Source organism: Nelumbo lutea, chromosome 5 (genome assembly GCF_056320005.1).
Source record: "Nelumbo lutea isolate HS-2025 chromosome 5, American lotus-T2T, whole genome shotgun sequence".
In the NCBI taxonomy this organism is placed as follows: domain Eukaryota; kingdom Viridiplantae; phylum Streptophyta; class Magnoliopsida; order Proteales; family Nelumbonaceae; genus Nelumbo; species Nelumbo lutea.
Genome location: NC_142688.1, coordinates 6,434,110 through 6,578,288, shown reverse-complemented (window position 1 = coordinate 6,578,288; position 144,179 = coordinate 6,434,110). Strand labels below are relative to the sequence as shown.

Sequence of the window (144,179 nt, the reverse complement as noted above, 5' to 3'; positions counted from 1 at the left end):
GTCAAGAGGCTGCACTTGGTTTGTATGAGGTGCCTGATGTCACAATTTCACCGAAGGTCCAAATATGCCCTCATCACTTGGGCATGGGTAGAGTTTTTGTGGGCAAGAGATCCGAAGTCAAATTTCATATTATTCGAACTCGACTTGATTAACAAACGAATGTACTCAAATCTATATCTATATACTAAAATGGAATGTGCGAAGCTGGCACTTTCTTACTTCGTGGTTTATATTGAAGTTGAGATATTCAATGATATATTATTGCACTAAACAATCTACTTCCATTTAAAACTACAATCCATTTATGTTAATTATTATTATTGATAAAAATATTTTTATTAATATAAAAAAGAATTTAATTAATAAAAGGAATAAGATAAACTAAACCAGACAGTTGTACAACATTGCCAGGTACTGGAGCGACGGAGGCAGAGACGAAGGTGAGAGAATGCCGGAGAGGTCATTGTGCTTAAGGCCGAGGCAGGTTAGGGCTCGTGATAGGAACGGAGGAACTGAACCAGACAGATGGTTGTGACAAAGAATGACATTGGATTAACGACGAGAGAGTTCTGATTGTTCAGGGAATCTGGCCTCTCAATTGATTGTAGCTAAGATCGAGCATTTGAAGGCTCCGAAGCTCCGCAAGATTCGCCGGAATCTCCCTGGATATTAAGTTACGACTAATGGCGAGAAACCGGAGGTTTTTTAACTGTGATAGCGTTTGAGGAAGAGTACCAATAATTCTATCGGGAACAATGGAGAGCTCGGCTAGCGCTGAAAGTTTACCGATTGCAGAATCGAGGCGACCGATTAAGCCAGGAGAACCAGCTCTGGGATCACCTAGGTTCAAAGCAATGACCTTGTCGGCTTCACAGTACACATCGGCGAAGTTGCACGAGTCAGAGTTCGAGCCTGGCATGTTGTTTAGGGCTTTTCGAATCGACTACAGGGCCAAGAAATCGAGAGGGTGTAACATGGAAAATGCGCAGAAAGGAATGCATAACATAACTAAAAGAGAGCAGATACTGCAGGTCCGCGAAAGCTCTTCATCATCTCCATCTCTGAAAAGAAACAAAGAGATAAGAGATAAGAGAAACCCCGGGAGGCAGGGAACTCTAGGTTGACGAGAAGGGTCTCTAAGGGTTTTAAAGAGGAAGGGATGACCTTTTACTACAAGTTTTCCGTGAGAAGAACCTACAAACTTCTCGTGCGAAACTCCACAAATGCTTTAATAGCGTAGCAGTTGAAGGAGATGAACAGTATTCAAGCGGATTATGGAATGCATTGCCAATTCGCCATTTTGTCGTTGTGCGTCGTAAGAAGATGAACACTATTTCAACGGATTGTGGAGATGCTGAGACACGATTATTTTAATAAAAATAGATGCACATTAATTTATGAAAGGGTAAAATAGGTATATTGAAAAAAATATCATCTCTTTAACGTTTTTGGTCTTGATTATTGATGGAAAGGAGGAAATTTTTGTTAAAGTAAAATTATAGGAGAAATTTTTATGATTAACAGAAATTTTAAAAGGAGGTTTTTATGATTGTCAGAAACATGAGGGGAGGTTTTTATATTTTACCTTTTTTTTTTTTCATTTATCCTACGTGTATTTTATATATACGGTTCGATTTGAAAAGATATGGGGGGCTACCGGATGTTTCGGCATTACTAATAAATTGCGATGAAGGCGGGAAGGTTCTTTTGTTTTTCTGGTGCTTAAGAGGTAAGACGTCCGACGCAACTGATGGCGGTCGAAACTCGAAAGATATGTCACAGTATCAGTGCTTATCATTTCTTCCAGGTTGCTCATTCCCTTCCAAGATTTTCAACAGATTATTTGGTGGTTCAGAGTTGCTTGTTTGCATCTAAAATATCCCCTGAATGCGTAAACCACCTACCTACTTACATTCTCTACATATTCTATTCATTCAATCCTCGGCGTTGATGGCCACCAGGAAGAATAAACGGTGCGTACCACGCATTCCGTTTGTGTTAAAATCTCTCAGTTCGAACCTGTTAATTACTATTCAACATCGTATTCAAATTGTTGCTGTGGATGTAAGACAAAACAGCAACCTTGCAATTTGCAGAGGCCTTGGCGTTTTTCCATGTTCTCTCTCTGCCAAAAGAGATAGGTTGAGAATTGAGAGAGAGAACAATCCCCCCGAAGTTAACGTCATGTCTTCCCTCAACGGGTTTGTCTCGTTCACTTTTGTTATTTTATATTTTATTTGTTTTTGCGATTTATGTTAACTGCACACTTTAACCTCTCTTACTTCACCTCAATAGGTTTGCCTTTGCCATTTATCCAATATCGCTCTGAAATTCTCTAAAAAAATGAATCCCTATAACTGTCCAACATTTTGTTTCACCCTTTTTTGATGGTCGACGTCCTAATATGTTATTTCATACACATAAAAGGACCCTAGGGTTTTAAATTGTGGGATTCAAGTGTGCTTGTCTTCTTCTCCATGGAGCTGCAACTGGCGCAGAAACGTGCTTACTCAAGAATGCTGGTGGTTGTGACCGCGTGTTTTAAATTTCAAACCGATTCGTGCCGCTAGGACGTGACAGCGGGTCATTTCGAAAAGGCGCGCTACTGCTGTACGTGCGCGGGCGAATGTCAGGGAGACGTGCGGCGCGTCAGTTCGTGAAAGACGCGTGTCGAAGCGACGTTGGTTTCAAAAAGACGTGCGCTGACGTATCGCTTTTTCTGGAAATACGTGCGCCAATCACGTCTCGACCTTAAGGGTTGTGCGGTCGGTAAGAACGTGGGTCGTCGGATCGTCTTCGGTCTGTACGGTTGATTCTTGGCTACTGTAGCTATAAATAGTGGGGGACCCCAGTCGGTTTGTCACTTCTACGGTTTGTCTACTGAGTTCGCGTCCAACCTTTTATCTCGCGTCCAAGTCTTTTCCAGCTCGCGTCAAGGCTGGTTATACAATCTTCACGGTTCTTTGGCATTGTTCTCAAACTTTCCAGTGAGTATTTTCTTGAATCCATCTTTTCCCCGATGTCTAGCTTTGATAACTCAGACGATTCTTCGAGTAGGGCCGACGTAGGTTCCACCAACCGAGCCGGGTCCCCAGACTGCCTCAGTGATCCTGAGGTGGAGCTTGAGGACTATGAACTAGTGGGTCGAGTTGCTTCGGGCAGTTTGGCATCTACCTCCCGCCGAGGTCGGATGCTAGACAGGTTTGGTCCTTCGACCATGATGCTTGAGGGGCTTCAATCCATACTTCTGTCTTACAATCTTCCTGGAGGGTACACATATTTTATTCCTTCGGGTAGCATTCCTTGGGAACACGGTCCCGACGAGATCGTGATTTTTCGAGAGCAGCTCGCTATAGGGTTGCGACTTCCTTTCCATCCCCTTCTCGTCGAAGTCATAAACCACTTCGGTGTCACCATTGGCCAGCTTCATCCGAACTCTATTCGGAACCTAGTGGGGACAATTTCCCTTTTTTGCGAGCAGAACCTTCCCTTGGACTTAGAGATATTCTCCTCTATCCTGATGCTCAAGAGACAGGCGGGTTCTCTTCCTAGGGGAAGACGGGCGTATTACCTTTCTCCTCGCCAGTGTTTCAAGCTTCTGCACGATCTTCCTAATAAGGTCCCGGCTTGGAAGCGGGACTACTTCGGCGTGCGAAGTGCACAAGAATGGCCCTTTCAGACCGGGTGGGGTGAGGCCGCTCTCGATTTGGGCGTAACTCTTGATAAAGAAACGGTGAAGGGTCTCCGGCAATGGGCACGTCAAGGCTTAAAGTGCCACCACTACTTAACGGAGGCCAAGCTTATTGCAGCCGGCCTGAGTTCGGGTAGGTTTCTAGCTATGCGGTTTCTTGTTTGCTTTGTTCTTTCATTTTTTCTGATGTCAAACTCGTTTCTGCAGGTGTGATGGACGCGGAGAGAACTCGTGGGGGGTGCTTGTTTCAAGGTATGAAGAGGAGGAAGTGGGTCGCCAAACGAACTCGTACCGAGCTGCCCCTGGATGAGGAGCCCCAAGTTCCAGACCATACGCCGGAGCATCTGCCCAGGGAGCCCGAAGTGACTCCACCGGTGCACGAAACTTCCAGGGCGCCTTACGCTGAGACTACTCATATGGGTGCTCCTGCGTACTCAAATGCTCCTGCTCACTCCGGGTCTGCTCATACGCGGGCTGGGCCCTCAGGCTCGGGAGCTCAAGGTGAGTTTAGGAGCGTGTTGATGCCGAACTACGCTCTTCAGAAGAGTAGGGACGCTACTTTCCCTGAGGAGGTCGCGGCGTGGACCGATCTTCCCTTGAATCAGGTCGCTTGCCGTGCCGTAACACATGCCATGGTGGTAAGTTAGATTTTGTCTTCCTTTTTTATTCTGTTGCTTCTGCTGTCATTTGCTCACTTGTTTCTTTTGGTAGGTGAATTCTTCGATTCATGCCTTGGCGGCCCAAGTGGAGAGTAGCTCGCGACAGGCGCGAGCTGCTGAGGCTGCCGCTCATGCTCCTGAAGAAGCCTTCCGTGCTGCAGAGGAAAATTCCCGGGCTGCTGAGGCGGCTGCTTATGCTGCTGAAGAGGTTGCTCGCGTCGCGATGGCCAGACAGGCGAGGTCTCAGCGTGACGCCGAGGCCATGGGGGTAGTTGTCAAGCATATGGCGGACTTGAAGTTGGATTTGCAGCATCAAGTCGAATATCTTCAAGATGACATCAGGGAGAGAACTCAGATTTTTTCCCAAGGCATTGAAGATGCCAAGAAGAAGGCAGTTGAAGACTACATTGCCTCTCCGCGTTTTGATGATCTGATGGTGGAATCTTACAGGAGGGGGTTCAAGTTGAGCCGGTGGATGATCCGGAATACGTACCCCGACCTCGATGTAAGTGCCATAACCACTTCGCGTATAACTCAGGAGATGGCCAATGCTGTCGATGGCGAGCCGGACTCTGAAGGAGAGGCAGGGCCTTCGGGTGTTGTTGAAGTGCCTTCCGATGGCGAAGAAGTGGCTCTGGGATATTAAATGGAGTGTCTTTTTCCCCTTGCTCATCTTCCCCGAGCTGTTTCTTTGCCGGGTTATTAAGTTTTCGCGGTCTTTTATGCCGCGAACTGATTTTTTGCCGAGCTGATAATGTGTTGTCTACGCCGAAGTTCCTTGGCTTGCCTTGTGGCACATAGGGCCTGATTTCGTCCACTTCGCTAGGTGGTTCATAGGTAGTATCGCCTTAAGTTCACGATGTTCCACGTTCAAGGTACTCGTTTGCCTTCCAAGGTTTCGAGTTCGTATGCGCCTTCGAGCGCTGTTTTTACTTTATAGGGCCCTTCCTAATTAGGTCCAAACTTGCCGATGTTGGGTTCGGGCCCCATAATCTTACGGAAGACCAGGTCGCCGACTCGGAAGTTTCGTTGCTTTACTCTGCTATTGTAGTAGCGAGCTACCTGCTGCTGGTATGCCGCCGTTCGAATGTGAGCGAGGTCCCTTACCTCGTCCAGTAAGTCGAGGTTGGTGCGTAACTCGTCTCCGTTCGTCCGATCGTCGTATGTTTCTAATCGCAACGTTGGTATTTCGATTTCCACCAGGATCACTGCTTCAGTGCCGTAGGTGAGGTTGAAGGGGGTTTCTCCCGTGGCTGCTTTTTCGGTCATTCGGTGAGCCCATAAGACACTTGGTAGCTCTTCGGCCCACAATCCCTTAGCTCGATCCAGACGTGCTTTCAGTCCGCGCAGGATGGCTCTGTTCATTACTTCCGTCTGACCGTTTGCCTGCGGGTGCGCGACTGACGTGAAATTTTTCCGAATCCCCATGTTCTGGCACCACTCCTGGAACTTGATATCCTCGAACTGTTTGCTGTTGTCGGAGATTAGAACCCGAGGTAACCCGAACCGACATACTATGTTCTTCCAAAAGAAGTTCTGTATGTTTTGAGCCGTAACAGTTGGTAGAGGTTCGGCTTCTATCCACTTCGTAAAGTAATCTACCGCAACAACCAAGAATTTTCTTCCGCCTGTTGCTGGTGGGAATGGCCCTAGGAGGTCGATGCCCCATTGTGCGAAGGGCCACGGGCTGGCGAGGTATTTGAGGTCGGAGGCGGGTTGATGGTGGATGTTAGCGTGCTTCTGACACTTGTCGCATTTTCTGACGAGCTCAACAGCTTCTGCCTTCATCGTTGGCCAGTAGTATCCTTGTCGAAATGCCTTTTGGGCGAGAGCTCTGCCCCCCAAGTGTCTGCCGCACAGGCCTTCATGAGTGTTGCGGAGTACGAACTCGGCTTCGGTAGGTCGCAGGCAACGCAAATAGGGGAGTGTGTACGAACGTCGGTATAACCGTTCGTCTATTATGACGTATTTGGCCGCCTGGCGCTGCACCCTCTTGGCCGCATTGCGTTTTGCAGGGAGGGTTCCGTCTATCAGGAAGCTCGCGAGTGGATCGATCCAGCTCGGCTCTACTTCTAAGACGGGAGCGACCTCCTCTGTCCCCCCGAGAATACTAGGCTGAGGTAAGACCTCTATGTACACAGTTCTCATATTGTTGTGACTCGTACTGGCTAATCGGGACAGGGCGTCGGCCTCAGTGTTTTCTGACCTCGGGATTTGCCTGATGATGTTTGACCGGAAGTTGAGCAGGGCTTCTTTTACTTTGGTCAAATATGCGATCATGGAGAGATCACGTGCTTCGTATTTGCCGGTAACTTGGTTTACCACGAGTTGAGAATCGCTGCAGATGACCAAGTGTTTTGCCTTTACCTTTCGTGCTAGGTCCAACCCGACGATCAGTGCTTCATACTCTGCCTCGTTGTTGGATGCCGCGAACTCAAAGCGTAGTGCGTATTCTAATTTTGTGCCGCCCGGGCCGCACAAGACTATTCCAGCTCCGCTGCCTTGCTGGTTCGAGGAACCGTCCACGTGAAGGATCCAGGGCTCCTCATCCCAGTTCGCGCTTCGCCTAACCAGGAGAGATGCCACACTGGCTGCTACTTCACCGGGTTCGGACTCTATGGGCTCAGGAGCTCTGGGTTCGCCCGAACTGGGGACCTCGGGCTCGACATGTGGGGCTTCGTGGCTGAAAGTGCACTCGGCGATAAAATCTGCCAAAGCTTGGGCCTTGATAGCAGTTCTCGGTTTGTAGTGGAGGTCGTACTCGCTGAGTTCGATGGCCCATTTCGTCAGTCGACCGGAGACCTCGGGTTTGAGTAAAACTTGTCTAAGAGGCTTGTCAGTCAGGACGATGACGGTGTGAGCCTAAAAATATGGGCGGAGTTTCCGAGCTGCTATTACTAGGGCGTATGCTAGTTTTTCTATCTCCGGGTACCTTGCCTCTGCTCCCTGCAAAATTTTACTAACGTAATAGATGGGTCATTGGACCCGGTCTATTTCTTTTATTAGTACCGAACTGACCGCCTCGTCGCTCGCCGAGAGGTACAGTTCTAAGAACTCGCCCACCTCGGGCCGGGCTAAGGTTGGCACACTAGCGAGGTAACCTTTCAGTTCGTCGAACACGAACTGGCAGTCCTGGGTCCACTCGAACCCTTTGCCTTTGACTGCCTTGAAGAAGGGTAGGCAGCAGTCTGCTGACTTAGACAAGAACCGGCTTAGAGCGGCTATGCGGTCGTTTAGCTTCTGAACCTCTTTTACTTTCCGAGGTGGTTTCATATCTAGAATGGCTTTTATCTTGTCCGGGTTGGCCTCAATACCACGCCGATTGACAATGTAGCCTAGGAACTTGCCCGAGGCGACCCCGAAGACACACTTGTTGGGGTTCAACTTCATGCTAAACTGACGCAGGATTTGGAAAACAAAATCTAAGTCTTGTATTAACTCTTGTGAAAACTGAGTCTTGACGACCATGTCGTCTACATAGCACTCTATCTTCGTACCAATCAGGGGCCGAAATAGCTTATTTACAAGTCTTTGGAAAGTCGCTCCGACATTTTTTAGTCCGAAGGCCATGACTTTGTAGCAATACAGGCCGAACTCGGTTATGAAGCTGGTTTTTTCCTCATCGGATGGGTCCATCCTAACTTGGTTGTAGCCCGAGTAGGCGTCCAGGAAGCTTAGCAACTCGTTTTCCGAGGTCGCATCCACTAGGCGGTCAATTTTGGGGGGGGGGGAAGCAGTCTTTCGGGCAAGCTCGGTTCAGGTCGGTATAGTCGACGCACATGCGCCACTTGCCGCTTGCCTTTTTTACCAACACCGGGTTGGCCACCCAGCTCGGGTAATGGACTTCCCTTATGAAGTTTGCTGCGAGGACCGGGGCTAATGCCGGGCATGTCGGCCGCGGACCAAGCAAAAATATCTAAATTTTGAAGTAAAAAACTCACCAGTTCGGCTCGTAGGGGGTCTTCGATGGAAGCTCCGATGCTTAGTGTGCGAGCTGGGTCCGTAGCTGAAGTTGGGATTGCGACTGTTTCCTCCGTGGGTGAAGCTCGCTCCTCACCTTGCTCTACAGGCCGCTCCAGTTCGAGGTCGTCGGCCGCCTTGGTTTTTCCCTTCAGGGCGGCAACGTAGCACTTGCGGGACTCGAGCTGGTCGCCCCGCACTACCCCTATACCGAAGTCCGTAGGGAACTTCATGGCCAAATAGTAGGTGGAGACCGCCGCCCGTAGGATATTCGTGATCGGCCGCCCTATTATGGCATTGTATGGGGAGGGGGTCGCGACTACCAGGAAATCATGGTTGAGTCTAACCGCACAAGGTCATGTGCCAACTTCCACAGGGACAGTTACTTTTTCGAGGGGCCTGACTTCCTCTCCGCTGAAACCTACCAGGGGAGTGTTCGCGGGCTTCAGCTCGCTCCTCTGTAACTGTAGCTGGTCAAATGCTGATTTGAAGAGGATGTCCGCTGAGCTACCCGAATCTATGGTATGCGCCTGACCTCGAAGTCGCTGATCCTTAGTTTAATGACAAGCGCGTCATCATGGGGGTAGTGGACTCCTCGCATGTCGTCCTCCGTGAAAAAGATTGATTCTTCGGTCTTTGGTGTCTTTGGGGGGTTCCGTTCTTCGAGGGCCACTTTGCGAACTGAAGTCCGGGATGCTGCCGAGGTACACCCAGCTACCACCGAACCTCCCACTATTACATGGATGGTTCCCCGAACTGGCCTTTCTTCTGGAGGCTGCTTCTGCAACGGTTCGACAGGTCTGTTGCTAGACTAGGGGGCATCCTTTTCGTGCTCCCCTTGCCAACCTACTTTATTGTTATTGTTGTGTTGTACAAAGTTTCTCAAGTATCCGCGACGGATGAGTCCCTCTATCTCGTCCCGGAGGTTATTACACAGTTTGGTGCTATGACCATGGTCTCTATGGAAACTACAATACAAATTCTTGTTTCTTTCGTTCGGATTTCCCTTTAGGCGAGGTGGCCACTTAACGTACGGAGCGTCTTTGATCGTCATTAAGATCTCTGTCCGCCTCGTGTTTAACGGCGTGTAGTCCGTCCGAACTACTAGGGGGGCCGGGAAAGACTGGTTCGGCTTCGGCTCCCGGGTCAGGTTTTTTCTATTCATCAGGTTGGAGAGCTCGCCTTCTCTCTTTCTTTTCTCGTTCCCGCCTTCGGTTCGTTGGTTGATTTCTTCCTCTGTCCTCATGAACTTATCCGCGAGTTTGAGGAATTCGGCCACGGTCGCGGGTTGGTTGGCCACCATGTGCCATTTGAATTCTTTGTGCGTCACCCCTCTTTTGGCCGCCGCGAGCTGCACTGCGGGGTCCAACCGCGGTATCTGCAGGCATGCTTCGTTGAATTGCTTGATGTAGCCCCGAATGGATTCTCCTTCTCTTTGGACTACTCCGAAGATGCTTTCCTCTGTTCTGGGGCATCGTTGGCTGGTGACGAAGTGTGCGGTGAAGACCTGCACGAACTGGGCCCAGCACTTTATCGACCCGGGGGCCAGGTTCCTGTACCAAGTGCGAGCTACCCCCCTGAGGGTGGTGGTAAAGGCCACGCACACGCACGATTCGCTGGCCCTGGCGATGTGCATTTGGGACTGAAAGGCGTCAACGTGGTCATTGGGGTCGAAGGACTCGTCGTACTTGTCTAGAGGTGGGAGTTTGAAGTCTCTAGGTAAGCGGACCGCCAGGAGTTCCGATGCGAGGGGGGAAGGAACTGAGAGAACCGGGCAGCCCCTACCTCGTCCGAGCTCGTGTCTTTGCCTCTGAAATCCGACAAGGCGCGGGTGGCGGTTCAGCGACTTCGCCGGCGCCTTCGCCGTTGAGCGGGCCTTGTGCTGGCGCTGTTGGCCTCCGTGTTACCGAGCTCGATGGGCCCGGGATGCTGGTAGTCTGCCGCCAGGGCGCTGAATCGGTTTTCGGTGAGCGGGAGCTCGGGCTTGGAGCGCCTTGGTGTCGACCTCGCGGGCGAGGTTCCCGACCCGCCTGCGGGTTGCGAGGCGGGGATGACATTCTTCTCTCTTCGGCCTGGGGACGAGGCCTGACTATTGGGGTGGTTCTAGGGCCGGGAGGCCTTCGCCTGGTGGGGGCGCCCATCCTGCGGGGAGGCCTTGACCGGCCTCGGAACGGGGTGGCGAGGCGGAAGTAGTGGTTGGTTCAGTGGCAGTTGGGGGAACTGCTGCTGATAGTGATACTGGGAGATGTTGTGCAGCACTTGGTGCTGGTGAAGCTGGTGTTGCTGGAACTGTTGCATTTGGGCTTGCATTGCCCGCATGCACTGCATCAGGTCTTCGAACCGGTTTTGGCTAGCTGCCAGGGGGACGACAGTTGGTTCAGTGAAGGTTGTCTCAATGGGGAGAGGAAAGGGGATGCTTGTGGTAGGAGGGTTTACGGGTGCCACTACTTGTGGCGCGTTCAGGATGGGGATCCCATCCGCCGAAAGGGGGATGGTGAACTGTTCAAGGCACACTATGGGGACTTGAAGTTGCTCCCCGGTGGCGTTTGTCTCCGTGCCACATCCGGTGTTGCTGGAGGAGGCCATGAGTGTTGGGTTTTTTGAAGAAAAGGGGTTATCGAAGTTTGGAGGGAGGCTTTTTGAAGCGTTTTCCCACAAACGACGCTAATTGATGGAGCGCGATCCGGCTGGTCTTAGCTGTCTGCTGCCTTGCTTCCGAACGGGGTAGCAGGGAACCTGAAACGGAGGAGATGGGAAAGCTCCGGAGGGAACCCGGTGTAGAGGCTCCGAAACTCAAGTTATAATCCTTCAAAAGCAAGGTAATACCAGATAGCGCAAAGTTTTTGCATACCTTCGTTGTCGGGGGGCAGGGGGTTCTTATAGTCGCTTCGTGCACTCGTCCCGAGGCCCTTGTCAGGTCGGGTATGATTACCCCTGTGCTTGTCAATTCGACCGTCGTCCTTTCTGCTGAGACAGAACCGTCACTGCCTAACCGTCTAACTGGAGATGGCGGTGTCAGTGGCGGTGGCAGGTGGCCGTTTAGAGTGCTGCCGCCAAACGTCAGATCCCAAGTTAGTCAGGCGTGTCGCCCTCGGGCACGGACTTCCCTAGTGTTAGGCACGGTATGACTTGTTTGGTTTTGGTGCCCAGAAGGTGATGCGAAGTGCTGAGCTAGGCGGTTTTGAGCTCGGAGGTATCTATAGGGCAGGTCAGTTCGGCGAGGTGTATCCCGAACTGTTACAAGGTGGGTCAGTTCGGGGAAGTGTATCCTGAGCTGTTACAAAGTGGGTTAATTCGGCGGTGTAACCCGAGCTGTTACAAGGTGGGTCAATTCGGCGGTGTGTATCCCGAGCTGTTACAAGGTGGGTCAGTTCGGCGAAGTGTATCCCGAGCTGTTACAAGGTGGGTCAGTTCGGCGAAGTGTGTCCCCTTGTTCCCGCCTAGGCTTGGCCCCTTTTGCCGAGCTGTTGTTTCTGCCACGTGTCACATAATAGAGAGATCGGGTCAAATCTTCCTTGATTAGATTTCATCGGCTATGGTGCTTATAAGGTTTATAATTTGTGGTTAAGAAGAGGAAGAAGTTCTTCAGACTTATAGGCGCTTTAATATCTGTGGGCGAACTAATTTCTGACTCAGCCGAGACTATGGGAGTTGTGTCCAGGGACTTAAATGAGTTTCTGCATTCCGATTCAGATCAAATTCCCGCCAGTTTTAAACAGATTTCCAAAATCGCAACGTCTGATGAGTTCACGGAGTCTCTGGGAAGGGTCACGCAAGCTCTAACTATGGGGATTTTGCGAGGCTGTCGCTCTGAAGCGGGGAATCAAAATGGAGCACAGCCCAGTTCTAATTTCTCCGACCGGGTTATGGACAAGCTCTTCTCTACGGCTGGCTCGGGTTTTGCCTCTGTCGTTGTTGGTGCCTTTGCCAGAAGCTTGGTCCTGGCTTACTTCTCTGATCGTCAATATTCCGGAGGCTCGTCTCGAAACATCCTGGAGAATGTATCCTGTCTTGGATCTGACTCCTCATCTATCCCGAAATGGGTTAATGTGGTCTCCAGCGAAAAGTGTAGAGAGCTTATAGCTGATAGCATCCAGTTGTTTGTGAGCACAGCAGTTGCCGTTTATCTTGACAAGACAATCCACATCAACACCTATGACGAAATGTTTTCTGGGCTGACCAACCCGAGGCATGAAACAAAAGTGAGAGATGTATTGGTCTCTGTCTGTAATGGGGCTGTGGAGACCTTAGTCAGGACATCACACCAAGTGCCGACTGGTTCAGCTTCAAGTTCAAAATTGAGTTTAAGTTCTTCTTTGGTTATTGATCAAGCTGAAAGTCTGACTTCAGCTAGAGATGAAATTTCTGAGCAAAATACACTGTTACAGACAGAACCGACAGAGAGAAAGTCAGTTAATGGGGTTCAGGACAGCGGGTGGGTTGGCAAAGTTTCATATACGATGGCAGTTCTCAGCAATAGGAGGTTTGTTCTTGATGTAACTGGGAGAGTAACCTTTGAAACTGTGAGATCGTTTTTGGATTTTACGTTATGGAAACTGTTGGATGATTTGAAGAGAAGTCTCAATGTTGTTCATGAGGAAATTGTTCAACGATGCCTGGAAGTTGCCAGATATATTGCTGAGAAGTCTTCTGTTATTATAACACTATGTCTTGCTTTATGCTTGCATCTGTTGGACGGTGCCAGGGTCTTGATGCCAGCATAAATGGCTGATTTTCTTTTATCTTTCTACACAAGGGAGTTCATATTATGGATAGATATACATGTAAGACCCCTTCTGGCTGGACAATTGAACCATACTAACAGAAACATGTTTGCATTTTGTTGTCTTTTGATATGCTCTCATGAAAGGCTTTCTGAAGATGGCTTGTGAAATGGGCAGTGCTCGAGCTGAAAGAGAAGCAACAAGTGGCAGGGGGACTATTTCCAATAATGAATACAGGCCAAACTCCAAAGTGATCTCTCATTCCTTTTGTTGCAGTGTTTCCAATGCTGCCAGCAATTAGGTTTTTATTTGTGCAACAAAGATGAAAAACAGTGCCTTGCTTTGATGCATACCAAATTCATACCTTTCCAAATTCCAAAGGTATGATAAGGAATATTGACCAGAAAAACTATAGGCATGTCTGCTTATGATTAAGTTTCCTAACAATATTTTTTGTACATTTAATAATAAGAGAAAATTTGTCTCTACTACTAGCACTGATTTCTACTAGAGTGGAGATGGGCTTTAAAGGTATTATGGGGCTTGCTTTTGGTTTCATGTTCATTACAACACCCGAAATTCTTCTGATACATTTGTAAACAAAGCAAATGATTAAAAATCATCAGGTGCTTTTTAGTTGTGGTCTATATTCTTAAGCTGTTACTTCTTGAGGCAAAGTTCCGCAAATGAGCTTTCTCTTGTCTACATTGCTTGCAATTGCAATGATAGGATCACATTAATCCTTTTTGGGCAACTTCCACTGCATCAGTTAGCTTTGAAGATGATTTTTCTGCTAAGCCACTTGTTTTATCCTCCTTTTGAGCTAGCTCTCCTGTTTTTGAAACATGACCCAACACTTGAGAAAACCTGAATACTTACACCCTGCCATGTCTGCTGGTACCTGGTAACAGTGTTTTTTTTTTCCTATTTTCTTTTTTGTTATCTTATAATGATGCTCTATTGCCCTCTGCTGTAATAGTTTAAGCTGCCAGATCAGATGGTTCGATTTCCAGGCATACGAGTTAACATGACAACTAGAAGATCCATAAAAGTTGTACCTTCAAGGGAAATGGAGATTTGATGTCTTGAGGGAGGTCAAGAGAGTATGTATCTTCTAGACCCACCCTAGCAGTTTTCTAGTCATACAACTAGAAAGAAGACAAATAACTAACCTCACACCAGAGTCATAGTCTTCAAGGCGCCAAGGCGAGGCTAGGCGACTGGGGAGCGCCTTGTTGCCTAGTTTTTATGTTGAAAACATAGATCCTAGGGTAGTTCCCTAGGTACCATAACCATATATTTTTAATAATTATTCATGATTTTCATGAAAAAAAGTACAAATTTCATATTAAAATATAGAAAATCAACATATTCATGAGAAGAAAAGGAATAAGCAAAATAAAATTCAAAAAATATAGGGGCTGAACCCCTATTTTTGTTATAGGAAAAGAAGAAAATAAAAGGTATTGGTAGTGGTAGTAGAAGAAGAAGAATATGTGGAAGAGGAAAATGTGCTGATTAGATAAAATATTAAGTTCTTCCTTACTTATTAGTTCAGGCTTTTAAGTCTTTGAGGGTTCAATACAGCATTTAGCAATGTTTGTGTTGATTAAACCCTAATAAATAAGAAAATAATAAAAATAAATTAGTATATAAACACACAAAATGATTATTTTAATTTAATAATGCCTATTTTATAATTATAATCTCAAAAAAGAATGAATAAAAAAGTATTTTATAGTAGGAAGTAGAAAACTGATTGGTGATTAGGCGAGGCGAGCCTCAAAGGGCAACAAGTGTCGCCTTGACAACTATGACTAGAGTTTTAGTAGTTACTCCTAGAAGAGAGCTCGATACCTAAAAGATATGAGATAAATCTCACTCAAAGTAAACAGAGTGGCTATTCAATCTTCATTTTCTTTTCTTTTCCTTTTTTTTTGTTGAAGTAAACAAATAGCACAATTAATTTAACCATAATCTGGAAACTTCGACTGCATCCTTGAATTCTTGAAAGGTTACAAGAGTATCAGGAGGAGCCATTTGTGCAACAAACCTCTCCAATTCTAGAAGTTATTTTTGCTTCTTGTCCTTTTCTTGGCTGCATTAACTGGATATTACTGTTGCTTGACCACTTGTTAATGGTTATATAATACCCCTTAAAGGAAGTTTTAAGGAGAAACTCAGCTTTTGATATAAGCAGAGAGACAACTTTGAGTACAGATACACTTACGCTACTACCATTTCCCTGGGATTGTTGATAATTTAACCATGGAATGGGGACGGCCGACAGTTTGAGTGCTTTATGAACAACACCAAATGGTGTGTTGGTGGTTAATGAATGCTTGAATTTCCTATCTCACAAAGTCGGTTTATGAACAACACCAAATGGCTTTGCATTATTCTAGGCATAAAGTTGTATTGTTTGGTCAATTTGAGTGCTTTATGAAGACCAAATACTGTGTTGGTGGTTTAGTGGTTAACGAATTCTTGAATTTCCCCCAATCCGCACTTAATAGTTAATGCTTGCATGTAGGAACTAGGAAGGAAGAATTCCATATGACCAAAAGAATATCAGTGAGAGTAAAAAAAGATGTTCCAGCTACAGAATAGCACAAGTAATAATTGCATGTATTATAAAATCAACAAGCTTAGTGATCAGGTATAGTATTTTGAGCAGTAGTTGGTCATCTTCAGTGTTACCATTTAGGTTTGAGGGAGTTACTGCTGGAATTCCATGTTCTCTATTTCTAGGATTTCTTTGGAAATTATACGACAAATTGGATTTAGTTTCCTCAACAGTGTACATGAAATTTGTTACTAAGGGATTGAAGAGGCAGGTCCTGATTTGCTTTTCAACCTTGATTGGTGGGTCACAACTGAAATCTTGAAATTGCTGCTAGGTTATGAAACAGTGACAGACTTTGTTTAATACAAGTAGCTTATAGACAAATATTTGAGCATGTCTTTAGTTATGCGGTGTTTGTTAGTATTTAATTAGTGATTATTATCTCGGGTTCTTGAATACTTGTTTGGTTGCTAGGAGTTTTGAAACATGCGATGTTTCAGTTAGGATATGTTTGGCTTGATGAACTTTCCCTCAACTTTTCTGTTTCTCTTTTATTTCCTATCAAAAACCAAATACAACCCAAATAGGGATAATGACGGGAAACTATGGAAAAATTTCTAACCCAAAACCAATTTGCTAGATGGAAGATTCTTTTGTCGTTCAATATTGAATTGTAAATCAGCTTTTTATATGAAGTGTTGTTAGACGAGCCAAATGTAAAATCATTTTGGCCACTGCATGACAGGTCATCCAGTTCGACTGATCAATATGCTCATTAGGATACAAAAGAAAGACAAAATAATATATGGTTTCATATCATCTTTAAGGGGATGTAGCTAATGTAGCGTAAACCAGGCTTAACAGCGGGGGAACAAACAAAAGGATTTCATCTAGATACACCATTACACCATATATTACCATCTCATAATTCTGTACACGGCAAGGGGGTAGACACAAGAACGCTAAAAGCCTAAAACCAAGAAAGAAAACCGAGAGGGCATTACCACAAACATCTATCACGCAATTTAAAGTTATTGGCTCATCCTCTTCTAATCTTCGTCACTTTGTTCTGATTTTTCCTCAAAGCCTCCTCCGATCTCACAAAGTCGGTTCCAGACGTCCTTGGGAACGGGGACGACCGACAACCGCGGTTGCTTGAATAATGCAAAGCCCTTCAACCCGTCATCTCCTTTGATATCCTTAAGATTAACGGGTCTCCTCATCTCTCCAACGGCTCGAACGTCGACGGCGCCATCTCCATTCTTGTCGAGGGTCGTATACCATTCCTTGGTAACGGTTACCACACCCACGATTTTACGAGCTTTGGCACCGGAGTGATAGAAGAAGCAGAGGTCACCGATTCTCATGGACTTCATGTATTTCTGAGCCTGCTTGTTCTTGACTCCGTCCCACTGCGAGACCCCTCCGTTTGCCGCTTGATCCTCCCATGACCACTCTCCCGGTTCCGTCTTCAGCAACCAGTACTTGCTATCTTCGCCCATATCTGCGACGGACCTGATGATGGTAGAAAACCAGGAGAAAAAGCGATATTTGGGTTTTCCTTGTGGAGGGAATTTTTCGTTTATTGTGGTTTTGGCGCCTATACCATTGAACCTGGACCTGACATCTAGTCTAATGGACCTTAGCCTGAAGCATCCATTGGTGAAGCCTGGCCCATAGTTTTATTATATATTTTGTTTCTTTTCGAACAAGACTACACCGTACGAACTCATTGATATGGCAAATTGAAAAGCGAAAAAGTAGAATGCTTTTCTGAGTTATTAGATACTAGATTCAACTAAATTTTCTAATAAAAAGTTGGGCATTATGCTTTGAAAGAATATATTTTGTTAATTTTTTGTTATATAAAATAAAAATACTAAATTTTTTTAGCCTTCAAAAAAAATACAAGATTTTGCACTCGTTATATTTATATTTGCGCTCTTCCCAAACGGAGTGTTAACTAACATATTGTCTCTACTAAACACATTTATGTTGCATAATTTAGCAGTATTGACCATTGAGTTGATTGTGATGAAAAGAAATAGCTAAAAAAAAAAAAGAAAAAATATGTCATGTTGGATAATGAATTGGAATCTGTTCCTCGCCTCACACCAACCTCACAGCCAGATTGAGAACATCTACTAAATACGAATATGAAACATGTTCCTAATGTGTGGTGAGGATATACTATAAGGTGGTGTGAAGTGCGCTCTGTAAGGATATACTATAATGTGGTAGTTATTTTTGTTTCAAAATCATACATGTCAGCGTTGAAAAAAATGGCTGTCCATTTTGAACAACCTGTGCCATCCACAGGGCTCTCCTGTGACACTTGAACCATATAAATTAGAAATTGCTGAAGGCATGGCTGTCAAGCATGGACAGCTAAAGCTTTTTCCTGCAATCAAAACCCTCTAAAGAAAAAAGAGAGAGCAACGTTTCAGAGGGACAAAGTCATCATTTGTGAAACAGCACACAAACGTCTAATCCATCTTGGTCTCAATACCAGGTTTCGACTGGGACCAAAAAAAAAACAGTTTTAATTTATACTATTGCTGTATTGCAGTTTCACACTTTCACCATGCTTAACCAAAAATCCATGGTTCAGAGCGGTAAACCTCTCTATATGTTGGGCCGCAGGAATCACGTTTGCCAATGACACATGATATACCATTGGCAATGGCATGCAGCTTCCCAAGTTCCAGTTACTACGGTCTCTACCTAGTCAAGAACTGAGTTGTAGGCCGAGCCAAACATGATATGCCAGTAGGGAAGATTGGCAGTTTTAGAATTTAGATTGCCGAGCCAATCATCAAGAAACTCAAGCTTAGCATGGAGCTACAGCAATCCCTGTCTCAATGTCGTAATATTCAGAGACGGGATATTCTGGTTACTCGTAAAAACCATCACTTAACCAGGACCCAAGATGGTCATCGGTTCCTGGTTTTCATAGTCTGACCACCGTCAGCTGCGATCCGAGTCTTATAACACTGTTAATGCAAGTTCGGCTTCACTCAGGGCAAATAGCACCCTTTACTGCCTTGCATTTGAGAATGCCCTCATATTTGTGTGTTTTATTTCATGAGAAGATATTCCCAGTGCAACGGTAAAAAGACTGTTAAAACGGAATGCTAATGCATGTTTCCCAAAAACAAAAGAAATGATATTAATAATAAATAAATAAATAAATAATAAACACATGTAGATAACCATTCAACGAAAAGGCTAAGTGTTGTGAGGATGCATAAACCATAAGGTGTTTGTTATTTAAAAAGCTGCAGTTGGGATTGGATTTCAGCTTAGTTGATCCGATCACGGCATTTGCCCACCAAATGGCATATGGATTACAACACGCAACCAATTTGCAGCCATAAAAAGTGTTTAATTAGAAGGTAGCAGTGCTGATATTGACATCACCCCAACCACCATGTCACGTTGCTGATAATAAAGTATTTGAGATGACAATGGATAATTCATATCTTGTTTTAAGTGCTCTATCGGGTTGTCTCCACTCTCCCACTATCACTACCTCAATTTTGTGCAACTTTACTCAAACAAATAACATTTGATATTTCAACTACTTTGTACAATTAATTGTACCTCATAATCAATCACCCCCCACCTGTGCAAAGCAAAGCTCCATGATTATAGGGTTTCTAGGCGCTCTACGTGATCTTGTTGTTAGGAAATAGCAGGAACCCTAGCTATTCTAATGGGTATCAGTTAAAAGATGAAGATTCTACCATATATCGTCTTAATAATGATCATCAATTAACTAGTTGAGTGACACGTGTTAAGAGAGTAATAAGAAAACTGATGGGGCTAAAAATTTGACCAACTAACCAAGAATGTCGAAGAAATTGAAGAAACGCTCAACAACCGATGAGAAGTTTGGTGGTCAAGAATGGGCAGCTAGTTATGGTCCAACATGGATGATGGATGATCTACTAGTCAGTCGGTTGTGTCTAAGAAAGCTAAAGGTAGACAATTAAAATGCATTCCCAAAAGCCAAAAGAGCTGTGCGTATTTGGAGAAGTACGGATTGCAGATTTTTAATTTACATTCAAAAGATCATAACTCACATTCTATGCATAAACGCCTGTTTGTAAATTGGCATCAATTTCGAATCGGCACCTACCTCAACAGTACTTTGCTGAGTCTATAAATTCTAACCCTGGGCTGATCGATCATTCTCCCCGTATCTGTAGAAGGCTGCAGTCTCTATAGCGTTCCGTTCACGTATGTTGAAATTTCAACAAAAACTGAACATCTTCCAGCAAAGCAGGAATCATATGTTGAAATTTCTCAAAAAAACAATAGTGAATAACCACCACACACCAGACACCATAACCTCTTTGAAGCTTAGCATTGCCCCAACATTTATGAGATGGGTGAACACTTAACAGAAACGTACACCGACCAAAAGTTAGGATTAAGAGCTCAGTCATCCCAACACCAGCATCATCAACTAACAAAAGTCTTCAATAGCTCGCCTGTGCTGCTTAATCTCAAACACATGCGCGATTGTTCGTTTCCAGTGTTCTATTTCTGTCTACCCGTAAGAATCAAGACTGTAGCTAGAAAGGATGAAAATTTCAGTTGCAAGTTCGTGGTAAGTTTAGTGATCATATTTCATATCAGGGTTTTCTACATACACATTTATGTGCAAAACGTGGTGAATAATTTGGTGATAATGTTCGTCCTTCTTTCGTGCGAGAGGAAAAAAAGTATTTAGTAAGGTTTTAGAAAGCATTTTTTCAAACATAATCTACGCTTTCTACTAGTTTTACGCTTGACATTGTAACCGAACGTGTTTCACTAAAATCTTAGCTGAATAGGTCTTTTAGCTTCTGGAAGTACTGTTCAACGAGAAATAAAAGAGAGAGCCAAAACAATCGAACAAAACTGTGTTCCAAGGTTCAGGAATCCTCTTTGATTCCTTATTGATAATAAAAGAATGGAAACCCAGCGGAAAGAGTTTTTTCTTTACTTTTTTTTTGGGGGGGCTTGCTTGGTAGAGGGACAGCGGAGAAAGCTAGAATTGGAAACAAGGTTGTGCGCTTGAGAGGTCTTCCCTATCTTTAATTCCTAAATTACCCTTGGACTTTCGTCTCTTCTCCTAGTTTCGGACCGTTTACCACTGATGATCCCTTGACAAGTTGACTAACCAGAAATGAGAAATCCTTCCAAAGAAAGTTAGGCTGCGTAAGAGAATTTCACATTCAAAGGGAAGAAAATAAACACTCAGAAGGCCAAACATTCAGACAATGGCTTCTGTTGTTCTAATCAATAAACAGTATATCTTTTCTCACGTTATAGATGGAAAAAGTTACATCGAACCATCATATATGCTTGTTTAGCGTTCTCACAACAATCTAATTCGGATAAAACGAAACAGTAATCCAGAAGAACACTTAAGCACAGGAAATTCAAATCGATCGATCAAAGACCAAGACAGAAGAACACATAGATGAATTGAATTATCATTAAAGCTGGGGTGAGCCAAATGAACATCAAGTTTACTTCATGGCCGACCGTTGTCCTGAGTGTAGATATAGTCAGTGTGAGCAGCAAGGGTTCTTCTCATCAAGCACTCGTCCTCTCCAATTCCGTCACAAGTTACATCCACATGGACATCAGCATCATCCTAAAGAGAGCAAAACCCAGAAGAAATATTCAAAAAAGTACATCCATTAAAATGGAAACGAAGGCAGAATAGATGATTTAGCTGAAAACATTAAGAAAAAGAAGAAAGAGAGAGAAGAAACCTACCCCAGGTTGGGTATCGACAACAGAGTCGTCAGGAAGAGTAGGCTCCGGTCTGGCAGCCTGGGTCAGTGAGACGAAGAGGAGAAGGGCTACTACAAAAAGGGCTGTGGCTTTCGACATGCCGTGCCTTGGGTGTGTTGAGTTAAGCTGGGATTGGTAGGTGGTAGCTAGGCACGGGAAACACAGGAACAACGCACTCCAAAATGCAATTTATAAAGGTGAGACAGAGAGGAAGAAGAAACAGAAAAGCGTGTTTGTGTGTGAACAACTGGATTGCTTTGGATTCAATTGCTGCTGCCTATTAATAGAGAGAGAGAGAGAGAGATTGAACAACATAAATAAAAATAAAATTACAAAGGCGAATTTATATGTTTTTTAGGGGGGCAAATATAGTTTTTTATTAATGTCGTTATTTTCTATACTTAGAGAGGGGTGTTTGGAGGGATTTTAAAAAAGGGGTTTTTCCAACTTGCTAAAGTAATAATGCAGGTGGGGAAGGGTACGTAGATCGTTGAAGTATAAAGAGGCAGAGCCGCAGAGGGTTGAATCCTCCGACGGCTTGGGATAATGTTATCTTTTAATTCATGGTTAATTGTCAACGCATTTTTCCAATAATGTTTTATTACCAACAATACCGTCGTTTCGGCGTCTCTGGTGTCTATACCTACACATTAGACCTTAGCTATGATTTAATCTTCACACCCATGGACCAGAGCTGCAGAACCTTATGTGGAGAAGAATTTCGATCCCCTCTGCTTCGACCAAAAAAAATGTGGAGAAGAATAGGAAAATGAGGGATAAACGAGGGAATCCCTCAGGGGAGAAGATATGGTAAAAGATTATCAAGTGGTTGGAGCTTTATATATATAATTTAAATTGTTATGGCAGTTTTAATTGTTTATAAAATATTCTTGCTGATGTTGAAAGCAAGAATTAATCTACCTAAGGGTAGCCACAAGTCGAGTTATTTACGAATTATTTGAGTTCAACTCGTTAAAAATTTGATTCGGCTCGGTTTCAACTAAGCATTTGAGCTGAGCTTGAGCCTAATAAAGCTCAACTCGTGAGGTTCACGAGCCGGACTCAAATAGCTACATACATACATACATATAATAATAATATAAAAATATTATATATAATATTATATATAATAATAACTAATTATTATAATTCTTAATTTTTAAATATCAAATAAAAAATTTATATATATATTTATAAAACATTTTTCTCAAATCGAATTTGAGTCAAAACAAGCTCAAATTTACGAGCTTTTGACTTGAGTCAAACTCGAGCTCGAGCCTTGTAATGCCTTGCCGAATCGAGCTTGAATACCTAACTATTTGGCTCGGCTCAAATCCACCCCTAAATCTACCGATATGAATTGGGTGATTCATGCGGGAAGTGGTTAATGATTCTTGGATGGTGTTTGATAATTCTAAAATGAGGTTCCACATCTAAAAATTTCTTTTTTTTTTAGAGGTTATTATTAGCAAAGCTTGTTTGTGTTAATGTCTAAAATTGATGGTAAAAGTCTGATTTAATAAAAAGAACGTGAAATGCGTCGACTTATTTCAGATCATTCATAATAACTGAAATGCCCTTATGTTTTAATATTACAGAGGCATTAAAGGGTAGAAAAGTGAATTTTCTATTTTTAGATGCCAAATGTATAAAAAATTAAAAGAGAATTTCTAGTCATTAGATATGAACTTTTCAGTTTTGTCAAATGCCATCCAAAGAATGGGCGACCTCGATCTGTCTTCCGATGAGGGAAATCATCAAAATTATATAAAATTTAAATTGCCTAAGATAAATATATATGTTCAATTCAAGTGTATCCACAGTGATCAGGCTTAACACTGGATAATGGATCATTAATATCACGAGTGGTCCTCTCTCTCTCTCTCTCTCTATTCCCAACTAAACAATACAACATAGACATGGAGGGAGGAAGAGATAATATGGGTTTGGTTGGGGATGATGGAATTAATGTGTTAGCATCGAGCCAATTGACATAATACCTTTCTCTTTAATAAATGAAAAAAGGGGACAAGAAAATGAGTGAAAGAGTGTAGAGACGCCACGCAAGGCTACTGCAATTAAAATCAAACGTGGCAGCCACTCTTGATGAAGAAATCGTGTCGACGCTCTAACCCGTCGACGTGGTTCACATGTTTTCGACACCACAATAATATTCAGTCATTCACCACCATTCCAGTATGTATGTATGTATGAGTATATGATGGGGACTGTGACAGCAAACTGAAATTTCTGGAAAATAAAGGCATTCCCAAATCCGAGTGGACGGGAACCGTTTGCTGGGTTCCATCCATCGAAGCTGAAACTAACGAAGACACCACATGTACACATTTGAGTTTTTGATGCCAACGTCGTGGTTGCTGTTTGGTTCATGTTGCTTCTCTAATATTGATATTATCATCAAAATATGTTATGTATATAGGAGGGTTTCATTTTAGTATATATATAGTCAAGTGAACTCCACATGGACCAGTGAATGGATTCCTTTGGTAAGACCGGAGAGGTACATGGGCCCAATTCTCTAGAACATGGAGATTTGTGTTGTTTGGTTGCAAAATCAACAATATATATATATATATTGGTTGTCTTACGATTAATAATCAAAATCACAGACGAAGTGCCAAGATGGGGGGAAGGGGCTATTTAACGATAAGCAATTTATTAAAGGATAAATTACATATATCCCATTGGCATTTTGGTCAAATACTTGTACAACCACTTAGGTTTACCTACATGAGATTTATTAATAGGAGAGACTGAATCAACAAACGGAAATAGGTAATTTATCAAAGTGCCCCTGGGCCGGTAATGGTAGTATAATGTGGCTGATGATGGGGACCAGTGACCTGAAAGATTCCCAAAAGTATATATTCAAATTAATATGTATCTATATATACATGCATATGGTCATTAAATCATCTCATATATTATATAGATCTTTTATTCTTGAAAACCAATCTATATTTTACATGCAAAAACAGGTAGCGACTGGATCCATGAGTTGATCTCTCAATTTGTCATATTCTCCGAGGCACTCGAATGTTCAATTTCTCTAATTTGGTGCTTTGAGAGAGAGAGAGATTTCAATGTCATTACAACTAAGCAATCTATAATATTATAATAGTTAGGAGTGTAATGAGGATGGAGGATGTCATGCTCATGCACCATTTTTGACGTTAACTGCGGCTAATTAATAAGAGAAAATGGCAAAGAACTAAACAAAATTGAGAGGTGGTTTGTCGATATTTATAGAATTAATTAGCGTCTTGTTTTGCAACCAGAACCCACAGTTACGAACAAACTTTTGATAACGCTCAGATCTCTCGTCAATCGCTTCTTGTGGCTGAGAACACGTACGTACTTATATTTGTTTTAAAAATATAAGAATTTACATTTGCTTTACTTTTGGTGAGACGATAGCTGTTGTTATGAAATGAAAACGGACTGAGAAATTTACAGACGGACACGGTAGAGAATGCCCTAGAAACTTCTTATATTTACTTCTTTCTCGATGATTTTGTTTTTCGTTCGATGATGCTGAACTCACTCTTGAATCAGCTTATCGTAATCGGTAATTCGTATGCGGGGGTGTCAAGCACTCGTGAGAGAACAGAACCCATAAAAGGATAGCCACTCATTGGATGTAAAGTCAATAAGATTATAATATATATATACTAGCAGAGGAGAGTCATCTACATATATACACTAGGGAGGAATTAATCTACCCTTCAGACTTTCTTGCCAACCACACCATCCATACGTTGCATGTGAATAGCCAAAACATGGATGCCCTTTTCTTTTCTTTTCTTTTTTGATTTTTTTTTTAGATTTTTCTATTGAACACCTCCACAGAATTATATATATATTTGAAAGTGTGCCCTATTTTGGAAAACCTCTCCATAAAAGGTAATTTCTTCAAATATAAAGTTTTTATACAGAAAAAAAGAAAATCCTAGAATAGCACTTTTTAGGTGACCTGAAAAACTCTTCTTGCTTTTGATCTCTCTCAACAGTCATTGTTCATAAATGGAATTTCTCATGTAGTGAAATTTATTAACATATGTTGAGATAAAGAGCCCCATGTTTTTTTAATTCAAAACAAATACAAAATTTTAAAAGGATTAGGAAGCAATATGAAAAGTCTAACGTGAACAACTGCATTTTAGAATATAGTATAGATGGGAGATCCAGAATCATTTGTCTCACTCAAAAATAAAAATAAAAAACTAACTATATATACCATGCGTAGTCTTGTCTGCATTGAGCCATAATTTTCCCTTTAAATAATAGCCCTTGATTATTTAATTTGAAAATGGTTAAAAGGGCTGAAGAAAATGACTCCTCATTTATTTATAATTTCTTTATGTGAAAATACAGTAATTCAAATTTAATTGTAAAACAATTAAGTGCCAATGCCAATATGTGGAATTATAATCTCCATTCTGTAAATTTGAATATTTACATATCCATATATTTATAGTGTACTAGTTGGTCTTGTTTGTTTTGAATCTAAAACTAAATCCCATTTTAACATGATCCCTCCATTGAATTGGATCTATTTATAACAAAAAAAAAAATCATTTTCGTCCAACTCAAATTCTCTGAATATGAATCATCGAATCTTTTGGTTCCCATAAAAAATAAAAGAAAGAAAAATAGAAACACGAAATTAGGGATGGAGTATATGGTCAATTAATAATTGGAAAATTTTAAACATAAACATTTTTGAGAGTAATGTGCAACTAACAATTGTCTAGGTTGTTTATTATTATTTAATTGTATTAAATATTAACTATGCACCATACAAGCAAGTTAGTTCCTAAAAATATATTCAAATGTTAAAGATTCTTTCATTACTAAAATAAATAGTATATTACATAATAGAGAGTCGACTATATAAGATGCATGTGTATATAAAAATGATCAGAGTGCATTTGATTTAATCAGCCAATATTATTAAGGTCTCAGCATTATCCCATCTATATGGGGTCGGCTAATCCACGTTATTAAAATAAATGGAACAAATATAAAGGATGATTAGTATTGAATTCGTTCACCAAACGGAATATGAAATATTCAATTTGCTATTTGATATCGGCTAAGATGGTATTCTTCATTCTTCCTCTTCTTCCCTAGATTAGTACTGAAGCTACTTGTTCAATGTCGTTTTCCACAATTCAAAGGTTAATTTGATCATGTACCGAACAATTCCTTTGATGAATATAAGGTACCATAGGCAATTTTTATGATAGAGCATTTAATTGGTACTTATTCGTGCAAAGCCTTATATATATTTTGTATTATTTTGTATATATTTGTATTTGTATTCCTTCTAAATTGAGTTTAAGGTTCTATTTGAAAAGAATGTAAATACAAATATATTCAATGCAAAACTTTGTGTGTATAGGGAAAATTTATGATATAGAAAAGATATTATATGGAAAGAGTTTTGACCAATCAAAACTCACCCATGAATTTTGATAAATGACATTCAGTTTATTGGTCAGTTATTTTTTTCATATCATATCTTTTCCACATCATAGCCGAACCCTATTTCTAAACCTTGTAATTACACTGTACATATTTCTATTTCTACTTTTCCTACATAGAGCCTAAACGTTGTATTATATTGTATCTTTCTTGCATGCTAAATTACAGGTATCATAAGAACCACGTTAATTATTATGATTTCATTTGGCAAATGCTTTTAGCTTTAATAAGACGCCATTGCCCAAAGTTAATTATCAAACTTTCAGAAAAAATCTCATTCATGGGTTTCTTGACTCCTTAGAAACAGTAAATTGTTCTAAAATGATGTTTACGCAGAATGATCTTATTGGTGTATGCGCTTAGGCTGCATGAGTGTTTTAACTTCTCTTCAAGAGATCTATAAGCCTTTTCAAGCAACTGGGGCTGTTGGATGTATTAAATATAATCGACACATGGCTGCAACAAAAGGCTTCGTACTTGGTTGATTAGTTGAAACTAGCCAAATTAATTAATGGAAAAATTCCACTTTACTATCCTAAATTAAAATTTTGGGTAGTATCAAGTTAGTTACTTTTAAATATGTTATTGTAGTACCTAAATTTTTTTAAAGTATCAAGTTGATCCTTGCGAGTAATGGATTGTCAATTATCTGTTGAAATATCAAAACTATCCTTTAAAAGAAATACCATTCATTGTCTTCTACCTTGAGACTAAATTGGTTATGATGTTTGAGATTTTAGATTAATGAAGTCATTGCCTTCTACCTTTAGATCTGAAACACATCTTATCTAATTATTATTTTCCTTTATCATATTTTATGTTTTTTTCGCTTTTTATTTCGAGATAACTGAGAATCCATTAAAGACAATAACCAATTTTACACTTTTTAAAAGTTTAGATAGTACAATGATATATTCAAAAGTGGATACTGACTTGACACTTACCCAAAATTCAGGGTATTAAAGGAGAACTCCATTAATTAATTGGCCTCTAAGCAATAAATGGAGATTGGGGGTTGATGGTTGAGATTGATATGACCAGTACTCAAATCAACAAGTGTGAACGCCATGCATTATAAAAGAACACCGCCCAATAAATTTCTCTCTTTATACTATAAAGTTTATTGGGTTTGACACATCCATGTCTTGCCCATGATTAGGGGTTGGCCTGAAAAAGAGATATCAAATTAAGCATGAAAACCACTGGATTAGGAAGGAACACAGTGTAGCCAACCCATCAACTTCCTGTTATTCTTCGATTTTAAACCCACCTAGCTAATTCACTATTGCTTAAATTCTGATTCTTTGAAATCGGAATTGGAATGGTCGATTCTCTTATCGTGTTAGATTTAGAGACAAATAGAAATAGGAATTAAAATCAACAAAAATGAGATTTTATTCTCAAAAGAGGGATAGAAAATGGCCATTTTCTCAAATGGGGGAATGCCATTTTAATAAGAATAAAAATGGAATTCCGATTCCACTTAACCAAGCAGTTGAAATTTGAATAACCCATATTCCTGCAAACAAAACATGGCCTTAATGATCTTGAGAACATTTAATTCATGAGATATGGGCTAACCATACCAGTTAGTTAATTCAATATTGATCTTGAGAACATTTAATTCATCAATTACATAACACTTGCTTGGGAGCAAATAATAGTAAATTTTCTGGTATGATTAGGCTGCGATACATATCTTTGGCATCTAAAATCCTTTTTTGAAGTCTGTAATTTTGTGTATACCTCGAACTAGGAACAAAATAATAATTCATCAAACAGTAATGGGAGTAGAAGGAATATTGTAACAAGTGGTGATATGTGCTAATTGTTTAGGCTCATTTTGAAAGGAGTATAAATACAAATATATACGATATAAATATATATAAAATAATATAAAATATAAGATTTTGTGCTCTACGTATTTGTATGTGTGCTTCTTTCAAATGGAGTCTTAATTTATTTTGAAAAAAAAAAAAACAATTGTAAATTTATGATCATGAGGAAATCGGTTTTGCTCTTCACAAAGGAGTTCGAATCTGCCCCCGGACGAAGTTGCGCCCCAAAAACGTCCCACAGCATTATCTCCCTCGTGCGAAGCTAATGGGATGGCCGTTAGCTTGTCCCATTAGCTCCCATTTTGCCCAAAAAGCCAGTCCGAACCAATCTCTCACTCTTCTCTCCCGAATCTCAGCCTCTCACCGGAACTCTAGAACTCCGCTCTTTGAAATCAGTCGGAGATTACCGAAGCTTGCTGAGTTCATTCCTGAGTTCATTCCGGAAGATAACCAGATCTGTTTTTCTCAATTTTTTTAGTCCCTAAGCATTTCTTTTCACAGTCCTTCTCAAATTTTTTTGCCGAGTATCAGTTTGCATTTTCAGTCCCTAAGCATTTCTTTTCACAATCCTTCTCAAATTCTTTTTCTTCCAAAACTAAGAGCATTGCTTTCAAAATCCATGATCCGTTCATTTGATTGGATGATTTGGCTAAAGAGAAGTTGGCTAAAGAGAAGAGAGGATGCGCTGAAGGAATATAACCTCTAGGAAAGTCTGATGATTGGCTTTTATTTGTGCTGTTCTCTTTCTTTCCCTGTCAGTTCTTATGTATTTCCTCGATTTGGTGTGTAGTTAGTTTGTTGCAGGATTGTTTAATCACCATGGAAGCACTCTACTGCTCTTTGAGAAAAACAGATCTGAGAGTGAAGATGGAAATGCACCGTTGGTTGGCTATCTGTCAGAACGAACTCGGCAAGCTCCGGCGATTTCTGGCGGGTTTCAGAGAGCAGAGGTTGAGAGTTCCAGTGAGAGGCTGAGATTCGAGAGAGATAAGAGTGAAAGATGGGTTCGAACTGGCTTTTTGGGAAAAATGGGAGCTAACAGGACGAGCTAACTGCCATCCCATTAGCCCCGCATGAGGGAGAGGTGCCCGGGTGTGGGAGGACATGCGACATCTTGTGATGCCGTGGGATGTTTGCAATTTCGAGTGGGGCAGATTCAAATTCCTCACAGATCGTGTCTCACACCAATCTCATAGTATGCTATGTACATCACAGCCACGTATTGGGAATATCTTCCCTGGAATGGCAATATTAAGTACAGGAGATATTTTTCAATGTACGGCTGAAAGTTGATGTGAGGTGTGAAACAGGATTCAGTCACAACAAAGTTCATAGCCTTGTGATGCCGTGGGAATATCTTGTAATGCCGTGGGGCAGATTCAAATTCCTCACGGAGCGTGTCTCACACCAATCTCATAGTACGCTATGTACATCACAGCCACGTATTGGGAATATCTTCCCTTGCATTGGAAATATCTCACTATGAAATAAAGCATAAAGCATAGAAGTATACTCTGACTGAACCCGCTTGAGGTGTGCTCTATGAGGAATAAATCCGGATTCATCCATTTCCAACAAAGAAAAAATTGTATTGTGATGGTAGTCCCATGCACGTCACATGAAATTCAATCATTCCAAGGGACCTAATTTATTTGGAATGAAATTTCATTTGCACTGATGTAAAAATATGGGAGTCTCATTACTTATCTCATATAAAGGAAAAAATAAAAATAAATCAAACAGATAAAACCACAAGAATTTGTATTCTTTCTAATATTTGTGCTAATGCAAATGAAATTATACTGCAGATAGATAGAACCACAAGAATTATTTAAACAATGCTAGGACCATGATAATACACGATAGAATGGGAAGTGGCAACATTTTAGAATCTACAATACACATCTAGCATACAAGGAGCATTGAATGACATCCCAAAATAGCATTCAAATTATTGTCGTCTATCTTTAATTTACTCCTTCTATTACCACTATTAAAAATGAGAATGATTAATGGCTCTTTGTTGAACACCCTGATTTTTATTTCTAAATTTTCTCTATTAATAATACAAATTTATTATAGCCCTAAAAGGATGAATACCTGGACATTCAAATTCTCCACATAATGGTTACCCTATTAAGGTAGCCATAATGTTGGTTAAATTTTTATCAAGTATCAATGTGGCTGAACCATGGTTACCGGAGTGGAAAAATTGGGAATCAGTCAAGTGATCGGTTCCATTTTAGTCCAGAACCGTTATTTCCCCTAAAACCATAGATTTGGTCAGCAAATCATTGACCCAGGTGGTCAAACTATTCGAACCGTTCAACGGTTTGGCCGGTTTTTATTTTTTTATTATTTTTATTTTTTATCAAAACGGGTCATTTGTTCGTTTTGAATGGTTGAACCATTTGACTCGGGAACCGGATCCTTGTCGGTTCGTTGTCCAAGTTGGTTATAAAAACCTTGGGCTGAACAACTCTCACATTACTCTGGATTGTTTTCATGATATTAAATGGAATCAAATCATGATGATAAATTCAAAATTTCTCCTTCAAGGATAAACTTAAGTGATACTTTGAATGGATGTATCTTCCCACTTTTAATAAAAATGTGATCATATTTATAAAAATCCTCCAAATTTGAACCTAAATAGGGGTGTAGTATGTTATAGGATTTGAATGCTATTTCGTTTTACACAATTAATTTGGAATCCAAAATAAGAGTTCACTCAACAAAGTAATTAGTTTTTTTTTTGTCTAAAATTCTAAATTTTGATTAAACTTGCACTCTCTTTTGGTTTCTCTTTTATGCTGATTTTTTGGGTTAATTTTTTTTGGGTGTATAGCAGTTTATATGAAGAGAAAGATGATTATACAACCCTATAACTTGCAACTGAGATAGTGGTTCGACTCTTCACTTTTAAACAGCTTTGGGAAGACTACTATTTCTATTTTGACATGGTTATTTGCTCAATTGTTAGGTGGTGTTGCTGAGTCGTTCTCATTATGTTCACTTGCTAGCTTAGTAGCTTTGATTGATTACTGTTCAAATAATGATTACAACTCTAAAGTTGGATTATAAATTCACAGTGAATTTAGTCATTATTATTGTTGTCGGGTTGTTTTTGTGTATTAATTTTTTTTTGTACTTGAAAATCAATTTTTTTTTAAATCACTTCAATTCAAACATGTTATTTTGACTTGCTAGGGATGTTCATTATACGGTTTAAATCACAAAACTGAAACGAACCAAACCGAGTTTGCGGTTTGATTTGGTTTATACCTATAAATGGTTTGGTTCGGTTTGAGAAATTTCTAAATTATGATTTACAGTTTTGGTTTGGTTTATTTAATTTTATAAACTGAACCAAACCGTAAATTGTAAACCAAAATTATATATATATATATATATATATATATATATATATATATAAGAGAATTCAGTAATCTAACAAAAGGAATAGATAAACCAACTGTTGCAAATTAATATATATATATATATATATAAGAGAATTCAGTAATCTAACAAAAGGAATAGATAAACCAACTGTTGCAAATTAAGCAATATTTGACTAGTTTTAATATGTCATTTAATTTATACATTAGATATGATAATGATCATTAAGCTGACGGTAGTAACGGTAAAGAGTTGAACATGAACACGAAGAAATCCATAGTCTATGATCCAGTTACATCTCCACTAAAGTGGAAGTCTGAATGGCTTTGCATAAAAGGATTCGAGAATCAAAGTGGCCCCCTTGAAAGCAATCTCGATCGGTTCCAGTAGTGCTTTAAGACCATGTAAAAGGATGACTACAGCGATTACGCAAGAGAAGATACGTCCTTTATTTAAAAGCTTTTGGATGGTTTAGGGCCATCTTTTGACTCGAGCACATGTCTTATTGCTATCCTTTTCCACCGCAACGAACCCTTTGATGTTTACTTGTTATGGCAGAACAGCTGGAGTAGGAAAACCACTTGCTTTTTGCTAGCTGGTTCCTACTTCCTACTACAACCCTCACTTTTTACTAATCTGTTTTCCTTTTGGATAATTGGTGAACCTTATCTCGTTATCTCCCTTATAAATATTTCACGACTCAGCTTGGTTAATGAGGTTCAACCCAGCTGATTTTGGGGTCCATTTGGTTCATGGGAAGATGGATTTGGAATGGCAATCACTTGGTTGGGTATAATAGGAATCTGATTCCCATTCTCTGTGAAATAACATTCTTCTATTTGAGGGAATGGTCAATTCCCTCCCCCTCCTTGGAATAAATGAGAACCATATTCCAGTTTCCATCTGAACCAAACAGGTGGGGGAGTAGATCCTTCCGATTCTAGTTTTGAATGAAAACCAAACGGACCCTAGTAGTTAGCAGAGTGAACCTTTTGGTTAGTATATAGCATGATTTTTTTCTTTTTTTGAATTTCCTTGCAGCAGAGTAGGGGTGTCGATTGGGCCGGGTCTAATGTGAGTCCATTACAAATGGACCAGGTCCATTTCAATCCAATGAATAATTTGGACTATTTTGGACCAGTCCAATTCAATGTTCAGGCTGTTTAATTTGTTTAAATTCATTTTAATTTAGATTGGTTTCAATCCAAACCTGATCCATTGACACCTATATTCTTAGCTTATATGATATTGACTTAATCCAATCAAATCCAAAATAAATTTATTACAGACGGACCAGATCCAGTCCAATCTAATAAATAATTTAGACTGAATTGATCCAATCCACCGTCTTTTTGATCCATCCAAAACCGGTCCATTAACACCCTTACAGCAGAATTAACCTTTTGGTTATATATCTCACTGATTTACAAATGCACGCACACCAAGTCACTTAGTACATTTCAGATTTTTTTTTTTTGTTTAATTTGTTTTATCGAAGAGGAAATGAACCTGCAAACAAGCTTTCTCCTTAATTAATAGTTTATTGAAATTTCAGATTTTTAACTGTTTCCAACATGTATCTAACGTTATAGCTATATAAAGATTGTTTTAAAATCCAATATTAATTCAAAAGTTCAAACCATTGGCAAATATTCTCTCTTTTCCAACCCAAGCCCAATAACCCAACCTAAATTTTAATAAAGATAATTGGATAAGTTTCGTTCTTCACAAACCAATATAAGTTTCCTGTATATTGCATGTGCAGCGTAGTGCCACTAATCTGTGTTTTCATTAAAAAAAAAAAAAAGGAAAAAAACAGGCAGCAAAAATTCTGGTAAGTGGTAATGACCGTAATGTAATGATATAAAGCTCCAACTTCAACGATGGGCCCCATGATTTCAGACCCATAGGCCCAAAATTAAGTCCACACTCCACAGCCGAGTTCCAGCCTCCAATCAAGCTACAAAACCTAATGATAAAACTAAAGTGTCACAGAAAGTAAGTTGGACCTCAAAAATTATTACAGACGGACCAGATCCAGTCCAATCTAATATATATGGCCCATTTTTTCTTGATGTTGTAATATTGGAGATGATTCTTGACGCTGTCGAGTTGATGGCAAGTTGAGATTCCCGATCTTATAAATAAATATATTTCTACTTCTTATTTGTTTGTCTTTAGGCATGTTTTTTACGATCCTCTTGTTGATGCTCAAATAAGAAAGAGGAAAGGTCTAAATAAATCAGGTCGAATTCTTTTCTATCTTTTCTTATTTTAGCCAGATGGATCCTGGCCACTCGTCAAATGGGGGCCCCTTTGGGTTGACTATTTTTAACTTCTGCATCCACATTTGCTCTAAACGATACCACTTCTTGGATTTTAAGTAGCGTTAGGCATTGGAAGCTCCTACTTTTATATCCTACTACTGTCCGGCATGACTAAGGACTAACACTTAACCTTTGAATTAAGCTTGCTATTTGGGTTGGACCAGCCCACCTCACCCCACTCTAAGAGTTGAGAAGGTTTGGGCTTGAATATGGACTTGGCTCTAAATATCCGTTGAGACTTGGCAAGTTTGGTCCAATCTGAGCTGAACGTGTACTAATATTTAACACAATACGTTAAAAAGATTAAATATTTTGTTTATGGTTTAGTTTCAAATTGTCACTATAAGCTTTTAGGTTCGTTGAATTTTTGTTTTACATATTTTATTGACTTCTAAAAACATTCTATGTAACTTCCTCCAACCTGACCTAGTTCGTTCAGCTCTACATGTGATTAGGTTTGGAAAAGAAAAATAAAAATCAGCAAACAGGGTTTAGGCTCAGCTTGTAGCGGGTCTGCTTAGGTTGTTGGGCCTCTCTCTCTCTCTCTTGCTACTAGGTTGTGGGCTAAAGTCCCAACCCTTCCAACTAGGGGTGCAAGTCAGGCTATGTTAAGTCAGGTTGAGGTCAACCCTAATCCAATCCAAAGTTTTCAAATTGGGTTGGGTTAGTGTTCATGTTAAATCAATATCAGCACTATGATGTGTAAAAAAGCATAGTTATCATGTTTAAAAAACTGTCTTTAAACTTAAAATTTTGGACATTCAATATACATACATATAGTGAAAAAATACATAAATATATAAATATATGCATTTATATATATATAGTTACATATAAGTATTTTCGTACATGATACATAACTACATATTTATATAATATTTATACATACAAATATAAAGTTAAATCAGGTTAGATTGGATCAGGTTGGTCAAAGCATTCAACCCAACCCAAACTTAAATCAAATTCATATTTATAATTTTATAAAACCTAACCCTAACTCAAAATTCAACCCAACCCACGGGCTGGATTTAACCCAGTCCAAGTTGCAGCCCTATTGCCAACCCAAGTCGCTTGCTGGGATCGAGCCTTCTCCCTCTGCACCTAAGCCATTACGTAACTTAACATTATAGAGCGTGGGAGATGAATGAGCAAATGGAACCAGGAGACAGGAATCCCAGAGGTTATGACTGGGCTTCAATGAATATTGTGATAAACACTACAAGAAAAAGAACTTAGGCTACAGATCTATATAATAAGTGCCCGTTTGCGAGGCCTTCTGGGATGCAGGATGCAGCTTCTTGCGTTTTAAGCTAAACCCGGCATGAAATTCATATAAGTTGTGTTTTATGAAAATTCGGAAAGTCAATGTTAGCATTCTGGTTCTGAATGCAAGAAACGCGACTATAAGTTAAAACTACTCCAAGTAAATTGTCCGGAACACAGGTGCTCAACGACCGTAGTTCAATCAATATAACTCACCTCTAACGGAGAAACCCTCCCAAACGGGCTCTAAATAGGTTAACGGATATAGGATGGCTTCAAGAATTCTCATGGACGCCGAATTAAAATGTTTTAGGTGCAGCCCAAAAAATGAAAAGAATTAATATTTGAGAGGATTCAACTATTAGGCCACTGGATTAAAGGAACTAGGATGGTTTCAATATGTTTCTCGCACAAGAAAGTGGGCGTAAGGTCCATGGGCATAAACTCTTGGCCCAGTTGGCATTCGAAATTTTCCGCCTCTGGAAGAAACTCCACTCCATGGCTGTACGCCTGTACCCGTGAGTCACAAGGTGGGGAAAATCAATTGCAAGAGCCAAGAGTAGACATACAATTAAACTACCATTGGTTAATTACGTTCTAATTTATTTTCGAAACTACCTCGTTTGCTTTTTTTCTTTTTCTCATGATGAAGGAATTGAATTGAATTCACAAAGTTGATAGAGCTGAACGAAGCCGGCGGTACGGGGTTGGTCAGAGTCAGAGACTAAACATGGAGGATGTCTGAAATCTGAATAGTTCCATGACAATTATAAGCTCTTTGTTCGATCATGTAAAAATTGTGAATAGGCTTGGAATCCTCTTCACTCATTCCGCCAAATCTCTTTCCTTGCGTCCTCCGACGGGACAAGATCTTACAATAGGACTGATACGAAATTGACGTCTCATGCACTATTGTCTAATAGTACATTACAGAACAATAAAAGAGAAAAAAAAAATAGTAAAAAGAAAGAAAAAACGAGAAACGAAACAGAAGTTAACTAATGGAGTTATTTAATCGTTCAACCAATAGGAAAAGATCAGTAAACCTTTCGGCTTCAGCGCCCAGATCCCCATTTATCGAATTGACTTCAGTAAACCAAGAAAATGGGGGAAAATTTAGCTGTTAAGAGGGATCTCCTCACATGGCAACAGTATGAAAACAACGTTTTCCAAACTTCAGAAACCAAATCCCCTGTGCTGATCTGTGTAAAATTGTAACCTGTTACTGTTAGGAGGAGGTATTCTCTCCCCTCCTCTTCAAAGCCTTTCACGCGTGGACTGCAATTTTGTCGTGATCCTTGAATATATGCCAGACCCATTTTCACCATGTGTACTGAATGGAAATGGAGTACCTATGCTTTCTCCCACACCAACTTGACAGTGACCACACCGTTTACTCTTCTGGCTGCAACCAAATATAGATACAAATGTCCTCGTTGTCGCTTATATGGCTGATAGAACCTCACCTCTGTGTATTTTATTTGGTCCCAAATTCCCAATTGCAAATTTGTAGCCCTATTTTTCCTTGATCCCTGCAAAAAGAATTATACAGGTTACTAGGTTTGCGAACCAGTAATTGAAACGTCCTTCTCTTCCTATGGTCAATCTTCACGTGACACTTTGTACTGATGATCGGATTCCAATTAACCTGCACTTGAAAAAGGGTTTAAGGTATTAAATAAACATAACAGTATAAAGTACAAACCAGTGTTTGCAAGGTAGTAAATACAGTTGTCCATGGCCATGGGTCATGGGTGGTGCTGTAATTGATCATTCCAACCTGCACTTAAATGATGCAGAGCAGAGATATCCCCTGAAACTTTCAAACTTGTGTGACCAGATTCAAAATCAGCGCATGCACCGAAGGCATAATTATATATGATTCAACAGCTACTATATTGTATCTAGCTCTCCATGGTTTATGCCTTTATGGTTCTATCAGTACCGGGAAATAAAGGATGGTAGATATTCTTATAGAAAATAGTAACCAGAAAGTGAACATTGAACTATGAAGAGAGCGACGGGGGTGGGGGAAGGGGGGACAAAAGCTCATAAAATGAACTGCAAATTGATGATAAATATGATACAATATATATATATATATATATATATATATATATATGACGGTAATCCCAAGAGCAAAATCATCTTTATATAGGTCATGAGTCATGACTCATGACAACCTCCTCTCTTGCCTCTATAGAATATTGAGAGAATTGAAGAAACCCAGATATAGTGCATCTACTGAATGTATCTGTTGATACTTTCAGCTTTATTCTCGCATATATATATATATATATATATATATATGGTTGCATAACTACTATTTCATCACAGTATGTTGAATTACTCTTTTCAGACTTTTCTCTAAGATGGTAAAAGGTACTGGAGAAAGAGGTAAAAGCCGAGAAAAGCCGAGAGAAAGATGAATTGTCATTGCTTCCAATGCTCTTTCTCTTCTTTCCGTGGTGAATTGCTTATGGCTCCAATCAACAGAGGGTGAGAGGGGAAGGCAAACCCAGGAGGAGTGGTGAAGTATAAAAGCAAAATTTTTGCTTTTAGTTGCCCAGCTTCTTTCCTCTCCCAGTTTAATCTTACCCATAGCCACAGCCATGAAAATTGACACCCTCTAAAATCTGGCCATAGTAATTAAAATTATTAAATATCTCTGCTTTTATCGCCTTTATATATTTTTGGACTTCAGATGAGGAAGAACCCAACAAAGGACATACAAGCCAGACAAAGTCACCGTCTATACATGAGACAGAGTGGGCATGGTTGAATGTTGAATCCATCTTTTCCTTACTTTATACTAAAGCCATTTTTACGCTGGGTGAAAAAAAAAACAAACAAACAAACAAAAGAAAGATAAAAAGCATATCTCTCTCTCTTTCTCAAGGTTCGAATTAATTTTACAAGTGCAGGTGGGGTTTGAAGAGGACACGGAGACATGGAGTAAGGGAATGGATTATCACTTATCAGTAGTCAAGTGGGCAGTCCCATATGATGGCAACCACTTTCACCTCTGGGTCTCATCATTCTATAGGGTGGTATATTATTCTCAATTGTCATTCTCCTCCACTCAAGGCTCCATTATTTCCTCCATCTCCATCATTACTATATCTAATTATAATTACTATTAACTCTAATCTATATTTTTGCTAATAAAATAAAAGTATATTCACATTAAATAATCCAAGCACCGAGGGTTTTTTCTATTACAGGTCCACCACATTGACATTGTATTAATAATGACCCATGATCCAGTAGTTCAGCTCAGCATCTCTTGACTACTGGAGCGAAAGCCGCATCACATGAACCAAGAAAAAAAGTGGGTCCCTACCTACCATGTTGATGATTCTAGGACAAAGGATAGCTTGTATAGTTGTAAACATGAGACATCCCGTATAATTCTTTAAATGCTATGTTTGATTTAAAGGAAAAATTAGGGAAAAAAAAAGGAAAGGTAAAAAAAACTTTATAAACCTTGTATAGATTTTCTTACTTTTCTCTTCTTTTTCCTATCTTTTTCTTCAAACCGAACAATCCTTAAGAGGTAGATTCTATACATTAATGTAAGTATATATTGAGAGGATTCCGATCCAATGGTTGCAGATGTGTCTGCATGCGTGTATTATAACTTAATAATTCTGAACATCTTTTCCTTGTACATTTATTGTACTTATTAAATAGCATGCTACTTACCTTACCCTTTTTACGGTTCAAAAGAAGCCAAAACATAAAACCCCAAAAAGAGACGCTGAACTGCATCTGCATGCATCAATCAAGAGTCGGTCAAGATGTTTAACATCCCTGTCATGAGGGACGAACATGTAAATTATCCAGAAACTCGAGGGCATATTTAGAATTTAACTCAAATAGCTGTAACGACATTAAAAGCGGGGGTTATTGTCAAGAGTTGAGACCATATAGAGACCACTCAAAACGTCTGTAGTTCATAGTTTCATACCACTCTCTTTTGTGTGGCTACAACTTTGATCTTTCAATTCATGGCTACTACGAGTTGCACCAGTTTCTTCAATCCAAGGGGCTCGTCGCCGGTCGAGCCCCGGGTCCGGTCGTCAACCGGCAATGGCTCCCCGGGGTGCGGGAAGCTCGACGGTATGGCTATGTGGCTCATCAACAGTGTGTCTACTGCCTTTTTTGCATCTCTAGAGCGATGTTCCTGCATCCGCATCGCCACCGAAGGTGACAATGATGACGCCAACGATGTACCATTGATTTGCAATGACGGCAACTGCCGGCGTGACGGCAGAACTGGAATCCGCCGGCGAACGAGAGGGGAAAAGAAGAGAGATAGGTTTACCGGAGACTTCATGGAGGACAATAATATGTAAGTGTTGTTTCTCAATTCAGTATATATATCTTTTCTGTGTAGCTTCAATATTTACGAGCAGTCTCCAAAGGAATTAATGGCGGTTTTTATTTATTAATGGGTTGTAATATTTTTTTTTGACGCCATTAATGGGCTGTTATAAAGAATTAAATGGAGAGATCGATGCCATAACTTATTTGTGCTTACTTGCTTTGAATCTCAATATACGTTTTCATTCATAAATTCAGCACAGGGGATGATGTTTTAACATTTGCACAGGTTCTTAAAATTTTCTTTCTCGGGGTAGAAAGTTTTTCTTTCTTCCATTTCTTTTTTGACTCGCAACACAAGTATAGCAAGAAAGAACAGAAACATTGAGAAAATCTTGCACAAAACTAAGACCAAAAATGTTCTTCAAATCAAAACTTGCTTCTTCTTCCTCTTCCTCACCTTATCAGGGACAACAGTATTGAGAATGAGAAATTGGAGAAATTTGGAATTTTTGTTATAAGAAGAATTCAGAGTATAAAGAACGTAGTGAGTTGGTCAGATGTTTCGTTCTCACAGATTTAAGTCTGCATGGTTGCTATAAGTTAAGGAGTTTCTTGGACGAGATGGCGTCGTGGGTTACAGAAGTTCAGCAACACCAGATCCTGAAATCTTGGGCTAGCTGCACTATTCTAAAATCAAAAGCCCAAGGCTATTATTGACCTAGGGACAGTCGCTGCAAGACTGGTCCTCAGATCGGCAAATTTGAAATTCGAACCAACAAGCATGTTCATGTTCAGATCTCCCAGCTTTAAAACCATAATAGTTTTTTGCTTTTTTAATTTTGAGGGATCGATAACTATAGCTTATTGAGCCACAGATTTAGAGTTCAGATCAGAAAGAAAGCTTCTGGTCATTTTGCAATGGACTCTTGCGTCTTGATCTGTACCGGTGGACAGTTGCCGACAGTTTTAATTAATAAAGGGAGAATGACCAATCAGAATTTTATAGCCCCAAAGTACAGGGAGAATGCATCTGACCGTGAATTCACGGACAGGATGTAGCTTATAAGGGGAGAGGTTTAATAGAGAGGGGCTGGAATTCATAATTCTGTATCGTATGTATCCGTACTTCTATTAATAAAATAATATTCTTGGCCATTTGAATGTAACTTCAATGATAAACGTGCATTCATTAGGATGCTTTTTTTTAGTTATTTATGGATATAGTAACTTTTCTTCCCCAATTGCCTTATAGTTTTTTTTTTTTTTGCTGCAAGCTTATATAGATATTTGAAGATATTATTTGCCATCGCTTTAAATTATTGTTAAGAAGAGAACTCTGATATAATCCAATCCAGGCCCAACAGATGTATAAAATATTAGAAGGAATATAAATATTAAATACCTTTTTCGTTTATGCAGTCGCTTTACATGTTTCTTTTCTAGCACTTGCACTAGCCAGAGCCCATAATTGAATCGAAAATTATTCGATTTTCAAAAATTTGATTACAAATTCGAATGGGGGCTGTCATTAAGAATTCTGCATTGGATTGCAAAGTACTTAACCCAAGAATAAATGAGAGGCCCTCCCTTTATCTGAGAGTGGTGAATAAAATTTCCTTTGTGAAGTGCTCTAACGTCGCTATTGAACCCAATTCAACACTGAAAAAGGCCCTATTGTATTATTGATGGACAAAACAAAGAAGAGAATGACAAGTTTATAACAAAAGGGATATTTAGGTCATGCTTGGCTCAACTCTCATTCATTCATATTCTTTCCTAAGTTTAAATTTTAAAATGAACAATAATGTGTAAAAATGGACAGATTGATGAGAAAATTTTGCTATGAACCAAATACCTCTTCCTAAAAAATGAATTCTTTTCAAATTAACAAGTGTCCTATGTTGCTCATTTTCATTATTCAAAAAAATATTGTGCCTGTGGTCATAAACTACTGGCCTATGTCTCTAAAACCGTCAATATAGATGTTTATTGGGGTCGGCAGTCAATGTTTGTCAATGTAAGTTTCCATGGTAATCCGCCAGTAAACATCTATGGCGGCGGTTTTGTAGACTTAGGTTGGTGGTTTATAATTATTGATATAGAGTTTCTTTAAAAAATGAAAATGAGAAAGATGGTGCATCATTATTTTTCATGTTGCAAACTACCTCAATTTTTATGCCATGAGTTGATTTTTCATTATGAAGAGGAGGACCATGGCAAGAATTTTGTAACCAAATGCTCTAATATTATTCAATCTTGCCCATTCTCACCCAAAATGTGCAAGAATTAGAAGAATGTGGCCCAAAGCAATGAATCAAACATGACCTTAAAATCTTTGATAACATGATGTGTATGAAAGTATTTTCCATCCATCTTATTAATGGAAGGCTAACAACTATGGTTATTTGATTGACATGTAGAAAGTTTTCATTTTTTTCTTTTCATGGGGGAGGGATATCTAGAGCTTTGGGTAGTAAATGACACCCCCTAGCATGCTTGAGAATTGCTGATGTTAGAATTGAAAACAAGCAACTAATCTCAAAACCATATACATGATTTTGATTTCTTCCATTATCATACCTTTCTGCATCATACATTTTCTCTTGTTTCTTTTTGGTATCACATAACACAAAATATAGGACTTATGGGGTGAGGATAGATCAAGGTGCATGTGAGGTCCATAACCTTACCATGGAAAACTTGCAATTACATGGATTTGATCTTGCGTACTTGCTTTTTTCAATGGATTATGAGTGAAAAAAGGAGATGCAATTTTTAAATGAAAAAAAAAATGGAAATCTACAAAGCCTATATCTTCATAAAAGTTCCAACTCATTGATAGTGGGGATGGCTGATTCAAAAAATCCCCTAACCCAAATCTTCTAATGTCTGGTGAGGAGAATATCCTTTCTTGGCCTAATGATATCATGCCACTTCTTTAGTTGCTAGTGGGTAAAGAAATAACCACTAATACTGAGGCCATGTTTGGTTCAATGCTCTAGGCCTCATTCTTTTAATTCTTGCTCATTTTAGACAATAATGAATAACATTAGAGTGTTTGGTTACAAAATTCTTGTCAATGGCCACATTCTTTTTAGAATGAAAAATTAGCTCCATGGCACAAAAATTAAGTAACTTGCAGCATGAAAAATAATCATGCCCCATCTTGCTCATTTCATTCTTTGAGGAAACTTTGCTTACAAAACTATTGCCATATATGTTTACTTTTGTGAAAGCACTTTTGCAAAAATACTTTTATGAAAACACTTTTGTAAAAGTATTTTTACATGAAAGCACTTTTATGAAAGTACTTTTATAAAAGCACTTTTATGGAATGGAAGTAATTTTATGAAAGTACTTTCATAAAAGCACTTTTATGGAAGTACTTTTACAAAAGCACTTTTATATTAGTACTTTCACAAAAGTACGTTACTAAAGCACTTTTATGGAAGCACTTTTACGAAAGTACTTTTATAAAAGCACGTTTACAAAAGTTCTTTTATAAAAGTGCTTTTGTAAATAAAGAACTTTTACAAAAACACTTTTATAAAACCTGTTTTATGGAACCACTTTTACGAAGGTACTTTTATAAAAGCACTTTTACGAAAGCACTTTTATAAAACTACTATTAGAAAAACACTTTTATGAAAGCTCTTTTATGGAAGCACTTTTATAGAAGTACTTTTACAAAAGCACTTTTAATAAAGTACTTTTATAAAAGTACTTTTACGAAAGTAATTTTACAAAACATTTATGTCAACTGGTAAACATTGACTATTGGAGACCTAGGACACTTGTGAGTTCGAAAAGAATTCATTTTTAGGAAAAAAGTATTTGGTTCATAGCAATATTTTCTCATTCTGCCTATTTTTATCCATTCTTTTCCATTTTAGAATTTCATCTTGGATAAGAATGAGAAAGAATGAGAATTGAACCAAACATAGCCTGAGATGATGCAAGCCGAACTATGGGCTATTTTTGGAAACCAAATTGGTACTGTCAGTTCTTAAAAAATTGTGAACCGAAACCAAATGATCAATTGGTCCATCAATTCAATTTTTTTTTTATATTTATAGACTATATTATAAATAAATATATAATATATGTATAAATAATGCATATAAGTTTAAATGTAATATATATGTATATTAATATATATATATACCGGTTGGTTCATTTAATTGGATTTTTGGTTCAGGTTGGTTTTGTAGTTTTTATTCAGCACCCTTGATCAAAACATTTTGTGAATTTTGATGAATATCACCTTAAATGAATTGGCATGATACAATTAAGCAATAGTGGATCATCTCCTCACTAGCTAATAGAGGATTTGGAGATAAAAGTTCCCTGTTTGAAAGATTAATCAAATAGACCATATCTATCTCCCATGTGGCGAAAATAGGTAGGGAAAGGAGCTAGCCCATCTAAGATATGTTTTTCCTTCATTTACTTGAATAACTAGGAGTTATATATCTTAAATATAAGACTTCATGAGAAGGATTTAAATAAGGAGAAAAGTGGTTGTTCAAATGACATTTGTGTCCTTATAATGAACGGGGAACCAAATAAAAAAAATTTGGTATTTTAGTCAAACATAAAATTCCACTCATTCACACATTTGATATTAGTATAGGTGGGGTCTTAAATTTTCTATTCATAAATGTTGTTCATTTGGATTACTATACAAATTTGCCCCCAAGGTAGCTCAAGATCAAAGGGTAAACTTTGTCCAACTAAAATTCCAAAAAATAAGACTAATACACACTTTTACAAGTAGTATAGATTTGCGCTTTTTTATTTTTTTATTTTTATTTTTGAGAACTTTATGAATGTTGTGTCTTGAATGTATGGAAGAACTTGCCTATTACTCGCCTACAATTTCATGTCACCTGTTAATTGGCATAGTCCTTGATGTAGCGCAATCCGGCCACTCCTAGCTGGCACTCGTGAGGCTCCTCGAAGACACTTGAGACAAGGAAGAATAAGAAGAACCCCTTGGGGGGCTACCCGGCGAGGACACTCCGATGCTTAAGTTAGTACTCGGTAGAAGCGAGAGAAAGACGAAGGGCTAAGAGTGAGAATAGCGTGTTACCACTATGTTCACGGGGTCAAAGATTCAAGAAGACGTTTCTCTTCTGCCTTGAGGGCTTTTACAGGGACACTCACATTAGGTCGAGCATAACCGCCACTGGGCTCCTGCCACAGCCGTTACCTGCCAGGGTTGCACAGGTGGCCATTGTGGCGTACGCCTCACCTGGGTGAGTGACACGTTTCCAAAGTGGCAGACATGCCTTTGCTTGCTGAGAGATGTGGACGCAAACTGTCGAAAGGACTGGGACTGTGCCGTCAGTAGAGGATATGGCGCAGTCTGACCGGTACGGTCCGTCAGTCAGAAGCTTCCTGGAGAGCGCTAGTGTGGCACGTTCACGAGCTATTTTGTGACGAGCTTGAAACACTCCAGGATTACCCTTAGTGGAATTGGTCATTGGAATGACTTGTCTGCTAGGGAGCTCAGGCGAACTAATAATTGTAGCTCGTGAGCTACAATTGCTTCGGAGTATCTCTTCAAAGATAGCATGGGGAATCCGAAGTTTGCCTCGCGGCGGACTCCTCCCCTCGTGAGCTATAACGTAGCAGACTGCTTCGTGGGCCCATCATTTGGTCGCTCCGGGCTTCAACGCTAGGCCATCGCTCATGCTAAGTCAGCGTCTATGTGTCACCGTTTTATAGGTTGGGTCAAATCATCCTTCATCAGTCTTCTACCACAATTTTAATCTATTTGACTATTTCAAAAAGGCAATATCTAGTTACATAACTAATCAATCAAAATTTCCCCTTGAATTCCTGCATGTGACATGTTGCCCAACCCAACTAGATTTGATTTTACAAGTTCATCCTTTAAAAACTTAGTTGTTTAGGTTACCCATAATACTTTGGTTGAACCCAATCATGTTTGAACTAAATTCAGGGTACTTCAACATATGCCAAAATTGCACTTAGAAGCTGCTTTTCATGAGTTGGGATCTCCTCTCTACAAAAGAAGATCTTAACACGATTCCAACATGATCTATGTTTGTACATCTAACCGTAAGATTGGGACCAGCATGCATGAGACGCGTAGACACATATCATGTTGGGGCAGTTTTATTTTTGTTAGGAGGAGATCCAGGCTCGGTTTTCACCATGCAAGTTTACAAGATGATTTGTACACATCCTGTCTTAGTCAGTAGCCATTGGAAATTTGGATTTTGGAAAAAAACAATTCTTAAACGTGAGGTGGGCCATCAAAAGTACATGATAATACATATGAACTAGGCATAGTTTCAACTCATGTTTTGAAAACCAAGCTAGATACATCAAATCGGAAAGGGCTCTGGTTCACGGTTTGGCCAATTCAACTGAATTCTTTTAGCCCCCGTTCATTTAGTGATAAGTTTGGAGGACATTGATCAATTTTTTCATGTTCTTTTACTAGTAAATGCTTAATTTATGGAAGCAAAACTTTCTCCTATATAATTGTTTAGGCAACTTACTGGTGAAAGTTTTATTTTCCTCATAGATGACCCATAGAGGGGAAATTTGGCCAAATTATGTAGAATTAAAATGCCCTTGCCATCATATAAAAACTAGGTGTCTTTTATAAAATTCTCACTTATCCAATTAATAATTTTTAAAAGATAATACAAATAAATGTATTTAGCCGCTGGATAACACTTAACTGTACAATACGTATTTAGGTAATTGCATTTACCCAAATAAGTAATTTATCACCAAACAAACAAGCCTTAGTTCAATAAATATAGTGTTTGGCTGTATTCCAGCATTTGATTTTTACATTTTTAGAAATTATAAAGTAATCATGTTCTAGCTGAACCTGATTCAACCTGCCAATTATATTCAAATATTTGGTTACATCTAAAGCCAATACGATTGATATCTAGGGAGCCAAGCTAAATCCAAATTGGCCTGTCACGGGTAAAACCAATTAAAGTACGAGTGATATCCAATCCACATTGATTTGAATGCTCATTCTTGGCATGTTAGCGACGCGCTTATGCTTTTAGTTGACCTGGGCTCAAAAGAATGATTAGGATCACCAACCCTTATCATTAGTCACAAGTCAAAAGGCCTACTTTATGTAGTGTTTTCAACCTAATATTGACCTGTTCGTTTGAACCGTTTAAACCATCACATGGTCATGATTTCGAGTTTGGTTTTAATAAAACCTGCCATTTGGTCAAAACTATTTGACCTCAGCAATTGGAGCGTTAACCTATTTGACCTAGTGACCAAGTCTTAAGTTGCACACCAAATGTGTATGCAAACTTATGGAGGCCATAACTTTGTGCTTCGATGTCTAATTGGGATGATCTTTTCTGGGTAACTTTCAAAGATCTATGCATCCCAATGTGACATAGGCACATTGCCCCACTAAATTTGCGAAAACCCCCTTTTTGGGCCTAAAATTACAATTTTTATAATTTTTTACAAATAAAAAATAAAAAATGAATAAAAATACAAATTAAATATAAAATAGTATATACTATATTATATCTATAAAAGGATTATATATTTTTTATTTATGATATACATACATACATACATTTACTGACATGACATGGCCTAATCCATTGGGCCCAAATGGTTGAATAAGTTCACAACCTAGAGGCAAAAACGGTTTGGCCTTCAAATCGATTTTTAAGATATTTAAGTTTATGAGATGGACAAATTTATAAAAACTGCTATATATAATGCAAATGCAATATATATACAATAAATTGTTGAGTGTTGCTTACATACATATATATATATTGGATCCTCAATTGGGATGAAATTGGGTGCCATATATTAGGTAGGGATGGAAAATTTCCCCATCCCAAATGGGGGCCCAACTTCCACAACCCTAAGGGGTTGGGGATTGTTTTGGCGGGACATGGATTAATAGGAATCCCTGATTGGGGTCAGGGTCGAGGATGGGGATTGAGGTCCCTACCCTACCTCGACCCCGATTATATATATATATTAAATATTATTTATATTAATATATTATTATATTACTTTTATAATTCAAAATATATTTAAAATATTATTTATAATTTAAAATTTTCATTTATTTTAAATAAATTCATTAAAGAAAAATACTATTATCTAAAAAATTTCAGAGATTCGGATCCCCACAGGAAACCCATCCCATCGGGGATCGGGAATAGAGGACAACTTTTATCCCGACAAGGATCAGAAATGGGAATGGGATTTAATTTCAAAATCAGGGTTGGGGATAGGGAATTTGATCCCCGCCCCCAACCCGCCCCTTGTTGCCATTCCTTTGTATTTGTACTTTTATGCGAGTGCTGATTGCTGAACCTAAAACATGTTTTTATTTATCTAAAAAATTAGAGAAAAATCAGCTACTCCTATTGGCGTAGACTTGTAGAACCGTGAATCACTGTCCTTGACGGATTGCTGCGGCCCCATGTTGAAATGGATGAAGTGACGATAAGGTGGGGCATCGTATGAACGTTTTGAGTCCGGATATGCACATGACGAGGGGCGCCTCACACTGTCCTCACAATGGATGGTTGTGCCACGCGTTCAAAACATTCACCTCTGCATCTATTCTTCTCAGGCCAGGAGGCCCAGGACCGAAGCCTTAAGTTCCCTCTCTCCACCGGTTGCAATCACATCTCCGGTGGTCACCGATAAGACGAGACTCTGATTATTCTTCTTTTTTTTTTCCTGCCCAAACCTCTCATCCTTATTTGCTTTTTTTTCTTAATAAAACATAAACCTTCTTTTCTCTTCGGGTCAGGATCCAAATCTCTTATCTCTCTGGCGGGGATTAATCTCATCGGTGAGAATAGATAGTGGCGACTCAAATCCAGGTAAATCGCTCCCAAAATCTCTTAAGAAGAAAAGGTTGTTGAGAAATTTGTTTCTCATGCTAGGGTTCTTTGTTTTTCTCTTTTCAGTTGCAGAACACTCCCACCGACGACCATTGCCAGGAAATTACTATCATGGGAGACAACGGCCAGTTTTAGGTATTTTTCTTCCTCCAACCTAGTTCGAATGAATGTAGTGCTTTCTAGTTCGAACCGGAGCATATAGAGGCCAGTTCCAAGTCTGTAATTCAGCTTTTACTTCTACACATATCTGGGGACGCGTCACGCGTGGTGCAACCGACCGTTGTGCGGACGGTTTGAGGCGCCCCCTTGTGAGGAGCAGATCCGAACTCTAACGTTTTGTCTATCATAACACCGAAGTCCTTTTCTAACTAATAACTTCCCTACTGGTGTTCCAAAATTTCGTCCTCACTCCTTTACCCGAGGAAAAAAGAGTTAATACTTTGCTTGATTGAAATCAAACACTGGTGGCAGTTTAGCAATCTGGACGTCTGTCATGTTCTCCAATTTTGCAGGTTTTTAAACGCTAATTTTCCCTTTAACGGAGGTAAAGCTAACCCTAGACAATCTTTGAAGACGCAGAGATCGATTTCGATCGCGAGATTCATCCATCGAACCGGGGAAAACAAAATGCTTGGTGATGGGGGAGAAACCCCTTCTAGGTATAAAATATCAACCTTTTTTCTGTTCTCTAATCATGAAACCTTTAATTTTGTTCTTGGCTTTATCTATATGATATATTTCTAGAGCTTACTGACTTGAAGAGTTAATTTGCCGCAGTACTGACGGATTTGTTCTATTGTTGTATATGCCCGCAATTGTGTGCATGCTAGTAGCAAAATTATGATTTGTTATCTTTGATGGTTGTAAGATATATATATTATTGCTGGTTGACTATCTCGTTATCTTTCCTTCGTACTGTTGGCGGACAAATTTGCATTCGAAACTTTTCAACCAGGAAAATTCTGCACATAGGCAAATCTTGGTAGTGTTGTTCTTTCTTTTACCAAACCGTTCGTTTGGCAGGTATGAATTATTGAGCATGGTGAGGAAGCACTCAAACTTGTTAGGAAAAACGTCAGTTGATGAAGACGATGGTACAGATATTGAAATGGATGCTGGCTTTTGGCATGATTTCTTGGACTTGTATTTTATTCGTAGTCGGGAATCAAGGGGGCGTCAAGATGATGATCTTGTTTTTTTTGTTAGGAAAATGGTATGGCGTTTAATGTATCTACATTATGTATTGGTCTATCAGTTTTCTCTTAACCTTTTGTTGCCAAAAATGCTTTGAGACCAACTCCCTGTATTGAATTATGTTGTTGCAGAACTTGCATGGATATGGTTTCAATGATAATATGGAAGAACTTCCTCCTTATTTCGTACGCAGGTGGGCACCTAAGGTAAAGCGACATGAGGTCCAGTTTCAACTTCACAGATTTGATATCCATGATTCTTATGCAATGATAATTTAACAATGGATATGGGGATTACACCCCATAAGCAAAAGTATTCTAGCTCATACTATAGCAAATAAGAATGGACGTCAGGGATTGTTTTTAAAGATACCCTGCCAGCCTGGCTCAGGGAATACTTTTTTAGCCATAGTCATGCTTGGTGTTGTAAATTGCATCTATATAAGTATAATATTATTTTCTCTTTTGCGGAAAAAGAAATTAGTGCAAAGGCTTCCAAACACCTGAAGTACAAGGTGCAAGGGCAGAGTAGTGTTATCAATTTGGTTAAGCAATGACTAGTTGATGATAAAAAGATAATTTCTATATTTAAGATATTTATGCAATCTCATAAATAAGTTAATGTAGACTACAACTATTCAAGAAAAGAATGATATTGAACAGTTAGTTTACAATTTTTTTTTTTTTTTTGTAAAAAGTTAGTTTGGACATGCTAGGGTACGAAAACACAAGCTTCATTTTCCAGAGAGTGCGATCTTGATGTTGACTATTAGATGTGCCCTTCACTTGTAGCAACTCCATACCAACACACAAGTGATTGGAAGAAATTTTAATAAGAACTCCTTCATTACTCTTTTTAATTTTATGTTTTTTTTTTTTCCAGTTTTATTTACCATCGTCAGATCATCTAATCATATTCCATCATAAATATTTAAAGCCACAACATGAATGTAAACAAAAATGCAAATATATTATATATTATTTCAAATAATTAGAGATACAAGTAAACAAATGAATCTTTAAAATGATTGTGGTTGACTAAGTTGACTAGTCATAACTCACTAGTTGATGCTATTATGAATATCAACCAACTAGTTAGCGATGCAATGCGTTTGGCCTTCAACTAACTAGTTGGTCGGCTAGTCAATGAAGCATGATTTTGAAATAAAACAAAATAAAAAAAAAAACTTGATTTACAAGAACATGTAAATCCACATTCTAAATCGAATAAAAGGCACATAAACCTTGTAGAGAAGATGGGCCGAATGGCCCATAGGCTGCTTATCCTTCTTTATTTTTTATGTTCTTTGCTGTAATGGGCCTTAATTTGGGCCTTATTCTTTCTTGTGTTATGTTTCTTAATTTTCTGCCCAATTAGGGGCCTCTCTGTAAATTATTAAAGTTTAACTTAATGAAATTGAATTAGGGGTGTAAGAGAGAAGGTTATGTTCGAAAATCTCTCTCTCTGAACCCTAGTTACCCCCACTTTCTTCTTCTTCTTCTCTCCTCTTGAAATCTGATTTCTGCTATTTTCTTTTGAATTTTTGCAACTTTCTAAACAGTCATTTCTTTTCAAAAGGCTATTTTTCTTCTTGGTATCAGAGCAGACTCATTTTTCCCTCTTTTCACCCCTTTTTTCCCATACACAATGTGTATGGAGAACTGAATCGTATGAATAGTTAAAGAAACCTATTTCAACCTAGTTGTTAGTGGTTTCTAGAGAGAAGGGACTGATTTTGTCGTCCTCTTGACAGATTCAAGTGTATTGCTCGAAATCCTAATTTTTTGGAGAAGGTTGATTGCGGGCCCCACAGGGAGTTTGACTTGGGCGCTCAGTGATTGAAGGCTTTTCATCCTTCATCTTGAAGATCGAATCAAGTGGATTAGTGTTCTGTGAAGTCTACAAGGAGGGACTGAGTTTTCTTTGTTTCTCCCAGCTTCCGGGTGTGACGCAGGTTGCTGATACGACTACCTAGAGGTTGGCTCACAACACATTTTTTGTTATGTTTTCATTTGTTGTTGTTCGAAGTTGTTAGAAGTCATTTCGAAGTATTTAAGAAGATGAACTCTTCAGAATTTGAAAACAATCATGTTGCTGAATCCGGACAGGTTCCGGGAGCCTCTGTAGACTCTTTACTAGCTGTGACTGGAACTAATTATCTGACTTGGTCACAATTAGTAAAAATTCTTATCTGTAGTAGAGGCAAATGGGGTTTTATCTCCGAGAGCAAAAAGGCTCCTCTGGAAGATGATCCATCATATGAAAAGTGGATGCAAGAAAATTATACTGTTATAGGATAGCTTGTGAACTCAATGCAACCACAGATTAATCAGCACTATTTGTGGATGAATTCAACAAAGGGAATTTGGGATAGTGTTGCTGAAACCTATTCCCATAAATTAAATGTGGCTAGGGTTTACAAGTTGAGAAGTGATGTGAAGAATTTGAGACAGGGGGAGAAACCATTAGCTGCATACTTCTCAACACTGAAGTTTTTATGGCAAGAAATAGATTTGATAGAAGTTATAGCCTAGGACACCACTAATGATGCTGAGACCTAAAGGAAACTAGTTGAGAGAAATAGGGTGTTTGAGTTCTTGACAGGGCTGAATCTAGAGTATGACATCACAAAGCAAAATATTTTATCCAAGGGTGGTGTTTCACTGTCTCAAGCCTATGCCTTGCTAAGTAGTGAAGAAAGCAGAAGACTTATCTAGGTCCAAGGGGCTGGTCTAAATGATCACTTTGCTAATATGGGAGTGAAACCCACGGGAGTTGCAGGGACTCCAAGTAGCTCAGGGAAGAAAGAGATTATCTGTGAGTACTGTAAAAAGCTAAAACACACTAAAGACAAGTGTTGGAAATTGCATCCTGAGCTTCTTCCTCTTCGGTTTCAAAAGAAGTCTGATAATATGAAGGCAGAGAGTGCCAATGTTGTTGCTGGTCCAAATAGTGACAGATACCAAACTAAAGAGATGACGGCTAGTGAGCAGTTAGCAGCTATGAAGGCAGAATATGAGAAGTTTGGGAGGATGATCAGTCACCTAGAGGGTGTGGCCTCTTCTTCCAATCCTCCAGGAAATTCAACATCTTCTGCATTTGCTCATTCAGGTATACGGGCTTTTGCCAATCATGCAACCATTTCAAGTAATCGTAAGATCCATTGGATTATTAATTCTGGTGCTTCTGATCATATGACCAGCCTTTCAACTTTGTTTGTTTTATATGATTTACTTCCTGGATGTGACAAAATCACCCTAGCCGATGGCTCTCTTGCCCCTATCTCCGACAAGGGAACCATCAAGGCTACAAATTCCTTGGTTCTTCCTTTTGCTTTTCATATACCTAGGCTAAATACAAACTTGTTATCTGTAAGTAGCCTAACTAAGTCATTAAACTGCTATATAGCTTTCTTTCCTTCCTACTGTGTTTTTCAGGATCTGAACTCTCAGAAGGTGATTGGGAGTGGCCATGAGGCGAATGGAGTATATTTGCTGGATACTCCTGGACAGTGTCATGAACAACCTGGAAAAGCTGCTTTTGAGTCTATAGAGTTCATCAGTCGAGTCATGTTATGTCATCTTTGTTTGGGTCATCTTTCTTTTTCTTTCTAAAGTCATTTATTCCTAGAACTGTTTAAGGGAATTAGTTTGTCCAGTCTTCATTGTGAGTCGTGTGAACTGTCAAAACATTGTAGAAACAGTTATCCTCTGAGTAGTTAAAGATCTTCTCATTTTTATATTGTGCACTCTGATGTGTGGGGGCCTTACCACTTAGCTTCTATGGGTGGCTACAAATATTTTATCTTGTTCATTGATAACTTTTCTCGGTTCACTTGGATTTTTTTTATGAAGTCTCGTGATGAAGTTCCCAGATTTGTGAGGCAATAACATGAATTTGTCCTAACCCAATTTGATACCAGAATTAAAATTTTTAGATCCGACAATAGAAAAGAATATTTTTGAGAAAAACCTGACCTGCTATCTCACTAATTAGGGGGTTATTCACCAAAGCTCCTACGTTAGGACCCCAAAATAGAATGAGGTTGCTGAAAGAGAAAATAAACATATTGTTGAAGTTGCAAGAAGTATTCTATTTGACAGGGTTTTGGGGTTTAAGTCTCCTTTCAGTCTTCTTCATCCGGACAATGATATTTTTTCTATTCCTCTTCGTGTCTTTGGCTGCACTTGTTATGTACATATCCCGTGTCCAAAAACATAAATTTGAACCAAAAGCCCACAAGTGTATCTTCCTTGGTTATTCCCCCACATAGAAGGGTTACTATTGTTTTGATCCAAAGATTGGCACTCGGTATGTCTCAAAGGATGTCACCTTTGATGAGCTTTTTTCCTTTTATGGTTCTTCTCAGGAGAGACATTGCCCAAGGGGGAGAATTTGTCACAGTTGTTTGCTCTTCCCCTTTGTGTCCCAGTTGAGTCTTTTGCTGAGACCCTTCCTATCCCAGGTTGTACCAACGACAGAGAACCAGAAATGAGCAGATTGTTTCCCCTACAACACATGAGCCTCATGCACTTTCAGTTACAGAAGAGACAACATGTATTGTTACAGCCCCTTTGGAGCCATCCTTCTTAGACCTTGATATCCCACCATTGCTATTAGGAAAGGAAAAAGGAAGTGTACTGCACATTGCATTTCCAAACACCTTTCTTATATGGAGGGTTACATGAGGAGGTCTATATGTCTTCCTCCAGGGATGTATGAAATAAATATGAAAGGAAAGGTCTATAGGCTGAAGAAATCTCTTTATGGACTTAAACAATTCCCTAGAGCATGATTTGAAAGGTTTAGGGATGCCCTTGTTAACTTTGGCTATGTACAGACACAATCTGATCATACCCTCTTTGTGAAGAGGAGAGGATCCTTGGTCGTTTACCTGATTGTGTATGTTGATGATATTGTTGTGACTGGTAATGATGTATCAGGGATTAATGATCTCAATTATTTCCTTAATACAGAGTTTGAGATCAAAGATTTGGGGGAATTGAGATACTTTCTTGGCATAGAAGTTGCTAGATCCAAGGATGGGATCATTATCTCTTAGAGAAAGTATGTTCTTGATTTGCTCTTTGAAACAGGGAAGATGGGTGCTAGACCAGTTGGTACTCCTATCGATATGAGCCATAAACTCTCTGCTTCAGATGGAATATTGTTAAAAGATAAGGGAGTGTTCCAGAAACTACTTGGAAAACTTCTCTATCTATGTATGACTTGGCCAGACATTGCATATGCTGTCAGTTGCATTAGTCAGTTCATGCATGCTCCCAAGGATACTCACATGGCACCAGCAGAGCGGATTCTGTGTTATTTGAAGGGCTCCCTTGGAAAGGGGATTCTATTTGCTAAGCATGGCCATATGAAACTTGAAGCCTACACAGATGCTGATTGGGTCGGAAACATTGATGGCAAAAGATCTACCTTTGGGTACTGTAGCTTAGTGGCAGGTAATATTGTCTCTTGGAGAAGTAAGAGACAATCAGTTGTTGCTCGATCTTCAGCCGAAGCAGAATACAAAGCCATGGCTCATGGAGTTTCTAAACTACCTGGCTTAGATCCTTGATGGAGGAATTGGGTATTGAGCATTATAAGCCAATGATGCTATACTGTAATAATCAGGCCGCCATCAACATTGCTCACAACATAGTGCAACATGACAGAACTAAGCATATTGAAGTTGACAGACACTTCATTCGAGAAAGAGTGGCTTCTGGAGAAGTGTGTCTACCGTTCATCACCTCTGAAGGACAGTTAGCTGATTTCCTCACCAAGGGCATTCCCAAGGCTAAACTTCAACATGATACTAGCAAGCTTGGCATGATTGACATTTATGTTCAGCTTGAGGGGGAGTGTAGAGAAGATGGGCCGAATGGCCCATAGGCTGCTTATCCTTCTTTATTTTTTATGTTCTTTGTTGTAATGAGCCTTAATCTGGGCCTTATTCTTTCTTGTGTTATGTTTCTTAATTTTCTGCCCAACTAGGGGCCTCTCTGTAAGTTATTAAAGTTTAACTTAATGAAATGGAATTAGGGGTGTAAGAGAGAAGGTTATGTTTGATAATCTTTCTCTCTGAACCCTAGTTGCCACCTTCTTCTTCTTCTTCTTCTCTCCTCTTGAAATCTGATTTCTGCTACTTTCTTTTGATTTTTTGCAACTTTCTAAACAGTCCTTTCTTTTCAAAAGGCTGTTTTTCTTCTAACCTCTATGATGGTATAACATAATAATTCATTACAATATTTCACTAAAAACATGAAGAATTCCATATCTTTAAGAAGCAATAAATCCAATTCCATAGAATGTATCCAAATCCATGATGTCATTAAGAAGGTCAAAGTTAAAGGCTATGGCCCTCTACCACCTCCCTCATGTCTAAAGGCTTTGTGCTTGTATTAATACTTGTGATTTGATTCAAAGGAAGAGAAGGGGGCAGCAAACTTTGGTGGGAGCAATTAAGGGCCAAGCCTTTTAGACAGGAGGGAGGAGGTAGCGGAGCCAGCTGTGAGACCCTCAATCCCCTCCTACCCCCACCCACAGGTAGCCCCTAGGCCTAATGTTGAGTTCTTGCTTAACTTTGATGGTAGCTGTTGACAGACCAAATTCTAATGGACAGGGGTTGGCAGGGATTAGTGGCTTCATCAATAATTCAGCAGGTGCTGTTTTGTGGGCCTACAACAATGGTCCTGTTGGCACTACAAATGCTGTGGAAGCCAGAAGTTAGAGCTCTCCTAGTAGGGTTAAGGGTGGCTGTCTCCATTTGTTCCACCCCTGCAGTAGTGGAGGATGACTCTTGAAATGCAACCAGGTGGGCATCCAATTTGGAGGTAGGTCCTTGGAGATTGGCTCATCTGCTGAATGAAATCCGAGGTCTCTCAGCTCTCCTCTCTAGTTCCTTTAGATGGATTCCCTGTCTCCATTCGTTCCACCCCTGCAGTAGTGGAGGATGACTCTTGAAATGCAATCAGGTGGGCATCCAATTTGGAGGTGGGTCCTTGGAGATTGACTCATCTTCTGAATGAAATCCGAGGTCTCTCAGCTCTCCTTTCTAGTTCCTTCAGATGGATTCCTGGGAAACTGAATATAATGGCTGATTCCTTAGATAAATCAGGGGTGGATAGGGTTTTTTTTGTACAGTGCTAACATTATGCCTTTGTAATTGCTGTCTTTTTTGGCTTATTGGCTTTTTGTACATCCCCTGATTCATGATGAAGGTTATCTTTTCTCCTCAAAATAAACAAAAAAAAAAGTTCAAAGTTCATAATAACTACAGCGTAAATAAATAAGAAATTAAAAGGCACCACGGGATAATAAGATAAAATTGTATAAAAGTTCTAATTTCTCAATGCTCAAAAACCAAATTTCAACAATTAAAGGTTATTTAGAAGTTAATAGATCATTACTATGGCCTAAAAAATATGAATACAGAAGGAACTAAAAAATTAAACTTATAAAACTTAAAAAGGTGCATGCCTGGACTCCCTTGTGCCTCAGGCCCCCAGCCCAGGCCTGCACAAAGGCACAGCAGGCCAGTGTCTTTTGAAAGTGGCCATGCCTGGGTTCAAGTGAGGGACATACCTCAAAATGCACCTCATCTGTGCACCTAGTTATGCCTTTTAAAACACTGGATAGCCGGATAGGTTAACCATAGGTTAAGTAAAATGAAATCAGAATAATATGGGTAGGAATGCCAGGATTGAAGACTCTTAAAGAGCAGGTTTTATGGCCTGCAGTATATTATAGTGGTGGAGAAGAAAATGGCCATGCATACAACAGTATTCAATCAGATTAAACAATTGGATATTATCAACTTTATTATATACCTATAGAGAAGTGCATAAATAATAGTCTCTTTACCTTACATAAAATCTTTTTATGAAGTGTACTCCCAGAGTGGGAATCACTAGCCAGTGGAATGAAGTCGAATTTTGATGGATGTTCTCTTGGAAATCTAGGTCCTTTAGGCATGATTGGTTTTTTTAGATGTTCTGCAGGATAGGGCTCACTTGTATTGAGGAACTAACAGCATGAGTTACCATGTTACCCTCATCATAGGTAGTTGGATCATGGATGCTGGGGGTGTACCCTTTATTTTCCCTCAACTGGTCAATGGCATCTTTTTTGATCATGTTACTGATAGAAAAAAAAACCCTATAGTATGGGTAGATTTTTTTTTTTGGAAAAGGTAAAGTGTCTATTAGTGTATATATATATGTGTGTGTGTGTGTGTGTAGAGAGAGAGAGAGAGAGAGAGAGAGAGAGAGATTTATAACAGAATTAAATTCATTCATTTAATAATATTGAATGGTACATAGCCCAAAATAATTGATTTGCAAAGGAATTGACATCTCTTTTCATCCATTGTAAGGTAATCTCTATTTCTTGTAGCAGCCATCTAATTCTTCTCCTCTCATGAATATATTGCCACCAACCCTCTTCCCCTTCCTTTTGCAGCCATCTAATCACCAACTTTGAGTCTCCCTCAATTGCAAGCTTGCGTATATTCAGGTCCTTTGCTTTCTGAATTTCTTCCATGACAGCTAGAATTTCAGCTCTTAAAGTGTCCCCCACCCCTACTGGACCAGAGAATAAAGCAATAATTTTTCCTTCCTCATTTCTAAACGCTCCCCCAACACCAGGTCTTGGGTTACTTTCACTGCTGCCATCAAGACTCAGCTTTATGAAGCCTCTTAAAGGTAGGGACAGACCTGTCCATAAGTTGCCTTGTAAGGAGCAGATCCAGCAATTTCCTTCCACTTTCTCATCAACTCACTTTTTGGAATATCCTCGAACAACTTAAATGTCTTCACCCAATGAACCACTTTGATGGATATGACTTCTTTTATTGCCTCCCTACTCCTTTCTTTTTCCACAAATATTCTTTGGTTTCTTTCTTCCCAAATAGTCCAACAATATGCCGCCCTTGTACAACACCATATGATTCTACCCCTCTTTTTCAACCATCTAACAAAAGTAGAGGATAATAGGCTTTTAAGTAGGCGAGGAGTTCCATCTGCAGCCAAACGAAGAGAGAAACCATTCCCAAATTGAAGAAGTAAAAGGGCAAGATATTAATAAGTGATAGCAGGACTCACCATCAACCTTGCAAAGAGGGCACCAGGAGGGAGAAAGACACTAGCTAGGTCTTTTTCTTTGCAACAAGTCACTTGTGTTAATTCTTTCTAGATACACTTCCCAACAAAAAACCACCAATCCTAGGTGGAATAGGTGTGGTCCAGACTTCTTTGATAGGAAAGGGCACTCCCAAATTATCACTTGACTGTATCAAGTTCAAAAATAAGGAAGCACAGCTAAAGGAACCAGAGGGAGAAGGGATCTAGATTCAGTTACCACTTTTTAAATGGTCCAACACTACTTTTTGAAGATTTTGAAGCAATGTTGAAACACTACAAATTTCATTCTCTCGAAGCCCTCTTCTAAAGCCCAAATCCTAGCCAAAGCCTATACTAGAGTTGGGGGGAACCAAGAAGGATGAAATGGGCTCCCACTTTGGGGTAGATAGGGCAAAAAGAGAAGGGAATTGTTCCATTAAAGGTGAGTTTCCCAACCAGACATGTTCCCAGAAGTTGACTAAGTTTCTTGAGCATGGATTATACCCAATGAATGGCAAGAATGATGGAAGGATGGCATGAATGGATTTCCAAGGAGCAGATTTTGTAGCTCTAGCCAAGACTCGAGTATCCGACTTGTTTGTCACAAGCCCATGAATACTTGCAACTACCTTTGTCCACAATTTATCTCTTTCCAGAGGCAACCTCCATAGCCTTTTCCCTAGGAAAGCAGTGTTTCTTTCCTGAATGTTCCCATGACTTAAGCCTCCATATTTCTTGCTTTTGCACACCACTTCCCATTTAACTATATGGCATAGTTGTCAAGGCGTCGCCTAGGCGACTAGGTGTCCTTGGCTGGGCGCCTCACCCAAACGCCTTGACTTTTAGCAACTAGGCGCCCTTCTAGGTGACTAGGCGTTCGTCCGCCTAGGCAACTAAGACCAGCCTAGGCGACAAAAATTACAAGGTGGACGCCTTTTATAATATCATTTATATTGCTATTATCTTATTAATGTATGGTTTACTATTGAAATTTAAAAGATCAAAGAGCTTTGAGGAGAGAAAAAGAAAGAAAGACAGAAAAAGAGGAAAGAACGAATAGAATTATAAAGAGTTTTTTTTTCTATTCTCTCTCTAATTAAATAAAGCAGAAACTCCATCCTTGTTTTTTTTTTTTTTTCTATTTTACTTTCCATCTTGAATATCTATCATATAAAGTTAATAACCTTCTTTAGCTGCTAATTGATATGAAATTGCTCTATTAAATACTTATTATAGTAGTATTATTTTTGAAAGTAATGAGATTAATATATGTAAAAGATTTTTACCTTTTAGATGTGATGATTTTCCACATTTTTAGAGGAAATTTAATGTTCTTAATAAAGAGAATTGCTATTTTTTCAATTAATATACATGCTGAATGGTATATAAAACTAGGGAATTAGCCAAAAGTTATTTCTTATATTATAAATTTTTTATTGCATAGGCGCCCTAGTGTCGCCTAGAATTGGCTAGACGCCTCAAAAACCATGCTATATGTTCCTTCTTCTCTTCCCCTACTTCTCACAAGAAATCCCTCATTCGCTTCTCAATCCTTCTACTTACCCCCACTGGAATCCAAAACACAAACAGAAAATACACAGACATATTAGCTAATGTGGATCTGATTATATTAATCCTTCCCCAAAGACAAGTTGCTCTTCTTCCAAGAAGCCAATCTTTTCATAAATCTTTCAATTACAGGGCTCCAAAAGTTGCTCCCTCTCAGACTCTCCCCCAAAGGTAATCCCAAGTAATTCATTGGCAATTGTGAAACCGAACAACCCAGAATTTATGCTCTTTCTAGTATCTTCCTCTCCTTCATATTTATACCCACAATGTAACTCTTATCAAGATTGATCTTTAGATTGAACATTTTCTCAAAAGTTTTCACTATCCATTCTATATTCCTCACCCATCTAATGTCACCCCCTTCACAAAAAAGGATTGTGTCATCAACAAATTGTAGATGAGTAATTGGTACCTCATTTCTTTCAATCCTCCAACCCCTAATCAAGAATATAGCATCTGGCCTAGAAATCAGTCCACCCAGCACATCTGCAATCAATGTGAAGAGAAAGGGAGATAGGGGATCTCTATGTCTAAGCCCTCTTAAAGAAGGAAAGTGGTCCACAATTGCTCCATTCACCAAGATTGAATAATGACAAATCCTAACTACTATGTGTTTACACCATTTGTCCCCGAAACCACTATTCTTCATAATAACCCCCATTAAAAAACCCCAGTCCATCAAGTCATAGGCCTTTTCCAGATCCAATTTACAAACAAACCCTTTCCTTCCAACCCATTTCATCTCCTCTACACTTTCATTTGCAATTAAAATTTGACCAATGATTTGTCTGTCTTGTACAAAGACCCTTTGCTCCTGAGAGATTATAGTTGGAAGGACAGTCCTCACTCTTCGAAAAAGCACCTTAGCAATGATCTTATAAAGTCTATTAATCAAGCTGATTGATCTAAACTCTGTTGGGTGCATAGTATCAATCTTTTTTGGTATCAGCACCTTAGCAATGTCGCTTGTGGTAACTGGATCTGCTTCGGGAAAGATTCTTGGTGTGGCAATAGAAAGAGAAAAATGCAGAACTCCTGGGTACTTTTATGACCTGATCTCCAATGAGGCAATCATGAGTCCAAGATTTAGGCAACACTAAAATAGGAGGCCAACCTTGTAGTGGAGACATTCTGTCAAGACTCAATCAGGGCAGCATCTCAAGTGGAATAAAGGTGAAGTTATGGTTGGGTGATCTGAGATGCAATGTCTTGGTAAAATCATGCTTATAATGAGGCCCAAAGAATTTCCCATGGAAGAAGGTATGGTCCCCACCATCCCCAGACCCCGAAAAGGCTACTTTCTTGAGAGCTATTTTAGATAAAGATCTTAACAATAGGCCACCTCATAACCAGATGTAGAGGCATACATAATATATACTTGCTAACTAGGTGCTGTATGGATCAGTCTCTTGTATCTTGTGATTTGGGGTTTCTCTATCCAGTTGATTATAGTGTCTGGATGCCATGGTTGTTCCTTGCCAACTTACAAATCTAGTTTAAGCATGACCAGAGAGATTTTTGTAGAAGGGATTAAATTTTTGTGGTCAAAGTGACCCTCTTTTTGGTCCTCTACTCTCAAGGATTCAGGGGGTTCAATTTTTACACATTTGTATTGATTGTGAATCCTTGATCCTTTGACTGTTATCATTAAAAGAAAATTCTTGATGATTTGCTTTTTCTTTTTCAATGTATAGCTTGTAAATCCTGTTCAGGAGTCTAGAATTCTAGATATGTGACCATTCAAATTTTACTTGTGGTACTTGCAGTCTTGCACATTTATTTATTTTTCACAATATGATATAACAAGATCATCCTTTATATTATATGTTATAAAAGAATCGTGCTTTAAGATGACTTGTAATAACACAACTATATCTGTTTTTTCTATGTCAACTAGTTGGAGAAAGTGCTTGGTGAAAACCCTATAGAAGTGGATTGGAGGCGGTCATTCTATTTGAACTTAATTGCACATACTTCATTCACAGTGACTGTTGCAATTTGCAGGTAATCTTCACTTGCTTATGATTAGAGTATCTTTCTCTCTTATGTGGTGACATTTTGGATCCAAGATCTGTCTCTGCATTGTACACGTCTCTTCCTGCATATATGATATATATTAGAATGGTTATCATTGGAGTTATTTTACTATTTTGTTTCATTTAGTGTTGCCTATTAGCTGTTACACAGATTTCTGAGATTTGAGAAAATTCTTGTTACCACCCTTCACATGATTTTCCTTTTCTCATGTTTATATATATTGTGATGGATGTGATTGAGCAATTTAGATATATTGTGCTTACCACTCTCTTGACTTAGTCCTTGTGGTTTGTCAGCATTAAGAGTTATTTGATCCAAAACAGCTTTGCTTATTGGACCTGTTAATGGATTTAAGTATACTTATTAATGATAAACGAAACCATATACAACTATGCTGCATCAGTGAGAAGAAGTTATCTGTTACTAACTGATGGAGCTAAAAGAGCTAGGGCAGACCAAAGAGGACATGGGCTAAGTAGTGAGAAATGATCTTAAGGGCGCAACTCGGGTTGGACCAAGTTAGCATTTTACACTACTTTGAACTTGAGCTTCAAGCTGAACCCATTGAAATTTTGACAAAAGGCCAGACCAAGCCTGCCCAAGTTGCACCCCTAATGCATATGGCTATGGCACTGAACAGTGGAATGGTGGAACAGGATTCATGTAGCTGACCTATATTGTTGGGACAAGGCTTAGATGATGATGATGATGTCTGACTAGTTTCTTTGCATTGAGACTAAATCAGTCTCCCAAAAAGCAAGATTCTTGCTATTCATGCAGCAGCAATCATCTGAGAACTAACATGGTGGTGGTGCACATTGAAAGTTGTAAAGGGACAGTGGATATAGACGAAGGAACCTGGCTTTTAGTTGTCAGAGAAGACTTATAGCTATTTAACAGAAGATGTCACCTTAAAACAGAATAGAGGAATACGAATCATGCAGCTAACCTTAATTCTGTGGGTAGAGAGTAAAGACAATCAATAATGATGTTGATCTTCAAGATATTAATAATCTGTTATTGCACCTGTTAGAAGAAGTGATCTGTCATAAATTGATGGGGCTAGAAGAGCTAGCTAGGGGCAGAAAAAGGACTTGGGTGGAAGTGGTAAGAAAGGATTTAAGCACTTAACTTGACAATGGATATGACAGTAAACAGAATGGAATGGTGAAACAGGATTAATGTAGCCAACCCCATATAGTTGGGACAAGGCTTAGATGATGATGATGATGATGATATTTTCCCATGAGGAGATATTTGGTTGGTGGTTCTACCCTCATTTTAATCCTAGTTCAGGCCTTAAGAAGTTTTAGCATTTTTTTAATCTTTTCTCTTATATGTTATTGAATGTGTCCTTGTCCTTGATGCATAGATGCTAACATCTTATGCATTAATAACAAACACTGAATCTCAGTCCATCTCCTCCCTCCTCTCCTCTCTCTCTCTTTTGTTTTTATTGCCCCAGAGCTTCCTGACAAAAGAGTTTGGTGGCCTTCCTCCAATGGACTTTTCACAGTTAAGTCTTTTTTTCTTAAGATTGGTGGTAGGGACCGCTGGCTCCTCCTTTCCTTCTAAGAAAATTTGGCTTTCCATGGTTCCCCCTAGAGTTTGCTTCTTTCTTTGGGAAGCGGCTCATGGCAGCATAAATACTTTTGATAAAATCTTGAGGAAGAGAAAAGATAATTTGTATCTGACCCCTCGTGTGTGTGTTTACTGTGCCTAAAGGAAGGAGAATCATGTGGTCGTCTTCTTATCAATTGTGAAGTGGCTCATAGTCTGTGGCAAATTTTCCTTAACATCTTGTGTAGTTGTGTAACAGTTCTTTCTTTTGGGTTCCTCCTTTTGAAGTTGGAGATTTTCTCAACCAATGGCTGGGTTGTAGGTTGGGAAATAGAGGCAGATTGTTTGGGAAGGTGGTAGTTCATGTGGTAATGTGGAGCATCTGGGAGGAATGACACAAAAGGGCTAAGGCAAATGCTATCCTTTGGAAGACTTGAAAGCGAGAATCCTATTCCTAATCAGTGGCTGGTTGAAAGCTCACAAGCTGTTTAGTGACATTTCCTTTGGAGATTTGGATAGAAACTTGTGGAATGTGCTAAACTCTTGCTTGGTGCCCCCTAGCCCCCTTACTCTTCCTCCCAAACCTCTGGTGGATGTCATTCTTCAATTTGATGGCAGCTTCAGAAGTTTTTCAAGCCACAGGGGACAGGATGGGATAGGGGGCCAAGTTATTAAAACTAATAGTAAGCTGCTTTGGGCGTTTAGTGGGCCGATTGGTATAACAGACTCTGCAGAAGCAGAAATTCATGCCTTGCTTGTGGGTTTGAGAGCTGCAACTAACCTGAATTTAACTGATCTGGTGGTGGAAAGAGATTCTTAAATGGTTATCAGCTGGATGAAGTATTTAAAAGTTGGTCCTTGGAGATTCAGCTTCTTCTTTAATGAAATCAGAGATCTTTTTGTCCTCGGTTTTTTGTCATTTTAGATGGATTCTTAGAGAGATGAATAGAGCGGCCGATTCTTTGGGCAAATCTTGGGTGGGGAGGGATTTTTTGTACAGTGACTCCTCAATGTCTTTGTAAATCCTGCGCAAAAGGCATTGAGGTGACAGTGTCGTGTGGAGTATAATCTTGGTAAGATGATATTTTTCTACTTTTCTTCGTTTTATATCTTAACTTATTGTTGCTGTTATAGAGGAGTGCATGACCAGGGGTATATGTCATTTTCTTTGTATTACAAAGCTATTTAATAGTGGAGAAGGGCTGTATGCTTCATGCCTTTTTTCACTTCTCAGATCTGTTTACTTTCTCCTCTCTTTTCTTCTCTCCTTCAGCATCTCATTCTGATCTATAGTTTTTCTAAACTAAAATAACAAGTTGGTATCACAGCAGTCGATCCTTGGGTGAAGAACATGCAGCTATAGGATCAGGGAACTGCATAGAAATCCAAAAGGGTTGATGAATACCCTTTGTATTTCCTGGTTTTAGGAGGATCTTTGGAACTTTTTGAGAAGGTTTGAACAGTTTCTGCTGTCCAAGAAAGGTGTCTTGAAGATTTATCCCTAAAATCAAGAAAACTAAAGATTTTGGTGTTTTTTTTTCCTGAATTCTGGAGTAAGTTTGGAAGTGGTGCTCAAGTCTTGTTGGATCATTCCATATCTCCATTTCACATTTTAACCCTTTCTCCCAGTGTCCACAGGGTTGGTCTCTTTTTATTGTTTCCTGCATTGTAATCTGGGATTTATATTCTTTCATCGTAGGATACTTTTTGTTTCTATTCTAGGCTCTTTTAGAATTAGGAACCTACATTAGGTGGTCCATGGTCTCATCTAAGAATGACTCCAAACAGAGAATGGGGTGCATTTCTCAACAATTTGGTTATGGGTCCAGTTGTTGAGTGTAAGAAGAAGAGTTAAGGGAGAATGGGTGTGTTACTGTTCACACCCAAAACATTTCATTATATACTAAGATTGAAATTACAGTTATGTCCCTATAAGGGTGCTCGAAATACAAATAGCAGAAAGGACAACAATACCCCTAAGTCAAATGCATATTCTCAACACTCCCCCCAAGCTGAGCATAGATATTTATCATGCCCAGCTTGCTCAAGTTTCTATCAAGTTTTGGCTTGTTGAGACCCTTAGCAAGGCAATCAACAAGTTGATCCTCCAATCTAACAAAAGGTACACATATTTCTCCATTGATTATCTTTTCTCTAATGAAGTGTCTATCAACTTCAATATTTTTTGTGCGATCATGTTGAACAGGGTTATGAGCAATGTTTATGGCAGCTTGATTATCATAGTATAGCATCATTGGGGTTTCAGCTTGGATCCCAATCTCTGATAACAAGGACTTTAACCATAGCAACTTTGATACACTATGAGCCATAGCTCTATATTCGGCTTCAACACTAGATCGTGCAACAACAGATTGTTTGTTACTTTTCCAAGACACAACATTACCTCCTACCAAGGTGAGGTGGATCTTCTATCATCTATAGAACCTTGCCCAATTAGCATCAGTATAAGCCTCGACCTTGAGATGTCCCTAGTCAGAGTATAACATTCCTTTACCTGGACACCCCTTTAGGTATAATCTTGTTGACAACATGTATATGTCAATCTCTGGGGCTGTGCATATACTAACTCACCATGCTAACAACATAGGATATATCAGGTCGAGTCAAGCACATGTAAGGAATCCGACCAACAAGCCTCTGGTAGACACCCTTGTCTGCAAGAATATCTCCATCATCAACACTCAATTTATGATTGGGGTCAATAGGAGTTTCAACTAGCTTACACCCTAATTTTCCAACTTCATGAAGTAGATCAAGGGCATACTTCCTCTGTGAAATGAATATCCCTCCCTTTGACCTTGCCACTTCGATTCCAAGAAAGTATCCGAGATTCCCAAGATCTTTGATTTCGAATTTAGAAGCAAGGAATGACTTTTAGTTGGTTTATCCCAGAGTGATCATCTCTAGTGACAACAATATCATCCACATACACTATCAACAAGGTTACTACTTAGTAGGCCATTAACCCTTCTTATGAACAAAGTATGGTCTGCATGTGATTGTGTAAACCCAATTTTGAGAATAACTTTCCTAAATCTATCAAACCAAGCTTTAGGGGACTGTTTAAGCCCATAAAGAAATTTTTTTAGACGACAAACCTTCCCCTTACTGTTAGGTAAGATTACCCTGGCAATAGATCCATATATACCTGAAGATCTCCATTTAGGAAGGCATTCTGCACATCCATCTAGTATAGAGGCCATGAATAATGAGTAACAAGGGGCATAATGATTCAGATAGAGTCCATTTTGGCTTCAGGAGCAAAGGTCTCTTGATAGTCAATCCCATATGTTTGGGTGTGTCCTTTTGCTACCAACCTAGTTTTGTATCTTTCAATTGATCCATCAGCCTGATGTTTAATGGTATAAATCCACTTGCGCCCACTGGGACTTTGCCTTCAAGAAGAGGAATAAGCTCCCAAGTGTGGTTTTTTAAGAGAGCCTCTATCTCTTGGTTCATGGCATCCTTCCACTAAGGTGACTGCACTACATCTGAAACATTACGAGGAACAGAAGCAAAGGAGATAGCAGTAACATAGGCATGATAGGAAGGTGAAAGAGCATCATAAGAAACATAGTTAGTGATAGGTGTCGTACCCCTAGTTAGTGGACCTAAACCATTCGGGTTTGAGAATATGTGGTTAATTCATCATGGGTTTGAAAGCTTAGTGAAGGATTGTTGGAACGAGGAGTTAAGGGGAATAAAGTGGAAAGGAATTAAGTTTCATCAAAAGTTGAAGGGATTGAGAGTCAAATTGAAAGAGTGGAATAAAGATCACTTCGGTAGGGTGCAGGAACAAAAGTTGAGCTTGGCCACACAAATTGAAAAATTGGATGAAAAGGAAGCTCAAGGGTTATTGAGGGAACATGATAGAGAATCAAGAAGGCAATTGAAGGACTTAGAAGAGGTTTTACTCAGAGAAGAGATTTGTTGGAGGCAGAAGTTGAGGCACAAGTGGATTAAGGAGGGGGATGGGAATACTAGGTTCTTTCATGAGTTAGCAAATGGTAGAAGGATGAAGAACTTAGTAGCTAGATTAGAAATAGAAGGGCAGGTCGTCACCAACCAAGAGGATATAGCTAGGACCTTTGTAGATCATTTTAAATCCATCTATAGTAGGTCTTTGAATGAAAGGGTACCTGTGGATGGTTTGGAATGGCCGAGATTAGAGGAAGAAAAAGCAAGGTGGTTAGAGAGGAACATTGAGGAAGAGGAGATCAGGAGGGCAGTGTTTATGATGGATAGTGTAGAGAACACTGATGTGGGCCCCACTGTAGTGGTCCCCACTGTGTTCGTAGGACAACGTGTAGTTATTTGTTTCAGTTATAGTAGTGTCAGTTTGAAACAGTTTGTTAATTCAGTTCTTATTTATTTCAGTTTTTATTTACTTTATTTATCATGTAAGTACTAAGGGCAGATGTGTCCTTTCCATTGTTCTGAACATAACCTAAAAATAATAAGAGAGTGGCGGCGGCAGATCTGTTAGAATCTGTCCCTCCTTTCAACCCCTTGTGTTCTCCTATTTCTCTTCTATTCCTTCTCCTTTCTCTCACTTTTCTTCTGTTTTGTAAACCTAAAACCTATTAGGATTCAAGACTGATTACAGTCTTGATCTTCTACTTGGTATCAGAGCCTATCTAGGGCTTCTCATGTGTGTCTAGTCCAGCCGACCACATGAGGACTAGCTAGGGCTAAAAGCTTATGAAGAAGTATTCGGTGGCTAAATCTTGGAGATTACCAGGAGAGGTTCGCAGCAGTTGAAGACTTTCTGCGACTTGCAGAGAGTTGGTAATCAGGAAGAAGCAGCGAAGGTTAGGGTTCAGGTAACCCTGGAAGGCAGTAAACCGAAATCCATAAATTTGGGTTGGTTTCAGATCAGATTTCGGATCAGATTAGATTTCAGATCAGATCAGATTTGTGTTGGTTTCAGATCAGATTTCAGACCTGCTTGTTTTTACTCTATTTTCTGGTATAGTGGCTCTAACAGTTTGTAGCCACTGATTCTTGATCAAAGATGGAGTTTAAGGGTCAGGGAAAAAGTAGTTTTGGAAACAACAGTTATGGTAGTGTATCTGAAACCGGGTTTCAGATTACAACTATGAGATTTGATGGGTCAAATTATTTGGAGTGAGCTCAATCAGCCATGATGACTATTGGAGGAAGGGGAAAACTGGGTTATCTCTTGGGAGATGTGAAAGAACCTTCCAAGGAGGACCCAACATACATCAAGTGGGTTTAAGAGAACTATTTGGTTATGGCATGACTCTGTAATTCTATGCAGCCACATATCTGCCGAATTTACTTGTGGGCAAAGACAACCAAAGAGATATGGGATGTTGTGAAAGAAATCTATTCCCAACCCCTTAATGTTGCCAGAGCCTATGAATTGAACTGTGAGGTGAACAACCTTAAACAAGGAGAGAAGCCAGTTTCTGTCTACTTCTCTATCTTGAAATCCTTGTGGCATGAGATTGACCATCTAGAGACCCTCGAGTGGGAGAGTCCCAAAGATGCACAGACTCACAGAAAGCAAGTCGAGACGAATAGGGTATTTGAGTTTCTGGCTGATTTGAATTCAGAATATGATATTGTGCGACAACAGATATTGACAAGAGATAGTGTGACCCTTTCTCAAGCATACTCCTTGGTGCATAGTGAAGAGACCAGGAGGAAAGTCATGATGCAGCCTCAGCCCCCTTTCCCAGCCTTGACAACTATTAAACCTAAGCCAGGGGGCGATCTAGAAAGGGACTGGAAGAAGGAAGATAAACGGGATCTGGTATGTGAACATTGCAAGAAACCCAAGCACACAAAAGATACTTGTTGGAAGCTACATCCTCACTTGGTCCCAACAAAACTAAGAAATAAGAAGGGTAATGCTCATGTGGCCGTGAACACTGATTCAACATCCTCATCAGGCACATCCCTAGAGACTTTAGCTGCTGTTTGGGTTGCCCTCATACAGTTGGAAAAGGAAGTTGGGAGTTCAGCTCAGCCATCTCGGTCACCATCAGCTCCTGCCACATTTGCATTTGCACATTTAGGTACTCAAGCCTCAGCTTACCATGCTTCAGCTCCAGGTAATACTGATCACTACTGGGTAATAGATTCAGGTGCATCCGACCATATGACTAGCTTGCCATCATTGTTTACTTCTTATCACTTGTCCTCTGGCCGAGATAGAGTATCCATTGCTGATGGCTTTCTTGTTCCCATTTCGGGCAAAGGGGACATCAAGCTATCGGACACTATCTCTTTATCTTTTGTCTTGCATGTTCCTAAGCTTGATACTAACTTGCTTTCAGCTAGTAGTATTACCAAACACATGAACTGTTCAGTAACATTTTTCCCTGACCGATGTGTTTTTCAGGATTTGGAGACGAGGGAGGTGATTGGGACTGGCCGTGAGACGAATGAGATCTATCTGCTTGGAGAGAGTTCTCGTCGGGAGGATTCAATGGATAAGAAGTCTTTTGTTTCCTAGTCTGTGAGTTCGGTTATGTTTTGGCATAACTGATTAGGTCATTTGTCTTTTAAGTCTTTGAAGAGTCTGTTTCCTGCTTTATTTGAGTCTGTTGAGTTATCAAAGTTGAGGTGTGAGAGTTGTGAGTTTGCCAAACATTGTAGAACTTCTTATTCTTTAAGTAATAAAATGAGTAATTCCTCTTTTGATATTGTGCATACTGATGTTTGGGGGCCATATCATATCTCTTCTATGGGCGGGTATAGATATTTTCTACTATTTGTTGATGACCATACCCGTTTTTCTTGGGTCTATCTTATGCGTTCTCGGGATGAGGTTCCTGCTCTGACCCAAAACTTCCATCAGATGATTCTCACTCATTTTGGGGCCAAAATCAAAGTCCTTAGATCTGATAATGCAAAGGAATACTTTGCTCAGCCATTGACCTCCTACCTTCTTAGCCATGGAGTTATTCACCAGAGCACTTGCCCTTATACACCACAGCAGAACGGTGTTGCCGAAGGGAAGGATAGGCATAACTTGGAGGTGGCTAGAAGCATTATGTTTACCTCCAATGTACCTATTCGCTTCTGGGGCGATTCCTATCCTTACGACAGTTTATCTCATTAATCGAGTTCCTTCCCAGGTTCTTGATATGAAAACCCCTTTTTCCCTTCTATACCCGAACGAGGAGTTGTTCATTGTTCCCCTTAAAACCTTTGGTTGTACCTGTTTCGTTCAGCTTCTCGGGCCTCATCATTGCAAGTTTGAACCTAAGGCCTCCAAATGCATTTTCCTCGGTTATGCATAAACTCAAAAGGGTTATTGCTTCTATGATCCGGTTTCAGGGAAAATGTTTGTCTCCATAGATGTCACCTTCTTTGAGGAGACACCCTTTTATCCTAGGGTTTCTCCTCAGGGGGAGAGCAGCAGTGAGAGTAGGGTTGTTTTGAGTTTCTTTCCTCTGGGGGAGAGCTGTGAGAGTGGAAGTGGGGCTGTTTTGAGTGGGGTTGTTCCTTTACCTATTCCACTGGGTAATGAAGGCTGTAGTGGTGAGGGTGGTCAGAGGGAGCCGGAGTTGAGAGTCTATCATAGGCGATGCAGGCAGGTTGATCCTAGTCATCGGCAGTCCCGGCCAGCTCTAGTTCCTTCAGCGGCTCCAGATCCAAAGCCTACTGAGACACCTCCCACTGTTGCCACTTCCCCTCTTGTGGATGACCTTGATCTCCCTATTGCCATTCTCAAAGGGAAACGACATTGCACCACTTCTACAAGTCACAGCATCTCACAGTTCTTATCCTATGATCGTCTATCTCCATCTTACCGGTCCTATCTCACTTCCATTGCCGATGTCCCTATTCCAAGAACAGTGCAAAAAGCCTTATCAGTTCCAGAATGGAAAGATGCAATGCAAGTCGAAATGGATGCCCTGTTGAAGAATAATACTTGGGCATTGGTTGACCCACCAAAAGGAAAGAAACCGGTGGGATGTAGATGGGTGTTCACTGTGAAGCATAATGCTGATGGCTCTATTGAAAGGTACAAAGCCCGGTTGGTTGCAAAGGGGTTCACTCAGACTTATGGTATAGACTACTTGGAGACCTTTGCCCCAGTAGCCAATATGACCACCATCTGAGTTCTGTTATCCCTTGCAGCAAATCATTCTTGGCCCTTGTTTCAGATGGATGTTAAAAATGCCTTTTTGAATGGAGACTTACAGGAAGAGATCTACATGCAGTTGCCTCCTGGATTATATGATACAGAGACAGGTAAGAAGGTTTGCCGACTGAACAAGGCATTGTATGGTTTGAAGCAGTCACCTAGAGCCTGGTTTGATAGGTTTAGATTAGCCCTTGGAAAGTTTGGTTATGTACATGCCTAGTCAGATCATACAATATTCATCAAGAGGGTGGAGTTCTCTCTGACACTACTTGTAGTATATGTTGATGATATTGTAGTGACAGGAAATGACAGCCTTGAGATTGAGTCCCTCAAACAACTCCTTCATCAAGAGTTTGAGGTGAAAGATCTTGGTGCACTACAATACTTTTTGGGTATTGAGGTTGCTAGGTCCAAGCAGGGGATTTTTATCTCTCAGAGAAAATATGTTCTAGATCTGTTGGCGGAAACTGGAAAGTTGGGTGTTAAGCCGGCTGATACACCCATTGAACAAAATCACAAGATTAGTGCAGAGGGCGGGGAGCCTCTTGAAGACAAAATTATGTTCCAACGGTTGGTTGGAAAGCTCCTATATCTCTGCCTCACTCGGCCAGATATCAGCTATGCAATTAGTGTTGTTAGCCAGTACATGCACTTCCCCCTAGAACTTCTCATCTTCTTGGGACAGAGAGAATATTAGCATACTTGAAGAGATGCCCGGGTACAGGTATACTGCTCAAGAACACTAATCACATGAGGCTGGAAATCTATACAGATGCCGATTGGGCTAGGAGTGTTGATGACAGAAGGTCTACCTCTGGATATTGTGCCCTTGTGGGATGTAACCTTGTCTCTTGGAGGAGTAAGAAGCAGAGTGTTGTTTCCCGCTCTAGTGCTGAAGCGGAATACAAGTCAATGGCTAACGGAGTGGCTGAAATCTTATGGCTGAGGTCACTACTTGAAGAGTTGGGTATTGATTATGAAAAGCCCTTAATGTTGTATTGTGATAATCAGGTAGCTATTAATATAGCCCACAACCCAGTGCAGCATGACATAACTAAACATATCGAAGTTGATCGACATTTTGTGCGAGAGAGGGTCACATCACAAGAAGTGTGTCTTTCGTACATCACATCTAATATGCAGCTCGCGGATATCCTCACCAAGGCTGTACCAAGGAAGAAGTTAGAGACAGACCTATCCAAGTTGGGATGATAGATATCTACTCCCAACTTGAGGGGGAGTGTAGAGAACACTGATGTGGGCCCCACTTCAATGGTCCCCACTGTGTTCGTAGGGCAGCATGTTTAGTTATTTGTTTCAGTTATAGTAGTGTTAGTTTGAATCAGTTTGTTAATTCAGTTCTTATTTATTTTAGTTTTTATTTACTTTATTTATCATGTAAGTACTAAGGGCAGATGTGTCCTTTCCATTGTACTGAACATAACCTATAAATAATAAGAGAGTGGCGGCGGCAGATCTGTTAGAATCTGTTCCTCCTTTCAACCCCTTGTGTTCTCCTGTTTCTCTTCTATTCCTTCTCCTTTCTCTCACTTTTCTTCTGTTTTGTAAACCTAAAACCTATTAGGATTCATGACTGATTACAGTCTTGATCTTCTACTGATAGATCTAAGGCGCCAGGTCCCGATGGATTTACTATGGCTTTCTATCAAGATTGCTGGGATATCTTGAAAGAAGATCTTCGTGTTGTTGTCGAGGAATTTTGAGAGAATCATATAGTAAGTCCAAGAGTCAATGGCACTTTCTCGGCCTTAATTCCTAAGAAATCGGATGCTATCCAACCTAAGGAATTCAGGCCAATTAGTTTGGTAACAAGCATTTACAAAATCCTGGTTAAGGTGTTGGCTTTGAGGCTTAAAGCAATTCTCCCATCCTTAATAAGCCAAGAACAAGGAGCCTTTGTACAAGGGAGACAAATAGTAGATCAAATCCTAATTGCTAATGAGTGCGTGGAGCATATGAGAAGATCTAAAAGAAAAGGCTTTGTTTGTAAGTTGGATTTAGAAAAGGCCTATGATTTGGTGGACTGGCATTTTTTTTATAGAAGTATTGAGAAATTGTGGATTCGGGAATAAGTAGTGTAGTTGGATTTATGGATGTATCGGTTCTTGCCATTACTCTATCTTGGTCAATGGAATGGTGAAGGATTTCTTCCTAGCTTGTAGAGGTATTAGGCAAGGAAACCCTCTATCACCCTTCTTCTTCACTCTAATAGCAATGAGGAAGATGAAGATTTGGACGAAACCTCAGATGATGGTACCAGTGTGGGCAGTGTAAACGACGATGGTGGCTATGCCGGAGGTGACATGGATGGGTGGAATGTTGCAAGCTTATCTCAGGGTGAAGGTTGTAACCAGACTAATTCATGTCCAAGACTCCAAAGTGTGCAAGGTACAACAGAAGGGGCAAATCGGGAGAACCTGAAGCAGAGCAGGAACACACCTCCTAGGGGTGATTCAGGGGTAGAAAGGAGAGATCATCAGAGTGACCAAAGGACATAAGTACTTTCCAACCAACTCAGGGAGATAGACACTTACCAACCTCTGGAACAAGAGAGGGAGGCCGGGAACAGTCCTTTTCCAACCGTTCCATCAATCCCATGTAACAAAGTAAATTCGGCTTGTGCTACTAATGTGTCTCCTATGTCTTTGGTTCCAGATTCCGTCCCGACGCCATGTACTGTAGCCCATGAATATGCAGCCAAACTAGATGGTGGGTTGTCCGAGGTAGTGGAGAAGGAAGTGAAGGACTGTGGGGAGGAGCGGGAAGGGAGGTATAGAAACAAAAAAGTGTGGGAAATCATTGAAAGAGTGTTTAGTGAAGTTGAAGGAATTCTGGCTTGGAGGGGGATGGGGAGGAAGGAAGAGGGGAGGGGTCAGTGGAGAGGAAGGAAAGGAAGGAGGGTAGAGTGGGAGAAGAATGTGGGGAGGGAACATGGCTGGAGGCAGGTAACAGGAGAGGGGGGATGATTGGAGAGGAGAGAAGAGGGGTGGGACCAGAGGTGAGGAGGGAAGGGCAGGGGGGCAGAGTTGGAGGGGAAAGTGCAGGAAGGATAGGGGTGGAGGATTTGGTGAAAGAGGACATGATAGCAGAATTTGTGGGGAAGATGGGGTGTAGGCCGGAAGATCTGAATGTGCTGAAAGAAGGTCTACAAAAGAAGAAGAAGGAGATAAAAACAAAGAAGTGGAAGCTGAGTGAAGTAGAGAGATTGGAAAGAGATGTAGAAGGGGATAAGAAGTTTGGGGCAACAGGAGATAGAAGAAAAGGGAGAAAGTAGTGGGTAGGTAGAGAGGGAGTCAAGAAAGAAGTGGAAATGAAGATACTTAGTTGGAACCTAAGGGGAATAGGGAGTGCAAGAAAAAGAGCAACAATAAAAGAGGTGATAAGGAGGTATGACCCAGATATTGTTCTGTTACAAGAGTCCAACAGAATGGAGTTTAATAATAGTTGGGCGAGGAGTGTATGGAAAGCTAGGGGGATTAGCTGGGTGGTTGCTCTTTCGTGGGGTGCTTCGGGGGGGGGGGATTGTAACAATGTGGAAGAGGGATGTGGTTGAAGGCCTAGAGGAGCTGATTGGGAAGTATTCGGTTTCCATGAAGTTTAAGCAATAAGAGGATGGTTATGTATGGGTGCTCACAAATGTATATGGACCAAATGACTACAGAGAGAGAAAGGAGTTGTGGGAGGAATTGGCTGATGTTAGAGGATTGTGGGATGGGCCATGGTGTGTGGGTGGGGACTTTAATGTGATCAGATACTCGGAGGAAACCAATAAGATTATTCAGAGGGTGACAAAAAGCATGTGGAAGTTTAACAAGTTTGTGGATGTCTTTGAGCTTAAAGAGATTTCTTTAGCCCACAAAACATTTACATGGTCAAATCTCCAATCTAGTGCCATCTACTCTAAGTTGGATAGGTTCATGTTCTCTTTGGATTGGGAAGAACATTGGGGAAATTTGGCTTCTAGAGCTCTCCCAAGGGTGACCTCAGATCATTGGCCCATAGTGATTTGTAAGGAGGAAAGGAGTGGAGGACCCGTCCCTTTTAGATTTGAAAACATGTGGTTACTCCACCTTGGATTTACCCATAAAGTAAGGGAGTGGTGGTATGACTGTAACCCAATGGTGGATTGGGAGGGGATAAGATTCCATAAGAAACTACAATTTTTGAAAGCAAAGGTCAAGGAGTGGAATCTTTTGGAGTTTGGGAGGTTAGAAGAAAGAAAGAAAACGTTGATGGACCAACTTGAAAACATTGACTCTAAAGAAGAAATGGGAGAATTTGGAGAGGAAGATAAGGAACTCAAGAGAGGCTTGAGAAGACAGTTAGAGGATTGCCTGCATAAGGAGGAAATAAGCTGGAGGCAAAAATCTCGGTGTAAATGGTTGCAGGAGGGAGACAGAAACACTAGGTATTTTCACTCTTTGGCGGATGGAAGGAGGAGGAGGAACTTTTTCTCCAAATTGGTAGTAGGTGGAGTTGAGTTAACACAACAAGAAGAGATAGCCGGGGCTTGTGTGGAGCACTTTAAATCCATTCTAAGAAGGCCGGTAAGTAGAAGGGTGTGGGTAGAAGGTTTGGATTGGCCAGATGTAGGGGTGTGTTGAGGGCCCGGGAATAGGATCTCGTCACGGGTCGGTCCACGGGGAAAACCTCCTGTTTTCCCTTGTTCCTTCCTGCTCGTGATGAACCTATCTTGGCACCTTCGGTGATTTGTCCAAGAGATCACCAACTCTCCTAACTCACTCTTAACTGAATAATTTGATATCTCATTCAATAATGGGGTCTCCTTAAATAGGAGATTACAAGAGTCCTAATCAAAGGGAGTCTCCTTGCTGAATAGGGAGACTTCCAGTTTTATCTTGCTAAGGATAAGATAAGCTAATCATAATCTGATAAGCTACTAACAAGATAAGATAAGCTAAGCTAATCCTAATCTGATAAGCTATTAACAAGATAAGATAAGAGATAAGAACAATAAGATTAGAACAAGCAAAATGAGCTAATCTAATCTAGATAAGGTTGTTGTTGCCGAACTGGGTAGGATGAGCATCACTGAATCCTTGCTGCTGCTGGCGGTGGGCCCGGGGCCTGTTGCTGCCGGCGGCGATGGTACATCTTCCCGAGGAAGGTGTCCATAACATTACTCCCCTCCTGGACTACGAGCTTGTCCTCAAGCTCGAAACCTGGATATGTGGCTTGGAACTCTGCCAATGGGATCCATGTGGCTTCTGTTGGTGGTAGATCACACCATTCCACCAAGACTTCAAGGATTCCACGATTAAAACGAGAGCGGGTGACAGTTTTAGGTTGGGAACCAGTTTGCCATCTTTCAAGGGTGGCAGGGAGGGAACTTGGTCCAGGGGAACACCCGTAAATGGTTTCAGCAAGGAGATGTGGAAGACATCATGAATTCGGCTAGTCTCTGGCAATTCCAGCTGGTAGGCCACATTGCCAATCCGTCGCAGAACCTTGTAGGGCCCATAGTACTTAGGGGCCAGCTTCGGGGCAGCCTTGTGGCGCAAGGAGCGCTGCCGGTAGGGCTGGAGCTTCAACCAAACAAATTGTCCTGGATCGAACGACAGTTCCCGGTGGTGCTTATCATAGTGGAGCTTCATGCAGAGCTGGGCCTGTTGTAAGCGAATGCGGACGTCGGCGAGGAGGGCGTCGCGGTCCTGTAAGGAGTGATCAATTGCGTCCAAGCGAGTAGATCCAGGCTCGTAGGACAGCAAGCGGGGAGGATCCCTGCCGTAAACGACGCGAAAGGGAGTCATGCCGAGGGAGGAATGGTAGGCTGTGTTGTAGCAGTACTCGGCCCAAGGAAGCCATTCCAACCACCATCGAGGTTGATCGCCTACGAAACAGCGGAGATACATCTCGATAGTGCGGTTAACCACTTCCGTTTGACCGTCGGTTTGTGGCCGGTAAGCTGATGAGTAGGCCAGGGTGGTGCCGTGTAGTCGAAATAACTCTTTCCAGAAGGCACTAGTGAAGACCGGGTCTCTATCATTGACGATGGATTCCGACAACCCATGTAAGCGAAAGATATGTGTAAAGAAGGCGAGGGAAACCGAAGTGGCACTGTACGGGTGTGATAGAGGAATGAAGTGCGCGTATTTAGAGAAGCGGTCGACTACCACAAAGAGAACTGATTTGCCCTCTACCTTGGGAAGTCCCTCAATGAAGTCCATGGAGATGTCAGCCCAGATCTGCGATGGGATGGAAAGGGGCTGAAGGAGGCCTGCCGGGTGTAGGTTTTCCCATTTGTGCTGTTGGCATGTGGAGCAATTATGGACAAAATCTCGAATAGAAGTCTTCATACCTCGCCAATGGAAATCAGATCGGACGCGGTATAGTGTTTTTTGAATGCCCTCGTGGGTGGAGTTATGGATGTTGGTGATAATGGTGGGAATCAATGGGCAGTCTGCTGGAAGATGGACTCGTCCCTTATACAGTACCAACCCATCGTGAAGTGACCAATCGGGGTCGGCCGTGCCGGTCTGGATCTTCTGCAGTAAGAGCGACCATTTTGGGGACTGTGGTGCTGCCTTCTTAATGTTGTCAAACAGAGAGATCCGAGGTTGGGAAATGCTACATAGAACCATCACGTCTTCTTCTCGCCTAGACAAGGCATCAGCTGCGCGATTAGAGGATCCCGCCTTATATTCTACCCGGAAGTCAAACCCGAGTAGTTTGCTAACCCAATGCTGCTGAGGGGAAGTGGTGAGACGCTGCTCTAACAGGTATTTGAGGCTGTAATGATCAGTTTTGACGATGAACGACCGCCCCCACAAATACGGCCTCCAGTGCTGGATGGCTCGGGCAAGGCCGATTAGTTCGTGCTCATAGGCTGGAAGCTTCAGATGCCGGTCAGCCAATCTGCGGCTGAAGAAAGCGATCGGGTGCCCTTGCTGCTGTAGTACGGCCCCGATACCCACTCCGGAAGCATCGCACTCGACTGTAAATTCGAGGGCGAAATTAGGTAATTGCAGGACAGGGGTTGAAGACAGTGCATTTTGCAGTGACAGAAAAGCTTCATCAGCTGCGTCGTCCCACCGGAAGGAGTTTCTCTTCAACAGGTTGGTTAACGGGGCTGCCAACACTCCATAGTTCTGTACAAATTTGCGGTAGTAACCCGTTAAACCGAGGAACCCGCGTAAGGCCTTGGCGGACTAAGGTTTGGGCCATTCTGTTATAGCCTGAATCTTGGAACTATCAACTGTTACACCCTGCCCATGGATGATGTGGCCCAGGTAAAGAACCTGTCGCTCCCCGAAGGAGCACTTGGACCGTTTCAGGAATAAGCTGTGTTGGCGTAGGAGTACGAAAACGGTCCTCAGATGGTGGACATGCTCTACCCATGATTTGCTATAAACGAGGATATCATCAAAGAAAACTAAAACAAATTTGTGCAGATGGGGCTGGAATACCTCGTTCATTAGTGACTGAAATGTAGATGGTGCATTGGAGAGTCCGAATGGCGTGACTAAAAATTCGAAGTGGCCATGGTGGGTGCGAAAAGCAGTCTTCTTCACGTCACCGGGAGCCATGCGAACTTGGAAATATCCGGACCTGAGGTCCAACTTAGAGAAATACTGGGCACCATGCAACTAGTCCAGCAGTTCGTCAACAACGGGAATAGGGAACTTATCTTTGATCGTCCGGTCATTGAGTTCTCTATAGTCAACACAAAACCTCCACGTTCCATCCTACTTCGCCACCAACAGAACCGGCGAAGAGAAGGGGGAGTGACTTTTGCGTATGATCCCTTGGTTCAGCATCGTTGTACATTGTTTTTCTATCTCATCCTTCTGTAAGTGAGGGTAGCGATAAGGTCTGACAACGACTGGTGCTGAACCCGCCACCAAAGGAATACGATGGTCGCAAACTCGGAAAGGGGGAAGGCCCTTCGGTTCCTGGAACAGATCTGAAAACTTGGCGAGAAGTTTTTCCATAGCTGCCGGTTCTGTCTGGAGTGCATGAACCTGCGGTGTCTTTTCTTTAACCCTGCAACCGTGCAATGAAACTTGCTTGCCATTCAGGTGGAAGGTCATGGTGAGTGTGCTGAAGTCCCATAAAATCGGGCCTAGGGTAATTAACCATTTGACCCCAAGAACAATATCGAACCCATCCAATGAGAGTACAAATAAATCAACAAGAATTAGTTCAGAATTGACCTGTACTGGGACGTCCTTACAAATCTCTGGACTGTGAACTTTTTCACCATTTGCGACGGCTACCTGTAGTCGTGGCCGGAGTTCCATTGGTAGTTTTAACTGCAGGGTTGCATGTTCACTTATGAAGTTGTGTGTGCTCCCTGAATCGACGAGAATGCGCACCGACTGACCTGCGATCTGTGCCTGTAACTGCATGGTCTGAGAGGTTTTAATACCGGTGATCGCATGGAGAGAGATCTCTGGTTCGAATGTGACGGGTTCCCCTTCCTCCTCCTCTTGCTCATCTATGAGAAGGCAAAAAAGCCTCTTGCATCTATGTCCTACCGAGTAGAGGTCATCACAGTTGAAACATTGACCTCTCGCTCGGCGCTTTGCCATTTCTGCCCTGGTCAAGCGCTTGATGGGAGGAGTGACCATGTTACTGCCTGTACTTGTCACTGCTCTAGAGGTGGTGGTCGTGGGAGGCTTCATTTCCCGGCTGGTAGCAGAAGAGGGGGTCGTTGCTGCTGGTCTTGGGGGCACCCACGAGTTCGGTGGACGACCCACATTAAAAATTCCGCGGCTGAGCTGCAGCTTGCCCTCAAATGCGCGGTCTAAGTTCATGGTTGTGACCAAATTTGGGGGATTCTGCATCTCGACATCCACTCGCAGTGGTTCTGCTAACCCTGCTGTGAACATATCGACTTGCTGGTCTGGTCGCACGGAGGATGCCCTCGCGAGGAGGGTTTGGAACTGTCGCTGGTATTCAGCAACTGTTCCGGTCTGTTTAAGGTTAATTAGCTCGCCCAGTGGGTTGCTGGTCAATGGGGGTCCGAACTGAAGAAGGCAATAGGATTTAAACTAGGGCCAACTGAGCCCGGGTTCTTCTTGCTCTAACCGATAAAACCAAAGCTGTGCTTCTTCTGTTAAATGAAAGGCGGCTAGGCTTACCTTGTCCTGGTCATTTGTACGTTGATTCCGGAAGAACTGCTCGCAGCGATACAGCCAGCCTAGGGGGTCTCCGTTGCCGTTGTACGATGGGAACTCCAGCCTGTTGTACTTGGGGATGATGGTTGCTCCATGGCCGACGGACTGCTGTTCCCCGGAAGACTCTGGCAGATCTGGCCGGTGGTCGTTAACTGCTGTCCCTTCGTCAGAGTTCCTTTCCCTGCTGGAAAGAAACATCTCCATTAGTCGTCGCAGTTCTTGCACTTCACCTTTGATCTCACGAACTTCGGAGCTGGTCTCCACGAGTTGGTGCTCGAGGTCGTGGACCCTGGAAGGTAGCTGCTCCAGATCTCCCATGACGCCTTGCTCTGATACCAAGTTGTTGAGGGCCCGGGAATAGGATCTCGTCACGGGTCGGTTCACGGGGAAAACCTCCTGTTTTCCCTTGTTCCTTCCTGCTCGTGATGAACCTATCTTGGCACCTTCGGTGATTTGTCCAAGAGATCACCAACTCTCCTAACTCACTCTTGACTGAATAATTTGATATCTCATTCAATAATGGGGTCTCCTTAAATAGGAGATTACAAGAGTCCTAATCAAAGGGAGTCTCCTTGCTAAATAGGGAGACTTCCAGTTTTATCTTGCTAAGGATAAGATAAGCTAATCCTAATCTGATAAGCTACTAACAAGATAAGATAAGCTAAGCTAATCCTAATCTGATAAGCTACTAACAAGATAAGATAAGCTAAGCTATTCCTAATCTGATAAGCTATTAACAAGATAAGATAAGAGATAAGAACAATAAGATAAGAACAAGCAAAATGAGCTAATCTAATCTAGATAAGGCTGCTGTTGCCGAACTGGGTAGGATGAGCATCACTGAATCCTTGTTGCTGCTGGCGGTGGGCCCGGGGCCTGTTGCTGCCGGCGGCGATGGTACGTCTTCTCGAGGAAGGCGTCCATAACAGGGTGGAGAACAAGAGAAGGTTGGAAAGAAGATTTGATTTGGAAGAGATTAAGGAGGTTGTGTTTTCTATGGGTAGAACAAAAGCTCCAGGGCCGGATGGGTTCACAATGGCTTTTTATCAGGACTGTTGGGATATTTTGAAAGATGATCTTTTGCTGGTGTTTGAGGAGTTTTCCCGGAGAGGAATTATCAATGCGTGTCTAAACTCTACATTTATAGCTCTGATTCCAAAAAAGAAAGATTCCTCCCACCCGAAGGACTTTAGGCCAATTAGCTTGGTTAATAGCCTGTACAAGATCATTGCTAAGGTGTTGTCGTTGAGGTTGAAGGAGGTTTTCCAGACATCATCACACAAAATCAAGGAGCTTTTGTGAGTGGAAGACAAATCACTAATCAAATCTTAATTGCTAATGAGAGTGTGGAGAACTTTAAGAAGGCTAAAAAGAAGGGAGTGGTCTGTAGGTTGGACTTGGAAAAGGCTTATGACTTGGTGGACTGGGAATTCTTGAGGAAAGTTTTGATCAAATTTGGGTTTGGTGGTAGATGGTGCAATTGGATCATGGGTTGTGTCCGGAATTGTCATTATTCGGTGCTAGTGAATGGGACAGTGGTAGAGTTCTTTCCAGCCAGTGGGGGTATAAGACAAGGAGACCCTCTCTCTTCTTTCTTGTTCATACTAATTGTGGAGGTCCTGGGGAAATTGATTCACAGAGTTGACTCAAGGGGTCTCATTAGAGGTTGGAGAGTTGGGAGGACGAAAACCCCCCTCACTCACTTATAGTTTGTTGATGACACGATTCTATTCTGTGAAGGTGGCAATGTGAGCTTTATCAGGAACTTGAAGTTGGTGATACAACTGTTTGAGCAAATGTCTAACTTGAAGGTGAACTTTGGGAAAAGTTGTGTAGCATGGGTGAATATGGAGGAGGGAGAGATCAGGGAGAGTGCAGAAGTGTTGGGGTGTGAAGTGTCAGGGTGGCCATTGAATTACTTAGGGTTACCATTAGGTGACAACTCTATGAGGGAGAGCTTTTGGAACCCAGTGGTGGAAAGGTTTGAAAAAAGATTGGTCTCTTGGGAAAAGAATTACCTCTCTCTTGGTGGAAGAGTTACACTGATTAAGGTCATGCTTGCCAATTTACCCATCTACTTCCTGTTTGTGTTCAAAATCCCAGTGAAGGTATCTAACAGGTTGGAGAAGTTGATGAGAGACTTCTTGTGGGAGCTGGGAGAGGAGAAGAGGGATCATAGAGTCAGCTGGGAGGTAGTGTCCAGGAGTAAAATTTGTGGTGGTTTGGGGCTCGGGTTAGAAGAAGGAATATGGCTATTCTAGGGAAGTGGTTGTGGAGGTTCCCTTTAGAGAAGGAGAAGCTATGGGCCAAAATAGTGGCAAGTATACATGGGCTGGAGCACAATGGTTGGGATGCTGGAATCAAAGCTAGGACCACAAGCTTTTCTCCTTGGAAAGCCATTCACGATATGCTTCTAGTATTCTCTCCCAATATCAACTATGATCTCAAATACTAGTAATCTTGCTTTCTGCTCTCTTTAAAAACTTCAAATTCGCTAACTTAAGCATGAGAGTGCCCACACTGGGTAAAGTACCCCAAGACCTCTAATACTACTTTCTTGCAGTTTGACCGGCCACGTAGTAGACCAACATTCAAGCTGCCTTCCAGCAAGGAGTGACCAGATCATGCATCATCACATACCTTCGGCCAGAGTGGGGATCAAAGCATTTATACCCCTTTTGGACTGGAGAGTAGCCCAAAAATATGCATTTGATAGATTTAGGGTCAAGTTTCAGGCAAGGACTCATGTCATGAACAAGGTAGCTACAACCAAAAACTTTGAGAGGCAGACTGAAAATAGGATCCTTAGGAAAACAAAAGCTGATGAGGGGATTGAAGAGAAAGGGATCGTGAAGGAACTCGCTCTATTGGACTATCTATGTTATAGTCCTAAACAAGATCAAAGACTTAATAAAAAATCAAATAGGTAAGGGCTTCTCCTAGGACAAGTATCGAAGAATCCTTGAAATTTTGGGGGATTTGGAGGAGGGCCTTATGGAGATGAGTTAGTACATGCATCTGGAAGAGTAGACCTCTAGCCACTTCTCTACTGTACCATTTTGTTGCGGAGTATGAGAACATGAGCTTTGATGAATTGCTCCCTTTCCTTCAAGGAATAATCGTAGATGCTTTTCAAAATACTCCTTAGCATTGTCAGAACTTATTATCTTGATGTGCTTTTCAAATTGTGTTTCCACCATCTTGAAGAAGCTTTGAACAATGGCAAGAACTTCATCTCTACTCTTCATCAGGTATAGCCAAGTATATCTAGAGTAATCATCAATGAATGGTATAAAATATTTATAGCCACCCATACATGGAATAGAGTATGGGTCCCAAACATCAGTGTTTATCAAGTTGAAAGCAACATCATTCCTATTACTTGCAGGATATATAGTTCTACATTGTTTTGAGAGATGACAAACTTCACATTGCATACCCAAACTAGACATAGGATGACATAAGTTTGGAAACAAAAACTTAATGGACTTAAACGACACATGACCGAGGTGACAATGCCACAACTTCAAAAGACTCGAAATTTTCATCTTGACACGACTCAGTCTGTCACAATAATCCTTGCTCCGAGGTTTGATTAAAAAGGTAAAACTTCATTAGCTTCATGTTTAGTTCCAATTGTCCTCTCTGTTCTCATGTCCTGAAAACACAATGAGAAGAGAAAAAAGGTCACTGAACAGTTATTGGATTTGATAAGAGTGCTAATAGATAAAAGATTCTTGTACAATTGGGGAACATGAAGGACAAAGATCAACAAAAGATCATGAGTAAGCTTAACTTCCCCCAGACCAGAGATTGGGATCGGAGATCCATCAGCTACACTGATTTTTCTTTCCCTTGGAGCCAATTTATAAGAGGTAAAGTGGAAAGGCATACCAATCATATGTGCACTAGCTCCACAGTCCACAATCCAGGAGCTAGTAGGAGAAGGTTGATAAGTGCAGTACCTGTTTTTGTAAAGGCACTGGAAGGATTACTAGAACCAATAAAGGCAGAGGACACAGACCTCTCAAGCTGAGTCAATAAAATCCTGAGCTTCTCCATCAAATCAAAGGAATCATGTGTGGGACCTTGTACATTAGGAGGGCAATTAGCTCCAACAGTAGCAAGATGCGTATTACCTTCTTTGTTGTTTTGAACTTGTCAGGCTTCAAATGTGGATTCCATTTCCAACACATGTCCTTCGTATGTCTCGACTTCTTGCAGTAACAGCATACCACATCATCATGCTTTTCATTAACACCATGTCTGTTTGTACTCGGCTTGGACCTTGAAGACATGTAGGCAGAATGATCCATCACTGAGGTCTGCATCATGGCAACCCTTCTACTCTCCTTCCCCTGCACTAAGGAGTATGCAGTAGCAAGAGAAACAATATTTGCACTCAAAATACGCCATCGAGTAAAATCATACTCACCATTCAATCTAGCCAAGAAGTCAAAAACTCGATTCTTCTCAACATACTTCCGATACTGCTCACTGTCCTCAGGGTTTTTCCCTTCCAAGTTCTCCAAATGGTCCATTTCTTTCCATAGAGACTGCAAAGAAGAGAAGTACATGGCTACAGTTCTCTCCCCTTGATGCATATTACAAGCTTCTCTTCGGAGTTGGTAGACTTGAGCTATATTTTTTGCCTAAGAGTATGTGGTTGTAACATGATCCCAGATATCCTTGGCAATGTAGAGGAACATGTAGTTGTGGGCAATATGTGGCTGCATCAAACACACCAACCATGACATAGCCAAGGAATTATCCTATTCCCATCTAGCAAGTTTGGGGTCATTAGGTTTTGGCTTCCCCTCTCTCAGTAATAAATCCCAGCTTACCCCTACCTCCTATAGTAAGCTTGGCTGATTGAGACTGCTCTAGGAAGTTGGTTCCATCAAATTTTGTAGTGGTTATCATACCATTAGAGACATCAACATTACCTGAAAGCACTCCAAAATAGTCTGTAACTCCTTAGGCACACCCATTTGAGTTGGGTGGGCCTTTTATCAGTTCTACTGCACTCCAACAACCAACCGAAACAGACAAGATCCACAAAAAATGGGAGGCCCAAGACTAAACTGGCGGCAATATATGAAGAGGAAAAGACCTCCCGAAGAAAGATTAGAGGTCATAAAATTATGGAACCACTTCCCATACCTTCAGGGATGCCAAATGAACCAAAACCAACAATTCCAAACAAGCATTGAACTCAGACAAGGATGGAAAAATCTTAACACACAAGATCCACAAAAAAATGGGAGGCCCAAAACTGAACCGGCGGCAATATATGAAGAGGAAAAGACCTCCCAAAGCAAGATTAGAGGTCATAAAATTATGGAACCACTTCCCATACCTTCAGGGATGCCAAACGAACCAAAGCCAACAAGTTCCAAACAAGCATCGAACTCAGACAAGGATGGAAAAATCTAAACATCGAACCAATAATTTTTTGTAATTTCTGTTTGTAAAATCTGGGAAAAATTGTAGACACATCAGATGAAGATAACAACCATACCAAAATAACCCTAAAATCAGGGCGCACTGGAGTAGATCCAGTTTCAGGGGTGACCACCAGTACATGTACGGTCTGCTGACATCATCTGGTGGCAGTCTGACATCAGTGGGTCTTCTTGGGTTCGGGAGTTGAAAGAGAAACCTAGTCCAAGATTTCTTCCCACTCTGATACCAAGTTGTTGGGTGTAGGAAGAAGAAGAAGAAGAAGAAATTACGGGAGAATGGGTGTGTTACTGTTCACACCCAAAACATTTCATTATATACTAAGATAGAAATTACAGTTATGTCCCTATAAGGGCGCCCAAAATACATAAAACAGAAAAGACAACAATACCCCTAAGCCAAATGCATATTCTCAACAGGTTCATTGACCATTGCAATAAGGTGCTAGAGCATATCCCCTTCATTAACTTGTTACATAGTTTTCCTTTTACAATACATCTATGCTATCCTGAGAAATCTAAAAGAAAGAAAGAGCTGTTATATCCTATGACTTGCAATTCAAAACTGTTTCCATATCTTTCCTTCCTCTGTTTTATTGAGTAATGCAGCATCATGCTAAGTAAAATTTATGCTAGCTTATTTCTCTCTAAGGCCTTCTGAATTAAGATTTTCTTCTCTCGTTGTGTTTCAGTATTCAGGCTCTTCACAATCATCAAAATGAAGCAGACACACCATTATCTCCTATATATAAGGTATCTTCAGAACATGATTGCTGATATAAATTAAAGGCCTCGCTAGTATACAATAAACCAGTACGCAACTTACTGTTTGCCAGTTCAGGCGTTGAGTTCCCAACAGCTTAAATCAAATTAGATTTTATTGTACATCAGTATTTTATGTTATTCTACATGTGTGTAAATACCCTTTTTATGCTTCTTGCAGCTTTCATTTTCTTTTTCATTCTTCTTATAGCCACTTTTTATAGTTTTTTATCAGCAACGTAGAATAGCATTTTATTCGTCATGAAAATGAAATGCCAAGGGTTAGGTCCATATCCAGCCTACCCCTCCCAAGAACCTAGATAGCTGGGACCAACATTGTGTAATTTCCTTGTTATTATAAAAGCAGAATGCCATTTATTCATGTGTTTCAGGAATGAAGAACTAGAAATAGTACTGCTAAAAGCATTCATTCAAAAGTGATATGTGCTGTCAGATTTCCATGCAATTTTACAAATCCCTCCATGAACCAGGTAACCCAAAATTATTTCTTCTCTAATCACTCCTTCCCTAGGTACTCAATTGAGTGATCAATTTATATGAGATACCAGCATTCTAACTTTTCATATGAAATGCCTAAGATTCAAAGGTCCCTCTTCTGACAATAACCAACAAATTACAACTTGGCAATCCTCTTCAGCAATTAATCTGTCCACAGATATGCTAGCCCTGATTTGAACCCTTGTAGACATGGAAGAGTTTCAGCCCTCAAAGGATTTCCTTCACCCATTGGCCCACTATAGAGTACCATGTTACTAAGATTACCCATTTTGTATGTTTCTTAATTGGTCTGCTCTGCAACAGCTAGATGCATAAATTTTGATTCTACCATCATTCAATTTGTCACAGAGACTAAGTGTTCCTTTTTTGTAGATAGAAATTGTGTTTGTTCACAGTTAGGTTAATGGGATACCGTCCTACAAATGCATATAATGTTAGGTTTGGGTATTGTGTTGCGTATGTTTGATGGTAGATGTCTTTACAGGTTGTAAAAACTGTGTATGCATCTCCAAGCCGGGTTAATTTTCATCTGGACTCAAAAAAGGTCAGTGCTTTTGCTCCATTCATCCGGTGAAATGTGGTTTTGTGTTTTTACATTTTCACTTCTCTGTATTCACCCTGCCTACTCTGTTGACAGACCTGATATGTGCTTTTATTTATTGAGCCTATTATGCTATTCCTTTTTTATGTTCTACTAGTGGGCTATTAGTGTGTTTATTATTGGGTCCATGGGCCACTTATTTTGTTATGTTTATTGTTGCTGCCTCATTGAATGTAGAAATGCAACTTCTGCTCTTATTTTATTCTTAGTATAAAAGGTGATGGGGACCTCAAGAACCCCATGATTGGTGTGCCATTCTTCTTCTTCTTCTCTTCTCTTTTCTTCTCTTCTTCCTTCTCCCCTGTGTTGCAGCCTTTTTCTTTTATTCTTACATTATTTCTGAACTTTATTGGTGCTGAATCAACCAAGTTACTCCCTCAGTAATGTCTTTCAGGAAGCAGAAACTGTTCCTGCCTATCCAGATATTTGTTTCGCAGTTGATGACTTTGATTCAACTTTCGATGCAGTAGTAAGATGCTTATATTCTCCTGTAGTTAACTTTATGTTTCAGTTTTCATTTTTATTTCTTATAATATGATCATGTGGTTCAATGTAATTCTTTTTTTATTGGTATGTGGTTCAATGTAATCATCTTCTTACCATGTTAATGGCCTCTCATGTGGTGGTTAGGTTTTTTTTCCCATAATTGTGCTTTATCTTTCACTACTTTCTTAAGGAGCCACCATCTACTTATAAATAGGTACTAAGTTGAGATAAATTAGATTCTCTTTTTAATAAGTTTATACCAATCAACATATAATATGGCATTGTAATAGCATTTTTTTATAGGAAACGGTAACTTTCATTTAATACGAGAATTACAACTGCCACCTTCAAAAAGGTGACCCCTCATAGGGTAAGAAAGTTATAAGCATTGTAATAGCATATTATGAAGAGAAAATAACGGTGCAAGTCGGGTGCCGAATTTGAAGAATTTACAGAACATCAGGCACAAGCCCTCTAGGGTGGGCCCATTCAAATTTTAACAAATTTCAACCCAAGCCCACCCAAGCTGCTCCCCTAAGAGAAGAAAAAAGGCAACAAGTATTTCTTGTGTACATGGTTTTAGCAACTTCTGTAAACCAGTACACTCACATGTTCATCAATGCCTGTTCAGAGATTATGTGATTGGATAATATAAGGAACTGTGACACATCATTTGGCTGCTAAGTTCTTCACTTGCCCTGCCATTAAATGAAAAGGTCTTGGTGTAAGGAGAGTATATTGAAATAGAAGACTGATACATGGTGAACCAGATAAAGCTTTCCATAAAATTGCTAGAAAGAAATATGATGATTATCATGGAATTAGAAGTAGGTAGTGTCATTATTTAGATTTTTATCATGGAGTTCACTTGTGGGTATTGTGAAAGAAAGGAGCTAGAAGTAGGTAGTGTCATTATTTGGATTTTTATCATGGAGTTCATTTGTGGGTATTGTGAAAGAAAGGAGCTAGAAGTTGGTAGTGTCATTTTTAGGAATTCATAGTTTTCAAGGCATCGGGGTGAGACTAGTCAATAGGGTGCACCTTATCACCTAGACGATGCGATTTTTTTTTTTAATAAAAATCATGAATCCTAGGGTAACTCTCTAGTTTCCATAGAAATCAGCAGCCGTAACTATTAATTGTCTATAATCTTCATTAAAAATGTATAAAGTTTATTTAAAACATAGAAAATCAACATATTCATGAATAGAAATGGAAGAAAGGAAAGAAATTTCAAACCGTTCCCAATAAAAAAAAAGGGAAAGAAATTTCAAAAAAATGGAGGGGCTGAGCCTCTATTTTTGTCCTAGGAAAAGAAAAAAAAAAAAAAGAGAAGGAAGGATGAAAGGAAGGCGTTCTTCTATGCTTATTAGTTCAGGTTTTGAAGCCTTTGAGGATTCAAGACAGTATACATCATGATTGAACCCTAACAAATAAGAAAAATAATAAAAAGAAACTAGTATTTTAACTCAACTTGAATAATTTAGTTTGATAATGTCCATTTCATTATTATATTCTCAGAAAGTTAAGAATATAAAAGATTTTTTTGATCAATAACAGTGAATTTTATTAAAGATTGAGAAAGTACATAGTTAAGGAGCTAAAAAATCTTAACTCCCTAATACATCAATGTACACCCAAACTGTAAATCAATTACAAAACAGCCCAAAAAATTGAGTTTCTGTTCACCCCTTGCCTAGCTAAACCATCTTCCAATGAGTTTGCACTTCTCTTTACCCATGTATAACTAACTTCTATGTCGTTACTCAGCCACTTAAATTTCCTCTTTTCATTGCTGTAGTTCCAGAGCTCGGAATTGTCCTCTTTTAACCACTTCACTACAATTTCAAGCAAATGTTAAGAATATAAAAGATTGATAAAAAAAAAGTTAAGAATATAGAAGTATCTAAGAGCACCATGTAAAAAAGTTTCTTGGCGATTGAGGCAACCTTCCATGAGCGCCTTATCGCCTGGGCATCACAATACATGTTAAGTTACCTTGGCATTACCTGATTATCATAGTTAGGTAGTATATTCTAGAGGTAGCCTTGTGCCACGCCCCTCGAGGAAAGCCCAAGCAAGTCCATGTTAGGGTCTTAATATCTTAGTTCTCACACAAAAAATAATGATTTTATAGTTTTATTTGCTTTTTAAGAAGATATTTTATTAGGATGAATGAACGAACAACATTACTAAGAATTTAAGACCCTAACATGGACTTTGCTTGGGCTTGCCTTGAGGGGTGTGGCATAGGGGCCCCCGGCCCAGCCGCTAGACTCAAAAAAAGCAAAAAAGCATCAAATTTTCAGAAGGCACACGCCTGGGCTGAGGCGCAAGGCACACCAGTCACACACCTAGGCACACCAGGCGTGCGCCTTTTGAAAGGGGGCCTAGGACTTGGGCAAGGTGCCTACCCTAAAATGTGCCTCGCATGTGCGCCTACGCCTAGGCACACCTTTTAAATCACTGGATGGGTGTCTTTGTTTTATTGGACGGTTGCAACTCACAAAAAAGTGTTGTGACCATGTGGACTAATCAAAACCGAATCACCTAGGCATGAACTCACAAGGCGATTTTGTTTTAAATTTGCTTATTTGCATGTCCGTGATTTATTAGAAGGTCACAAGATGCGTTGTTATCGCGTGCACTTCTAGGTGATTTGTCTTTTATTTTGATTGATAGCATGTAAGTGTTTTATTGGAAGTTCACAAGTATTGTGACCATGTGAAAACATCATAACACATGTTAGGCTACCTTGGCATTTCTTGATTTTCATGGTAAGGTATTAGACCTTAGAGGTAGTTTCTATTTTTTCATATGTTAGTGGGTTATTTTTGTATCATTTGGGGTTGGAGAAAGACATGTACTCATGGAAACCAAATCACTTAGGCATGCACTCATTTAGTAGTTTGGTTTTTCATTGGATTGATAGCATGTTTGTGTTTTACTGGAGGGTCGCATGGAAGTGTTATGGTCGTGTGAATTCATCGTTCAACATGTTAGAGTCCTGCAAACCAATTAAAAACCATTGACTTGGTCAAAGACCCGCCAACCCGGGTGATTGAACCATTGACCCTTTGACCTGGTCGTTGGGTCACAGGTTGAACTGCTGATCCACAACCTGAAGGCAAAAACGGTTGAACCTCCAGATCTAAAACACGTCATAATTAGGTAGTATATCCTTGAGGTAGTCTCTATTTTTCATATGATAATGGGTTGTTCTCTTCCTGTGTATATATTGGTGTAATATACCTTACTGTCAGTGTTGTGAAACATTTCTTGTTAACCATATAAAGTAGAAACCTGACTTGCATGGAATGCATACAAAAATTTTTCTATAAAGTGAACCTTCTTATATTTTCTATCCACTATTTAATACCATGTACAACAGCACATGTCTACTACTCTACTCACTGGTTCCTATAAGAAAATATTTTTATCAAGTATATAATCTTGATAGTCGATCTTCTTTCATTAAAGTTATGCTTTGTGTTAGGTGATTTGCAAGACCTGAATGAGTTACATGACCTGCAACTGCTTGTAGCACTAAAAGCCATATGTTAGGGGAATCACCTTTGCCTTGTTTTGGGCTTTATGGAAAAAATTGCATGTTCTTAATGAAAGGCATTGTCCATTTGAGAAGATGGAGAAAAAAGCCTAATAGTCGTTTCTATTCTGATGGTCTTCTAGACATGTTGAGCAAAGGTTTCAATATTTCAAGATAGCTGCGGTAGAATATAATTCTTACAGACCAGTGTAGATTGTATTTTTGGCACATGGATCTATTCCATTTGTAATACCCCTTACCAAAATATATTGTTCTCTTTTGTTTTACCTTTTATGTCCAACATGCCTGGAGTAGTGCTTACCATAAAAAATCTCCAGTTATTCTCTGATCTATTTGTGGTCTATCGGTTATTGCTCAATAGTATTATTATTTGTCTTAAACCATTTGCAGGTTTTGACAGAAACAGATCACTGCTACTGTGTGCTTCTCAATGCACATGACGGGGCAGCATTTCCTACTGAAAATGAAGTAGATGGTTCCAGCTCTAGTAATAAATCCTCCTTGACGATTGACACTGATTCTGGAAGGGTGAAGAAATCTAAGGTTAAGTTGTTTTTCAGTTATGTGTTTTTGAAATAACTAAAAAATGGTATGATGAATCTCAGTTTTTTGTGCTATTTATGCTGTCAATAGAACCTGCATCTGGTCTGAGTATTTCATATTCAGATCTTAGAACCTGCGTCCATGTAATAACTGGATTGGATGTATATTTGACCCCATCCTGTCCAATTAAGGTTTTGTATGTGTGTGTGTGATATAGAAGGGAATACAAATTTTGTGCTTCAGATTATGTGCAAATGGTACTTTTTTATCAATAGATTCAATACCTGATAATCATATATAAAGTTCATTTACATCCCAAAAGATATTACAGCCAAGCCAGCCCATTGCTGCTCCCCCTAACTGTTGATATACTAATTTTCATATATAAAGCTCATTTACTCTAAGGGGTTCAGCCCCAGGTTAGTGCCCGTTACTAATCCCTTGTCAGGGTAGGGTATCGGCAGGAGAATTAACAGATTGAAAGATACAATCTGCTTCAACAGTATCAGCCAGATTTCTTGCTTCCCTAATTTGGTGTCTGAAGGGCCAAGCCTTTCTGTTTCTCCATTCAATCAACCAATAATTGTTTGTGATCTACTCCTTAAGCAGATTTCTAAATCCAAATATTCTTGCTGGTCCAAGTCCTATGGGTCCCAAGTATACTAGTAGAATGTCTCTCCTATCTCTCTAAATGCTCCACTTATACCTATTTCTTATAGGTTTCCGATGCTACAATAACAATAAAATCTAAACCACCTTTTTATAAAGATGAGAAAAACTCAAATAGAAATCTTACTAATTTGAGACAAAGTTCAACCTAAGTTGTATATAACATTTTCTCACTGAAAATACAAGTGGAAGTATTTTTGTTCATTGGGTGAAACTTCAGAGTAGTAGGATTCTCATGATTCTTTCCTCTAGATATTTAAACAACGGATATAGAAAACCAAGTTGAATGAAATTCTAAAAAATTTTGGAGTCATAAATAATATCTTATAATAGGCAGTTGGCAGTTGCAGTATTGAGATGGGTGATAGGGGGGGTTTCAGAGATGAGAATGGAAAGGTGATTGCAATGTATTCAGGTCCCATTGGGAGGGGGACTCTCTTCGAGCTGAGGTTCATGCTGTACTGGAGGGTACAAGGAAGGTAAAGGAGCTGAATATACAAAAGCTTGTTGTTGAAGGTGATTCTAAGCTGGTTACAGAAGGATAGTGGAGTAGTGGACTGTGGAAATTTGGTAATGAGAGGAGGGAAATTAAATGGCTAACTAGGGGGCTGGAAATGGGTGAAGAGAATAGCAAATGCATTTGCAGACACTTTGGCAAAGCAAGGAGTGGGAAGGGATCAAATATTTTGGGCTGTATTGTAATTTTTATCTTGTTCTCTAGGGGAGAGTTAAGTCTTTTTACCTCTCTCTACAGTGCTGTAATTATTTCTCTAATCAATTAATATAAATTGTTATTGATCCAAAAAAACATTGAGACAAGTGTCTGCAAAGTAATTTTCACCATTGAGCATTTTGAGCCAGTGGTAATATGGTAAAATAACTTTTTTGTTAGTATCAGATTCTAAGCATTAAGCACATTTTCCACTACTGTAGATGTGACTTCAAACTAATGCTTTTCTTAAATCAAACACAGTAGCATTCATCATGTGGGCGTTTAGTTTGAAGTGCAATACTTGCTCATTGATTTTTCTGATAAAAAAAAAAACTTGCTCATTGATTTTTTTTAACTAATGGAGTGCTACATGGAAATAAAATCTATGAGAATCTCTTGACACTGTTATATTTATGTTTGCAGCTTACTCTCTTCTCGGGATTTGTCAGCTATCAGATGGTTCGAGATGCATATGAAGGTATCTCTATTTCAGATTGCATAAATAAGCAAGTTACCCATCGAAAAAAAAAGAAAAAAAAATTGCATAAACAAGATTGCTTTCTGCTACATAGACTTCAGTTGATGCATACTTCTTCAACTAGTCTTCATCTTTTGATAAGTCAACTAGATTCAGTTGATGGGTTGTATTGTGCATTAATTCAAGATGGATTTTAAACAAAGTGGTGTTTACCCATACTTCCTCTTAAATTCCAGAAAAATGGTTACTAAATCCATTGAAGGCAAAGTAGTCTGAGAAATGCAAGCATTGACAAAAAGAGGAATGAGGAACAACTACAATTTTATAGTTTCCTCAAAAGTTAAGAATATCTGAAAATTTTCTACAAGTAGATACTATTTAACTGGCACTTACTCTTTCTGTTTTTTCTTATATTTATTTTATTGGTCTATTTATAGTGTAGTATTGATGTGACAGTCAAACTGGTTGAACATGGTCAAACCAGTCAAACAGTGAACCAGGCTCCTGTCCAGGTTGATCCCCCCTGTTTCCAGACAATATTCTTTGTAGGTTTTTCTTTTCTTTTTAATTGGTAACCCGATCAATGTATTAGAACTGTCGTCTTGTAGGTATATTAATTATTACTACAATTTAATGAAGTTTTTCACTTGTTTTCTTTATTTGCTCAACTTACCCTGCCCTGATTCACATGAGGGGGTCATTGTTGCTGTTAAATTGTAATAATCAAATGGATTAGAGGGTTTCTTTCTTGGTTGCAAATAAAACTTAAGAAATTTTTAATCCAATTCCGCTGGTTCTAGATGCAGGCATTGAGAAAGGGCAGATGTGTAAGAAACATCCTAGCCTAACAATTCCACAACTGCCAAAATTCTTGAGCTTGACAGTTTTGCCTCTTATTAAATTTTATGTACATCTTTTGCTGGCATAGACATTTCACCATTTTTTGTTTATAAAAGCTAGCTCCCATTAATTAATGGTTGTAAAGTTTTTGCAATCCTATCTATGTACTAATCGTACTTGTGACAATGTGAAAATCATCAGCTCCTGTCAAGCTTTGTTTTGCATTGCTAGTCCAAAGCCCAGATGGAGGCTGCTTGTGGGATGACATCTAGCATGAACTTTTGTTCTATCTTCTCATAAATCTTGATCTTATATTTATACCTGAAGCATTGCAAAAGTTATTAAAAGAATTGGTGGTGTTGTCATTACCATTATCATTCAAATATTAAAAAGTTGGCATCCAGTCACAGACCAACTTTATAATCTAATTTCTTTTCCCTTTTTTTCTGTTCCCCTGCATTTCCTTTTAAGTATGGAGAACAGAAAGTTGCTGAATTAACCTATGTTGTTTATAGTGTTAATTATTAATCTTTCTATTTCCCATTTTCCAGCTGGAAAGTCTCGATTTGGGAGTCTTTTGTCAATTGGTCATATTCCTAAACCAGATAGACTTTACATGAAAGGTCCTGGCGGACGTGGGGAAGTTGAAGTCGCTGTTTCTGGTGTTGCAGGTAAGCAAAAACCTTTTTCCACTTCATCTACTGCTGTTGTAGAGCCTAGAAGAATGAACTGCACAAAATTAAATCCTGAAAACTAGATTTGGAATAATGTATATTTGGTTATTACCAATGTAGCAGTTTTAAATATGCTATAACATGTAGGCAAACATTTTTTTTTCTTGGTTCACCTTTTCATTTGTGTTAAAAGATTTTTCAAAACTGGAATTATTTATGCCCTTTTCTCAGGCACCTTTTGATTCATAATTAAGTGTTCTCGGCTGCCACTGATCTGGGTCTCTAAGCATTCATGGGAAGGCAATTGGACTCTGGATGTGGAAAAAGAGTTGAGTTGTATAATCCTCAACTGCCAAGTAAATGCGTATTAATTAAAAATAGTAATTCTCTTTATTAAAAATGTTAAATTTCTTCTCAAAATATGGCAAATTATCATATCCAAAACACGACAGCATTTTCAATATTGTCAAAAATAATGCTAACATAATAAGTATTTAATAGAGCAATGCCATATCAAATTAGGAACTAAATAATGCTATAATTTTATATGACAAAACTTTTAAGATAGAGAGTAAGAGAAAAAGAAAAAGTGTGGAGCCACTGTTTTATTTAATGTGTGTGACAAAGTGTGTGTGTGTGTGTGTGTGTGTGTGTGAGAGAGAGAGAGAGAGAGAGAGAGAGTGAGTGAGTGAGTACAAGAAAAAAACAAAAGAAAAAGAAACTGTTCTGTCCTTTATCTTCTCACTACTCCTGGATATTTTAGTAAAATTTAAAACAAAGCATAAATAATATATATAGAATGTATTGACACACATATTAGTAAGATGCAGCCATAGTAATGATATTATAATAAGGCTCCCACCTTGTGATATTTGTCTCCTGGGCAACACCTAATTGCCTAGATGGATGCCTAGTTACTATAATCAAAGGTGTTCTGGCAAGGCCATCAACCAAGGGCACCTAGCTGCTTGGCAATGCCTTGACAACTATGCTTCAATCATTCAACACTCTATATGCATCTCTAGACTTCATTTACCCTGCTCTAATTTTATAAGTGACGTCCTCTTCACTCTTTTCCTCACTATATAAAACCAATGATAGTGGAAAAATGCTCTAATTTGGAATTCCCTTTAGTTTTCTGCATCTTAAAGTAGAGTTTTCCACTAATTTGGAAATTATTCATTCAATGCAAATTTCCTTGTTATCCATCCCCAATATCATTTTGATTATATCACCTTCAGTCATCTAAACAGGAGACTTGCATCTTCCATATCAACCCTATTTATCTTATTCCCAGGGAAGTTCTGTGAAGAACCTAGGTCTGGCTGGAAATGGAGGGCTTCTATAAGGTATAACCTGGATGGATCACTTATATGGTATTTTAGTAGCCCAACTAGTGAAACAGATGATCCAAAGCCGAGGTTGCTGCCTTATTAACTAGAATCATGAATATTAAATGGCCACTTTTTGTTCTTGGTGATGTGAATAGATGAGCATGAGTAGCTGCTTCAGGCCCATGGAGTTTGGCTAACTTCCTAATTGAGATAGTAGATAATCTGGCCTCTTCCCTAGTAAGGTGGTGGATTTCTGGGGGTCAAAACTCAGTAATGAGGTTGAAGGGTTTTTTATAGAGCCATAATTCTAGTCCTCCCTAATTTTTGTTTTGAGGATGGAGCTCTTCAAGAGTCAAGATCTATCAATGAACATGTTATTTTTCTCAAAGAAGTACGTAGTATATCTACATGCCTCTTTTAACCTTTCTCAAAAAGAAGTACGTAGTATATCTGTTTTTTTTTTTACTTTTTTTAAGCCAAAGGTATCTGATGTACAGTGTTTACATCCTCTCATGTACATCTTTTGCTTGCATCAACGGACATGTTACTTTTCTCAAGAAAAGATAGTAAGTAAAAGAAATTTCTTTTGGCATGTTAGTTGTAATCAAGGTTCAAAGTATTGATATGTATTGGCCAATACGTATTGTGCCGGTGGCTTCCCAATACGCCCCTACAGGGGTTGTATTGGGTCAGCCACTGATTCAGAGGGTAGCCGGGCCATAAACCGGCCTCTCTGAACCGATTTCCAAAAAAAAAAGGACCAACACAGGCGTATCGGCTAGTGTCGATACTTTGAACCTTGGTTGTAATGATTAGTGCTACACCTCTCCCTAGGGGTGTACAATCGGTCGGTTCGGATCGGTCCGGTTAGAACCAAGGACCTAATCGACTATTGAGTTTGACCATCTCCCCCAACCGAACTAGAGTTTAGAACCGAACCAACCCTAACCAAATTCAGTTCGGTTTGGTCCAGTTTTCAATTCAGTTGGGCCTTGATTCCACATAAATAGTAGACATTCATCCTGATTCCACATAAACCATTAATGAATAATTAATAACTAATAAGTGGTATTAATTAGAAGTTAGAATGATTCCAAAGTCCAATGGTTTTAATTAATATTTTAGTGGTTTAGAATCTTTAGATGGTTTAATTAACTATTATTAATTAAAAGTTAGAATAGGCCCATAGCCCAATGCCAATGGAGAATTGCTGAATTGGCCATTGGGAAAGATAATAATTAATAAGTAATTAAGTATAAAGTATTAAATAGAATATTATATATTTAATATACTTAATTAACTAAAACCACTAGTTCGGTTCGGTTGAAAATATCAGCCAAACTGAACTGAAACCGATAACCAATTAGAAAAACAAAAAACAAACCATATCGATACCCGAATTAACCAAACTGAACTAGCTTATTTGGTTTGGTCCATTCAGTTTTCAGTTTATCATCCGAATTTAAACACCCCTACCTCTCCCTCACAGGAGACGCAGGTTTGGGTATGCTTAGAAGGTTCATTCACACAGTATGGCAGTGATGCCCTTGAGGACACCCCAACCTGAACCCCCTTTCAAGTACCATGTATAAGCAAAGAAAAAAAATGCTATTGTTAATCACATTTAACAACACCCATCAGAGATGGTTGATGGGCTTAGAATGGTTCCAACAGGCATCTGGGTTTTTGGACCCATTCTGCCATATTTCAAACTCTGTCAAAAAAATCAATTTAGAAGATGGTAGATTTGGTTATTATTGAAATTCATTTAGTATCTATCTAAAATTCTTTGCTCAGTTGCTCCTCTTGGATGACTTGGTTTGTTTTTAGAGCCCCCATTTATTTTGTAGGAAAGATGTTATGTAAATTTGTATCTAAGACAGCGTTACCTCTTGTAGATCAAAGCCAGCAGTTTTCAGGCCCTCATTCACCACTTCAGATATCCCAAAGGGGATTCGGTATTGGCTCAATTGTCCGCAGAGCAGCATCAGCTGCATCTATAGCAGCAAAGCATGCCTATGCCGCTGCTGCTGCCACCATGAGACCTGATGATGAGATGCTTCCCCTCAAGTGCTGCTTAATGTCCATATCTTTACCCTGGGAGCACATTGCATATGATCTTTTGTTCAAGGTGAGTCCAGGCCTTTTTTGAGTCCTGCGTATTTGGATAACCTTTTGTTTTTCTGGAAGCAGTATGAATGGGCAAAATATCATTCTCTAATAGTTGATGTCCCCAGGATCCTGACTGACCAGCTGGCCTCAGTAGCTATTTGGTGTATGAATACTTTAGGCTCAGTGTGGGAAGAGTGCAAATACAGATATGTACAGTACAAATACATGGTTTAGAAATACAATAGACAAGGTTTTGCATTTTACATATTTGTATTTGCACTCTTCCTAAACTGAGCCAGGAACAGGGGTTGTCCCCACCATCTGATCTGAATATGGCAAATCTAGGATTGATATTTAGATACCAAAAGTTCAGGTCTGATTCTATTTTCTCCCTGATTATATTGGGATCAGTTCAAGATCCACTTTTCTCCAATCCAATAATATCAGGCCACACAATCAAAAGCAAGTACTGGTTCTTGATGCAGAATTAATATCAAGCCACATTCAAAAGTAAACTCTGGTTCTTGAGGTAGAATCCAAGGCTGAAATTTGAGGGATAATAGAGGGTATTGCAAAAATAGACTGAACTGCATGTCCGAACCAGCTTAAATAATCACTTGAAGGCAAAGACAAACTTCCAAGTTACAACTGCTTGAATCAGTTACTGAGTTATCTCTTGGAAGGATGCATCTTTGCCCTGTTTTTTAACATGCCTCGTTCTATTATATCATACATCAATCTTTTTAGGGGTTACCAGGTCTACCAAATGCTATAACACCTAGGGTATTAGTAGTCGATGCTATTCTTTTATGAACCGGAAAAAGAAAGTTTGGGCTCTGAAAATTTCTTCTTTTAAAATCCCCCCAACCCCACCTGCACTGGTTACCCACCCAATCGCTATTCAACTAAAGCTCCTAAAGACATAAGAATCTGCCCGAGTGATAGATTTTACCAAGAGCAAGTTATTTTACATATTTTTATATTTATTTGTTATTTGCAGGGGAACCCTCCGGTGAGTTTATGATCAACTCATCTTGTTCTCATGGAGTCATGGAGAGCCTTGATGCAAGGAACTCACCTCAGCTAAAAGAGGGCATTCGTGTGTATTTAGTTTTAGTGTAATTTTTTCTCCCTTTAGCATCACTGTCGTGACACTTTCATTTATGTTTATGGTGTCCCTTTGGCTTAGTGCTTTAGGACTGAGGCTATTGTATAAATAATCGCTTAGAGATTGGGAATGTGGCTCAATATGTATTCCTTGTTTCTTGTCTTTAATAGTGAAGTGAGGTCCTTGCATTCATATTTACCGGTTTTCCCGTTGCATAAATTTAGAGTATCCACAACACTACCAATTTTCAAATTTCCATGTTGCATTCACTACATTATCCCTCTGGTCGATTTCACACCCCATCTGGGATTTGTAAGAAAATCTTCCTTAACAGTTCACACAGCTAGCACCTGGATATTATATTTTTTGTGGAAATGCTAATGAAACGTTTAGATTCAACAGGTCCTTAGAGGCTGAATTTTGATGCGTCTATCAGAAACATCTTGTTGAGGTGGAAGATTAAGATCCATTCCATGTGTCAATTTCCTTTATTGGATCATGCTTCCTTTTGTCGTGCACTAACGTGAGCCAGACTTCCCATGGAAATATATGGCATGTCAGCACTAGCAGAGCGCAAGGAGTTAGGGAATTCGGCAGTTATTTTAGAAAAGCACTGTTGACCCAATCAATGAACCTAACCATCCTACCTTTATTTCCCTCTTTGTGGAGATATGACCACTACATCCATGTTTTTCATTTTATTTTATTTATTTATTTATTATTTTTTTTTTTTGGGGGGGGGGGGGGTGCTGCAAAGAGGGTAACCGATCATGTATTGAAGTGGGTAAGATCGGAGGCCCACTCAAATTTGTCTATGTTTACAGGAGCTGGGATTTAGATCCAATTGACGGGAAAAAAAAAAAGGATTCTGGTTTAGGAGTTGGAAACAATAAACATATGACGTTACACATGGGATCAGGATGTTGCAAAGCATGTGTAAGGTTCCCCATTCCACCCACCCAAATGCGTGGATCATATTGGAGCCACATGTATGAACTCGTTTCCGGTACAAGTTACCATCTTAAATATGGTCTCAGATCCAAATTAACATGGATCTCTCGTGTGTATGGTGCATGCACCTTACATCTTCATCACTCATTGTTCTGTCCTGTGAAAATTTGAGTCAGAAACACAATATAGGGTCATAATGGTTTAATGAGGCTGTCATCACTTTTCCAAATCCCACTCGCCACTACCATGGTTTCTCTCCAAGAATTTTCATTAACCTCTTAAGGTCTTCCGACCAAAGTAACTGATTAGAGTATCTTCACTAACAATGATCTCAGGAACTTGATGAAACATAGAAGTCACATTCGCGAGATTTTTTTTACTTGGTTTCTGAATGAGAACATTTTTTGCTTGTCTTATACTCATAAATATACCTCTGAATGCTTATTCCTTGACCGAATTCTGAAGTAAAAAATCACATGGTATTATCTGTTTCGTACATTAGCACTATGGTCTGGAATCTGGATTGATCAAGCAGAGAGAGAGAGAGAAATCAATTTGTAAGGTTGTATTAAACAGAGAATATAAATCAGGATTAGTACTAGGTTCGAATATCCTCCCACCTTCATAGCCTTAGCCACACCATGAGCTAGTTATTAGCTGGTGTGGATTACTAAAGCCGATGGGTTTTAGGCCAAAGCTTTAGACACATGGGCACTCCTTACCTTTTGCTTTTGTAGTTTCAAATTCCCTTTTTTGACCGTTTGGACAGGTATCTGCCACTCCCATACGAGTAACAAATAATTGTAACCCTTCTTTCATTTATTCCTTTCTTTAAGGGAAGTCTAAGCACGTCCCTTTATTTAAAACAAAATCTTATAAATGCAAATCATGGGTAGACGTGTGGCAAGAACAAAAGGCTTTGAGCCCTTTTCATCTCTAGGGATTTTTATGCTATAAGGTATCTCTCACATGGCACCTATTATTATTCCTAACTTCTACTTCTGAGGAGAGATGCTGATGCTAAGCTCACTTTGCATATAAAATCAATACGTAACGATACAAGTTTACATGATGAAAGAATGAATTCTTTGCACTTTCTTTGTGTATGTACTACATAAAATACAAGGAGGTTGTGCCTCACTATTCTATTACTAACTTAAAAAACAAACTACCAAGAATATTCCCTTTTCCATACTACACATATTACACATAATAATATGATCAAGGTTCGAAGTATCGATACGATACGCATATTGGTAGTATCGTATCGGTACTTAGAAACGCCCGAAACATTATTTTTCTTTTAAATTTTTTTTTAATTTTGGTTTTTTGGAAGCTAAAAACATGTTTTTTATTATTAAAAAAATTGGGTTCTAAAACACTTGAAAACAGGCGTTTCAAAGCGTATTTTTTTCAAAAGATACGAGGGTGTATCGTATTGATACTTTAAACCATGAATAAGATTGTTATAAGTAACATGCATTTGGTGGTTGTGCAGTCCCAAGAGGTGTCCGAATCTGGTGTGAATACATACGTGTAAAACAGACCTATGTGGGTCTAATGTGTATAGATCACTGGCAGGTTCACTTGTGATTGATTATGTAGTCCATTCTATACGTCTGTTTTCGCAGCAGATCTGGACCCTCCTAAGACAGGCCATGAGTGAGACTGTCCTTAAAAGACCAAAAAGAAAGTGGGCCTGTGGGTGAAGACCGGAGAGTGTAGCCCACAACAGTACTCCATACCCTCCAACGGTCTTTCTAAAAGAAACTAACGTATCTTATCTAATCCATGAACCTTTCTTTTGTGTGTTATTGATCGAGCAAAGGAAAAGCAAGGGGATTTGAAGGGTGCAGCTTTTTTCTGTTCATTGGAAACTAAAGTAAGAAGAAAGAGACCGAAAAAGGGCAGACACGGTTTATAAAAGTGAGGAGCCGCCCTCGCCCATATGATTTTGTGATTTCATGAAAAGCTTTTGGTGTCGGCCTCATATGCCACCCATCTTCTCTCACAAACATATATAATGTCTATATTTCCCTCTTGTTGTATTTTATATATTTCCCTTTTCTTTACTATACTAATTACTAGCAGGAAGATACCCTCAATCTGATGGTTTGTAGCTTTGTGCTCCCAAACTGTAATAATGAGAAATGGGTTACAACTAATAATAATAGATTTGTAGTTCATCTTGCAATCATGTAATCTGTCTCCCATGAGAGAGAGGGACCCTGGATATCAGTGCCATCTTGAGCTCCCACGTATGTAGATGATGATGAGGATACTTTTCTATTACTTGGCAATAATTCGACCAGGCCAAGGAGGGTACATGTCTGCGTTCCAAAAAATTAGTAGCCACAGCCAAGCGTTTTAACTTATTCGTTTGAATTGTGAAAGAAAGACCAACTAAGGGGTGGCTTAATTGGTATTTTAGCTGATGTTAGAGAATAAAAACCTTTTTACGGATCTCATTTAACAAATTAAGTTTTTATGTTGAACGATTCCTTAAAAACTGATCCATTCCATCAAACAAAGGATTCAAACCCTATTGCCACCATCTTTGTAGAGGTGCATTATGACTTATGAGTATGGTGTTGCGCTACTCACCATCCCATATGGGGGAGGGGATTCGGGCGAATCACCAAATATTAGGAAAAAAAAAAGAATGGTATACAAGGAAAGCAAATAATTAGCGTATAAAATATACTAATTAATCACTTTGCTAAATTTCATTTGCTTGTGTTGATATATACGGTTACATATTATTTTATGAAATTACGAAACTTTTTTTTTTTTTGGTTAGCTGAAATTATAGAAACCAAGATCATTTCTGAGAAAGATAAATTTCAAGAGTAGTACTTCTATAATATTATATTATCTAACGATATTTATTATTTTCAGGGCAATTTCCGATATATTTAGGTTGAAATTAATTCGAAAAAATGAGAACTTATGCAACTAAACATATACCAGCTGCTTTTTGTACCCTTTTTATAGACATATTATCAGGTGGGTTTGAGAGCTTTGTAAGTTTTGGCTTGTATTATAGTTTCATAAATTCATAGTTTGTTGGATGATATTGAAGACAAAGCCTCTTGACGACTTTAAGTTATGTTTGGTTTGAAGGAAAAGGTAAAAAAAGGAAGGAAAAGACAGAGAAATCTCTACAAGGTTTATAAAATTTTTCCTACCTTTTCCTTTCTTTCCCTACATTTTCCTTCAAACCAAACATAGCCTAACAGTATTAAATGAGGAAAAAATAAAGTGGGGAGAGATATAATTTATGGCCAAGATTCCTTGTTGTTTCTTATTAACATTTGTATACATCAGGAATATATGGCTTTTTATTATTTTAATTTATGCTGTTTTATTAAACTTAAGGAAACAAAAGTTCTCTAAGTAGTATACTTTATTGTTATTATCGGTTGGTAATTATTCCATACAAGTTTATATGTAAAAATTAATTGAGAACAAAAGAAATCATATAGAGAATCCATACTATTTTATTTTAGTAAAATATCATAATATATTTTGGGGAATCAAATACTACAAGATGTTGTTTGACTCCATCAAGATTTTACAAGAGCCAAGATTTTTCTCTGGGGTCAAAAGGAAATAAACATGGATTAGGGATAAGGCAAAAGTTAATAAACATAAGTGGGATGTAAATGGGAACGGGAAGTTTTTAAGGCATGGGGGATCCATGGTTCCCCTCCACCACCCCTGTCTCTCCCCCCTTGTGTTTGCCAATAATCATATACATATTGTTGAACACCTCTATAAAGCATTTTAACAGTTTGAAAATTTTGTTATGTTGCAGAATCGTTAATTCAGTAAATTTCAATCAACCAAGAATCTTGGGTGCAATCCCATATAAATTCAGTATTAATGTTGTAAAAGAAGTTTTAGTTTCTTAACTCTTATAATCTAGACCTGTTCATGGACCGGACCGGGCTTTTACTCTTCATTAACAGATTTTTTAAGGCCCGAGCCCAAGTCTGATCTAACCATCGGGCCTACAATTTGTTGCTGCTATTATCGCTGAAGCGGCTGAACGAGAGAGAGAGAGAGAGAGAGAGAGAGATTATAAAGAAAAAATAAAAAATGTATATATTAAATTATTAATAAATATTATATAAATTAATCGGGTTGAACCGGCCTTGAGCCAGACTTTTATGACAAATTCCGAGCCAGGCCTGAAACACAATCGGGCTTGGTGTTTTGAGCCCAAGATTAGGCCTGTGGGCCTAATTACTACATGTCCAAACCCAACCGAAATGTAGACCGGGCCAGACCAGACCGGACCATCGGGCTACCCGGCCCATGAATAGATCTATTATAAACTTACTTGATTGAAATGAAGAGTAGGGAAGATTGGATTTGGAGCCTCGCTCTGGCTTCTGTTGGGTTCAATCAAGCTCCTAATGAACGTGTTGGCTCAGAGACCTTTACGAATCATCAACCCACTAGATTTTCTAATTGGTTTTATAGAGCAGTAAGGGTTGGAAGATATAAATCGGGAGACTGCTAACTGAGGGTGATGAAGCTTTCATCACCATCTTATTTAATTAATTGTTGAAAGGGGGTAAAAAAAAAGAAAAAAAAAACTGTTAAAAGTCTATTTTAAAACCACTTCTAGGGGTTTTTTTTTTCTTTTATAAAAAGCTTAATGGATGTCATGTATGATAACGTCTTTTTAAAATCTTTATACTGACAAACCATATTCTTATTTGAATAATGGAATTACGTAAACAAGGATGCAACCCAACGCTTTCACTAAACATGGTAAACAGATGTTGCCAAATTTCGTGTATGATTGCATGGAGATATCTTACCCACCCACCCATTATCAAAAATAAATAAACATTATAAAGCTCTCTCCAAGGTTAGGAACCAAGTATTACATACTTGACCATTATGTCTAAATTAAGTCTTAAAAAGACTATTGAAATGTATCGAGTCAATTTCTTTAACATTTAAGACTCATCCTTTTGCAGCCGATTTCTTGACACATTTCGCTCTAAGTAGTCTTTTTCTATATGCACAACAAGCCTTGAGATTATTGAAACGCGTAAAGCCAAGTCCTTTTTTTCACAATTAGGAGGGCAAAGTCCTTCCCCAAGCATCACAAAACCAAATATGATTAAAACTCCAATCAAATGAACTTGAGTTACCGATTTGAATTCTATGCCCTAAATTAGCTAACCAATCAACAACAAAATTTGCTCCTTGTAGACATGTGCATAAGAGACCATCAAACCAATCCATTGGCAAACCACATCACATTCATCAAAAATAGTTTGTTTTCCAAAGGGAGCCTTCAACACCACTTAAACCCATGCCTTCTAATATTTAGGTTGCGTTTGGTTTGAAGAAAAAAGTAGGGGAGAAAAAAAACACAAATGTATACGGTACAAAACCTTTTTATTGTATTTTTAAATCTTGTATATATTTGTATTTTCACTCTTCCCCAACTAAGCCTTAGGGTCGTAACACAAAATTGAATGATCTGGAATTGGGATCTGCTTCTCACACCGACCTCATGAAGCTACATTCCACCATATATTGGGAAATATCTCCTATGAATAATAATCATGATTTTGAAAACCAGACCAAACCTGATGGTCGGATTGGTTGACTTGGGAACTGGTCAGGTAATTAGTTCCGTTGACCTGGATGGTTTTTGGTCGATTATTTATTTATTTTGCTAAGCTTTTTTAAGTCAAAATAAACCATTCATTCGAACTGGACGGTTGGACTGCTCAACTTGAGAACCAATCTTCGGAATGATTCCATATTTAGTCTGGTTTTTAAAACCTTAATAATAACATACAAAAATGGAAGATGTTTCTAATGTATAACTAAAACATGTTATAAAGTCAAAATTGGGATATCACAGTCATATCCCACCCTTCATTGAGAATATCTCTCTCTCTCTCTATGTATAATAAATACAAGTATCAAAGATGTTTCCAATATATGACCATGACCAACAAGTCAGTGAGATGCGCACTCTGGTCTTTGTGATCACGAAGGATGAAGGTTACAGTTAGAGAGCTATATTGATAATTTTTTTGAAAGAGAAGGGAGTTTTATGAGAAATAGAAAGACGAAAGTTATCGGTTGAATGATGATTGATTGATGTATGTATGTATGAAGTATGATAAGCAACCACTTTATTCATTTATTATGTTATCATGGCCGACCAACTCCTTTTTCATACTTTTAGTCCCTCTACTAGATTTCAATGTTTATAAAAAGAGATTTGGACGTAACTACATAACCTCCTGACATTCCTACTACTACCGAAATTCTTCAGTATTGGCCATTCGATTTTGTTTTATGTCATTGTTAATGTGTATATTATACTATCAATTTCTTGTAATCCCACACCCATTCACCAAATCTTAGCACTCGCTTGCCGTTCGATTTTAATTACACTGCACATTACGAAAAAGCCAACGTCCAAACGGTGATCGCTCCCTCACCCTGACCATCACCTTTCAAAAAATGAAATATTCCTTGTCTCTGGATTCCAACTGAGGGATGTTATGGTCATTTTCACGTACTTTAAATTGTTAAATATTTAATTATTAATTACTTGAGTTTCGTGATTTCCTTGAATATCTCTTTTTGTTAAAACAGCGAATTACTAAAATGCCCACCATCACGGCTACAGGGTACAAACTCAGCTTACTCATCTTTGCTTTAACAGTGTCGGCAGTACAGTTCTACTCTCTCTGTGATAAGTGCGATCCCTGATGTCGCACTCACGTCTCGCCAGTCGCTGAGTCGCCCCTTCTCTTTCGCTTTAGCCGGTTTGGTCGTGGTCGACGTCTCGAAGAGCCGGCGCCGAGCTGCGCACGTGGTGCCACGTAAGGGTAAGTAACTCTCCCCTAAACTCTGCGCCTCCCACATGCACGTGCCCATATGGATCCCACGCTTTTGTTTCTTCGGGATTAAGCTAAATATTTGGTTGGTCCCACGGCCACCAGCTTATGTCATACACTCATGACTCATACCATACCAATTTCTCATCTGTAAATCCTCACACAAACGAGACCGCACGATCAGTGACACCTCGTCACTTGAGGGGGGGGAGAAAAGTTGTATACGTAAGGAGATACCTACCGTAGACTGTCTGCTGCAGAGTCCAGGTATGTCGAGCGTGGGGCCCGTATCCATACTTTTCATCGTCAATAAATACCGCTCCCCTATGCTTCGTTTCTTCCCTTTTCCCTCTCCCCCTTTCCTTCTTCCCCAATTTTTGGTTTTTAGAGAGAGAGAAAGAGAGAGTAGCCAATAGCCTGGCATAGCCCATCCATCAGCCATGTTTCTTCCCGAGAGAATGTTGCTAGAGCTGGACCCATCCTGGCCGAGTTTCGAAGGCGGGTTCACACCTTGGGAAAGTCGGGAACCCATGTCCCCTTCCCCCACACAGACACAGGTGAATAACAATAACAATCCCACGAATTCGAATTCCGGTTCAGACGAACCGAATCCATCGGTTTTGGCCGTGGACGAGCGGAGGCAGAGGCGGATGAAATCGAACCGGGAATCAGCTAGGAGATCTCGCATGCGAAAACAGAAGCACTTAGAGGACCTCAGAAACCAGGTGAACCGGCTGAGAATCGAGAATCGAGACATGACGAATCGGTTGGGCATCGTTGTTCATAACTGCTACCTCATACGGAAAGACAATGACCGACTTCGGTTGGAATCCGTCTTTCTCCGACAGAGACTGTCGGATATTAGCCGGATCCTGCGTTACCGGCACTTCCAACAATTCTCTTCCCAGCAGATCCCCTCATTAATAGCTTAACTATAACAATAACGATGACTTCCATTTAATTTCCTAAAAACAGGAACTCAGATGGAAACATTGCAACTCTCCCCCTCTCCCTTTCTCTCTTTCTCTCTATATCTATATCTACTAGTAGACTACTACTGTACATTAAAAATCCGGGGCGCGAAAAGACCCACTCCAGTGGCAGGTTTTTTGGCTACTTTGGAAAAAAAGATAATGGTTTGGTAAAAGAAAAAAAGAGAAGTGAGTTAGGATTAGGAGGTTTTGATGAAATTAAGACGAATTATTATTATTATTAATGTTTTATGTAAAGATTTCAAGTTTGAGTTTTGAGTTTTGCTTAATCAGCGTTCGTTTTAGTCCTTGTTTGGAGGTTTGGAATCTTACAATCGCTTTGGGTTCATACTTGTCTTCTCATCCTTAACATTTCGCCAAACACCGTGAGTCCATCCAACAACCATAATCAAATAATACTGCATTATGCCATTATCTCGCACCATGATCTGATAAATGGATTTATGGGAAGTCATGGACAATAAGTATCTCCCACTTTCTTCAAATGGATCTCTAACTCAATTTGGCCTGACGGAAGATTCCACTCCACGACCTGGCTTCATTAATATATATGGACTAAACGCCCAATGAGTTGAGACTTGACGACATCCATCATCCATTAAAAGAGAAATGAAGTTCAGAATTCAGATAAAGTAGAGAGAGTGTGGGAAGTGGAAGTGGAACCACTCTTTTTATAATATAATATCAATTTATTATTTTAACTTTTATTGGATTAATATATAATTTTAACAAAGAATTAAAAAAAAAAAAGAAAGAAAGAAAAGTTCCAAGTGGTTCTCTGGGGATCATCACTTGCCACGTGGCGTAATGCACAGATTGGGCTGATTCCCATCTAAGGGTGCGACTACACGGAAAAAGCAGCATGACCATGAGCTCTAATCACCTGATATTTGAGCCACATACAATCAAACTTGTCAAGGCCATCCAGATGCATCATGTGTTAAGCTGATCTCATGGTGGCAGCTATTGAACGGTGGATTTGAAGAAGTGGAAATTAAGATATGGGGCCCCGCCATTATGAAGGGTCCTATAGCACCCAACCTGTCTTTTTAGCTTTATCTATGGACTATGGGCACACACACATTGAGAGATCTACCCTGATTTATCACTGATTGGCAGCCATAAATAATAAAATAAAAGGAAATTAACCTAGTGCATCTGTACAGGATCAGGACGTAATAATATAACTTTATTTAAAATATAATTTTTAATTGACTACTTTTAGCACTCAACTAAAGACACTTAATGACTTAGACATGCAATGAATATTCCCCGCATAGTAATGAACAATGTTAAACAAATTATTTAATTATATTGGGTTCAGCCCAACCCATAAAGTAAGGATAGCAATTTCCTCATCCCCGCCGGGTATCCGGCCTCCCGACCCGATAGGGTTGGGGATGGAGATTAACATGGGGGCGGGGATGGTGATTAATAAGGGTTTGATCAGTGATCAGGAACGAGGATGGGATGGGAAATGAATATCTTGTCCTGTTCTAACTCTGATTATATTTTAATTTTTTTAAGTAAATTGATTTTTTTTATATTTTTAATTAAAAAAATCGAGAATTTGGATTCCATACAGAATCTATTTTCTTTAGAGGTTGAGGATGGAAGATAACTTTTATCTCCAATAAGGATTGGGGTCGGGATAGGGAATATGATCCCCATTCCATTGCCATTAGCAAAGGGACTGCAAACGAAAGATTAAGGGGTGAATTAGGGTCAACCCAACCCGGTCCAACCAACTCTAGTAAAAGAACAGTACGGTTTCTCGTTTCATATCCTTCTTTTTTAAAAGCAATGTACTAGGGGCATGGACAACGCCTTTAATTTATCACATGTTGTATGTTAGATGTTCTTGGATGATGAAATTTCATATTTCAGCATATATCAATTCCAACAATTTTTAAGGTATAAAATATTTTGAACATCAACTTAATTTATTCTACTGCAGAAGACTTTGAGGTTGTTTGGTATTATGGTGATCAGTGTGTTTGACAATATCATAGTGAGTGTATTAGTTTTGGCACATAATACAATGACACAATTATTTATTATTGTTTAATATACATATGTGCCAATGGGATACCCCAAGTTGAAATGTCCCTCAAATGGTGTTTTCCTCCAAAAAAACGATTCTTATGCAACCAAGATAAATAGTAATACAAACAATTGTATTTGAACCAACCCAACCAAACAAGATTTTAATTTGATAAAAGTCAAAATGTTTTACATGACAATAAAAGTATTCAACACCACAATATCAAACATCCTCTTGGTTTGTACAAATTTATATATCTTTGATGAGCTACTTGCCTAAGTGAAAATCTTCCCACGTAATGATCCATTTGTTTGTTTCATTTTCTCTATCACCATTCATAGGATATTCTTCAAACATGTATTTTAATGATACGTTGCTATTCCGCCAATGAACAATCAACAAATTTACTTTTTATCTGAATTCAACCCTGTGCCAACCATTGCATTGGTAAGGTCTCCTACTGGTTGTATCGAAGACTTGAGATTGAATCCCTTGGAACCCCCCTGTTGTTAGGGGTGGTCACAAGCTGAGCTCTTCATGAGCTATTCGAGTTCGGGTCCTGAAAAATTCAGCTTGACTCGGTTTCAACCGAGCTTTGAGTCAAGCTCGTATATATATATAATCAAATAAAAATATTTTTATATATAATTTCTTATTTTTATAAAACATTTTTTCTAAAATCGAACTTGAACTGAGCCAAGCCCGAGCTTAACAGTTTTTGACTCGAGCTTAAGGTTCTAACTCGAACCGAGCTCAAGCTTCATACTATTCGGCTAAGCTTGGTTCAAATCCGCCCCTAATAGCCCTTCAAAAGAAATTAAAAAAAATCAACCACATATCACCAACCTACATGAGAATGATATATCGGGGAACTTCCAACTTTAAAGCTTTTTTCTTTTCTTTTTTTTCCTCATAGAGATACAGATGGTTAGCATGTATTTGAGGTAAGTCTGTCATAAGGTTGGGGTCGTTTTTTGTTATACGATTCATAAAATCTTTTGACATTATATATTTTTTTTAATCCTTCGATACACCAAATTGAAGCCTTTATTCAAATCAAACAAAACTTTTGGGAATGGAATTACTTGGAGTTGGAGGCATATAAAAGTCAGGGTATCTTCCCCCTATCCACCTTTGATGGTCACTTTTCTCCATGTATAACAAAGGAAGGTTTCTGCATTTATTAAAATAATTAAGATCCAAACACATTGATTTGTTTTTGGATATATTTTGAAAGCTTTCTTTTTTTTTGGTAATATATTTTTAAAGCTTTCAGTCCCTTCTAAATTGTTCGATGCAATTGGCAAGCAAAACAAAGTTTTCTGTGGTCAAATGGATGAAAGTATATTTTTGGCCTGAAATCATTTCCATTCATTTTAGAGCGGAGCAAATGTAGCCTAAAAGTCATTCAAAAGAGTTCATTTTTATTTTCTGTTGTAACAAAAATGTCTTGCTTGAATTACACCTAAGGCTCAGTTCGAAAGGAGTACAAATACAAATATGTACAGTACAAATACATACAAAAATACAAGATTTTGCGTCTATACATTTACATTTGTATTCCTTCCAAATGGAGCCTAAAGCTCAGTTTGAAAAGAGTACAAATACAAATATATAGAAAATAATACAAAATGCAAGATTTTGTACTCTACAAATTTGTATTTGTACTCCTTCCAAATACAAATATGTAGAGTGTAAATCCTTGTATTTTATATTATTTTATATTTACTTGTTGTGTACATATTTGTATTTATACTCTCTCAGTTTGAAAGGAGTACAAATATAAATATATACAATACAAATACAAATGTGTAGACTGCAAAACCTTATATTTTGTATGCATTTGCACTGTACATATTTGTATTTGTATTATTTCCAAACTAAGCTTAAACTTTAGTAAAAGGACTCAAAGCTTTGAAGTTTTGCCTCTATTTGTTTGCAGTGCAAAGCAAATCTGAATTTGCATCGATCCGGTTCAGTTTTGCACCCATCCATTTGTAATTATGATTTATACCTAGGAATTACCATTTTTACCTGGCCTGGCCCGGCCTGGCCCAGCCTGACCTGCAATATATATTAAAGTATTTAAATTATAAAATAGTATACTTATTACATAATATTATACATTATATATACTTTATATATTATACATATACAAATATGTATTTTATATAAAATTTTTAATATATATTAAAAGTAATCATAAGTTGACACGAATCAACTCACATATAAGAAACAAACTTGTTTTCGAAAGTTGGCGATCATTTTAACTCATAGCTCATAGGCAATGTTGGGCATGGGACAACACTCACTGCACTCGATAGTGTCTGTAAATGCAACATTAGAGGAGGGTTGTCTCATATCCCACATCACCTATGAATTAAAATGAAGGGCTTACATAAGTATATATAGACAACAATGTGTGGAAGATCATAGCCTCATACCCTATTCTTTTACAACATAGCTGCAAAGCCAACCTAAGCCCGACCCACGGACCCAGAACATTTTCTTTCCACGTATTACATATAATATTTATAAATACTTACTTAATTTTCAATATTTGATGTTATAAGCCCAAAACCTCGCTGGCTAGGCCCAGCCTGAGCTTATTATATTTTAGGCTCAGAGTCCGGGCTGTGCCGGGCCCAAATTTTGGGTCATAAGCCCAGTTCAAGCCAGCCCATATTGCACTTCTGTCAGAATCTGATACAAAATATGTATTTCTTTTTTTTTTTTTTTGGTCTTATTTGCACTTATTAATAATACAAAATTTACATTACATTTAAAAACTGATGAAAATTTGCACCACCTTCCCTTTACATCAATCATCTCGTATAAAGTGGGAACCACAGCATCTTTCTTATTACCTTACTCCCAAGCAAAGAACCCTCCTACCTACAGATTCTTTGATATAAGGTGGGAACCACATCATTTTTTATAAATAAATAAAACAGTCAAATTGAGAACCATTAATTAACATCTCACAAATTTGCAAAAAAGATAACTAAATTTTCTGTACATTGATCCAAAATCCAAATCCAAATTGTTCATAGACAAACTGAACCTGTGTAGGAATCCGGTCCAAGATTTTAGAAATGTGATTGGACTGATTGCATCCGACTGAATGTTGGTAGAAAGGTCTTAGTAGCTACGGGTGCACCCAATCTCAGAGCGGATAGTTTTGATTTGTGAAAGGCACCTTGCATCTACGAGTATTTAACCAGATGATGAGATGATTCCCTTGCATCTACGAGTATTTAACCAGATGATGAGATGATTGATTCCTTCATGCGCAAGTTCTTAGAATAAATATTCTTATCAGGTCGAGGGTCCACCTGTCGTTACAAGGAAGATAAAATGACTTTTCTTCCTTTTTTTTTTTTTTCTTGACGGGTTCGATAGACAACTGATGCATGGATACACTTGTGACGAAGAAATATGCACGATTTTGTTAGAAAGCAAGAAAGTAAGAGAGTGACAAAACAGAGATCATGATCTCTTTGTACTTGTATAAGGTTTGTTTGCCTTATTCTGCTCTTTCTAGTTTCTACCCAACCTTTACGAGGAATATTTTGCTGTCAATGTGGTGTGCGTGTGTGTCTGGTTCAAGATAGGGTGGAACCATTCCGATAAAAAATAAAAAAAGCTAGCTGTTCCAATTCCAAACCAGACTCTATGGGGGTCTAAAATTTCAATTTTAGAATTGAGCTGAAATCGAGTCTGAATCATTAATAAGACTCGATTACATTTCTGAAACTTCCATGATTCAGCAAGGAAACACTAGTGGATTTAAATCGACCTGAGTAATGAATAGGCTAAGAAGTCAGTCTGGGCAATCTCCAATAAAGAAAGTGGAAACCTCTTTCTTAGCAAGAGAAAGCACTACCCACAGTGCCAAGATGTCTTTATTGAATAGTAAAGTAGGCCTCCGCTCCAATGTCGATTTGACCCTCCATTGCACTGTTCTTTACTGCACCAGATCGAGGAGACGAGCAAAAAGATGAAAAGCTAATTAATTGGAACTTATTTGGTACATCGCTTTGATGATTGGAAAAACACAGTTTGATGGCATAGATTTTCAGGCTGATTTTGTTTTCGATACCTAGATCTTTAGGTTGATTGAAGACATCATTTGGATATTATTAGATTAGATGAAATGTTGGTACATTATTTAGGCTTTGTTTGGTTTAAAGGAAAAGGAAGGAAAACATAGGAAAACCTATATGAGGTTTGTAAAAGTTTTTTTACATTTTCCTTTCTTTCCTTATTTTTTCCTTCAAACCAAACACAGCCTTACATGGTTCGACTTTTATTGAAAAAAAAAAATGATGCTTGAACAATTGAGATCAATCGACGTTAAAACTTTGGCTCCGACTTATAGTCAGTACCTGTATCATTTGGTTGGGATTAATGCGTGTCTGTGTGTTTAAATATGGATAATTACATATACGTATGTTTGAGAAACTACTTAGATGTAATTTAGAGTCTCAAAATTTACTTTATATATATATATATATTTTTTTTGTTGACAGTTGACCTTTTAAAGTTCCAAACAAGTGGGTCATCAAATTAATGTGGTATATATGACATTTACATGACTTTTTTGAAGGTAATTTACAAATTATCACCTTGTACTTTGAAGGTAGTAGTAATACATAGCACCCTAAGCTATTATTTGTACAAAAACCCTCTAAACTTTCAGATTCCTACACTTTGCTCTCTTCGTTAGTGTTCCATTCGATTAACCTTGAAGAAAAATTCTCACATGATCCTCATGTGCTTGCTAAACATCTCTACTTCTCGATTTACCCTTACCTTAATTTGCGAGACCATTTTGCACATATTCTTGCATGTTTTTATAAACCCCTTACTTATGTTTCTTCCTCCCTTCTTGTAGCAAGAGTTTTGTTTGAGCAAAAAGGATATATTGTGCTTTGTCAAATAATTTTTTGTCATTTTAAAATGTTATCCTCTCATTCATACAAATCTCAAACAACACTTAGTAAATTAATTTCCTTAATAAATCCAATTAATGGAGAGGGGGCAAAATATTAGAATCTGAAAGTTTAGGGTGTATTTGTCACAAATGAAAGTTTCGAGGACTAAATACCACTACCCCCAGAATTCAAGATAGTAATATTTAATTTACCTTTCTACCCGTGAATTGATCATGGCTCCAGGTCTGATTTTAAACCCTAAAACCATTTGACCAGAATTTGGATTAAATGGTTAGACCATTTGACCCAAAAATTGGTGGTCAAAGTGATTTCATTTCTGGGTCAGTTTTTGAAAATCATGGTGTAGATTATTCCTTTTAACAATTGCACATAAATAATTTAAAAGAAGGATATTTCAGTATTTCAGAAAAAAAGTCTAACAATGTATGTGAAAATTGAAACTAGTAGATGTTGGATTGGGAACGGAAAAGGGCAGTGCAGATCAAAAACTAGTTGATGGATCTTTAATCAGAGAATCATTATTATAAATTTTTGGTAATATCAAAATCCGTAATAGATGGAAAGATTGTTTTCTTTCAAACCAAACACAGCTTTAAAAATATCGGGATTTAAAAATTATATATGGCCGACTCATTGACGGAACGGTGACAGGAAGGACTTATTTGTCTTTTTCTTTTGGGTTCGAGGATTAGGAAGGGTTATTTTTCATGATTCGAAAACAAGGGGATGTGAATCGCGAAAAATAGTTCATACAGGGACTTAAAATTTACCTAAAATAAAATAAAAAATGTTTAAGTAGCCCGCCGGTTTTCCATTTGAACTTTGAAAGAAAGCTTGGAAAACCAGCGTCGAATAGTGCAGCTCTGTAGAGATTAGAGACTAGAGAGACTAGACAGGAGGACTCAAAGGAGGTGGGGATGGAGAAGATCTGCGTAGCAGTTAGGGTTAGACCTCCGGTGAGCCAAGAAGTCTCCAATGGGTTGTATTGGAAGGTCGAAGACAACCGGATCTCTCTCCACAAGCCCTTCGGCACCCCTATTTCCGGCGTATCTTATGCTTTTGGTATTCTCCATCTTATTCTTTCTCAATTATTCTCTGCTGATTAGTTTTCAGTAAATTATCTCGAAAGTTGACTATGCATACTTCGGTATTTTCTTCCTAATTCGTTCTCAATTACATTCTTTTTCTCTAAATTATTTGGAAAGTTGATTATGTATACGCGTATATCAAGACCTCAATTTCATCAATGATGCTTGCAGATCACGTATTTGATCAAAACTGCACGAATGCCAAGGTCTATGAGCTTCTTACAAAAGACATTATTCGAGCTGCTGTTGAGGGTTTTAATGGTACGAGCTACTTCCGATGTTCCCCATTTCGTTTTCTCTACATCATTTGATATTGTTTGGGCATAATGTTTGAAGACATGGTTAAATGTATGGCCAAGGTCTTGTAATTTGATCTCATTGATGATGTAATTCCTTGGTAAAAAAGGAAGTACGAAATGATTGTCTCCACAGTCCTTGTTTTTTGCAATTCTTGTTTATAGCACTTCAGCACTTCTCTTTTCTTCGGAAGGAGAGTTCATAGTTGCCTTTCTAAATTCTAATTTCTAAGAACTTGAATGATTTAGAGAGGGAATATAAACTACATTCAATTTAAATTGTTTACTTGTCTTCTGTGTCCCTATTTCTCGTTGCCTTTTGACCTTACTTCGATGTTGAAAGTATTGGGATGGGTTTTAATTTCATTAAATATATGAAGATCGATTGAATGGGATGGAAGTTCATTTCTTTCCTCACTTGGACCAAGATACACCCAGATATAGAGCATTTTTTGAAATATAAGGCAATGCAAGACTATGTGAAGTAGGTGTATTGAAAGAGCATGGATTACTTGAGGTTGCATGGAATGAAAATTTTGAACTTTTGGCTAACATCTTTTCACAATTCTTAAGAATCCAATTAATTACTTAACCTGGAGCAATTTCTATACTCTGCATTTCAATTGAAGGAAACTGTTTAGAGTAATGCTTACAAAATTCTTGTTTATTGATGGTACTAGTGTATGGGACGAAATTGCTGCTAAATCTCTGACTTGGTTTGGTTTTGACATTTTGATTTTGACCATCGTGGATTTTTTCAGGAACTGCATTTGCTTATGGACAGACCAGCAGTGGCAAGACTTTCACTATGAATGGTCGTGAAAATGATCCAGGAATCATTCACCTTGCTGTTAAAGATATTTTCCAAAACATTCAGATGGTACCATTGATATTTTCTGGAAATTGATGCATTTATTGCAAGACTTTGAGGGTTGTGGCTGCGGGTTCACCATTTCATTTTTAATATCTGCAGGCAATTGACAGAGAATTTCTGATTCGAGTATCTTACATGGAAATTTATAATGAAGAAATCAATGATCTTCTTGCCCCTGAGAATCAGAAACTTCAAGTTCATGAGAGTTTAGAGGTGAGCTTTGGAGGATTTGGCTTTATATCACCTTCTATATCATGCACTCTTACTGATTTTTCTTGCTTTCTAGCGGGGTATTTTTGTTGCAGGTCTTAGAGAAGAAATTGTGAACAATGCTGAGCAAGTCATTAAGCTCATCGAACTAGGGGAAGGTCTGATCCTGTCGATGATATATGCACTCTAACTGGATTTTTTTTAAATGGTTTGTTCTGTTATATACAATTTGAATGTTTTCCTTTTTCCAAAATTTGATTCTTCTAGTTAACCGGCACTTTGGTCAGACAAACATGAATGCACGAAGTAGCAGATCCCACACTATATTTAGGATGGTATGTTGGCTCTGAAAGGAAGCTTCATTGTTGTATGCATCATTTGCTATTCTTGGTCCCCCTATGGACACTTAGTTTTATTTATGAATTAGGTCATTGAAAGTAAGGGCAAGGACACAACATCTAGTGATTATTCAAATTCAGATGCTGTTCGTGTGTCTTTCCTGGTTTGTAATTCTTTCATCAACAAAAATATTACTAATCGCTGCAAATGTTTTCTTTAAACTTTTTTTTTTCTGTTTATTTTGATTCTCTTCGTGTTTAGTTGCTTTTGATCATATGGTTGTTTTGTTCTGCTTATTTATGGCACTACCTTTTTTTGTATCTTTTATTCTCTGGTTTGTCTCTAGAACTTGGTAGATTTAGCTGGGTCTGAGCGTATTGCTAAAACTGGAGCTGGTGGAGTACGTTTGAAGGAAGGAAAACACATTAATAAGAGCTTAATGGTTCTTGGGAATGTCATTAACAAATTAAGTGATGGGAGCAAGCAGAGGTACTTTTTTTTTGGATGGATAGGCAAGCAGAAGTACTTGATACTTCAAAATCAGAACTGTGCTGGTAAATCCATATTATTTAAAAGGACTGGACTGTTGATGCAGGGGACATATTCCGTATCGTGATAGTAAGCTGACACGCATACTCCAACCTGCGCTTGGTGGTAATGCTAAAACTTCAATCATTTGTACTGTAGCACCAGAGGAGGTACCCTTTTTGTTCATGTTTAATACCTTTTTGCCTGCTATTACCAAATTGCATGTGGAAAGCTTTTTTATCATTAATGCAAAAAGTTTGTTATTTGGTGTACTTAATTCATTTAGATTCACATAGAAGAAACAAAGGGAACCCTCCAGTTTGCCAGCAGAGCTAAACGCATTACAAATTGTGTCCAAGTAAATGAGGTAAATATGTTACTTACCCAGATTTGGTTTGCCTTTACACTTTAAGAAAGTGCCTTGTATATGTTTTTCTAGGATACCTGATGATGTTCTATTTGTTTACTGAAAATACTAAAGCTATTTTTAAAGTGAAGAATGTTTTCAAGGAGTTATTTTCATGATATTCTGAATAAGGGTCTTTTAATTTTTTTTTTTATTTCTTTTTGTTTGTATTTGTATATGTATACACCAAACATGTGCTTGTTTTATCTTTAACATATTTAAAGCCATTTTGTGGTATTATTTAATATTGAAACCTCCTCAATAGTTATTAAATGATCTTTAAGAATGTGATTTTAATACTCCTTTCTTTTATTCAGTTTTCTGTACTTACTCTTCTATTAGTTTGTTGCTTTTTATAAAAATTGGTCACTCATATCCTATAAGGCTTAAGCCTCACATCTTAAGGCATATGCTTCATGCATCTAAAATCTCTAGTATCATGGCTCATGCTTTTGTGTTTTTAAATATTATATAGCTTTGCATATGATATAGAAATTTCATAGATCCATGATCCATCACAATTATTTAGAAATTATAATGTAAAAACATTTAGTAAATTTAAAAGTATAAAATAAAATTATAGTCATTGATAAAAATGAGAAAATTTAGGCACATTTTTGTTGGTCCCTTTTCCTTCAACCATTTGGGATCCAATTGGTGATGCCAAGTGTGGTGCACAGTCTGCTGGCTGCCTGGTCTTTCAAAGGTCTTAGCAGAAGAGGGTCCATTTTGTGGAAGTTGCTTCCCTTTGCAATCTGCTGGGACCTATAGAAAGAAAACAGAAGAATCTTCAATGGTGATGGAGGAGGTGCTTCTTGGCAAATGGAATGGCAAATGATTTTTTGGTCAAGATCCCATAGGGAGTTTTTAAACTTTTCATACTTTATTTTTTGTAATCAATGGTACAGAATAATACATATGGCAACGACTTTGTACCAGTTAGCTTTTTTGATGTATAGTGTTTAGATGCTGGCTGTTCTTTTTGTATAGATTTTGCGGGTTCCTCTCCCTCTTTTATAAAAAAAAGTCACCTTTCAAAAAAAATGAGAATTCAGGAACGTAGGCAAGAGAATTATAAATTTCTGAAGGTAAATATTACGTTTATGGAATCTATTATTAATTTTTAAAACAAAAACAAATTCTTCTGGAGGTACTGATATTATATATTTTATAGAACATGATATCAAATCACCAAATAAAAGCCCGTTTCTGATAAAAAATCACCACATAAAAGCATGATCCTTAAATCAGAAATTTGAGGAAGCATTTTTGTTTCAATTTTGGAAACAAGAAACACATATACAACCAAGAGCTTGTTTTCTATGTTTTTGTTTTGAGAACCAATTTGTTTTCAAACCCATATGGTATTAATTTGTTTTGAGAACTCACAACGAGAAAAACAATTCACACTGGAGAACACACCATTAATTTACAATTTAGTATCATTTATTTATTTGGATGGAATCTGTTTCTGCAGTGAAGTATGGAATTGGCCTTTTTTCCTTCCTGAAGTGGTGCTGGCTTTGCTATCTCTTTTTCTCAATTCTTTTGAATTTTCATTTCTTCTTTCCTTTGAACTTTGTCTCTAAAGTTTAGGTCCAAATGTCTTGCTTGCACTTGAATTATTTCATCATGTCCTAATTGCAGTGTATCTTGTCATAGATCCTAACTGATGCAGCCTTACTGAAGCGACAGAAGTTAGAGATTGAGGAATTGCGTAAGAAGCTTCAGGTGATGGTTCATCCTTTAAATTTATTTTGTTAGAGTCTTATCATCCAGTAAATATAGCATTTTTTTGTTTGTTTAGGGATCCCGGGCAGAGGTGCTTGAGCAAGAGATTTTGAAACTGAGGAATGAAATGCTGAAGGCAGGTTTTAGATTTCTTTAACTTATTTGTTAGTATTTTTTTCTGTTGCCTTCTTCTGAACTTTATTATCCTTTTCATCAGTATGAATTAGAGCATGAAAAACTTGCTATGGAACTAGAGGAGGAGAGAAAATCACATAAAGAACGGGATCGGTGTATTAAGGAGCAACAGATGAAAATAGACAACCTCAGTAGTCTTGTTAGTTGCTCAGAGCAAGACAGAAATTCAGTTCAGGTGTGGCTTAGGCAGGGAATAGCTATTTCCCAGTAATACTCATTTTTCTTCTTTTGATAATTCTAGGGTTTGTGAACTTACCTGCAACATACTTTGTTGCTTATTTTTGTCAAATATTTCATTATTGGCTAACAGAACAGCAATGGACACCCTTTCTCACAGCGTCAATACCAAAGCCTTGAGATCTGGGAGCAGGTAAATTGCTTAATACTTTTTAACCATAACTTACCTTCTCTATAAAAACTAGGGTGATACATTTGCAAACCAGTGCAGAGTGTATGAGATGTCTGTGGATGGTCTGTGTCTTAGTCTCTTGCACTCAAAGTCTTAATACTCCTTTAACATGAAAAAAGCCTATTTTCTGACCTTCATATTTATGATGTGTTACTGATTTCTTTTTACTGGTGCTATACTTAGGTGTGATCATGGACCAAGCCGGGTTTGAGCCTATGCATTTAAATAGGTTATAACATAAAACAATATTGTGGGCTGGGATGGGCTTGAAGTGTTGGGTCTGGCTGGGTTAGAAATGATCACTCCTAGCTATACTGTCACTCATTCATTTTTCCTTTGCTAGTAGTCATGGAAAACTTCAGTCCATATATACTTAGTTTACAATTGATTAGTAAAACTGTATCAATTCATTGATGTCTTTCCATGCTTTTAATCATCTCATTATGGAAGTGCTTTGACCTTGCCATTTCTAACTCTTCCTTCTAAGCTTTTGTGGTGAAAAAAGAGAAAATTGGCCATGTTTGTTACATAAAATGACGTTATAGGAAACAATTAAATTGGTATGATGCAGGAGAAAAGGAGGCAAATTTGGGTTTTTGAGTATTTTTGTATTTAGGGAAGTAGATGTATTTTAGTCATTTTGTGTATTGTTTTGTTTAGTAGTTTGATTTGTCTAGTCATAGCTTAGTTGTGTTTAAAGTTTCAGTCATTGGTTAAGCACTTTAAGAGTTATTTTCTTATGATAGTGACAATTTTGTAAATGTTGTTTTTCTTATTTCTAGTAGGACTTGCCACCAACTCATAAATTCTCATTAAAGGTTTTCATTTAGCTTTTCAAAGCATTAAAACCAATTTAAGTAAGTTTTTCTTTATTTTACATCAAATGTTTTAAACCCAACATTTTCTTATTTTGCCAATTTTGTCAATTTGTGCCAAACAGTCTCTAGTTGCTCTCATATTCTATCCCTATGCTTAGCTTTTAAGTTTTCTATTTTCATCCTCCCATAGAATTTGCAATATTCAACAATTTCACCTCACACCTTTCTAACCCTTTAAGCCTTCCCTTAGCCCTAAAAATCTTCCATTAACTTTCTTCTGGTCAATGGGTACCTTCATAATTCCTAGCTTCATTGTTGAGTCATTCCAATTTTACATCAGTTTGGTATCAAAACTGTCAATCCTATATAATTTGGTATAAGAGCGATTGGTCCTACATCAGAGTGTTAATACTTTTCATCATCTAATATATAAGCAGAGCACTCAGATGCTTCAAATACGTTGCCATTTAGCAGAGGTCTCATAAGTTTTCTCTCCCAGTGCTCAATATTGCTTCTCTTGCTCAGCTCTTTGGTCTGTTTTACTGTCCTATTTGTATTGTTTGGCCTTCTTGCTGATTGTTTTTCTTGGATTGTGTTAAACAACATAAAATAGCTCTGATACCATGTCAACTAACATAAAATAGAATGGCACATCAAGGAGAAACCGAGAAGTAGAGAGAACACCAAGATTTAACGTGGTTTGGCTTGGTAGCCTACATCCACTGGAGGAGAGGAAAAATATCCACTATGAGAACAAGAGATACATGGCTTCACTCTCACTCTCTCTTCCTCAAACCCTAATCTCACACAACCACTAGCAGACTAGCTTAAATAAGCAACAAAATATATCAGAATTACACAGAAGCCCCTTTTTCTCCCATAAAAATACAATATTTCTCTCAACAGATGGTAATCTGAGCATTAATGAATGACATTTGTCTGTTTAGGCTTCAACACCCAACATAAAGGGTTTCAAGATGTTACATTGGTGTGTTTCCTGTTCTTTTAAATAAAATGTCCTAAATCAAATACAAAAACATTGGCTAAATACTTCAAGACTTACTTTTAGATAATGGGTCTCAAAGAAAATACAAAGGTATAAGTTTCATATACTGAGTTTTGTTCACTAGTTACAAGTGAAGATGAGGCTATTAGAAAGCATTTTAAACTCTACAATGCAGAGAATTATTAAGCACCTTATAACAAGGTAGAGTGCAGTATGTTCCCTTGTTTTTGTTCTTTCATTTGTTGATTCTTATTTTGCAATTATTTTTTGTTTCTGTGCTTTCTGGATCTGATTGTCTGCTGACAGGGACTTGTTTCTGTAAGACAGAGCCTTAAGGAAGATAGCAACGACAATTATAGCATATTTCAAGGAGATGCTTTCAGGACCCCTTGCTTTAAAGCAGCTCCTAATACCTTTGTTGCAAAACGATCAGATTATTCAATGCCACTTGACACTAGTCCCATTCCAGATGATTTCAGCAATGTTGCTGATGAAGACTTGTGGTTGAGGCTCAATAAAGGCCAGGCAACCGACCTTGATTCACTTCAAATGACTCCAGCTAGGGAAAACCATTCTTTCCCATCAATTGATGCTTCCCCTGTGAGTTTGTTTCCTGAAATGTCTCCCTTATACTTGGTTTGCACATGCTATTTTGTTCTGATATTTTTCATCCTCTCTTTTTTCATAACAATAACTAGACAAATTATGTCTGGATTGCATTTGTTTAATCATCATAGTTAGGTCTCAACTAAAACATTCTCATTGTTGTTGCCTCAGTTGGATTACTTCATTTTCCATTTAGGAAAGCATGCCATTTGCTAAGATGAAAGCTTGTGTTCACTTTTCTGTATCTCTACTAGTGTAATGCACAGACACAACTTGGTTTTGCAAGATGGCTGGGTGTGATTATGAGATCTTTTAATGCTGATTTAGATGAGTTGTCTAGTCACTTAGAACCATGTATTATTTGTTTTTGATTGATTTAGAATATTTCCAGGGTTATTCAATTGATTATTACAAAGAGGAGATTCAAAAGCTCAAGCAACAATTGGAACATGTTATTAAAGAGAAAGATGAACTTGAGGTTAGTGATTTAATATTCATATGTTTGTTCTCTTACTCAAAGTTTTTGGTATCTTCTGTTGTTTGCGAACTGTATTAATTCCAGCAGAAAAGCAAGGCATTTATAGTGTTCAGTAATCGGTACAAAGGTTTTTGCTCTCTTCTGTTTGTTGCGAGTTATATTCTATAAGATAAGTAGACTACATGTGTATGGTATAATAGCTTAGTTAAAGATGTATTGGCATTTTTGAAGTGTGAAATGTCATGGTTGATTTGAAGTTTCGGGGCAATGCAAAATATATTGACCAACAGGTCAATGTAATAGATCTTTCTGGAATCAGCACCAACAAGTATTTCTAGGTATTAAACCAAGAATAGAATGTTTTCTAGGCATCCAAAACTGCATTAAAATAAAATTGTAAAACTAATAAACTATAATAAAAAAACTCCAATAATCAAGACAACTGTCATAGACTTGTTGGATGTTCATATATACCGACAATAACTGTTGGAGACTCGTTGGATGCTCATATACCAACTTCTCGCATTTTCCTTCTTTAAAAAAACTCCAATGGGTTCACATTTTTTAATATTTTTTTCCTTTTTAATTATGGACTTTTGACTTTTATGCTTTCAGTTAAGGTTCTATGATCTAGTTTCCAACTTCTCGCATTTTAATTGCTTGTTCCTATGTAATAAAAGAAATACTTGGTTTCAATTTATTCACAAGCATTTTTTTGGGTTCCCATGAATTATTTGCAGAGAAATAATGCAGAACAACTATTTTTAAATAGTCAACTATTGGAGGAGATATCTGAACTTCAACATGAGTCATTATTGATACGAGAAATTCCACCAAGGTTGTGTGAGTCTGTAGCAAATTGCAAGGACATCTATAAGGACGTTTTATCAATGATGCAGGTAAAAAATTTGCATATCAGCAGTTGAATTTTGAACTTTGTTTTTGAGACTTTTAGAGTTGACTTTTAGATGACTTGAACAGAGTTTTGTAGCTGATGAAAAATCTTCTACCGCAAAATTGCTTTCAAGTACAAGTGACATTGCTGTCTGTCTATTCTCAACTCTAGAAACCCATTTCTCAATGGGTAAAGATGGATGCAGTGTTTTAAGTGGGGAGAGTTCTCCAATTCAAGAACAATGGAAAGTGCTTGTTGAGAAGTTGAAAAGTGCAGCTACAACCTTGGCATCTTTGCAAGCACTAACTGCCGAGCATCAACATCTGATGGTTCCAGTGTACACTAGCAAAAATGAGGTAGCTGCCAAGTCACAATCATTATGTCTTTTTCCAATTCTGTTTTTATTCACCATCTTGTTAATAGGATGGCTTGTTTATTTTTTGGATTTCTGATGTTTGGTTATTATTTGTTCTAATTGAACATGGCTCAAATTATCCATCGTTCATTGTGCAATTATATAAGAAAATATCTTAAATAAAAATTTCTTTCAAAAGTTTTATTATCTTGCTACTTGGTTGTGAATCTGTGAGAATGGGTTGTGACGTTTCAAGTCTTGCATCTTAAATTTGTCTCTCGATGCAAAATGAATGAGCAAAAAATAAACCAAATTCCAAGTATGAATTCCTCTGTACACATTTTACAACTTCCATGTAAATTGTACACTTTGACTTTTCATTCTGTAATTAATTCTTTGCATTCCCTAGATTTTTAATGAAAGGAACTCCTTTTAAAGGCCTGCAAAATATGCTCCAGCATGCTACTGATAGCAAGTGCCTGATTACAAAATAAGAGCCCCAAATTAGAAACCCTAATAGGTGCTGTAATAATGAAATTATATAGACCAGGATGATACTGATTTAATGCATAACCTATATGATTTTGGCTTGCTGAAAGTATTTTAGACTTCCACTTGGCATTTCTGTTACTTTCTAAATTAGCCCATTAAACAAGCTGAACTCCAAATAAGGCCTACAGTAGATAGGAACTCTAAATGAGTTGCTGATTGTACATATATAGATCTTTTGCTGTTTTTTTTTTTTTTTTTTAACTGATGGTTGAAGTTGGCAATGAGATTATTTCAGGGCTTCATATGTGGCTTTATGGTGTTTGTCTTTTTCGAAAAGAACGAGGAATGGGAGAACTACATTCTTATATTGGTGTGAGGTTACAAATTCTTTGGTTCTGTATGATCCTTCTTTCTTGGGAGTGCGTAATCAGACCTAAACTTCTGAATCCAGTGGCATGCTATGCTTACTGCATCCTTGTTGATTGAGTGTCATGTAAGCCTTGTCAGTAAAATAATTATGATGCATATTATGGAAACTCAATTTTGTAACTCTCAAGGGAGTTACACTAAATAATACACTTTCGCGCTGTAGCCTGTACCTTGGAAATTTCTCTCATCTCAAAAGTAAGACGCATCCTTGCCATGTGTCTGATACTCTGATACAGTTATGAAAGTAGGCCATCCAAATTTAAAGATTGAATTCTAACTCAGAGGTTCATGTTGATAGGGTAATGCCAGGAAAATACTATAATTCTGTTCTTAAAACATCATATCTGTGGTTTCTTTGTGCTAGGTTTCTAGTTTTTTTTTTTTAATATTTTGATAGGTTGGGTTTCTAGTTAATGTCAATTGTTAATTTTATTTCTATTTCCGAGTCATTGCAAGCCCAACGACAAAGATTCTGTAATCACTTGCTTTCTTCAACTCAATGTTGCCGGTTGCTTCTTATTGTCTTATAATTTGAGTGTTGCATGTATTGAAGGGATTTGATTTTGGAGGTGCAAATGCTAGTTGGATGGAGAAGTTAGGTCATGAACTGAATGCTATCAAGGAAAAATACCAGATCTTGGACAAGGATTTCAATCACAACAACAAACTCCTGGAGAGTTTCAAGGAGAAGTGCCATAGCTTGGAAAGAGAGTGCTCTATTTTGAAAGAAGAAAAAACCTTCCTTGTTCAGAAGCTCTCCAAATCCTCTCAAAAACTTGAACTTGTTACCGACCAAAGGGACAAGCTCTCAAAGGATTTGAGCTTGGAAGTGCAAAAGAGGAAAGAGCTTGAACGGGAAATTACACAGTTCAGCTTAGCTTTTGCTCGTCGGCAGAAAGCACTCATGACATTCCATGGTGAATGCAAGTCTAAAATAGAATTTTTGAGAACCCTGAGTCCAGGTTCAAAATCCAAAACTCTTGGGTATTGAAGATTAGATTGTTTAAATTTTGCTATTTAATTGAAAAGAAATAGCGGGGAGACCTTTTCTGTTTAATTTATTTATTTGTAGACGGCTATGTGAAGCTTCTTTTGCTGTATTCAAGTAGAGAGGGTATTTCTGTATCACCCTTAAACTATGTTGTGGCATTTCCTTGTTTCAAAGATTTGATTAATTTCTGTATAAAAAAGTGATTCAACGATTTGGTTTTCCATGACCTGAAATGGAAGGCTGTTTTAACTTCAAGATTGACTTAGCTGCTCAGATATAACTGTTATTTGAGGCTGTTTACGGCTGAAATAGGCATACCTTAAAATATGATTCTGTGTACTGGTTTGTATTGACTGATATGTATCGTTTTTTTGCACCCATTTATATTCTATTTTTGAGAGTTCGGGTCCTTTAATGTCGGGAAGTATTAACAGTCTTAGTAGTTGTAGATGTAACAAACGGAAACAAATAAAGAAAAATTGAGTATTGAAAGTCTGGATCCACAATTTTTACGGATACATCTCTCACCAATTTGACTTGATCGGCCCAAAACGTTTTAGGTAGAAATAGTAATGATGTCAAAACACAGTAACAGATGCTAGTTATAGCAGGATGCCTGTGGCCATTGTTAAGATGTGTTGGACATTACATGTCCATTGATGCGTTGTCACCATGTGTTTTCAAATTTTGTCATGCCTCTTGTTTGAGACAAGAATTGCCTGCATCACTGCATGTAGTATGGGGGAGTTGATGCGTGTTAACTGCAGTGGGGTAAGGACTTGGTGTAGTTGACTACTTGGCTGGGTGGTAGGAAGTATGACTATTAAATGGCCAACCACGTGGGCCCGACAAAAATTAGAAAGCTGGAGCTACTTGGTTATGCTTCACAAAGTGATGCCAGACATGGACCGGATTAGGCGGTTGAACCAGTGATCTTTCCGGGTCCCCAGTTAAATAAATCAGTTTCCATGATTTGAGTAGGGCTAGGCTAACTGGTCGATTAACCTGCGAAACCATGACCCCCAGTTAGCTGAGCATTCTGATTTTCTATCCGTCCAGGTTACAAATTGAAGGGTGACGGGTAAACCGGGTTTCAGATTATCAATAGATGTCGGAGCTTTGCTGATTCTGTTATATGTTGCAACATTTCCTCTTCAATTAAAGTTAAACTACTCATATGATTATTGGTCACCTCTTGATTGGGTGTAAAGCTTTTCCAATATTATAACCTTCCGGTATCATAGTCGAACCACAATTATGCAAATTTCCCTTTTCACTTAATGTTGGGCCGTTGATTCAGGAAGGTACTCATGCACTTGTAACCATTGGATTGTTAAAATGTATTAAAGGCCCGCTTCGATGAATCAAAATCCTAGCTTGTGGATAAAGAAAAATAAACAACTGGTGGATGGATGGAACTTGGAAGGGCTACACAATCTCTATATAAGTCCGGATTTACTCTCAAGAGGGCGCGAGCCTCACAGCACTTAGAGCAGCAAATTGGGAACATCTCACTATTCGTAAATTGTCATTCATGCGCACAGCTACAACTTTCAGTACTGAGTTTGGTGCGAGGTGCGTTCTGTGGGGAGTAAATCCAAATTCAGATATATGGTATGATGGTATGGGTACCTGTGAAATCTCTCGCTGAGCTTCTTTGAAGAAATAAAAAAAGGTTTTTATGCTTATCGATTACTTTGCTAGCGTGCACTGTAGGTGAAATCTGAGAGAGACAGAAAGCTCTGGTTAGTGAGTTGTAGAGAATGATGGCAAGGGACACAAAAAGGTTGAAAAGTGGAAAGAGAGGTGAAGGATATAATTGAAAATAGGAAAAGAAATAAGTGAAAAACAAAAGTTAGAGAGATGTATTAATATAATCTTATGTAGTATTCCTAATGAATCTTGTGTAGTATTCCTAATGAATAATCTTATGTAGTATTCCTAATGAATCTTGGTTAAGGGTCTTATCCAACTTACCTTGTCCAATTACACAAGCATTGCCCAAACTCTGGTCCACCCACATGATCGATTACATTCTAACGAGAGACATTTTTATAAAGTTTGGTACAAACAGAACATGCAAATATTGATTTGGTCAGCATGATGGGAGATATGTATTAATAATATGATACCACATTATTGTTTTGATCACTCACTGCAAATTGGTGTAAAATATTGCATCCAAGTCATTATCTTCCCGACATGTAAAAATCAAAAGCAAGAAGCAGCTAAAAATGAAAAATGATGAATTTATAATTCTTGAGGCTGCAACCGGTAATATGAAGTTGATTATTATTGTTATTTATTGTAATTTATAAAATATTATTTGTCTCTCATCAAAGCAAATCTTTTTATTTTATTTTATCTTTCTCTCATTTTCTTCGCAACCAAACGCAGCGTAAGGTCAACCAGAAAAAAAGTCTTACTTATGTTAAATCAGGATTACTGTCTCTGATGCTGCGTATGATCCGGTCCCAAACTGACGGATACGTTTTGTCTATCCCAATTAAGTCTCCACCACCTCAATGACTTCATCTATCCACTGACAAACCCCTAAAACCACATTTTCCTACTCCTCATCTCTTCTAACCCATTTTATCTGGGAGGTCTAATGGCATTGGTATCCTCCCTCTCCAAACCAGGCCAAGCAAGGAAGCTCGGCGAGCTTCTCCAAGAGCAACAAGAACCTTTTCAGCTAGAAGAATACCTTTCTGAAAGAGGGTATCTGAAGAGAATCTCGATTTCAGAAACCAGTAGACATAATTGCTGCCCTCTCAATTCACGTACGCATTCTAAGAATTTGGGCAGTTGTGGTTTAGAACTAGAGAGAAGGAAAGGGATTTTCCACTATCCGAAGGTCCTGAAGCTAGTATTCAGCAAACTTGTTTTTGTCGGTGACAACCGGAAATTATCAAATTGCGATCGCAGAGCTTCTGAAGATGGAGGCGTTAATGTCTCTGCGATGGGAGGCGCAAATACCCAATCAGCTAAACAACTTGATAGGTTTTCCTCTGCCAGCAGCATCACATTATTTGATTCCTGTTCTGAAAGCGATGCAGAAGAGTCTCTGTCCTCTCAAAGAAAGAACATTTCATCTTGTCCTGCAGAAACTTTCAGAGCCTTTAAGACTTACAATCTGAAAGAAGAACAAGAGGTAAGGGGGTTCTCTTATATGCTTTCTATACTTTCTATCCCGCGATGTGTTATATATATATATATATATATATATAAACATGTGGTTCAGCTTTTATTACTCACAAAGCTAACAGGCTTATACGGATGATAAACTTCAATGGGGATGCGTCGTTGAAGATGGAAAACAACTCAGTCCGGTGTCAGTATTAGAAGAAGAATCCTGTGATAGAGGTTCCCCACTCCAAAACCAGAGTTAGTCTTTGCAAGCTCCGTCTGCTTAAATTTACATTAAGATAAGATAATAATTTTTTTTTTCCTTCCTTGTTCTAATGCTGAAAGAGAACACTTGTTTTTGTTGTTCATCAAACAACAAAACAGTGCAGTGCTGCCCCAAAGCAAGAAGCAAAAAGGATACGAGCTTTAATCTATCAAAGAAAGTTACAGAAGAATCCATAGTCTCGGCTTCTCTATTGGAATTACTTGTACAATCACCGAAGGAGAAATACAGCTCCACTGGATATGCAGCAATTCATGAGCTTAGTGGGTCTGGTTCTTCCCAATACTTGAAGACAAAAAGGGTGTGGCAGCAAACAAGACAGCTTCTTTTTGACTGCATAAGGGAGACAATAGAGACTCATGGAAGGAAGGGAAGAAGGCATCAGGGTGATCATGAATTCTTAGGGACCGAGGAGATTGGGAAGATTATCTGTGAGCGGATTTACTCATGGGGTAAACAATCTGTAGACGAAACAAACATAACCGAAATGATACGTTCTGATTTTTCATACTCAACAGAAGGGTGGAGTGAATTCCAGCCACAGATAAAAAATGAGATAGCGATGGAGATAGGAGATGCCATCTTCGAAGAGATGAGGAATGAGATTATTACAGACATGATTGGCTTATATATATATATATATATATATTTGCGCTAATTAGTAAATAATTCATTCACACTCTTCTCTTTTTACTTACCCCCTCATCTTTCAATGTTGCTAGTCTTTAGGAGTGCTTAGATACCAGCTGAAGCTGGTAAAGCGAGACCAGCCATTTCATTTAAGTTTTCATAGCGCGTTTGAATTTGAAATCTTGAAAGCTTATGTACATGCAGCGGAGTAGTGAGATCTAATTAAATACTGATTAATCATCTCAAAACATGGATTTTCATCTGCCCAAATTGACACCCAATATATTTACAGAGAAAAGATATTTACTTTTATGTACAGTAGAAATAAAGAAACTTCAAGTAGTGAAATATGGATGTCGATGTGTTAGCGACCTTCAACTACATGCAGAGAGGGGAGTTTAATTAAAAAGCAATTGGCAACTCATCTCCTTGCATTTAGTACGAAAGTTGGGTATTTGTACCACATGCACGTGGGTCTGCAAGGGATGGATTAGGTGAAAATTTTCTCTCAGATTAATCAGTACTGACAAAGATAGAGGCCCGCCCAATTTATTTTCCAAGTTGGCACTGAAAGATGGAAGGCCCCGAAGTCTGTTAAACTGCGGGAATAATTCATTAATTCTAATGGATGAGCTTAACTGCTCTTTGGATTAAAAAAAAAAAAAAAAGGCTTTCCAGCAGGGAGGTAGGTTGTCTATGTCTTCCTGCCGGATTGATCCCTCTAGCTATTTGAAAATCCAGACTGTGCATGGAGTAGGTTGAGGTGACCCTCCGGTTGGTCGCTCTCCCCTCGATCCAGACTGTCTGTTACGTTAAACCGACCCTTTTAACAAGTTAGCACGACTTATATGCGGGGGGTCCTTTTATTCTGGCCCCCATTCGGAATATTATGGGACCTGATCGAGAGTCCAAGTGTCCAATGCTTGAAATGTTGGGTCATATCCGTCGTTATAATTTTAAAACTTTCATTGAAGCTAGGAATTGATTGCATTGAAGCTGAAGCAGCTACTCTCACAAAGTGTCGTGATATGTGATCCGTTAATGGTGGTGGGGCTGTAGTCTTCAGAATACTACACATTCGGGAGTTAGTAGTTACTCAAAATGTCTACTATCAAGAAGAATTACTATTTACTCAAAATGTCTACCGTCCAAATGAGCCTGCCACTGCCAGCGATGGAAATGGAATTAAATTCAACCGAGGGAATGAAAACGGCACTAAACCTATTTATGAGCACAAATTGAAAAGCAGGAACCCTTTAGTTTTTGTCAGTCAATTTACCTACTGCTAAATGCTAATACAACAGGGTCTAGGGTTCGTCTAGAATGACTAGAATTTCCCACAGTACAGTAGCAGCTTTCCGAGTCCTCGGCGGACTGGGTCTGGTCTTTGGGCTTTAGGGTGTTCAGCATGGTCCATATTAGGACCGATTGATGATTTGGTGTACAATGGCATATTCTAAGACCACTAGCCACTAGGATGGTTCTCTCTGCAACCCCTCCCCCCTCCAAAAAAATGTTAATTTTGAGGAACGAGCTACTAGACACCAAAAGAAGCAAATGGGTACCACTCTCTCAGCAGTAAAACACATATACTGGAAGAAGAAAGCGTAATAGGAGGAGCAAAAATGAATAGGTTTGGCTTGTTTTGCTTCAATTCAAACATCGGATATCCGGTCATGTGGTGGCCTTCATCATTTATGTGGACCAAATGTAAAAGACTACAACGCTCAAATCAGAAGGTTAATAGTCCTGAGATCATGTTTAAGCAAAAACAGGGAGAAAAATGCATGACAAGGTAATATTGATCTAGTGATATAGATGAATTGATGAAGGTGCATACCTCATTGATGGCATTCATCTAATGACTGACTGACTAATGGTGGGTGATAGGTCCCCTCTTTTTTTAATGTAAGATTTGATGAGTTATAGAGCCTAGCTTAGAGCATAATTACATAACCGAGTAGCTCTCATTTTCAAAGTGAAGTACAACCAAGGAAGATCTTGACATTTTGTCGTTGTAAGAGGTGGGGCACTGAAAGTTTCAATGTTACTTTTGTTCATTTTTAAGAGTCTCATGGATAAAACAAAATACGGTTCCTCAAAAGCCAAAAAAAAAAAAACTAGAAAGAAAATTAAATGGGACGACCCTAGAGTCTGGATACTGCAATCTGCAAATAATTTCGATCAACACCTTTTCCTCATTTTTATTAGTAGAAATCAATTGCTTATCTGTCTGTATTAGATATCATTAAATGGGATCCAGCAGATCACTGAATTAGACAGTGTAACTGCCTAAGCTACACAACTGACGCTCAAAATATTGAAGGGAACGATCAACGGTGTCGATATTTAGTTTACCATGCAAATCTGCAAAATATGCGATTCCTTCACCGATTCATCTTTTTAGGATCAGTTTGGTTTTTTGGAATAGGTGATTGGAATTGGAATGGGAATTCTACCCTTTGTTTGATAGAAATGAGATTCTGATTTTTATTCTTGGCGGAATGGGATTTCCCCCAAATGGGGATGGCCATTACAAGCTTCCCCTGGGGAATGGGATTCTCATTCCGGGGTATGTTAAGTAAAGAACTCGTGATAAAAAAATACCCAATAAATAATATTAATCAAATAATAAAATATCATTAAATCAATACTAAAATATTAATAAACTATTAAAAGTATTAGTAAAATAGTAATAAAATATTAATAAATTAATAATAGAAGCAAATATATTATTTATTAAATAATAATAAAATATAGTAGCATAATTAATTCTTAATAAATTATAATAATAAAAATATTATTAAAGTAATAATAATATAATGATATATTAATACATCATTCATAAATTAATTATATTAAATAGTAATAAAATAATAATAAAAAGCAAAATTATTAATTATAATATAATATTAATTAATTAAAAATAAAGTATTAATATAATATAATTAAAGGAATTATAAAATACTAACATATTAATTATTCAATAATAAAAAATTAAATTTAAAATAATAAACAAAAATAATAGAATATTAATAACCTAATAATAATAATAACCACAATAAAATCTAATAAAATAATAACAAAGTACTAACAAAATAATAGATATATATTTATAAAATATTAATACAGTAATAAAAAATAATAAATAGACCAATAAAAAATAAAAAGTCTTCAATTGATTCTGATCCCAATTTCAAATGAATCAAACAATAACAGTTGGAATTCAATTCCAATTCCCAACTAAACCAAACAAGCATCAAGAATAGGTGATTTCGATTTCGATTCATGGGGATTCCAATTCCAATCTTGTTTGAAAACCAAACAGATTGTTAATGGGCAATAATTCCCTTGTTACGGTATGCTACTCACTCAAACACCTTTAATGACATTAAAAAAAAAAAACAATCTAAATGATCTGATCAAGCTTTTACTAACAAAGTTTTAGGCTATACATAGTGACAAATAATAAACGGTTCTCTCTACGGTTTGGTGGAACAGACCAAGTAATTCCACTTGGATCTTTGTGTCAGTGCCTTCCTCGTCCAATAAATTGCCAATGGAACTCAGTTTTGCCTTCACAGGCTCAAGTTCTTTACCCCTTCAATGAATAAGCAAGATGGTCATGGAAAGAAAAGCAAAATCCTTGATTCAATATGATCATCCAACACTGTGTTTATCCATAGGAATAACATGCCTACCATGGTCCATTAAGTGGGAATGATGAGGACTCCTATAGATTGTGTTTGGTTCTGACACAAATTTTGTTTGCACTAGTATAAATGCAAATGTGAATGCAAATTCTGCTTTACTTTAACATAATGGTGTGGTCCCCATAGGAGGGTTAATCGTTTGGGAGTGAGGTAGGTACAATAATGGTGTGGTCCCCATAGAGAATAGAGGTATGAGGTATGGAGAAGGTAGTGCAAATTTTGCATCAACGTTTTAGATGCAAATTTATACTGTTAATGAAAGCAAATCGAAAAATATACAAATTTGTTATGAGGTATGAGTGTGAATCATAATTACAAACAAACATATGCAAAACTGAATTGGGTGGGGACCAGGGAAAGTTTATTTTCCTGGGTGGGTAAATAACTTTTCCACCTAGGGGAAAGTTGCCAACACTTGAATTGGACAAAAATACCCTTTTTAATTATGGATTTTTATGGCTAAAATGGTCATTGCCTTATTTACATGAGAAATAAAAGAACATTGGTAAATGCACTTACCCGAGTAAGTATTTCCTAGGAAAAACTTACCCAGATAACTGCATTTACCTGGGTAAATAACTTACCGAAAAGCAAACGGGGCCTTAATGGTAAAATATTTTTGTTTCTTTAATTTTTTCCTCACTAATAAGAAAAGGCCAATCTTAATAGCCAATACAAATTGTTCTCAAAACAATATGATATCTATTGTTGCGCAATCTGACTACTCCCAGCTAGAGGGCCATCTGGCTTCCAATTGAGCAACGAGTTGGATGTATTCGCAAGATAGTGGATCAGAGAACCCAGGGTGGCTAACCCGGCGAGGTCACTCCGATGCTTAAGTTAGTGTACTGTAATGCGACCTGAGTACTTGAGAGTTTGAGAGCTTGAGAGCTAGAGAGTAGAGTAATCACACGTACCTTTGCCTTGAGGTTCCCGCCTTTATATACCAGAGTAGTCGTGGGTCTCACAAAAGAGCTCCGAAATCTCTGAGGTTAGCTCCGCTTCCGAAGGAACACCTCGTAGAGAAGGCTTATTGCTTTACTTTCGACTCTGGCGGAGCCGGGATGAGTCCTTATTGTGATCTCGAAAAAATCGGGGTCTGTTAGCTCATCGTGGTCTCGAGAGATTCGGGATCTTTTGGAGAGACCTGTGGAGTCGGTTACGTGGCGATTCGAGTTGGTAGCCCCGAGCTGATACTTCGATTCTTTAGTTTCGAACTAGGCGCCCGAGATGCCTCTACGCCGAGGTGAGTTTGGAGCCGAGGTGGCTGGGTACCCAAACTGCGAATGTTGCGAACTGAGCACGCCCGACTGAGTTGTCATCCTTCAACCAGATCGTGCTTACATGTCTCATTCCTGCTAGGTTGCGCCAAAACACCCTTCATCAATTGCCTCCCACTCCTCATGCCAGGGGTCCCAACCCGGTGTGAGGAGTTCATGGAGGGTCTAGGTGGATTTGGTGTGGGGTCTAGACAATCTGAAGAGCGAACTGTTGGTCGGACCGTCTGGCTCAACCACGAAATGACCCAAATCACATCCCGGGCATGCACGGAAGTCACACTGTTTATAGACTTCGCGGATGTCAAATAGAGCGCTCAACCAATTTCATCCTTGGGTGTCGTGCAATCGGTTTTCTTGGGAGCCATTGGATCGCACAGTCTCAGCCGTTGATCACCATGTGGTAAACTATAAATAGAGGGCCGAGGGGCCCCTCTCCTTTGCCAAAAAATCTTATGATTGAGCTCTCCCGAGGTCGCGTCAGAGTCTTTCAGCTCACTACTTCTTCCTTTGTGTTTCGATGTTGTTTTCATTCTTTTGGTGAGTTCGTCTTCTTTCGTTAGTTTGTTCTCCTTTCCTTTTCCTGTCCCGGTATGTCTAGTGCTAGAATAGATAGACTTCTTAGTGATTTTAGTGTGCCCGAGGGTGCCGAGGTGCAGTCCTCGGCTCCTCGCCTCTTAGGAGAAACACCTTTACCCAAAGTCGGGCCATCTCGGCTTGAGAAGCCTAAAGGTCGGGTGGTCCCGTCTTCTTCCCGGGGTCAGAATCTGGATGACTTCAGCCCTTCCACTATGACCTCGGATAGGTTACTGTCCTTGGTAGCCCGTTATTGTCTTACCAATAACCTTGTTTTTAGTATTCCTTTGGGTCGGTACCCTTGGGTTCATGGTCACCATGAGCTCGGAGTTTTTGAAGAGTAGTTCGTAGTTGGGTTGCGCTTCCTGTTCCACCCATTCATTGTAGAAATTATTAAGTTCTTTGATATTACCATTGACCAATTACACCCGAACTTATATTTGGCACAATCTCTCTATTCCACGAGTATAGCCGACCTATGTCCTTAGATATTTTTAGTTCGATTTGATCAATCAAGAAGAACTTTGCTTGCCTGCGCGGGGATATCCGACAGAGTTACTACATCTCCCCCCGCTCTGTGTTCAAAATCCTATTCAGTAGCCCGAACAAAGTACCGGCCTGGAAGAGGAAGTACTTTTTTGTCCGGAACCCTGAGGGGTGGCCCTTCCCGACTCACTGGCGGGTAGCCATTAAAGACCCCGGGGTGATGCTAGATGTGAAGACCAGGGCAGTCGTTAACTCCTGGAGGGACCTAAGCCTAGAGATGAAAGATTTCTTGGCCGAGAAGAAGCTTGTGCGAGCTGGGCTGAGTCCTCCTGATAGGCCTCCACCTCGGCACTTATATTACTCTTTCTTACATTGTATTTACTTCAGTTCACGACTAACCCCTTCCTTTTTCTCTTGCAGAAACTATGCCGGACGTCGATGCAGAAAACCTTCTGAGGAGCTTCCAGAGAGGGAAGAACACGAAGGCCTCAAAGAAGTCTCACCGGGAGGCCGGTCCTTCAACTCCCGTCCCACCAGAGGTCGTTGCGCCGGAGCCGATCTTAGCCAAGCTTCTAGAGGAGGAGGTCCATCCCCAACCTCCTATCGTGGATCTGGACGAAGGAGCTCTACCTCACAAGCCCAAGAGTGCTTCTGTGCCCGAACCTCAGCTCTCAAAGGAGAGCATAATGACCCCGCGGCTCGGGCTCCTCAAAAGCAAGGATGTCGTTTTTCCTGCTGAAGTCGCGGAGTGGGCTGACATGCCCACAAGTCAGCTCAGGCTCCACTAACATCATGACACATGGCATCTCGGAACAATTGGGTGACACCTAGAACCACCTATGCGACAACTTGCCTTAGCCAAAATGATAGAGTCCCAGCTAGCATCCTGGCACTGTCGCCGACCTGGCGACCTGCCCCTGTTGTCGACCTAGCGACAATCCTCCACCGTCGACTTGGTAGAAACCTAGCCAACGACCTCATCCACGACTCTGGGCGGCTAGCAACACCTCTTCCAGGGCCGACCTGTGGTACCTCATCAACATCAGTTGAAGCGACCTCCCTCGAGGGCTTGCCGACCTGATTGAGGTCCAGGTGGCGACCTATGAGACGTGCTCGTCATCGACTTCTGCATGCATCCAATCACTCCTAGGTCTCTCGGAAGTCAGCTCTCACACCGAATGTTTTGGGAGAAATCGAGTAAGGCACAAAGATTGGCATACGTGCACGACTACCTCCGAGGACTTTGGACCAATTAGGCACGTCCTCCTGAAGATCTTGAACGTGTTGCATGATGCTCACGCCAAACAATGCCTATATAAAGACCTTACCTCCAACTCCAAGGGGGAGATGCACAATTTAGTTTTCGCAGCTCTCCAGCTCTCTCACATTTGGCTATCTTAAAATCTTTGATTCACCAACTTAAGCATCGGAGTGCCCACCCCTAGTAAAGCAACCCGGGCACTCTGACATTGTTTCCTTGCAGGTCACATCAAAGCCATCTCTCCAGCTCGTCACCACTCAGCTAGGCAACAAAGCCATCTCTCCAGCTCGTCACCATTCAACTAGACATCAGAGCCACTTCTCCAACTTGTCACCACTCAGTTAGACATCAGAGCCACCTCTCCAGCTCGTCACTATTCAGCTAGGCATCAGAGCCACCTCTCCAGCACGTCACCATTCAGTTAGGCGTCTAAGCCACCTTCCAGGTAGGAATCATTCAGCTAGGTATCCATACCACATTCCAAGTAAGGATTATTCAGCCAAGCATCCGAGTCACCTACTAGCCGGGAGCTGCCGAAATGCGTGTCATCTATCAATACAGTGCATGAATAAAACAAGGGTGAAGTTGCACACGAGTATTTAGCCCATGCCACACGTACCGAATCTCGCAATCCATTGAATTTCTGATTTAATACACTGACACGACAATACGACATACCATAGCAATTTTAAATCAAGCTCTTTTGCTAAAGCAATCTATCTCGGTACATTACAAACAGCCCCTTAACTTTAATTCCTGGGCTATGAGAAGTAGCGTTGTTCAATCCCCTGACCTTCTTCGACAGTTACGTGGCAAAAACTAATAATACGCAGGTTGGAACTAAAAAACAATAATAGAACAGTAACAAAAATAAATTGCAAATAAGATTCTGCACACAAAAAATAACTTCACTTTTCTTGATGGATCCACAACCTTAGACTTCACAAAGCTCTGATAATACAATCCGAATTGGGCAGAACTTCTTGGAGGTTTTGATAGCCTTCCAATAAAGAGGATATTCAGTCAGTGTTTTTGTGACTTCTACACATTCCCTTTTATAGGTAATTGCCACATCCTCTCTCCTATGAAAGTGGAAATAAGAGCCGTTACCAAGGATAAATTCACCAACATTAATCTTGTTCTACCCCTTCGTATTGAGACATGTGTCTCAATGATCATGATTTTAAACCACATGACCACTCAGCCCATTCTAAGCCAAACAAGTCAAAAACAGTAATTAGTGTATGTTTATAGAAAACAAATAACCACCCCGTGAATAAGTCAAGTGTCTCACTGATCATCCAACTTAGACCCAAATAACCACCCCGTGAACAAGTCAAAAACAGTTTATAAAAAAAAACTTTATTTTTACTAAAAAATAAATAATATTATGTAATAAAAAACTGTAATTGGTGTATGTTGTAGTGTGTTCACAGGGATGATATTATTAAGCTAATCCATCAACGTGTGGCTATACGTTGAGGATTCCAAATCGAGGGCTTATGGCCACCCGTTCCAACAGGAACTTATTAGTATAGCAAATGTCGAAGTTACTATTAACCCCTGGCACTTCCTACGGCTTTACGTCTTTACCATCAGCAAACGGTGGGCAAGTGGGACCCGCCTAACTCATCCAAACCTGCACATTTACATAGTGGTTTGGAAATGGTTTGTTGGGGTAACTTATATTGGTCGGGTTGTGAGTCCCTGTTGGGTTAATAGTATATGAATGATTCAAGTTTAAGTTGCCTACATATTTTCTCATTATTTCCTATTTCGTTCTTTTAGGGCTGGATTAGACAAAGATATATTCAACCCAAGGTTTTAAAAGGCTAAAGGTGAAGCGGCTGGTTCTCATGAACAATAAAGACATGAAAAATATAAAATTAAGATTTTATATGGCTTGTTTGATATTCAAAGGGATATATTATGCACACACTTTGAATCATGCACATTTTTTTTTTTTAATTTTTTTCAAAATTTCATAGCAATGTTTATTTTTATGTTATTTATAATTATTAAAAAGAATTGAAAAATACCTTAAAAAGGAGTATCAATACACCAAAGATATGATATGATACAATACAATACACCCAATGCGAGGGTAAATGGGCAAATAGGTAAGCTATTTTCTTACACATTCATATGCATTTATTTGTTATTTGTATACTTATTTGTTTGTTCAATACACTAATATTATTACAATATAGGCTGGACTCAGGTTGGAAAAATTGGGCTTGATTTCAGGCTCTTTCCAAGCTCAGGCCTTGAGCCCAAATTTTAGGGTTGAACCCGGATTGACCACAAACCCAGCCCAACTTGCTAGAAATGCACCCTTAACCATTGGCATTGATAGTGTTCTCTTCGGCTTGCCAGTCTAGGGAGAACATCAAATAGCAGACAGTGATACATCGCCGCATCTTTGGTTTAGTCCACCAATAAAGAATGGGAGATAGTAGTCAGCCACGGAGGCTAAGCCCTTCACGACTTAAGAATGGGAGATAATAGTCTTTGGCACACTAAGACGAGACTGAGATGCATGCAGATCCAAGCACCCTTCATTCAGACTTGGAAAACACGGATAAGAAGGTTAGTAATTAGTCTTAAGGGCCATTTAATAAGTCTTTTTGGAAAGATTTTCTGGTAGATTGACAATCCAAAGACACATTAGATCTGACAACGCAAAAGACTCACGTGGTTTGATCTACCGTAAAACAAATAGGAAAAGACGGAATTGCAGTCAGTCGGGCTTATAAATAACCGACAGACCTCTTAGACAAGCCAAACAGGGACTTAATTCTAGACCGTCAAGTCGGCCTACAATATGTTAAAAGAGTAAATATAAAAAGCGTTTTTCATCAAGTAATCTCACAAGCCATAATAATAAACATGGCCAGTACATATGGATGGCAAGGCGGGTTGTGAACCCTTAACACCAATACATATGAATGGCAAATGGGTACTGCCATCACTGGGTGTGGTCTGGGACAGGTCTAAATAAAACGAGTACCAAACCAATTAGTAAAACAAGTCCCAGTTAATAGTCAAGTTATTAGGTTCCAGAGCCGATTATACTGAAAACAAGGTATATTTAAATAATAACAAAAATTTAAAATTTGATAAAATAACCTCACTATTTCAGGAGAGAAAAAATTAAAGCCGCAGAGTTATTAATCGCAACAGAAGTCATGGAACCAGAGGGGCATAATCAGTTCGCTTGGTTTGCGTT

At 39.1% G+C, this 144,179-nt stretch overlaps 5 protein-coding genes, 2 long non-coding RNA genes and 1 pseudogene across 16 annotated transcripts; 4 read left to right on the top strand and 4 right to left on the bottom strand.

Annotated features, from left to right (window-relative positions):
• Positions 1 to 11,466: 11,466 nt before the first annotated feature.
• LOC148850043 (protein PHLOEM PROTEIN 2-LIKE A10 pseudogene) lies at positions 11,467 to 13,213 on the top strand (annotated as a pseudogene).
• Positions 13,214 to 16,381: 3,168 nt separating this feature from the next.
• On the bottom strand, positions 16,382 to 17,253 carry LOC148850042 (thymocyte nuclear-like protein). The gene has a single exon (XM_088942421.1). It carries the CDS (start codon positions 17,100 to 17,102, stop codon positions 16,650 to 16,652), a length of 453 nt encoding a protein of 150 aa, XP_088798547.1. The 5' UTR covers positions 17,103 to 17,253; the 3' UTR covers positions 16,382 to 16,649.
• Positions 17,254 to 20,886: 3,633 nt separating this feature from the next.
• On the bottom strand, positions 20,887 to 21,640 carry LOC148850041 (phytosulfokines-like). The gene is made up of 2 exons (XM_088947224.1): positions 21,376 to 21,640; positions 20,887 to 21,250 (listed from the first exon to the last, which is right to left on the bottom strand). The coding sequence occupies exons 1-2, from the start codon at positions 21,490 to 21,492 to the stop codon at positions 21,128 to 21,130; spliced, it is 240 nt and encodes a 79-aa protein (XP_088803350.1). The 5' UTR covers positions 21,493 to 21,640; the 3' UTR covers positions 20,887 to 21,127.
• A 14,879-nt stretch (positions 21,641 to 36,519) lies between these two features.
• Positions 36,520 to 37,801, bottom strand: LOC148850040 (uncharacterized). Its single transcript, XR_016099871.1, has 2 exons — positions 37,509 to 37,801; positions 36,520 to 37,376 (listed from the first exon to the last, which is right to left on the bottom strand). It is a non-coding gene; the product is annotated as an uncharacterized LOC148850040 (long non-coding RNA).
• A 10,694-nt stretch (positions 37,802 to 48,495) lies between these two features.
• CW7 lies at positions 48,496 to 101,809 on the top strand. 8 transcript variants are annotated; one of them, XM_088944711.1, is made up of 15 exons: positions 48,496 to 48,746; positions 48,867 to 48,939; positions 49,027 to 49,095; positions 49,473 to 49,619; positions 49,984 to 50,173; positions 50,286 to 50,360; positions 62,743 to 62,849; positions 87,904 to 87,964; positions 88,977 to 89,036; positions 89,488 to 89,562; positions 93,538 to 93,690; positions 95,495 to 95,549; positions 96,941 to 97,060; positions 100,296 to 100,528; positions 101,510 to 101,809. In XM_088944711.1, the coding sequence occupies exons 4-15, from the start codon at positions 49,588 to 49,590 to the stop codon at positions 101,531 to 101,533; spliced, it is 1,185 nt and encodes a 394-aa protein (XP_088800837.1). In that variant the 5' UTR covers positions 48,496 to 48,746; positions 48,867 to 48,939; positions 49,027 to 49,095; positions 49,473 to 49,587; the 3' UTR covers positions 101,534 to 101,809. The 8 variants fall into 8 exon arrangements, with proteins under 8 accessions (XP_088800837.1, XP_088800843.1, XP_088800841.1 ...); XM_088944715.1 differs by having other exon boundaries at positions 48,587 to 48,746; positions 49,534 to 49,619; XM_088944716.1 differs by having other exon boundaries at positions 48,605 to 48,746; positions 49,540 to 49,619.
• A 7,322-nt stretch (positions 101,810 to 109,131) lies between these two features.
• On the bottom strand, positions 109,132 to 110,464 carry LOC148850038 (uncharacterized). Its single transcript, XR_016098935.1, has 2 exons — positions 109,697 to 110,464; positions 109,132 to 109,603 (listed from the first exon to the last, which is right to left on the bottom strand). It is a non-coding gene; the product is annotated as an uncharacterized LOC148850038 (long non-coding RNA).
• A 7,773-nt stretch (positions 110,465 to 118,237) lies between these two features.
• Positions 118,238 to 129,850, top strand: ZCF125 (P-loop containing nucleoside triphosphate hydrolases superfamily protein). 3 transcript variants are annotated; one of them, XM_088947874.1, is made up of 19 exons: positions 118,238 to 118,511; positions 118,709 to 118,798; positions 119,595 to 119,713; positions 119,807 to 119,920; positions 119,994 to 120,075; positions 120,185 to 120,252; positions 120,345 to 120,419; positions 120,603 to 120,745; positions 120,852 to 120,954; positions 121,071 to 121,151; positions 122,853 to 122,921; positions 122,998 to 123,057; positions 123,139 to 123,291; positions 123,427 to 123,486; positions 125,677 to 125,949; positions 126,347 to 126,433; positions 127,174 to 127,332; positions 127,415 to 127,684; positions 129,158 to 129,850. In XM_088947874.1, the coding sequence occupies exons 1-19, from the start codon at positions 118,367 to 118,369 to the stop codon at positions 129,593 to 129,595; spliced, it is 2,589 nt and encodes an 862-aa protein (XP_088804000.1). In that variant the 5' UTR covers positions 118,238 to 118,366; the 3' UTR covers positions 129,596 to 129,850. The 3 variants fall into 3 exon arrangements, with proteins under 3 accessions (XP_088804000.1, XP_088803999.1, XP_088804001.1); XM_088947873.1 differs by having other exon boundaries at positions 118,263 to 118,511; positions 125,656 to 125,949; XM_088947875.1 differs by lacking the exon at positions 129,158 to 129,850 and adding an exon at positions 128,471 to 128,668 and having other exon boundaries at positions 118,263 to 118,511; positions 125,656 to 125,949.
• A 2,201-nt stretch (positions 129,851 to 132,051) lies between these two features.
• On the top strand, positions 132,052 to 133,891 carry LOC148850036 (uncharacterized). The gene is made up of 3 exons (XM_088946639.1): positions 132,052 to 132,749; positions 132,865 to 132,982; positions 133,109 to 133,891. The coding sequence occupies exons 1-3, from the start codon at positions 132,207 to 132,209 to the stop codon at positions 133,663 to 133,665; spliced, it is 1,218 nt and encodes a 405-aa protein (XP_088802765.1). The 5' UTR covers positions 132,052 to 132,206; the 3' UTR covers positions 133,666 to 133,891.
• The last annotated feature ends 10,288 nt before the right edge of the window (positions 133,892 to 144,179 follow it).

Coding starts and splice junctions, on each gene's coding strand:
- LOC148850042 (XM_088942421.1), bottom strand. CDS start 17,102: ATGGGCGAAGATAGCAAGTACTGGTTGCTGAAGACGGAACCGGGAGAG.
- LOC148850041 (XM_088947224.1), bottom strand. CDS start 21,492: ATGTCGAAAGCCACAGCCCTTTTTGTAGTAGCCCTTCTCCTCTTCGTC. Junction 21,251..21,375: donor TTGTCGATACCCAACCTGGG/GTAGGTTTCTTC, acceptor TGCTCTCTTTAG/GATGATGCTGATGTCCATGT.
- CW7 (XM_088944711.1), top strand. CDS start 49,588: ATGCTTGGTGATGGGGGAGAAACCCCTTCTAG. Junction 50,174..50,285: donor TTTTTTTTGTTAGGAAAATG/GTATGGCGTTTA, acceptor ATGTTGTTGCAG/AACTTGCATGGATATGGTTT. Junction 100,529..101,509: donor CATATGATCTTTTGTTCAAG/GTGAGTCCAGGC, acceptor TGTTATTTGCAG/GGGAACCCTCCGGTGAGTTT.
- ZCF125 (XM_088947873.1), top strand. CDS start 118,367: ATGGAGAAGATCTGCGTAGCAGTTAGGGTTAGACCTCCGGTGAGCCAA. Junction 120,746..120,851: donor AGTGATGGGAGCAAGCAGAG/GTACTTTTTTTT, acceptor CTGTTGATGCAG/GGGACATATTCCGTATCGTG. Junction 126,434..127,173: donor AAGAGAAAGATGAACTTGAG/GTTAGTGATTTA, acceptor AATTATTTGCAG/AGAAATAATGCAGAACAACT.
- LOC148850036 (XM_088946639.1), top strand. CDS start 132,207: ATGGCATTGGTATCCTCCCTCTCCAAACCAGGCCAAGCAAGGAAGCTC. Junction 132,750..132,864: donor ATCTGAAAGAAGAACAAGAG/GTAAGGGGGTTC, acceptor CAAAGCTAACAG/GCTTATACGGATGATAAACT. Junction 132,983..133,108: donor TTCCCCACTCCAAAACCAGA/GTTAGTCTTTGC, acceptor ACAACAAAACAG/TGCAGTGCTGCCCCAAAGCA.